This window comes from Dipodomys merriami, unplaced genomic scaffold (assembly GCF_024711535.1).
Source record: "Dipodomys merriami isolate MVZ:Mamm:240054 unplaced genomic scaffold, mDipMer1.0.p SCAF_644, whole genome shotgun sequence".
NCBI lineage: Eukaryota > Metazoa > Chordata > Mammalia > Rodentia > Heteromyidae > Dipodomys > Dipodomys merriami.
Genome location: NW_027206229.1, coordinates 96004 through 216790, shown reverse-complemented (window position 1 = coordinate 216790; position 120787 = coordinate 96004). Strand labels below are relative to the sequence as shown.

General features: G+C 52.4%; 5 protein-coding genes across 18 annotated transcripts; 1 reads left to right on the top strand and 4 right to left on the bottom strand.

Moving 5' to 3' along the window:
• Positions 1–30245: 30245 nt before the first annotated feature.
• LOC138815494 (ephrin-A3) lies at positions 30246–53473 on the bottom strand. Of its 6 annotated transcripts, none has more exons than XM_070004931.1 (5): positions 53299–53473; positions 32330–32643; positions 31834–31899; positions 31570–31647; positions 30246–31360 (listed from the first exon to the last, which is right to left on the bottom strand). In XM_070004931.1, the coding sequence occupies exons 1-5, from the start codon at positions 53409–53411 to the stop codon at positions 31230–31232; spliced, it is 702 nt and encodes a 233-aa protein (XP_069861032.1). In that variant the 5' UTR covers positions 53412–53473; the 3' UTR covers positions 30246–31229. The 6 variants fall into 6 exon arrangements, with proteins under 6 accessions (XP_069861032.1, XP_069861031.1, XP_069861027.1 ...); XM_070004930.1 differs by lacking the exon at positions 53299–53473 and adding an exon at positions 45029–45048; XM_070004926.1 differs by lacking the exon at positions 53299–53473 and adding an exon at positions 38575–38803.
• A 1572-nt stretch (positions 53474–55045) lies between these two features.
• On the bottom strand, positions 55046–68756 carry LOC138815487 (disintegrin and metalloproteinase domain-containing protein 15-like). 4 transcript variants are annotated; one of them, XM_070004911.1, is made up of 23 exons: positions 68584–68756; positions 67370–67476; positions 66700–66776; positions 66060–66138; positions 65841–65917; positions 65574–65760; positions 62667–62732; positions 62520–62588; positions 62272–62441; positions 62095–62179; positions 60769–60917; positions 60486–60660; positions 60140–60232; positions 59703–60007; positions 59418–59613; positions 59093–59170; positions 58656–58728; positions 57711–57849; positions 57018–57087; positions 56345–56419; positions 55856–55927; positions 55465–55589; positions 55046–55369 (listed from the first exon to the last, which is right to left on the bottom strand). In XM_070004911.1, exons 1-23 carry the CDS (start codon positions 68660–68662, stop codon positions 55327–55329), a joined length of 2589 nt encoding a protein of 862 aa, XP_069861012.1. In that variant the 5' UTR covers positions 68663–68756; the 3' UTR covers positions 55046–55326. The 4 variants fall into 4 exon arrangements, with proteins under 4 accessions (XP_069861012.1, XP_069861014.1, XP_069861015.1 ...); XM_070004913.1 differs by having other exon boundaries at positions 56345–56416; XM_070004914.1 differs by lacking the exon at positions 55856–55927.
• Positions 68757–69108: 352 nt separating this feature from the next.
• Positions 69109–87470, bottom strand: LOC138815490 (E3 ubiquitin-protein ligase DCST1-like). Of its 4 annotated transcripts, XM_070004917.1 has the most exons (16): positions 87127–87470; positions 86757–86882; positions 86601–86675; positions 81893–82021; positions 81431–81570; positions 80249–80465; positions 80017–80160; positions 78842–78963; positions 78285–78442; positions 75567–75666; positions 75053–75148; positions 74819–74945; positions 74233–74349; positions 72743–72885; positions 72519–72632; positions 69109–69403 (listed from the first exon to the last, which is right to left on the bottom strand). In XM_070004917.1, exons 1-16 carry the CDS (start codon positions 87188–87190, stop codon positions 69152–69154), a joined length of 2124 nt encoding a protein of 707 aa, XP_069861018.1. In that variant the 5' UTR covers positions 87191–87470; the 3' UTR covers positions 69109–69151. The 4 variants fall into 4 exon arrangements, with proteins under 4 accessions (XP_069861018.1, XP_069861020.1, XP_069861021.1 ...); XM_070004919.1 differs by lacking the exon at positions 80017–80160; XM_070004920.1 differs by lacking the exon at positions 80017–80160 and having other exon boundaries at positions 80390–80465.
• Positions 87451–100949, top strand: LOC138815489 (DC-STAMP domain-containing protein 2-like). Its single transcript, XM_070004916.1, has 15 exons — positions 87451–87735; positions 87847–88017; positions 88329–88430; positions 88658–88855; positions 89478–89543; positions 89961–90174; positions 90333–90490; positions 91051–91215; positions 92498–92665; positions 92803–92903; positions 94541–94671; positions 95231–95358; positions 95658–95751; positions 95860–95988; positions 100731–100949. Exons 1-15 carry the CDS (start codon positions 87504–87506, stop codon positions 100840–100842), a joined length of 2169 nt encoding a protein of 722 aa, XP_069861017.1. The 5' UTR covers positions 87451–87503; the 3' UTR covers positions 100843–100949.
• Positions 100950–102239: 1290 nt separating this feature from the next.
• Positions 102240–116808, bottom strand: LOC138815491 (zinc finger and BTB domain-containing protein 7B). Of its 3 annotated transcripts, XM_070004921.1 has the most exons (4): positions 116758–116808; positions 116501–116601; positions 103991–105177; positions 102240–103183 (listed from the first exon to the last, which is right to left on the bottom strand). In XM_070004921.1, exons 3-4 carry the CDS (start codon positions 105169–105171, stop codon positions 102718–102720), a joined length of 1647 nt encoding a protein of 548 aa, XP_069861022.1. In that variant the 5' UTR covers positions 105172–105177; positions 116501–116601; positions 116758–116808; the 3' UTR covers positions 102240–102717. The 3 variants fall into 3 exon arrangements, with proteins under 3 accessions (XP_069861022.1, XP_069861023.1, XP_069861024.1); XM_070004922.1 differs by lacking the exon at positions 116501–116601 and having other exon boundaries at positions 116758–116776; XM_070004923.1 differs by lacking the exons at positions 116501–116601; positions 116758–116808 and adding an exon at positions 109140–109163.
• Positions 116809–120787: the final 3979 nt, after the last annotated feature.

Here is a 120787-nt window from a genome sequence, read left to right as displayed (position 1 = left end):
CCATTTGGAAGCTTCCTCAGCCCATCCAGACAGCATACTTTCCTATTCAGTGTGCCCCTGGTTGTCTGGTGATTTCCAACCCCAGTGTGCACACAGGCTGTGTGAGGCTGTCTTGCCACAGTCCGTGCTAGCGGAGTTCTTCTGCAGGATGCTGGAGCAAAGCAAGGGCCCAGCCCTGAATAACTGGACTGCAACTGAGGACCTGGTTGTCATTGGTCAGCGTCAGATGGAGCAGCTGGGTGAGCCTCTCACACAAGTGGAGGTGATCCTCTTTCCAACTCTGAGCTGTGCTTAGTCGTCAAAGGACTAAGATCAGACTTGGAGGCTAAGGACTGAGGTTTAGCTCATCTCAGCCCTAGAGCGCTGTGTCCTACTACTGTTGCCAGTAGTAGGCCCCAGCTGCCCTGATTTTAGGAATGTCTGATTCCTGGCTGAAGCCTTTATTTGAGGTGTTTCCTCATCGGTCCACCCAGGGCCTCCTAAATGGTTTTATCCTGAGTGGTTGGGCTGCTGCTGATCTTACCACTAAAGAAAACACCTCCTCTCCTCTGGCTACTGAGAGTACCTATAAAATAAATATGATTAGAAAAGCCAGTGGCCACAGAAGACACAGATGAAATGGAAAAAAAAATCAAAATAAACTACCCCCCACCCTGTTCCAGCCTCCAGAAAAGACCAGCTTCCCAAACTGGGTGGGATGTAGGGCAGGCCTGTTTGGGTGATATTTATATAAGGGGCCGGATTCCTCCCTCAGGCAAGTAAAGCAAGCTGTAAAATTTGAAGGCGCACTTTAAAATTGTTTAAAATCCTCCCAACATGTTTCCTGTCTAGCTCTGCGTATGGGTTTTGGTAATATGTGTGCATGTGTGGCCTGGAGGTCGTGTTAACGAGGAAGGTAGAAGCAAAGATGTGGAGGGGCTGTGGGCATCAGGGGCGAGAAAAGGGGTTCTGTTGTTGGTCAGGGTGTGTGTTCCTAGTGTTGGAATTTGTGTAAAAGGCCTCCAGCCTCAGGGAGGGTGGTTTAGTGAGTCTGGGAAATTAGTATCTTTAAATAAAAAAGAAAACTACTATAATATAGATCATTAGTTAAAGGCCTTGAGGGCCAATAATATAGGTATGTGATTTTTACTTCTGAAGCAAGTAGGTGCGATAATATTCAACAACACATCATAACTAGAATACAACAATACACACATTGGTAATGAGATGACCAAGGAGCAAATCCCCGCCTACCTCCTCTTCCCCCCACCCCAGTCAGGCATCCTGGCCCCTCCTTCTACCTTTGCCTAAGCTGTTCCCTCTGCTGCCCAGGATGCCTTCCCAGCTGTCAAAATCCTACTCATCCTGCCGGCCTGGCTCACTACCACCTCCCCCAGTGAGAATTAATCACTCCTTCTCTGGGCCCCCGTGACATTTTGTCTTTTATAATGTTTACTTTGTTCTTTCTCTTCTGAAATTTAGCAAAATATGTGTCTGTTCTCTATCGCATGTCCTCTGAGGACCAAAAACGTGTCTTTCTTGGCGATGCCTTCCCTGCTTCTTTGTGAGCCCAGAGTGGAAGCTCAGTCCAAGTTTACTGATTTAGACTGTTGTTGGTGCTGTGTTGAGAATTACTGGGGAAGCTGGGAGTTATAGCTCCAGGGTTGAGGACTTCTTAGCATTTGCAAAGCTGTAGGTTAGATCTCACACTAATAAACAAACAAACAAACAAACAATTCTTGGTGATAGAGAGAGGAAGAGAGTGGGGAGGGATGGAGGGAGAGAGAGAGAGAGAGAGAGAGAGACAGAGACAGAGAGACAGAGATTGCAGTGTATAAAATAAAACCAAGGGTCTGGGAATGTGGCTTAGTGGTAGAATGCTTGCCTAGCATGCATGAAGCCCTGGGTTCCATTTCTCAGTACCACATAAACAGAAAAAGCCGGAAGTTGCCTTGTGGCTCTGATGGTAGAGTGCTAGCCTTGAGCAAAAGAAGCTCAGGGACAGTCCCCAGGCCCTGAGTTCAAGCCCAAGGACTGGCAAAGCAACAACAACAAACCCCCCCCAAAAACAAACTGGGTACCAATGGTTCACACTTGTCATCTTAGCTACTCCAAAGACTGAGATCTGAGGATCAAGATTTGAAGCCAGCCTGGGCAGGAAAGTTTTTGAAACATTAATCTCCAATAAACTACACCACCCCCCTAAAAAAAAAAGCCAGGAGTGAAGCTCTGGCTCAAGTGGTAGAACACTAGCCTTGAGCAAAATGAAGCTCAGAGACAGCATCTAGACTCTGAATTCAAGCCCCAGGACCAGCACAAACAAAAAGGAAAAGAAAAAAATTTAATTTGATAAAAGTCATCACAATTTAGGATGTATTTTAAATTTCTTATTTTGAATTTTTTTTTTTTGTTGATTGTGGAGCCTGAACTCTGAACCTGGCTCTGAACTCTGAACTGTCCCTCAGTTCTTCAGCTGAAGGCTAGCGCTCTACCACTTGAGCCACAGCACCACTTCCAGCTTTTTCTGCTTATGTAGTACTGAGGAATTGAACCCAGGGCCTCATGCATGAAAAGCAAACACTCTACCACTGAGCCACCTTCCTAGCCCTCTTATTTTGAACTTTGCACAGTTTATAGTATAAATGTAATTGCACTGAATTTAGAACTGGTGAAGTTCATAATCTAATTTGAAGGAAATGTGTTTTTATTTTATTGTGGTCATGACACATAACATATCTTGTACTGGGAAATTCTCTATTTGGGAATAACATTTGTTGAAGATCAGAACATCTGTGGTTAAATTGATCTATTTGTTTTGATTCTGTTTTGTGATACAACTTCTTACTATGTAGCTCGGGCTAGCCTCAAACTTTGGATCCTGTTACCACAGCTTCTCTAGTGCTGGTATTACAAGTGTGCACTACCATATCTGGCTTCTAAACTTATCTTTATCATGACATTTTTCTGGCCCTAGGTTGGTGAAGGATGATGACACTCCAGCAACTGGGCAATATTCCCTGTGGTAGTTGCTGGGGACAGGAACTGTGAAAACAAAGCTAATGCAGAAGGAACACTTGATTCAGATGAATAATTCAAAGGCACCCAAAGTGCAGCCTCATTAAATGAACATGTTATAGGGAATGGCACACTATAATGGCAAACTAGTTACTGTGTTGGGCTTTCAGAAATAAATTACAAAAAAAAGAGCAGACCATAAAGCCTTGGTGTTATCTAGTGAGCCTGTGTCGGCTTGGGGTCCAGGAGGAACTTTTATTTGAACCTGAGTGTTCATGCCCTTTCCTTTGCTTTCTTGCTGCTCTTAGGTGGGACATGGGGAAAAAAGCAGGGGCCAGGCAGACTTAATATCCAGTCTTGAATTTCCTAAGCAAGGATTGGGGACAAACCTATAGCAAAGAACCTGGCAGCTGTGTGGTTCTCCAACTTAGCCTGAGGTTTGTTCAAGATTAGGCTATGCTAGCAAATAAAATTGTGGGATACCCAATGAAGTGTCTGAGTTTCAGTTAAATAACTTATTTTACAATTTCTTTCTTTTACCTGAAGTTCTTTTTTTTTTTTTTTTTTTTTTTTTGTTCTGGTTGTGGGGCCTGAACTCTGGGCCTGGGCGCTGTCCCTCAGCTCTTCAGCTCAAGGCTAGCACTCTACCACTTGAGCCACAGCGCTACTTCCGGCTTTTTTCTTTTTGCTTATGTGGTGCTGAGGAATCGAACCCAGGGCCTCAGGCATGCAAGGCAAGTGCTCTACCACTGAGCCACCTTCCCAGCCCCTACCTGAAGTTCAAATTCACCTGGGAGTTCTAATTGTGTGTGTGTTACTTGGGTTGGAACCTGAAGCCTTGTACTTTTGAGACAGGTGCTTTACCACCTGAGCTACTCCTAGAGTTCCTTTTTGGGTTGGTTATTCTCAAGATTGGGTCTTGCTTTAGCCTAGACTGTGATCCTCCTATTTGTGCCTCCCTTTGTCACTGGGATGACAGGCACGTGCCTTTCAGTGCATCTAGGCACTGGTTGAGATTAAGTCTTGCAAACTTTTATGCCTGGGCTGGCCTCAAATTACTATCCCTGTTCTTTGCCTTTCAAGTAGCTGGCACTTTGTGTGTGTATGTGTGTGTGTGTGTGTGTGTGTGTGTGTGTGTGTGTGTGTGTGTTTGTGTGTGTGTGTGTATGTGTGTGTGTGTGTGTGTGTGTGTTCTAGAGCTTGAACTCTGGCCTCACACTTTGGCTCAGTTTTCTCTACTCACAGCTGGCACTCTACCATTTGAGTTGTCCTATGCTTCTGTGTTTTTTTTAATTTTATTTTTTTGCTAACTAATTGGAAATAAAAGTTCAAGGAAATCTAGGTACTGGTGGCTCATACCTGTAATCCTAGCTACTTAGGAGGCTGAGATCTGAGGATCAAGGTTCAAAGCTAGCCTGGGATAGCTAATTACTAGCTTTTTATCTCTCTCTCTCTCTCTCTCTCTCTCTCATAAACATAATTGTTTAGCATTTTTGGGGGGGGGTCTGGTCGTGGGGCCTGAACTCTGGGCCTGGGCGCTGTCCCTCAGCTCTTCAGCTCAAGGCTAGCACTCTACCACTTGAGCCACAGCGCCACTTCCGGCTTTTTCCTTTTTGCTTATGTGGTGCTGAGGAATGGAACCCAGGGCCTCAGGCATGCAAGGCAAGTGCTCTACCACTGAGCCACCTTCCCAGCCCCGCTTTTTATCTCTTATAAAAAAGTTTCAAAGATTTTTCTGCCTATGCTAACTTCAAACCCAGTTCTCAGATCTTAGCCTCCTGAGTAGCCAGAAGGAGGTATGAGCCACCACGCCTGGCTAGGGGTTCTATATTTATCAGGCAATGCTAAGCTTCACATCCTTTCTGAAAGACAAGTTGGTGACTACTGCACCATCTGAACTCCTGGGACTCCTCATGAGTCAATACTTGATTGACACCCTGGGAGCAGCAGCACTATTACTTATAGTGATAATAACTATGACCACTTCTTGAGCAGCAATGATGTACCAGGCCTGTAGGCACTTTATATAACCTGTCATATTCACCCTCCTGGTGAACCTACAGGGCTGGAATTAGCGTTCTCCCAGAGGCACTGGAGGGTTGGAGCCTTCCAGATGGTATGTAGTGCAGTATTGGATTTCAAAGCTGACCCTGCTGCTTCCAGAGGGCAGGGACTTGGTCTGTCCCCATAAGGCCTCAGCCTCCAGTGCCCACACACAGTGGCATCTCTCAGCTTTCTGGTTCTGGACAGTGATTTTTACCAAGGAGCAGCAGTAATATCAGAATTAATTTGGAAGCCAGGCACTGGGGGCTCACGCCTGTAATCCTAGCTTGGAGGCTGAGATCTGAGGACCTTGATTCAAAGCCAGTCCAGGCAGGAAAGTCTGTGAGACTCTTATATCCAATAAACCACCAGAAAACCAGAAGTCGCGTTGTGGCTTAAGTGGTAGAGCGCTAGCCTTGAGCTGAAGAGCTGAGGGACAGCGCCCAGGCCCAGAGTTCAAGCCCCATGAAAAGAAAAAGAATTAATTTGGAGACCATGAGATTGAGATTTATTTCCCAAGTCTTAAACCACATAGTGGCAAAGACATGATCTTTCTTTTCTTTTCTTTTTTTTTTTTTTCCCAGATAAACAAGGAAGTTTCTCAACTTTTAGGTGTTGTTTGTTTTTGTATGTGAACTCTACTAGTGCTGTCTGAAGAATTATGAAATGGGTCCCTGAGCAAAGTCCTTTGGGACCTGGTTTGTGATACGAGTGTGGTGTGATGTGTGACACAGCATGTACATGGACTTGGCAGAGAGCTGGGGCTGGCTGTCTACATTCCTATGGGCTTTGTTGGTTTAAGTTTGAGAGTCACATGAATGAACTGTGCTCCTCTTTAAAGAGGACCTGGGCAGTCCTTTCTGCTACCTAGCCTCTTTGTTATTGTTTGTTTATTACCTTTCAGTAGTTACACAGAAGGGGATGTCACTGTTTCATTGCTGCACACATTTACAAGATGGTTCGATCCAGTCTCCCCTCTCTATGAGTCTCTTATTTAGTTAGTTTTGTGTATGTGTGCCAGTACTGGGACTTAAACTCAGGTCCTCTCACTCTTGCTTGGCTTTTTTTTTTTTTTTTTTTTTTTTTTGTCGGTCGTGGGGCTTGAACTCTGGGCCTGGGCGCTGTCCCTCAGCTCTTCAGCTCAAGGCGAGCGCTCTACCACTTGAGCTACAGCGCCACTTCCGGTTTTCTGGTTTTTATTGGAGATAGGAGTCTCACAGTCTCTCCTGCCTGGGCTGGCTTTGAACCGCGATCCTCAGATCTCAGCCTCCTGAGTAGTTAGGATTACAGGCGTGAGCCACCAGCGCCCGGCTTTGGCTTTTTTTATTGAGTGTTGCACTCCACCACTTGAGCCACAGCTCCACATTCAGCCTTTGGCTAGATAATTGAAGATAAGAGTTTTGCAAATTTGTTTCAAATCTTGATTCTCAGTTCACAGCCTCCTAAGTAGCTAGGATTACAGGTGTGAGCCACCAGTACCTGGATTTTTTTTTTTTTTTTTTTTTGTCAGCTGTGGGACTTGAATTTAGGGCCTGGGCACTTTCCCTAAGCTCTTTTGCTCAAGGCTAGCACTCTACCAATTTGAGCCTCAGTTCCACTTCTGGTTTTCTGGGGGTTAACTGGAGATAAGAGTCTCACAAGGACTTTTCTGCCTGGGCCAAACTGTGATCCTCAGATCTCAGCTTCCCTGGTAGCCAGGATTACAGGCATGAGCCATTGGCACTGGGCTTTTTTTTTTTTTTTTTTTTTTTTTTAATACGGGTTTTGGGGCTTGAACTTAGTGCTCATGCTCTTGTTAGGTTTGTTCACTCAAGGATGGAGTTTTACCATTTGAGCCACACTCTCAACCCAGCTTTTTTTTTTGTTGGTTGCGGGGCTTGAACTCTGGGCCAGGGCACTGTCTCTGAGCTCTTCAGCTCAAGAAGAGCACTCTACTCCTTGAGCCACACCTCCACTTCTGGTTTTCTGGTGGAGATAAGAGTCTCACAGATTTTCCTGCCTGGGCTGGCTTTGAATCATCATCCTCAGATCTCAGCCTCCTGAGTAGCTAGGATTACAGGCATGAGCCACCGATGCCAACCAGCCCAGCTTTTTGCTAGTTATATGGACATACTGGCTTTTGAACAATGATTCTCTGATCTCAGTCTCAGTGAGTAGCTAGGATTACAGATGTGAGCCACTGGAGTCTGGCTTTTTTTTTTCCCCCCCTTGGGATTGAACCCAGGTCTCCCTCACTCTAGGGAAATTCTCTATCACTAGATTGCATCCCAAGCCCTTTTCAAGTGGAGTTTCCCTCAGTTACCCAGGCTGGTCTTGAACTTGTGATTCTCCTGTCTCAGCCTTCCAGATGCTGGGGTTAAAAGTGTAAACCACCATACTTGGTATGATACTCAGTCTTTATTCTGTGGGTGTCCAATGTCACTATAAGGATTAGGAATGAGCCTTCATACACTCCTGGAGTGATGCCAAGTTAAGAATTATTGTCACCAAATTCAATTCCTACTGTTTAGATCCCAATTGTCATATATTTAAACTTTGTTTTTTGTCATTTCTGTTTTGATACTGGGAATCAAACCCAGGACATTGTACTTGCTAGGCAAGCACTTTTGCTACTCAGCTATATCCCAGTCCCCCACTTGTCATATGAATGCTACACCCTGCTTTGTACTTCAAAGTTAGGCAAATGAGGTATGGTTAAACACATTTAGTTTCCAGTATAGAAGGAAACATCACTGATCAGAGAAAATGCACAGCTGCGGTATCCTGCCTTAGGGTGGCTTTTCATCCGGAAAGCTGGCCGCCTAGTTTCTTTTTGTCTCTCCCCACTTACCTTTTTTTTGTTGGAGGGGGGGACGCAGGGGGAGGTCCTGGGCTTGAACTAAGGGCCTGAGCACTGACCCAGAGTCTCTTTGTGCTCAAGGCTAGTTCTCTACCACTTGAGCCACAGCACCATTTCCAGCTTTTTCTGAGTGATTTATTGAAGATAAGAGTCTCATGGAGCTGGGTGCTGGTGGCTCACGCCTGTAATCCTAGCTACTCAGGAGGCTGAGATCTGAGGATCTCGGTTTAAAGCCAGCCCCGGCAGGAGAGACCGTGAGACTCCTATCTCCAATAAACCACCAGAAAACTGGAAGTGGTGTTGTAGCTCAAGTGGTAGAGCGCGTGCCTTGATGAAGAGCTGAGGGACAGCGCCCAGGCCCAGAGTTCAAGCCCCACGGCCACCAAAAAAAAAAAAAAAAAAAAGAGTCTCATGGACCTTTTGCCCAGGCTGGCTTCAAACCTCAGCCTCCTAAGTAGCTAGGATTATAGGCCTGAGCCACCGGTGCCCAGCTTATGCCCCACCTTTTCTTGTGCCTTGGGTTTGAACTCAGGGCCTGGGCACTGCCCTTTAGCTTTCTTGCTCAAGGCTAATGCTCTACCATTTGAGCCACAACTCATTTTCTGGCGTTTGGGTGGTTAATTGGTGATAAGAGTCTCATGGACTTTCCTGTTCAGGCTGGCTTTGAATCTTGATCCTCAAATTTCAGCCTCCCAAGTAGCTAGGATTACAGGTGTGAGTCACCACTCAGCTCAAGCTCACTTTCTTTTATTGTTTGTTTGTTTGTTTTTGGTTGGCTGTGGGGCCTGAACTCTGGGTCTGGGCACTGTCTCTGAGCTCTTCAGCTCAAGGCTGGCGCTCTACCACTTGAGCCACAGTGCCACTTCCAGCTTTTTCTGCTTATGTGGTGCTGAGGAATTGAACCCAAGGCCTCATGTATGCAAGGCAAGCACTCTACCACTGAGCCAGCTTCCCAGCCCAAGCTCACTTTCTTATAAAGGGCAGAACTGAGATTTGAACTCAAGTTTAACTGAATCCTCAGCTGTTTCTGTGGTAACACTGATTTCATTCTTCAAAGACAGTGACATATGAGGGTTAATCGCACAAGTGTGTCTTCAAAACCACACTAAAATGACAGTGACTCATCCTATACTAATCATACAGCTCCCCCGAGGATGGGAGAAGAAACAGCATTATATTGGGCTCTCCACGTTTGGGAAGGTGGACAGAAGGTATAGGAAGGGATCAGAGCTTTTTTGAGAGGAAGCTGCTGTAAGCTGGGTGTCTACAGAATGAAGTCTAGCCAATACCAAGTTTGCCTCTCAACCCAGGGAGGTCTGAGGGTCTCAGAGAAGTAGGGCATCTACCTCAAGGTATGGATCCAGGGCTGGAAATGCATTAAGATTGGGAAAAGGAGACTTAGGGCAGATAGGCCCCCATGTTTTGTTTCTTTCTGGAAATACAGGTGTGAACCACCATACCTGGCTTTCCCAGGTCTCAAATCCCCAAAGCTAGGCAAGTGTACCCTGTAAACCCTGCCCCATAGGAAACCTGCCACTGTCCTGAGGCCACATCCTAAAAGGATTCAGTGCTCCTGCTGTGAACACTGTGAGCACGGATAAGCAGATAACTCATTTACTTTCTTTTTTTTTTTTTGGTCCAGTCGTGGGGCCTGAACTCTGGGCCTGGGCACTGTCCCTCAGCTCTTCAGCTCAAGGCTAGCGCTCTACCACTTGAGCCACAGTGCCACTTCGGGCTTTTTTTCTTTTTGCTTATGTGGTGCTGAGGAATCAAACCCAGGGCCTCGAGCATGCAAGGCAAGTGCTCTACTACTGAGCCACCTTCCCAGCCCCAACTCATTTACATTTAACCCAGGTTTCTTTTCTCCACAGCAGCCCTCGGCCCACTCAGTATTTCCACCAGAGGTCTACTCAGCATCCCAGGCTGAATACCTCATCAGGTGTATGATTAATTTCTACCCTAGCCTCCTCTTCATCCTGAGTTTCCTACCTCATAAAATGGCACCACCAAGGTTGGGGCATAGTTCAGTGGTAAAGCACTTTTATGAGGTCCCAACTTGGTCCCTAGCACTGCAAAACCACACAAAAATAGCACTACCTAATTGTCAAGATCAAAAGTTACAGAGCCAAACAATACTAATCATTCTTGTCTATCCCATTCTCTCACTGGCCATCACACTCTTCTTAAGTCCTGTGAAGTCTATCTTCATGAGCATTTCAAAGCCACCCCAGCTCACCACCTCCATCTCTCCCAGTCTGGGCTGAGCCACCACCCACTCTGCCTGGATCTGGATCTTCTGCTCTTTCCTTAGACCTATTCTTCACACATATACTTTCCAGATCCTTCTTAGAATGGAATTCAGCTACTTCCTGTGGCCAAGGCCCTGGCTCCTTCCCCCACCAGATGCCAAATTAGTTTCCTCCTTACTTACTTTCCTCCAACCACTTTGGCCTTCTTGATGCTCCTTTGGCTTCTTGATGGACCTCTCCAATCATGTGCTACCTTAGGGAATTTGCATTTGTACCTCAAGCAGGAAAATGCTTCCTAAGTTAGAGCTCATTCAAAGGTTTCCAGGGAGAGTTCTTTCCTGAAAAGTCTAGCACACAGTAGTGAGCAAGCTCTCAGATCCAGAGTCCTAGTCACCCTTCTTCCTCTTATTCTTTGTTGTTGTTGTTGGTCGTGGGGCCTGAACTCTGGGCCTGGGCGCTGTCCCTCAACTCTTCAGCTCAAGGCTAGTGCTCTACCACTTGAGCCACAGTGCCACTTCTGGCTTTTTCTGGTTGCGTGGTGCTGAGGAATCAAACCCAGGGCCTCATGCATGCAAGGCAAGCGCTCTACCACTGAGCCACCTGCCGAGCCCTCTTTCTCTTATTATGCTTTCTTTGTTTTAGTAACAAGTGCAAGTGCATGCATGCGCAAGTTGCCACTGGGTATCTGCGGGGATTGGTACCAAGGGATGTTCAAATCCCTTACGTAAAACCGTGTAGTATTTGCATGTAACCTACTCATGTCCTGTTGTATACTTAAATTATCTCTAGATTACCTCAAATACCTAATTTTATACTATGTAAATGCCTGTTATATTGTATTGTTTAGGGAATAATAACAAAAAATGTCTGTACATGTTCAATATGGAAGTAAATTTGCTCAGGTACTTTTTTATCTGTGGTTGGTTTATTCAGAGGATGTGAATTACCCAGAGGGAAACTATGCATCCACACACACGCTTCTCTGCCTATCTTACATTCCTTCCCAGTAGAGTATAGACAGAGCAGACTTTAGGGAACAATTTTCTGTTAAAGAAAAGTAGAAGCTGGGCACCTGTAATCCTAGCTACTCAGGAGGCTGAGATCTGAGAATCGGGGTTCAAAGCCAGCCCAGGCAGAAAAGTCCCCATGAGACTCTTATCTCCAATTAACCACTCAAAAATCAGAAGTGGTACTGTGGCTCAAGTGATGGAGCACTAGCCTTGAGCACAAAGAGGTTCAGGTACAGTGCCCAGGACCTGAGTTCAAGCCTCCCAACTGATGAAAAAAAGAAAAGTAGATAATAGGACTTAAAAAATATTTTTTAGATAGTAAGACTTTAAAAAACAAGAAGAGGGCTGGGAAGGTGGCTCAGTGGTAGAGCGCTTGCCTTGCATGCATGAGGCCCTGGGTTCAATTCCTCAGCACCACATAAGCAAAAAGAAAAAAGCCGGAATGGTGCTGTGGCTCAAGTGGTAGAGTACTAGCCTTGAGCTGAAGAGCTGAGGAACAGCGCCCAGGCCCAGAGTTCAGGCCCCACAACTGGACCCCCCCAAAAAAATTAATAAAAATAAATAAATAAACAAATAAAAAACAAGAAGAGTAGCCTCTACCTATCATCCTTACTTAGAGGACTGAGACTTCTACAATCTGGTTCAAGGCCAGCCAGAAGAGATAAATCCATGAGACTCTTATCCTTAGCTAATCAGCAACAAGCAGAACTAGAAGCTCTGGAGGTTCAAATGGTTGACCACTAGTCATGAGTAAAAAAGCTGAGTAAGAGTGCAAGGCCCTGAGTTCAAACTCTGGTACAAAGAAGAATCAGGGAGCTGGGCACCAATGGCTCATGTCTATAACCCTAGCTACCCAAGAGGCTGAGATCTCAAGATCACACTTCAAAGCCAGTCCCGGTAGAAAAGTCCCTAGGAGACTATATCTCCAACTAACCACTCAAAAACCGGAAGTGAAGCCGTGACTCAAAATGGTAGAATGCTAGCCTTGAGCAAAAAAAGCTCAGGGACAAGCACCCAGGCTCTGAGTTCAAGCCCCATGACTGACAAAAAAAAAAAAAAATTAAGTATCAAGGATACTAACCTAGTAATTTTCCTTTCTTTGAGAACCTGTTCCCACTAACTCTTCTTTCTTACCTTTTTTCTAAGTAAACTTACTCTGAAAAAAAAAAAAAAGTAAAAGTACTAGAAGGCAGGATTCCAGCTCAGGAGTATCCACAAAATGGCTTTGAGGAGCACACAGTCAGAAATAATCTGGGCTGGGATTGTAGATCAGGCCTTGAGTTTCATCCCCAGCACTGTAAAACAAAACTTTTTTTTTTGTTTTGTTTTTTTGTAGGTCCTGGGGCTTGAACTCTGGGCCTGGGTGCTGTCCCTCAGCTCTTCAGCTCAAGGCTAGCACTCTACCACTTAAGCCACAGCACCACTTCCAGTTTTCTAGTGGTTTATTGGAGATAAGAGTCTCAAGGACGGGCTGGGAAGGTGGCACAGTGGTAGAGCGCTTGCCTTGCATGCATGAGGCCCTGGTTCGATTCCTCAGCACCACATAAGCAAAAAGAAAAAAGCCGGAAGTGGCGCTGTGGCTCAAGTGGTAGAGTGCTAGCCTTGAGCTGAAGAGCTGAGAGACAGCACCCAGGCCCAGAGTTCAGGCCCCATGACCGGACCCCAAAAAGAAAAAAAAAAAAAAGAGTCTCAAGGACTTTCCTGCCTGGGCTGGCTTTGAACTGAGATCCTCAGATCTCAGCTTCATGAGTAGCAAGGATTACAGGAGTGAGCCACTGACCCCCAACCAATGGTCACCCTCTTATGATCCTGATCTAAATCCTCATTGAAAACAATTAGAAATATCCTCAGCTGGGCATGGGTGGCTCATGACTGTAATCCTAGCTACTCAGGAGGCGGAGATCTGAGGATTGAGGTTTGAGTCAAGCCTGGCCAGACAAATCTGAGACTCTTATCTCCAATTAGCCAGAAAAAAAAAAGTTGGAAGTGGAGCTGTGGCTCAAGAAGTAGAGTGCAAGCCTTGAGTGAAAAGCCTCAGAGACCAAGCTCGGTCCCAAGTTCAAGCCCAGTAATGACACACACACACAAAAAATCAATGATTCAATCAATCAATCAATCAATAGAAATATCCTCAACCATTAAAAAAAAAAAAAGGTCCAGGCGCTGGTGGCTCATGCCTGCAATCCTAGCTACTCAGGAAGCTGAGATCTGAGGATAGAAGTTCAAGGCAGCCCAGTCAGGAAAGTCCATGAGACTCTTATCTCCAATAAACCAATAGAAAACCAGAAGTGGAGCTGTGGCTCAAGCGGTAGAGCACTTGCCTTGAGCTGAAGAGCACAGGGACAGCGCCCAAGCCCAGAGTTCAAGCCCCACGACTAACAATAGAAAGAAAGAAAGAAAGAAAGAAAGAAAGAAAGAAAGAAAGAAAGAAAGAAAGAAAGAAAGAAAGAAAGAAAGAAGGAAAGAAAGAAAGAAAGAAAGAAAGAAAGAAAGAAAGAAAGGAAGAAAGAAAGAAAGGAAGAAAGAAAGAAGGAAAGAAAGAAAGAAAGAAAGAAAGAAAGGAAGGAAGGAAGGAAGGAAGGAAGGAAGGAAGGAAGGAAAAGAAAGAAAGGAAGGAAGGAAGAAAAGAAAGGAAGGAAGGAAAGAAAGGAAGGAAGGAAAGAAAGGAAGGAAGGAAAGAAAGGAAGGAAGGAGGTGACCATTGCGGTTGGAAACTGAGAACTTTTGGGAGAATGTGCAGGAAGCAGGTACAAATTGCCCATGGCAGACTCATGTTCCAGGGTGCCCATTCAGGTGTCTGAAGATCCTCTGCAAAGATCTTGTAGTCTGGTGCAGTGCACAGCTCCTCCTCCAAGGGAATGGGGAAACCTCAGTCCTGGGGTTGATACTTTGGAGGTGAGAGTCAGTGGCATCTTCAGGGAGAGGACCTGAGAGGTCATTGTTACATCCCAGTGCTTCTCCATAAGAACAAAGGTTTGTTCTTTTGTCTCTTGTTGACCTTGTGAATACTCAGTGGAAATTCTGCAAACTCAGCAGCAGCATGTAGAATCATTTTTTCGACCTTTCTTTATAACCTTAGAATAGAGTGTGGTTTTTTTCCTTCCCTCAGGACTGGAGTTTGAACTCAGGGCCTTGTGCTTGCTAGGCAGGTGCTCTATTTTTTGAGCTATGCTCTCAGCCTTTTTGCTTTAGGGTGGTTTTTTGTTTTTGTTTTTGTTTTTGTCAGCCCTAGTGCTTGAACTCAGGGTCTGGATGCTGTTCCTGAGTTCTTTTGCTCAAGGCTAGTGCTCTACCACTTGGGGCCACAGTGCCTTCCAGTTTTCTGGTAGTTAATTGGATATAAGAGTCTCACAGAAGCCAGGTGCCTGTGGCTCACACCTGTAATCCCAGCTACTCAGGAGGCTGAGATCTGAGGATCATGGTTCAAAGCCAGCCCAGGCAGGAAAGTCCGTGAACTCTTATCTCCAATAAACCACCAGAAAACCAGAAGTGGTGCTGTAGCTCAAGTGGTAGAGTGCTAGCCTTGAGCTGAAGAGCTGAGGGAAAGTGCCCAGGCCCAGAGTTTAAGCCCCACGACTGACCAAAAAAAAAAAAGTCTCACAGACTTTCCTGCCTGGGCTGGCTTTGATCCTCAGATCTCAGCCTCTTAATGTTCCTTTTCTACCCTGATGATTCTCTTATATAGCTGAGATTACAGCCAGGAGCCAAAGCACACAGGCCTGCCATTGCTTTTAACCCATCAAAACTCTTCATTCTGAGATACAGATCATACCTTAAACAATTCAAATTTTTGCAGGAAACTCCAGATTTCCGGTCACTCTGTAGTTTAAATAAATGACCCCAGGCGGTCACTCTGTAGTTTAAATAAATGACCCCAGGGCTTTCCTAGTTCTTGGTTTTCTTCTCCTTCCTTAGTGCTTGTGGGTGTTTTTAGAATTTCTAGTCTGAAGTGTCACTTTCTCCATCTTTATACCTGAATTTTCTCCTGGGATTGTTTTAATGCAGCCTCAGGCCTACTCTAATATTGCCAGACAACTAGCACTTACTCTGCTCTAACAGGGCCCAGCAAAACCAGGAGATAACCAAATGTAGAACTGCATTCACTCTTGGCTTCTGCTAGTCTGTGTGGGTGTCTCTCTATGTGTCTGTTTGTCTGTCTCCTCTCTCATTGAGTTTTGGACAAGGTTTTGTTATGTAGTGCATGCTAAATTCAAATACCTTTACAGCTCAGCTTCCTCAGATGCACATCCTCTCAGCTGTTCTAACAAAACCAATTAGTGTGCTCTTGTTTCCTCAAAGCCAGGGTTATAGAAGTAAGATTATAGGATTTGTGTGTGTGTGTGTGTGTGTGTGTGTGTGTGTGTGTGTGTGTGTGTGTGTAAGTACTGGGATTTGAACTCAGGGCCAGGGCACCATTCCTTAGCTTTTTCTCTCAAGGCTGGTATTCTATCACTTGAGACACAGCTTAGCTTCCAGACTTTTGGTAGTTAATTGGAGATACGAGTCTCCTCACCGGGTGCCAGTGGCTCACGCCTGTCCTAGCTACTCAGGAGGCTGAGACCTGAGGATCACGGTTCAAAGCCAGCCTGGGCAGGAAAGGCCGTGAGACTCTTATCTCCAATAAACCACTAGAAAATCGGAAGTGGCGCTGTGGCTCAAGTGGTAGAGTGCTAGCCTTGAGCTGAGAGCTGAAGGACAGTACCCAGGCCCAGAGTTCAGGCCCCATGACGGACAAAACAAACAAACAAATAAAATTAGAGAATTAGAGCTGGGTGTTAGTGGCTGGCTCATGCATATCACCCTAGCTACTCAAGAGGCTGAGATGTGATCAAGGTTCAAAACCTGTAGGAGCAATAAAGTCCATGAGACTTTTTATCTTGGAAAAAAAACTGAAAGTGGAGCTCTGGTTCAAATGGTAGAGCACTAGCCTTGAGCAAAAAAGCTCAGGGACACAAACACACACACACACACACACACACCACACACACACACACAACACACACACACACACACACACACACACACACACACACACACACACCATTAGAGAATTATTCCAGATTAATAGAAGAAGTAAGATAGACAGAAGTGATTAAAAAAATACAAGAGACTTTCCAAGAAATGAAATTTTAGAAAGAGTGAGATCAAGATTTATATGCATACGCAGGATCAGGAAGCTATTGGTACTTAAATTTCTCAATAGCTATGCTAAAAACTGGGAGACCAGAATCAATAATCTTGAAAGACTGAGGGAATTTTATCTCCAGCCAAACTAGTAATGAAGAATGGGCTGGGCAGAGGAGTAGCTCAGTGGTAGAGCACTGGTGTAGAGCATGGTCAAGGGCCTCATTGTGGCTAGCTCTGGTCCTCAGTGGACCCAGCACTGAAACAAAACAAAGCACAACACAAAGAGTAATCTTTAGCTCCCATTTTCTGCATGGGGAACAGGAAAGGTTTCCTTTTCTGTTTTTTCCTAATTTAACCCTGTTATGCTAAAATAAATTGTTGCTAAAACTTTCACCTTGCTAGACTCTTCTTATTGTGAGACACCCTGAAATGCTTTTCATAAGTGGATCTCAAGGACTTGTGATTTTGTATGGAAGCTGAGGGAAGCCTTCATCCATCATCTGATGACAGAAATGGGTAAGCCTGAGCTAGGACTTGAATATTACAAGAGCTCCATGGTAACTGGTATTGATAGAGCCGCCGAGATCAAAGATCCACTACTCTCCTAACTTACAGATTTGTGTACATGTGTTCCTAATTATAACCAGAAGAGTTTGATAGTGCTGATATAATGCTGTCAATCATAATTATTATCTTAAAATGTCACATGCAATGGAAAATAATAAGATTGGTTAATTGCTAAGCCACTTCTCAAAAATTTAACTCCGGCTCTTTTGTCATTACAGTTTAGATCCTTCTTGATAGCACTGGCAATCAAGCTGGAAATGGCAGCTGGCTGGAGGACTTGCACTTCTGCTTGGCTTTTTCACCCAGGGCTGGTGATCTCCTACTGGAGTCATACCTCCACTTCCAGCTTTTTACTGGTTAATTGGAAATAAGCATCTCTAGGATTTATCTGCCAGGCTGGCTTTGAACCATGATTCTCAACCCTCAGCCTCCTAAGTTACTAAAATTATAGGGCATGGGCTACAGGTGCTGGAATTTTATTTTTATTTTATTTTATTTATTTATTTATTTTTTAGGTCCGGTCGTGGGACCTGAACTCTGAGCCTGGGGGCTGTCCCTCAGCTCTTCAGCTCAAGGCTAGTGCTCTACCACTTGAGCCACAGCGCCACTTCCGGCTTTTTCCTTTTTGCTTATGTGGTGCTGAGGAATCGAACCCAGGGCCTCAGGCATGCAAGGCAAGCGCTCTACTACTGAGCCACCTTCCCAGCCCCTGGAATTTTATATTTTTATAAGATACGAGTAAATAGGAACATACTCCCTTGTTATTCTTTCATGCACTGTAACATTCTTCATCAGACTATATCCTGGAAATCCTTCCATAGAGAGTTTGCTCATTCTTTTGTTGTGGTGTGCTGTTTCCTTGTGTAGACATCCAGTGGTTTACTTAAGTAGTCCTCTGTATGGCACTCGAGTTGTTTCCAATACTTCCCTGTTGTAAGTGAATGCCATAATAAATAACTACACACATGCGTCATGGTCAGTGTGCACAGGCGTAGCTGCAGGACTTTCCCAGAAGTAGGATGTGAGGTTAAAGGGCAAAAGCCTTCCTAATTTGCATGCAATCTTCCACTCTCGCTGCCCGTGAGTTGCATGAATCTTCCCACTGGCAATACAGGAAAATGCTAGCTCCCTAAAGTCACCTCAACAGACTGTGTTGTAAACTTTTGGATTTTTGCCAAGCTGATAAATGAGAAGTGCTATCTCAATGTAGTTTTAATTTTCACTTATCTTCTGCGTGAGATTGAGCATCTTTTTAAAAAATTTAAAAGCCATTTCCATTTCCTTTCTGTGAACTGTTTTTTCATTCTTTGGCCATTTCTCTAAGGAGCTGTTGGTCTTTCCAGTTAATTATTAACTCCAAGGAAAACAAAAGCATTTGAAAAGAAAGAGAATGAATCCTCTTATAGTATAGGGCTCAGTTGTGAATAAGTGCTATGGTTTTCTAACCAACTAAATGCTACAAATTGATTTAACCAAAAATGTCCATCTAATTCTCTTGGGAGGGTTGGGGTAAGGGTGTGTCCTTGCTTGTAGGGGTTAAGACATAGAGAGCTAAATTCTCATCCATCAATACTAACACTGGAAAAAGGAAAAGGAAAACAGTAGGACTAGCTTTGTGTTTAGGAAGAAACAGCTAGACGGTTTGTAGGTAGTTGTCTCTGTGAAACAGGACTGAGACCTGAGAGGGCTGTGACACAGGGTATAACTTTTCATCAGCTTAGTCCATTTTAAATAAATAAAATTAATTGTAAGCTGGGTGCCAGTGACTCATGCATGTAATCCCAGCTCCTCAGGAGGGTGAGATCAGAGGATTGAGGTTCAAAGCCAGCCCTGGAAGACAAATCTGAGAGATTCTTTTTTTTTTTTTGGGTCCGGTCATGGGGCCTGAACTCTGGGCCTGGGCCACAGCGCCACTTCCGGCTTTTTTCTTTTTACTTATGTGGTGGTCAGGAATTGAACCCAGGGCCTCAGGTATGCAAGGCAAGCGCTCTACCACTGAGCCACCTTCCCAGCCCAAATCTGAGAGATTCTTATCTCTAATTCACCAGCAAGGCTGGGAAGGTGGCTTAGTGGTAGAGCGCTTGCCTTGCATGCCTGAGGCCCTGGGTTCGATTCCCCAGCACCACATAAGCAAAAAGAAAAAAAGCTGGAAGTGGCACTGTGGCTCAAGTGGTAGAGTGCTAGCTTTGAGCTGAAGAGCTGAGGGACAGCGCCCAGGCCCTGAGTTCAGGCCCCATGACCGGACCCCCCCAAAAAATAATAATTCACCAGCAAAAAGCTGGAAGTGAGCCAAGCACGGGTACCTCATGCCTTTAATCCTAGCTACTCAGGAGGCTGAGATCTGAGGATCATGGTGCAAAGCCAGCCTGGGCAAGAAAGTCCATGAGACTCATCTCCAATTAACCACCTAAAAACCAGAAGTGGAGCTGTGGTAGTGGTAGCTTTTGTGCTCAAGATTCAAGCTCAGGGACAGTGTCCAGGCCCTGAGCTCCAGCGTTAGAACAATAACAACAAAACAACAACAACAACAACAAGCCCTGGAAGTAGAGGTGTAGCTCAGTGGTGAAGTGCCAACCTTGAGTGAAAAAGTTAAGTAAGGCCAGGTACTGGTGGCTCCCACCTGTTATCCTAGCTACTCAGGAGTCTGAGCAAGAAAGTCCATGAGACTCTTATCTCCAATAAACTACTCAGAAAGTCAGGAGTGGTGCTATAGTTCGTGGTAGAGCACTATCCTTGAGCAAAAAGAAGCTCAGGGACAATGCCCAGGCCTTGAGTTCAAGCCCCAGGACTGGCAGGAAAAAAAAAAAGCTAAGCCAGAGTGTAAAGCCCTGAGTTCAAGTCCCAGTACTGGCACAAAGAATTCAGCAGTACCGCAGAAAAAAAGCAGGCAAGTCAGAGCTCAAATGGGGCCAAGAACACTTTGTGTTCCCACAGTTGGTGTTGGGTGACAGTCTACCACTGATCTCTTTATGCCAATTATTAAGTATGGTCTCTCAGCTCAAAACTGATTGTTCACTGCCTGCATTGTGCAAATGCAGCTCAGCCTTTCAAATGTTCCTTTTGTTGGCGGGTACAGGTTAAGGTTTATCCCTAGAGGGCGCTGGAGAGCTGTTCCAGAAAGAAAGCTGTTGCCTTCCTATTCTGGTCCCCTCTCCGCAGTCTCCTCCTGTAACATCTTCAGGAATAGATTGAGGAAAGGCTGTTCCTCAGGTATTCTATCTCAAATAGGAGCAATGGCTGCTCCTTTGACTTGAGATTCCTACAATCTCCTTGAAAGACAAAAAAGGTCTTTTGAACCAAGGTCTCACTCACTATGTAGTCCAGGCTGGCCTGGAACTTGGGCTCAAGCAGTCCCTTCCCTTCAGCCTCCTATAGCTGGGGCTACAGGCACACCCAGTAATTCCTATATTCCTTTAGAGTTTAATGATTTCTAACTAGCCAATCCCTCTTGATTCCCATCCTGTATTGTAGTTAATAATTCTTCGCGTTAAACTTTCCCTGTTCAAAGTATCATGTGGTTTCTGTCTCCTGACTGGATAATCCTTGATCCATGGGGCAACAAATAAAGTCATCAGAATATTGCTTCAGCGATGAGGTCAGATTAGCCCTAAACCAAAGGCTGCTCTCGTCTTGCCGAATTTCATGGAAATAAGAACTTTAGAAGGGTCACTCTGTCTTCAAGTAACTTAATTATGTTCCTGAATGAGGCTAAATAATATGCAAAAGAATACAAAAATTCAGGGACTAGGAAGATGGCTCAGTGGTAGAGTGCTTGCCTTGCGTGCATGAGGCCCTGGGTTTGATTCCTCAGCACCACATAAGCAGAAAAAGCCGGAAGTCACGCCGTGGCTCAAGTGGTAGAGTGCTAGCCTTGAGCTGAAGAGTTGAGAGACAGCGCCTAGGCCCAGAATTCAGGCCCCATGACCAGCAAAAAAAAAAAAAAAGAAAGAAAGAAAGAAAGAAAGAAAAGAAAGAAAAAAAGAAAACAAAAATTCAGCACCAAACAACATAAAATGCACAATGTCTGGCATCTAATCAATAATCACCAGGCATGGAAATAGCAGGAAGATGTCCCAAAATGAGAAGAATCAACCAATAAAAACAGATGCAGAAACATCACAGAATTAGTAGGCGATGGCTTTATAATAGCTATTATTAAATACATCCCATATGTTCAAGAGGATAAAACACAAACATGATAGGAGATATGTGAAAGATTTTAAATAAAACCCCTATTGAACTTCTAGAGATGTAAATTATGATGCCTGGATGGAAATCTACTAAATGGAATTAAAAGTAGGTTAGACTCTGTGCAAAAACATTTGTGAAGTTGAAGAGTTAGCAATAAAAATTATCCAAAATGAACTGGGTGTGGTGGTGCATGCCTGCAATCTCAGTATTCAGTTGACTGAAGTAGAAAGCCAGGCTTGTCTTCATTGCAAGACCCTATGTCAACAAGGAAGGAAGGAGAAAGGAGTGGGTGCTGGTGGCTCACACCTGTAATCCTAGCTATTCAGGAGGCTGAGATCTGCCTGAACCACCTGGGACAGACAAATCTGAGACTCTTATCTCCAATTACCAGCAAAAAGCCAGAAGTGGAAGTTAGGCTCAAATAGTAAAGTGAAAGCCTAGAGTGAGAGCATGAGCCCCTGATTTTAAGCTCTGGTGTACACACACACACACACACACACACACACACACACACACACACACACACACACACACACACACACACACACACACACACACACACACACACAAGAAAAAGAGAAACAAGACAAAGAAAGTAACAACCAACGCTCCTCCTAATTTGGTGAAAACTATAAACACATATCTAAAAAGCTCAACAAATCCTACATACAAAAATATGAATAAACCAACACAAGGATGCATTGTAATCTGTATTGTTGTTATGTTGTTATTATCCAGCCACAAGGAGACAATCGTAAGAGCAACAAGAAGAGACAACACATTATGTAGAGGAAACAAGAAGCAGAATTTTCAACACAAACAATGCAAGCCTGAGAATGGCGGAACAATGGCTTTAAGGTACAAAAAAGATAAAAACAGTCAACCTAGAATTCAGTGGTGATATCTTTCAGATATGAAGGTAGAATAAAGGCTCTTTCAGACACTCAAAAGCTGAAATAATTCAGCAGCAGCAGACCTGCACTGTAAGAAATATTTTTAAAAGTCCTTCAAGCAGAAGAAAAATGACACCAGATGGAAATCTCCATCTATACAAAGGAATGAAGAGCTCCAGAAATGGTAAATCTGTGGGTATTTTCTCTTATTTTAAAATTCCTTTAAAAGATAGTTGAGGGTTGGAAACAAAACTAAAAATGTATTGTGGGGCTTGAAGGATATGCAGAAATAAAAATGTACAATAACACAGCGTCTGGGTGGTGGGAAGTGGAATTAAGGTGCTCATAATAGGTAAAGTTGGTTGATATTTGAGGAACTATAGTTTGAAGATGCCTTCTGTAATCTCAAAGGACACACACACACACACACACACACAATTTAAGTATAGTTAACCAGGCATGGTGATGCATGGCTGTAATCCCAGCACTCAGGAGGATCTCAAGTTCAAGATCAGCAGGGCTACAAAGTGAGTTTGAAGTCAGCCTGGGTGGCATAAGAAGATCTTGCTTAAAAAAGAACGAACCAAGCAAAACAACAAAGGAGTATAGTTTAGTAAGCCAAGAAAGGAGATAAAATGGAGTTGGGGTGACAGGAAGCCCGTAGGTGCACTGTAGGTGGCTGTTACGCTGTGGAGATCTGGTTGGGCTCCCCAGCCCAGCAGAATCCCGGGAGCCTCTGTAAGTATTGGGGCAGGGGTGGGGTGGGGTGGGGAAGGGGGAGGTAGGAGAGCAAGTACTGTCAGAAAAGAGCTTCCTCTCCTGCCACCTTCTGGCAGGAAATCCAGCCTATTTTTAACTCTGGCCTCTGCTTAAGTGCTTCTGGTTAAGGGAATTGGCTGTTTCTGAGACGCCCCGGCAGCCAGCCTCCCTGGCTTCCTTGCTTTCTCCAGGCCTGAGGGGGCTCAGAGAATGTCAGAAGTTGGGGATCCGGGCCAGGGGTCCCAGTGGAAGGAGATCGACTTACAGTGGCCCCAATATCAGCTGCTTAGCCAGCCAGGCGCAGGTGGCAGGGAGAACCTCCAGGGGGCGCCAGTCTTGCCTCCCAGCACCGTGGGAACGGCGGGCGCAGCCCGGCAGGGACAGGACCGCAGACTCTTGCTCAATGAGGGGGTGTGTGCGCACTAAGTACCCTGTGTGAAGAGGGTGTGCCTGGCCGCGAGTGTTGAGACTAGGAAACATCAGCACAGTTGCCTCCGCCGTTTGCCCCCTCTCCTTGCCCTGGAGAGAGGCCCATGAGGCCCCCCCCCCTCAGTCAACACCCCATCCTAGCTGGCAAACTGCCAAACATCCCTGAAGTCTCTGATCCCTTCCATGGCCTTCCCTGGCCACCCTGCCCACAGACCCAGACAAAAGGCTGCCCTATTCGGGGTTCACCCCAGGTTCAGCCACCTGTCGGTGAGTGGTGGCCCTCAATGGCTGAGCGAGGGCCCTTTCAAAGCCCATTGTGAGGCCTTTCTAGGGGACTTCTGAGAGCCCCTCCATTTCCCGTGCCAAGCTAAGTCCTATCACAGGCCTCAGAGGACACCTAAGTGACAGTTGAGGGGTGCCAGGGTCAGCAGCTAGGACCAGGGAGTTGAATGGTGCAGAGGGTAGCTCTAGGCAGGCTGTGCCCAGAGAGTGTGGTTCTGGTGCTCAGGTAAGCAGATGTGGGCATGGTCCCACATGCAAAGGAGAGACTATGTCAACTGACATAGGTCTGCTGTGTGTGTGTGTGTGTGTGTGTGTGTGTGTGTGTGCATGCGCACGCATGCATATGCACTCATATCTGTGGGATGGTGGGAAGAGGGGGTCCCTCTGATCTTAGGCATAGCTCTTTTATTTTTTTGACAGCCCTGGAGCTTGAACTCAAGGCCTGGGCACTGTCTCTAAGCTTCTTTTGCTCAAGGCCAGCACTCTACCACTTGAGCCACAGCACCACTTTTGGCTTTTTCTGTTTATGTGGTACTGAGGAATTGAACCCAGAGCTTCATGCATGCTAGGCAAGCACTCTACCGCTAAGCCACGTTCCCAGCCCTCAGGCATAGTTCTTGCACTCCCCAGTCAGTCTCCCATTGTCTGTGTGCTGTGCAAGTCCCCGGGGTGTGTGTGTGGGGGGAACTGTTCAGGCATGGAATGATGCCGCTGGGTTTATGACTCTGTATTCACACATGTAGCAGAGCATTCCTGCTTTGTTTGTGTTTGTGTTTGTGTGTCTGGTACAACCTTGGGGTTGTTTTTGTGTCTGGTGTGGTTGTTGAAATGATCTGTAGGTTCCCAGGAGTATGGACGTGGCACTACCCCCTCCTTTTCCCTCCCTTGTACTTTCCCCAACTTTGCCCAGTTGGTTTGGCCACTGCCCTTCCTGGCACAAAACATTGTTTGTTTAGTTGGGACTGTCAGCCAGTCTGTGTCGGAGAACTGTGTCATTTGTTGGCTGCCGGCCCTCTAGTGTGTCACCTTGTGTGACCCTGGATGCAAGCGTGACTGGGGTGCTTGTGAACGCCTTCCTCTGTGGGAGTGGGTGTCTGTCGGTGTGGGAGTGCACTGGGTAGTGTCACATGACATGCCCGCCCCATGCACGTGTGCGGGTTTGGAAGGGGGTCAAGCTTGCACACCTGGAGAAGGGTGGAAGTGCTCCTGCGTGCACACAGAGGGGGTGGGGCGGCCTGTGAGCCCCAGCCCTTCTTCAGGGACCCAGGCTGCTCCCTCTGGTCCTGTGTGAGGCCCCTCTCCACCTCAGCTGTGTAAACAAAGCCCCTGCTTTCCTTTCTGAGGCCCCTTCAGGCTTCTCGCCCTCCTAACCCCCCTCTCGAGCAGTGAGTTTGATTGACGGTGTGGGGTCCTAGGGTTGTGAGAGTGTGTGAGTGGGTGTGAAGTGTGCATGTGTGTGAAGTCTGAGTATCCTCTGAGGCAGGCTAGGGGGACCCCTGGCCAGCTAGCTCTCCCTGGCTCCTGGGCTGATCCATTCACCCTTTCATAGCCAGGCTCTGGGGCCAGGTGCTGTGGGAAAGGCAGAGACTTTGGTGTTAAACCTCCTGGCTAGGGACCATATCTGTCCCAACTGGGTCAGGCCACAGAAGAGACTAGAGGCCAGGCCCCCAGGGCCAGACCATGGCTTTCCCTGCTGCCCCTGGCCTCAAGTGTCTCTGGCTGGTCTCCCCTGTGTCAGTGTCACACTCTCCAGTCTGGCATCCTGGGGCTACTGAAACCCTGCCTGTGTCCCTGCCACCTCCCACCTGTGTCCCCTAGGCCAGCCCACATCCCTGACACAGCTCCTCTTCCTTCCTTCCTTCCTCCCTCCCTCCCTCCCTCCCTCCCTCTCTTCCTCCCTTCCTCCCTTTCTTCTTCCCTTCCTTCTTCCCTTCCTTCCTCCCTCCCTCTCTCCCTCCCTCTCTCCCTTCCTAGCCAAATCCTCCCTTTGCCTTCACCCTAATCCTCATCTCCTGGTCACAGCTGGTGTCATTACAATCAGAAATGGATCCCAGGCCCCTGGTTTGCCTGCTAACAAAACAAAGAGCATGAAGGAGAATGAGGAAGCTCCAGGGTAGGGGCTGGATAGCTCTGAGTAGATGGGTGCCCATGGGCCCAACCCCATGGTGTCTAGAATAGGGAGTAGGAAAAAGAGATGGGATGGGAGAAAATCTGGGTCCTTTCCCGCTTCATGCTGAGCCCAGAGCATCCCAAAGTGCAGCTTCCTACTGCCCCCAGTGGCTGACACCCTTATACTTCCATGAACCACTAACTCTTCCCAAGCCCCCTCACATCTGGGCAGCCCCCAGCTAAAGGTTGTGCCACCTGCTGGATGTGGAGCAGAACTACAGGCCCTGAGCAGGAGCCCTGCAATGGTAGGGCTTAGACCAGCCCAGTTTGCTTTGCCCACTCACTCTACCTTAAGCTTTGATGGAAGCAACACTCATCTGGAGGGGAGAACATGGCCACTCTGAATCTCATCCCTTGAGTTCAACTCTGCTTAGTTGTCTGTTGTTGCTTGGCCAAGAGGAGGAAGAGGAGGGATAAATGGATTTTCTCTATGTCTGGAACTCTGGCAATGCCCTTACCTAGGCAGCCATATGAGACCAAAGAGGAGGAAGACCCTGCACAGAGCGGGTGCTGCCCATCTGGAGCTGTCTCTTCCAGTCTGGGGCTGCTGTGCTTTGGGATGGGGGGGGGTAGCACATTGAACAGAATGTCCAGGCCCTGGGGCACCATCTGGCAGCCACCAGCAGACTCGGAGGGCACCTCAGGTGCTGGGGTGGGGCTGTCAGAAGAGATGGCACAGCCTGGCCTTTCTTTCCCCAGCTGTTGGCCTGTTGCCATCTGCCACATTCCCTACTATTGTCCCCCACTTGAAGTTGTTATATTCAGCTCCCTATCTATAGGTAGCTGTGGAGGGGTTCTGTGGGTCTCCTTCTTTTCTTCCCTTCCTCTCTCTCAGGCCATAAATAGGCTACCTCACTATTGTCTGGGCCAGGAAACCTTGGGCAGTGTGAACTTTGGTGTCATAAGGCAGGGGTCTGTGCTAGGCAGGCTCAGGGTCATTGGTGTCTGTCCCTCTGTAGGGCTGAACCCTTACCCCAGTGCCCATCTTGCCTGTTTGGGGATCAAAAGCCCTGACTGGGGGCTGGGAAGGTGGCTCAGTGGTAGAGCGCTTGCCTTGCATGCATGAGGCCCTGGGTTTGATTCCTCAGCACCACATAAGCAGAAAAAGCTGGAAGTGGTGCTGTGGCTCAAGTGGTAGGGCGCTAACCTTGAGCTGTAGAGCTGAGGGACAGCGCCCAGGCCCAGAGTTCAGGCCCCACGACCAGCAAAAAAAAAAAAAAAAAAAAAGCCCTGACTGGGGGGAGGAGGGGAGTGCCCAGCTGGTACTTTAAACTTCAGGTGCATAGAAAAGGATTTTTTTTTTTTTCCAGCCCTGGGGCTTGAACTCAAGGCCTGGGCACTGTCCCTGAGCTTCTTTTGCTCAAGGCCAGCATTCTACCACTTGAGCCACAGCACCACTTTTGGCTTTTTCTGTTTATGTGGTATGGAAGAATCGAACCCAGGGCTTCAGGCATGCTGGGCAAGCACTCTACCAACTAAGCCACATTCCCAACCCAGAGAAACAGACCCTTGAGGAGCTGCTTCTTCCTCTTTACCTTGCCAAGGGCTAAGGGATTCCACATGACAGCTTTTGATTCCCAGGAAGAAGTGACTCTCACTTCTGTGCGTGTCACTAGGACAGAGAAGATGGGGGCTTAGGACACCTGAGTTCTGGCTCCAGCCCTGTCCTCGGTACTTGAACGGCGGTGTGGGCCAGTCACCTGTCCTCTCTCAGCTGCAGTTGTCCCGTCTGTAAAATGAGGGGTTGGAGCTGCTCACCCAATCCAACCTGATATATTTGCTGTCTTTCTCCAATAAGTTCAGGTAGCATGGCAGGAGGGGTAACAGGCTAGGCCCATGAGGGGGTTTGAAGGTCATCAGGATTTATGGTGAACAGTTCTAGGTAGGCAGCAGGTTCTAATGGTGGTCAGGACCCTAAGCTTCAGTTTAGGGTCCTAGGCATTGACCCTTACTTTTTTTTTTGTTTTTTGTCAGTTGTGAGGCTTGAACTCAGGGCCTGGGCACTGTCCCTGAGCTCTCCAGCTCAAGGCAAGCGCTTTATCACTTGAGCCACAGTGCTACTTCTGGGTTTCTGGTGGTTAATTGGAGATAAGAGTCTCACGGACTTTCCTATCCAGACTAGCTTTGAACCGAGATCCTCAGATCTCAGCCTCCTAGCTAGGGTTACAGGCGTGAGCCACCAGCGCCTGGCTTCCTTTACCTTTTTTTTTTTTGGGGGGGGTCCGGTCATGGGGACTGAACTCTGGGCCTGGGCGCTGTCCTTCAGCTCTTCAGCTCAAGGCTAATGCTCTACCACTTGAGCCACAGCACCACTTCCGGCTTTGTGGTGCTGAGGAATCGAACCCAGGGCCTCATGCATGCAAGGCAAGCGCTCTACCACTGAGCCACCTTCCCAGCCCCTTCCTTTACCTTTTTTGCTCAAGGCTGGTACTCTCTCACTTGAGCCACTGCTCCACTTCTACCTTTTTGGTGGTTAATGGGAGACATAAGAGTCTTGGACTTTTCTGTCCTGGGTGGCATTGAACAGGGAGTAGCTAGGATTACAGGTGTGAACTACCAGGAGCTAGCTCAGTCCTAATTTTTTCTGGTTGTTTTGGAGACAGTTACAGACTTTTCTACCTGGGTTGACCTTGAACTGCAGTCCCCTAGATCTTGGCCTCCTGAGTAGCTAGTGTCCAGTTAGCTAGTGTCCACTGGGGTCCAGCTCCATTTCTGCATGTTTGAGTCCTGAAAGCTCTTGGTATCCTGACCACCAGCCCCTGTTCCATCTGGCCCTGAGCCTAAGCTGTCTGCTAAAGCTTAGGATAAATCTCCACTTTTCAGCCTGAGAGGCCTTCAAGACTCTCTCTAGTAGGGTAAAAGCTGTATACTGCCTAAGTCTCCAGGCAAGGATGTGTTTTCCCCTGGAATTCCTCTCATCCTCTGGTGTTTAATGGTATAAAAACTGATTATATTTAAAAAAAAAACTGATTATATTGTCCTGGGGGGAGGGGCAGGGAGAGTTATTGCTTTTGCTTAATCATTATTTTTCTCTTTCTTTTCTTCCTTTCTCCTCTACCATCTTCTCTTTTCCTTCCTTCTTTGAGTCAGGATCTCCCTATGTAGCCTAGACTTGCCTAGGCTACATCTTCCTGCTTCTGCCTCTTGGATGCTGGGATTGCAGGTATGCCAAACAATACCTGGCAAATTAGAAGCTTACTTGAGGGCAAAGGCCGAGACTGCCTTGTATTATACCTCCAGCCCCCAGCAGACCCTGGCGCTCAGCAAGCGTGCCGTGAATGTTGATCAAATACATGGACATTTGGATGGCTAAACTATCTTTACAATCTTTTCTCCCAGTAGAAATGTCTTGGACTGGCCCACTGCCTGCCCTCCACCCCCATGCATCCCTGTTCCCATGCAGAAATCCACCCACTCTCCAGAGGCCTGCTGAGTCCCATGTTCCCATTTCTTCTGAGTATAGAGGGAAAGAAAACGCAGGCCTTGCGCCCAAAGGCCCGCTCTCACAATACAAGAGCCACAGGGGCCCCCAGCCTGATACCCAGTACCAGTTAGAGATCCTGAGTGGGATGGAGCCCCTGGGCGCCCAGTGAGGCCATGAGGAGCTCCCCCACCGTCCCCCACCCCCACCAGGGCACTTGGCTCCCCTAGCAAAGCCTCAGGCACATTTCAGTCCCTACCCTCACCTCCATTATGCAGTGGCCTCCTGACCTTACCCCACCAGGGCTGCTGAGAACCCTTTGACTGCTCTGTCCATTCTCCATTCTCTGTGTCCCCTCTGCTCTCCCAAGCTCATCAGTGAGCATGTTTATTTTTGGTTTGGTTTGGTTTGGAAATAGAACCTCACCACGTAGCCCCAACTGGCCTTGAACTCATGGTCGAACTGCCTCTGCCTCCCAAGTGCTGGGATTATCGACATGCACCACCACACCCAGCTAGCACAATGTTTTTAAATGAATAAAATTACAAAAGGTTATAAAGGAAACCAGTTATATTGAAACACAGTTATCAAAACATTTACATTTTTTGGTATAGTAATATATATGCTTCTTTATTAATACATTAAAAACAAGGAAGATCTAACAACTATCATTTCAAAGTAGTGATGCACATAAATGATATTTTGAGATATCTTCAACAACTATAATGCAGTCTGAAAACATCTGTGATTTCTGTTGGTTACAGTCACAGGTACCATTAATACTATTGTGGCTTGTCGCCCAAGTACAGAAGAGAATGTTAAATTTGTTACAGGTGAGTGAAAATAAAGATGTCATTGTTTTCCTATCTAGGTTCACAAATCCCCTGGAATCCATAGACCCCAGCCAAGAACCTCTGATTACAGCATGGAGTGAGAAAAAAGGGAGAACCCCATTGTCGATTGAGCCTTCACTCCCCACAGCATTTCATCCTCACCCCAACCCTGACACATAGAGATGACAGCTCAGGTTTCCGATGGAATACCTGAGCCCAGAGCCGTTCAGGGACTCACCTAAAGTCATCCAGGCCCAGCTCAAAGGCTCTGCGCTCTCTCCACACAGAGCTGCCTCTCCCAAAGGAGACAAGCCATATAACAAGGTGCTCAGTGGACTCTTTGGCCTAGAATCCCCAGCCTACCTGGGGCCCTGAGCCTTGTGGGATTTGGCCGGTGAATCAGAAGGGTGATGGCCCCCTTGAAATCACACGCACTCAGTTATTTTTATCTCCAGTTTATTTTTTTAGACTAAGAGCAGAGTATGAAAGTCACAGCCAAAGCACTTGAAAAAGGCCCAGGATGGGTGGGGACCACATAGGGTGGGCAGGGCAAGGTCCTGGGAGTTGGTTCCCGGCTCAGGGCTGGAAGGGAGGGGGCGTTGTTGTCTCTCACGGTCTCCAAAAGTGTCTGTGCGTTGCATAGGTCCTGTCTTCACAGAAGACAAAAGAGGGGCCGGGGGTCCCCAGGGGGGGCCTAGCCTGGTAGGGAAAGGGTCTGAAGCTGGAAGGGGATGTTCAGAAAGGTCAGGGTTAAGGAGGGAGAAGGACTCTGTCTGTACATTATATATAGAGATATAGGGTCTGTACATGCCTGCCTGGCACCCACCCCTTGCCACCCCTGTCCACTGCCTGCCTCCCCAGGGGTGTCTATTTGTAAACTTGGATTCAATCCAAACCACAATCCTGTGAGGGGAGTGGGGGGAGGAGGACGTGCTTATTGCTGTAAACAGGGGAAGGAGGCGGCAGCTAGTGTAACCCCCTCTCCCATCTAGTCCCCTCCCCATGTTCTGTCCCTGGAGGAGAGTAATGGGGGCACTTCCCAGGTTGCCATTTGCTCTCTCTGGGGCATATTTGTCTCTCTGATGGGACAAAGGGGGAGGGCACCAAGGGCCAGGGAAAAGTACCAGGGGGTCAGAGGGTCCTGAGCCACTGCCCTATATGGCCCCCAAGTTTGGTACCAAATATTACCAAAGCCACAAGGCCATCCAGGACCTGTGGTGGCACCTGTGCCTAGTCCACTACAGTGCCCTACCTGGAGGGAGGGGGCAGAGGGGCAGGCACAGATGTTCGGTGCAGACCCCACTTCCAGCCAGGGGAGGAGGAATATAGGCCCCCACAGCTAGGCGTCCCTTGAAAAGGTCAAAGGCTCCCTGCTCCTTCTCAGCCCCGCCCCGTCTCTCCCTGCCACGGGAGGGGGGCAGAGCTAGGAGGCCAAGAGTGTCATGAGGAAGAAGGCGATGCCCACAGCCAGGGGCAGGTGTTCTCTCTTGGGGCTGGTCCCGCTGATGCTCTTCTCAAGCTTGGGCACCTGGGGGTTCTCTCCCTCAAAGTCTTCTGTGGACACATGAACAGACAGGCTGGTGAGGGCTGGGCCGCGCGCCGGGGGCGGGGGCACGCGGCAGCAGCACTGGAGCCGGGGACGTGACCACCCATGGGGGCAGGAAGGATGGGTGTCCCAGGGGTAGGCATGCGGGGATGAGCGGGCACCAGGAAGGGGGCTGCGGTTTCAGCAGTGGCCACCAGAGGGCGCTGCGCAGACTCACCCAGCACGTTGATCTTCACATTGGGGCCCATGGTGAACTGGGGGAGAGTGGGGACCGGCTTCTCCCCGGAGTGCGATGCTGCGGGGTGGGGTACGGGTGGGGAGAGAGGAGGGGAGAGTCAGGGCCAGGATCCCCCCCGCTTGCTACTGTTGGGGAGTAAGTCCCCCTTGCCTGTGCCCTCAGCCCCCACCCCCAGGAAGCTAGGGGAGCCCCAAAGCAGGGAAGGCAAGGATGGGGGTGTGGCCAGGAGTCGATGATACCTACTAGAGGCGCAGCAGACGAACACCTTCATCCTCAGACACTTCCAGTGCAGGTTGTGGGTGGGCGTGGCTGGGGAGGAGACTGGGCCTGAGTCACTTTCGCCCCAATTTGTGCCCGGTGTCCTGATCCAAGACTTTCCTTCTCACCCCCTCCAAACTGCCCTCGGTCCATCTCCCTCCGCAGCTCCCCCACTGGGCCTCTGCGACACTGGTCCTTGGGGCTCCTGTCAGCCCTAGCGCTAAGAACTCGCACCCCACTCCACTGCCCCAACTTGGCACTGTCACCAGACCACCCCTCTCAGCCTCGCGGCCACTTAGGGGCTGCTGGCCCAGACCTCACGCTGCATCCTGGAGTTTCACGCTCAACTCTGAGCTTCGCGATGGCCTCTCAGGCCGACCCCAGACCCTCGGGGCCTCCTCCCCGGCTGTCACTCATTCTAACTTCCGGGGCCTTCGCCCTCCCTTCCTCTCTCCTCCCCGCCCCCGGGACCGCCACTCACAGATGTAGTAGTACTCGTGGCCGGCGTGGAACTCGTAGCCCAGCGAGAAGGCGCTGTAGCGCTGGAACTTCTCCGAGAACTTGATGGGGCTGTGAGGGGCGTGCGGCCGGTTGCACTCCCAGCGCTTGAAGCCTTGGCTGGCGTTGCAGGTGCGGTAGCCGCTGCGGCTCACCATGTACAGCACGTACTGCTCCGCCCCGCCGCCCGGCCCGGGCCCCGCCCCGGGGCCCACCCCTGAGCTGTTGTAGTGAGGGCAGTAAATATCCAGATAGTCGTTGACGTTCACCTGCACGGTGTAGCCCTCTCGCCGCAGGCTGTGGGAGGGAAAAGGAAGCGGGTCAGAGAGAAGAAACCCCAACGCCAACCCGCTTTGCACGTCACCGCTCCGCAGACCGTCCCTGGGGTCCCCGGAGTCTTCCGACTTTCCCTCTTGAGTTTCCTCCCTTCTCCACTCGGGTCTCTGTCCCCGGGGCCCTAGTGCCGCCAGCCCCCTCGCTATCCTTCCGTGCCCTCTCCTTCTTGGCCTGTCCTTCTCCTGGCGGCCACCAGAGGGGAGCAAAGGCGCAGGGAAGCCCGGCTGCCTCCAAAGGAAAAGAGGCGAGCAAAGAGGGGCGGAGGGAAAAGGGGGAAGCCTACGCTGTGGTTGCCACAGATACGGCGCAGGCCCCAGCGACTCCTAGACCCGGGCCCGGATTTCCTCCATCCATTCCCCAGAATTCATCAGCCCGGAGGACGGAAGGCAAGGATGGAAGGGAAGGGTGAAAGTAGAGGGATTCCTTCAATGGGACATACACCCTCTGATCACTTCTTCCAGCATGCTTCCCTAGCGGCTGCCAGCCCCCCCCCCCCAACACACACACCAAGGCCAGTCCAACAGAACCTGCCCTCACATCCGCACGCATGGCGGCTTCATGCATATACATGCACAAGTTCTATGGCACAGGAACAAAAATGTCCACCGCCCACTCATAGGCGGCACTTAGAAAAGCTAGGTTGCATGTGTGCTGAGTCTCATACCAGTATTGGTTGACCCCAGCCAACCAAGCAAGGGTCTCTCTGCTTTCCCTGTATGACTGTATCCCTGACCTGTGGATTTTGAGTGTTCCTTGCTTCCACTCTAAGGCCATGGACAATTAAGCCCTCAATAACTTGACACGACAGGGAACGGTGGGACTCAGCCTCACAGTGGCATCATGCCAACCAGCCAGAACTTCCATCTCATTATGCACCTCCCTCTTCTACCTGGGTGCCAAGGTCTCCCACCCCCAATGATCATGCTAGGTTGAGTAGTGGCACAGTGCCTAGACAAGGTGACTGTGCCTCTCACTTTCCAGTTCAGAGTCTGGGACTCGGAAGCAGATGCTGTCACTATAATCCTCACCCGCCTTTCTAGTCACCATCAAAGTATTAGTCTGAAGCCTTCAGTGGTGGTACCCAGTGGTGTGGGGATGGGAGAGAGAAATGTGGAGGTGGGCAGGGGTTTTCCCTAATCTCTTCAGGGTAGGTCCACACATATTGCCACTGTCAGAGGAGTGCGAGGGACACAGGAAGGCATGGGGTATCTGCCATAATGTCAAACCACTGGGGTCCTTAAGTCCCTGGGAACTCCCTGAGGGGAGAGGCTGGATCTCCATGTCACCAGGAACCACCCAGTTCTACAAACAGTAATTAGACTCATTAGGGACATGAGCTCCAAGGCTTCTGCATGAGGCAGGTCCTTGACCCTACTTTCTTGGCTTTGCCTGTGCTGCCCCCTTCTCAAGCCTGGTAGTGAGTCAGATAGAGGAGAGCTGGTGTGTCGGCACCCCAGGAAGAATGGGCATAGCCTTCTTGAGTCATCATAAATGCCAGCAGTCCCACTTGATTCCCATGGGAGTGATGGGTCACTCTGGCCCCTCCCTGGCCCTGGTACTCAGGTGGGCAGGAGTCTCAGCCTGGGGCACTGAGAGCAGGAAAACGGGTTAGACTAGGCCTAGCTCCCAGGCACCACCCCAGGCTCCTCTGTCCATCCCAACCCCACAGTCTCTTGTTCCTTCCCTCAGGCTTTGGGGAGGGGGCCATCGTTATAGGGTGCCAGGTCTTAAGCAGCCATTTAGCCACACAGGGGCCTCTGTCCTTGAGCCTCGCCCATGTTTCCAGTCTCATTCTGAACAGTCCCTCCCTGCCCTACGGCCCAGTTCCTACTACCACACACCCCATTCCAGCAGGGAGCAACCAACTCTATAGAGATATTTCTGCAGGTACCTCAGTTTCCTCAACAGGGTGGGACCAGCCTTATAAAAAGATTGATGGATGGCCACAAGGGAAAAGAAGCCATCTCTCACCTATTTCTGAGTGGGTGGCAAGAAAGGCCCCTGAAATGTGCTCTTCTTATAAAGCTTGGTAGTGAGAGAAAGACCTGCTGGCTGGGTCCTGTTGGTATCTGGTGAAGGGGGACAGAGGGCTGGGTGCCAAGAATCCCAAGCCACAACTCCTAGGAGACCCGACCTGTCTGCTCAGCTTGGGCGCTTTAATTGAATCTGTCATCCTCCCTTACCTAACAGTGAAGAGGGAGGTGCTGCTAGGCCTCAGAAGAGCTCCGCTGCTAGCCCCGCCTCCAGGGCCCCACCCCCGGGGGGGGCTGGGATCTGAGGGCTGGATTGTACCCGGCTCCTTCAGACAATTTTCTATTCTTCCCCCACTTCATCCTCTTCTTGCCTCCCACTTCTCTCGAAGAAAAAGCGAGTGTCGACATAGCTCTTCTAAAAGGGATGTCCCCTCACCACGTCATTTCGGTCCTTTCCCCGCTCACACGCCCCGGGGCACATCCCGACCCCTTTTCTTCACTCCTTCAGTGCCTGGCCTCCCTGGCTGTCCGCAGAGGGGGTAGGGTGGGTGGCAGGGGAGCTGGGAAGGAGCAAACGTCTCCCCCCGGGGCAATTACGGGCAGGTAAACAGGGTGTCTAACAAGACCAAGGGAGTAGGGAAAGGGTCTCTCCAGGGGCCTTGAACTTGTTAAACCCCCTCCCCTGGCCTCAGACGCCAGGGAGCAAGTAGAGGGAGAGGAGGAGGGATGGAGACACCGGGTTCTTTCCTTCAGCGCGCGCCCCCGACGCTGCGCGCCGCCCTCTCCGGCAGGCGAGGCAGGACCACGTGTGCGCGGCGTGGGGTCCGCGCGCCGGGGCCTGGGGAGACTGGGGGCGGAGGCGGCAGTGATCGCGCGGCGGCGCGTACGCGCCGACACCCCCGCGGCCCTCGGGCGTCCTAGGCCTCGGCGCCCTGGGGGTCTGGGTCCTGCCATCGGGTTTCTGGGCCAGGGGCTCCCCTAGACCGTGTCGGTGGAGGAGGATCTGAGCGCCCAACATCCCCGCCCCTCGTGCCTGCGACAGCGGCGGCGGCGGCGGCGGCGGCGGCGGCGAAGGTTTATTGATCTGCAGCGGCGGAGAGAGCGAGAGACCAGCCGAAAGCCAGACACAGAGAGGGAGTGACAGAGGCACACTTGGAGAAGAGAGGCTAACGGAGCCCGGATTCACTGCGAGGGAAAGGGAAGGAGACTGAGAGAGAGAGAGAAGGGAGGCCAGAAACCGAGAGGGAGGGCCGAGGAACAAGAACGCAGGGGAGACCGGGAACCGGGGGAAGAGCTGGAGGCTCATCTGGAGAGGCCCACGACCGCGGAGAGGGAGACCAGAGACGAAAAGCAGAGGCTCAGGGACGCTGTGAGGGTGCAGCACCGACACTCGGCGGCCGGGAGAGAGGAGATCCTCAGGGACGTAGTAGAGGCTCAGTAAATATTTGCTGAATGAACGTATGAATCAAAGAGATCAGCAACAAAGATTTCAGAGATAGAGACAGGGAGCGAGACTGCTCGGGAAAGGGGTTTCGAGGACCAACCTTTGCTCAGTTCCGCAAAGAAACGAGGCGCCGGCGGGGAGGGGGCGCACACCTGGCCCTGGGCCGCCTCCAAATTCAATCCCGGGCTCCGAGGAACCTCTCCAGCTCACTCCCGCAGGCTTCCCTCCAAAACAGCCCTTCCCCCCACCCCATACCTGGTTTCTAGGCCAGGTTGGGAACAGGTCTCTTCCCGGGGACTAAAAGGAGGGGCCTCGGTGACCGCCTCCGGACCGCTGCCCCCCCCCCCCCCCAGGCCTGTCAAGGCCGCAGCACGCATCCCACCAGCACCCGCCCACGTGACCCCAGGAGGCGGGGTCGTGAGACCCTCCCCCACGTGACCCCAAGGGGCCGAGACCCTCCGCACGTGACGGGTGGTAGCAGCCCCGAGCTGGGCTCACGTGACCGGGGGGAGGGGGCGCGGGAGCCTGTGGCTCGGCCCGGCCCCGCCCCCAGCTCCCCGGCCCTCTCCACTCCCGGCTCCGGAGCACGTCGCTCTCACGATTTATGGGGCCGCGGCTGCCGCAGTGAGGGAGCCGGGGAGCCCGGGCGCAGCGGCAACAAAGGCCAGGGAAGCGAGGCGGGGGCGGCGGCAGCCTCCCGGCCCGGCGGGCGCCCCCTGCTACCTGCGCTGGTCCAGGCCGGCACGGGAATGGAGAGGGCAGAAAGGAGGCCCCGGAACCGGGCGCCCCCACCCCCTTCCGGAGCGTTCACCTGCGCCCAGGTGTATGCGGGGGCGGGGAACCCGATCGACACCCCCTCAAGGCTATGCCCGCACCCCCTCCCCTCCGTCTCTACCTTCCACTAAAGGAACACCCGGCTGCCCCGAGGGTGGCGGGGAGCCCGGGGCCCCTCACCTGCGAGGTCTCAACTCCCCGCCAGACTCCCGCGGGGCGGGGGTCGGAGGGGTTCGTCTGGGGGAGGGACCGGGGAGTCAGCCCTCAGAGCCCCCCCGGAGATCTCCGCGTCCCGCTCCGGGGGGGGAGGGGCCGCATCCCCACCCCCGAGGTTTCCATGGGAAGCCAGAGGGGGGGGGCGTCGTTGGCTCATCCCCACCCCCAGTCTGACACTCCGGGCGCGAGGAAGAAGAGGGGGAGGCGCAGAGCCCCAAACAACAAAGAGCGGAGCGGCGAGCGGCAGCCCCTCCCCGGAAGGTTGGGGGTCGCGGCCGCCCGGCCCTCCCGGTCCCCTCCCCTGGGGTCTCACCATTTGCTCCTTAGTAGGCCTCGGGGTGGGAAGCCAGAGGCGGTGCTGCCGCCACCGCCCGGGCAGGTGTGACAGTGACCCCCACGTCCCCAAGGATCCCCTCCCCTTACCAACACACCGACACACACTGAGGCAGCCGGGGTGACACACACGGCGGCTCCGCGGGGAGGAGAACACAAGGGCAGCGAGGACTGAGCAGAAGGAAGCCCCAGTCCCGCAGCCGGCCCCCGGCCGCCCAACCACACACCCCGGGAAACCACAGGGCCGCCCCGACACCCGCCCAGACCGCGGCGGCGCCGACAGCCACCCCAGCGCAGACGAGGCCGGCCACGCGGACACCCGGCCGCAGCCCCCTCCCCGACCCGCCGCCCGCTCCCACCCCGAGACGATCGCCGACGCAGACACACAAATCACACACTCAGACACACTCGCACCCTGACAGCCGCGCACGCCCGCTCACACTTGGTGCCATTCGCCGTCCCCAGCCCCGGCGTGTGTGCGCGTGTGACACGCCGACATCTCCGCCAGCCTCCTTCCCTGTCACCGGCTCCCCCACGTTCCCGTTCTCACCCAAGCAGCACTCGCGGGTCCTCCCAACTCGGCGACCCAGCCCCTGCTCACCGCCGGCGGCTCCGTCCACACAACCAGGGCAACCCCCCTCCTCCCCTCGGGTCAGGGGAGGCGCTGGGTCGGACTTCCTGCCGCGGCTCCGGACCCTGCTCTCTAAAGCCAGAGTCCTCGGCAGAGCCCTTTGAAACCCTCATGGCTGAAAAACGGGTCATCCCGGGGCCCCCAGATGCGGCGGCCTATCCCTAGCACACCGGTGCTCCCAGACCCCGACCCAGCAGCCAGCGGGAGTGAAGACGGAGGGAGCTGTGGGACAGGGGCAAGCTATTCCAGCGGCGAGTGCAGAGACAAGCCAAGATGAGGATCGGGGGGCCCCCGGCAGCCTCCCCCGCACGGCTCACCGCTGCTTACTCTACCTCCCTCAGACACCCCCCGCCCCGAGTTTCACGGAGTGCACCCCCTTCTCCCTCGTCTCCCAGCCCCCAGCCTCCGGTCTGCAGGACTCCCACTCCGGGTTCCCCCAGGACTTCTCCGGCCCACCAGCTCTCCCTCTCACGGACACGGGACGCACGGGCTCCCCGGACTCCCCGGGGCCCCCGACTCACTGCTGGTTGGAGCTGTTCCAGTACACCGCATGCCGGTTTCCCAGAGCCCCCCCGGGCCCTTGGGCTAGCAGCGGCAGCAGCGGCACGGGCACGAGCAGCAGCAACAGCAGCAGCGGAGCCGCCGCCATCCCCGAGGCCGCCGCCGCCGCCGCCCCCCGACTGAGCCCCGCGCTCCCGGCTCTCAGCTTCCCAGCTCCCTGCTGCCGCCGCCGCCAGCCCCCAGCCTTAGGCCACGCCCACGGCCCTTTACCTCCGCCCTCCTGTGCGCGCGCCCGAGGCCCCGCCCCTGGCGCGCTCCCACCAGTCCCCGCCCCACTTGCACCGGGCGCGCGCGGCGCGTGGGCGCCGGGGACGGTGCTGCCCCTTCAGGAGCAACCTGCGTGCCTCTCCTCTCTTAGGTTGTTTCCTACAACTGGTCCTGTGTCTATGGCTACCCACAGTTTCTAGAAGGATGTGGGAGCCCCAAATGGGGAGCTTTATCTGGTGGGCCCGCTCATTCCTGGGGATGGAGTGAAGGGAGGAGTGTTGAAAAGGGGAAGGTCCACCTCTGAATGAAGAGGACCAGACCACTTTCATGTCTGAACAATCGAACCTTCTGCTTCCTCCATGCCCTTCTCATGTTCCTGAAGAGTTAAGTGGGCACAGAAGGGTGGTGGAGAAGCTCTTAGATGACACCAAAAGACCTGACAGCTAGCTAGACTTGAATCCCTAGCTGAGCAGCACGAAGCTAGTTTTCTCTTGGAGCTGGAGTAGAAGCAGCTCAGCCTCCAAGAATGTCAGTACTGGCTGCAGAAAGACCTTTGGCAGGCCAGGGCCCAAGGCGCAGGAGGAGGCCTGGGGATGGAGCCAGCCCAAGCCAAGCGGGTTTTCCTGGCACAACTACAAAGGGCCCCTCAACTTGCTCTCAGGCAGGGCCCCTCCTGGTGCCCCCAGTCGTGTCCGCAGGCATTCCCACTCCTCTTCCCATAAACGCTGACCCAAGGGCAGAGCAGAACACCTGTAATCTAGGTCTCAACAAAGTCCTTGTCCTCATAGGGACATCCAAGCAGAGACATCACACACACACACACACATACAATAAAGGGCACACAAACCAGACACAATATAGAAAGATGGGCATGCCACACACACACACACACACACACACACACACACACACACACACACACACACAGAGGTAAATGTAATACCAGAAGACTAGAGATCTGTAGAAACATAGCCCATGAACAGACACATAGACATAGCATATATCTAGTCACCAACATGCGTAACAATTTTTCAAATGCAAACCCATGTGTATCCTCTTACACACCCATACTTCTTTTCCTAGAAAGTAGGAATTCAGAAGGCTCCAGAATCCAGACCTAGTGGACCTCCACCCTTTATCTCCTTTCTTTTGGAGAAGCTCAGACTGAGATTGACCAGGTAGAACCAGTCCTGACTAGATTCTCAGGTCTCACAACAGCCACCTCTGCCCAGAGAGGCAGGTGTAATGCTATTTTGCTACTGTGCTTCAGGAAGGAGGACAGCTGCCCAGGATCCCTCCATCTGCTCATCCCTGGTAGGACAGGCCTCTGACTACAAGCCTGTGTCGGGTGCTGGGAGGCACACTGCCATCCACAATAGGCCTCTGTGCCTAGCTACTGCCAGGCAAGAACGGGGTTTCATCCTCTGTGGGCTACTCTCCACCCCAGGAGATCTCTTCTTCTCAGGAGCCAGAAAGTAAATTAGGTCCCTAAGGATGGGAGTGGGGGACTTTGCAAACAGCTCTCCCTGCCCCCAGACTCCTCATCCTCAGGGAGATTTGTTTCACCCAAATGATGCTCACCTGTCTACTCCAGGGGCCACAAATCCCTGTCTTCTGTCCTATTGGACCCGTACCCACTGCTCCACAAAGGTAGCCTTCTCTCTGTAGGACCCACAGTTAGCAGAAAGACTTTCAATATACATAGTGAGTAGGAGCTTGCCAGTTTGGTCCAGGCCTTTAGATTTCATTTTTGAATCCTTTATTTATGTCTATAGAAATGAGGTCCTGGGGCTGGTGGCTCAGCAGTAGAATGCTTGCCTAGCATGCATGAAGCCTTGGGTTCAATTCCTCAGTACCACATAAACAGAAGAGGCCAGAAGTGGCACTGTGGCTCAAGTAGTAGAGCACCAGCCTTGAGAACAGAGAGGCTCAAGGACAGTGCCCAAGCCAGGTGCTGGTGGCTCACGCCTGTAATCCTAGCTACCCAGGAGGCTGAGACCTGAGGATCGAGGCTCAAAGCCAGCCCAGGCAGGAAAGTCCCTGAGACTCTTATCTCCAATAAACCACTAGAAAACCGGAAGTGGCGCTGTGGCCCAAGCAGTAGAGTACTCCCCTTGAGCTGAAGAGTGCAGGGACAGCAGCCAAGCCCAGAGTTCAAGCCCCACAACCGACAAAAAAAAAAAAAGGGACAGTGCCCAGACCCTAGTTCCAGCTCCAGGACTGGCAAAAAAGAAAGGAAGAGGGAGGAAGGGAGGGAGGGAGGGAGGGAGGGAGGGAGGAAGAAAGGAAGGAAGGAAGGAAAAGAAAAGAAAGAAACGAAATCTTCCTTAAAGTTTTGGGCCTTTTACTGTAGGGCCCAGATGTTTCTTTTTAGAATCTAGCACCCCACATCTAGTACTCTAATAATGACTGAGCTTCAATCTAGAGCTCTTTCTGTGTAGTGTTTAAACAGCTCTCTCTATGGGCCTAAGTCTGGTTTTTAATTTGAAATACTCTCTGTGGGGCCTAGATCCATGTCCATGGAATCTGGTGCTCTGGAATCTAGGCCTCTGTCCATGAGGCTGCTGGCTGATTCAGGCCTTTGTGTAGATTTAAAAAGGCACCCTTCTATGCAGACTCTGTCCCTAGGGTGCATCTCTTGGCAAGCAGTGCCTTTGTCCAAAAACAAAGGTGCTGCTTGCTTCGGTGGGAGGTGAGTCTGTTTTCCCATTCTAGTCAGGGAGCTTGAGCTGATGTCAGCCTCCTCTTGCCCTTCTGTGACTCCTTTGTGTCACAAACTGCACAATTGTATGTGGCAGCTTCCTTCAACCATAAACCTAGGCCTGTCAGCCAATACTCATGAGATCTGGGATTCCCTAGGGACTAGGTCTCTCTGTCCATGGACCTGGGACCTGGTCTGAAGATGCAGGTTTTTCTCCATGGGCATTTGGATCACAGAAGAACCAAGGTAGGCCTCTATCAATGGGGTCTAGGCTTTTGTTTGAACATAAGGACATCATTCCTGACTATGACCCAGAGTAGGATGTATGTTTGGCATCGTAATCTGGTGCATGTACCTGCGTAACACATTCGCCCATATTTACTGAATATGAATTCAGTAATGGTAAGTTTCATCAAACAATTCTTACTACAAAGACCTAAATTTTTGGAAACAATTATAAAGCTGGTTGGGCATTGGTGGCTCATGCCTGTAATCATAGCTACTCTGGAGGCTAAGATCTGAGGATCACAGTTCAAAACCAGTCTAGGTAGGAAAGTCTATGACATTCATTATTCCAATTAACCAGCAAAAAGCCGGAAGTGAGCACCAGCCTGGAGCAAAAAAGCTCAGGGATAGTGCCCAGGCCTGCATTCAAGCCCCCGTACTGGCACAAAATAAATAGATAAATAGCTTGCTTGAGAGTCATAATACTGCCTTCCTGATTTCCCCTGCCCCAGTGGGTCATAGCCTATTCTGTGCTATGGTGCACACCCAGCCTGGTGTGCAAGGTTTTGCTCTGATTACTGTCTGTGGGGTGAGGGATTCTGTAGAGGCTGAGATTGGCTCCTGGCTAGTCTTCCTTCTGGGCCTCATGCCCCCTTTCTCTTCACCTTCAGGTTCTCGTTTCAATCCCAACTGACCCCAGGGCTTGCCAGAACATGGCTGGCTGCTATGATCTCTCTAGGAGCATTGAGCTCAGGTCCCCTGAGAGTCCTTTGACACAGGTGCCTCACTCCCCCCACTCCCCAGGGCCCAAGGAAACAGGGAGCTGAACAGGTCTGGGGCAGAGCGAGCTCTCAGGCTGTGTGGCCCAAGGCAGCTCCTGGGACAGCGGGTGGCAACCACAGAGCTGTGCTCTGCGTTTAATAAATCATGGAGGCTAGGGCCTGGAGGAGGGGGAGGCTGGGAGGGAAGGGGGGGGGAGCTTGGATAAATAATTCATTAAACAAATAAACAAGGAGCCTGTGAGAAGGAAGATCAGGCACGCGTGTGAGCAGGAGAGGCAGCCGCCAGCTCCTGGCATGAAATATTCACAGGTTCTGCACCTTCCATGGGTCCAGGCAGTCTGTGTCTGCCGTCCTGTGCATGGACACCTACCACCTACCAGAGAGTGATGCATGTATCTTCTGATTTCCATCTGTGTGTGTGTGTGTGTGTGTGTGTGTGTGTGTGTGTGTGTGTGTGTGCGTGTGTGTGTGTGTGTGTGTGTGTGTGGTGTACTAACCTGCCTGAGTTGACACACATATGACTGAAAATGGGGAGCAAGGTGCCCCTGAGTTTGGTCTCGAGACACAGGAAATGAGGATACAGGACTTAGTGGGTGGGGTCAGCAAGTGATAACTTCCGGATTTTAGACATGTCTTGCTCCCTCTACTGAATCCTTCTGTTGATCTCTTGACTTCAAGAGATCTGAGCAGGGTAGCATCGCTGGGGTGTTACACTGGAGGAACATGTACCTCTGAGAGTACTCAGAGAAAAATGAGGACAGAGGCAGCATGAGGTCACAGCCTGGTTCCACTCACTGGTCAAGCTTGTCACTTCTCCAGGACTCCTTTCTTATCTGTACAATGGGGCTAATAATACCCCTACCTGCTTAAGGAGTTGGTTGTTAAGAGGATCACAATCCATTACATCTGAGAATCTAAGCAGTGTTTAGGGTTTGACTAATAGAGACTCAGCATCATCATGGTGAAGAGGTTATGTGTTAGTTCCCCCCGCCCACACAGCTCCAGACTCCCTTTTATATTTATTCCCTCACATTTCTTCTTTTTTGTGCCAGTCCTGGGGCTTGAACTCAGTACTTGGACACTGTCCCTCCTCTCTCAAGGATAGTGTTCTATCATTTGAGCCACAGCTCCACTTCTGGTTTTTGGCTGGTTAAATGGAGATGAGACTCTCATTGTCTTTCCTACCTGGGCTGGCTTTGAACCATGATCCTTGCCTCCTTATTGGCTAGGATTACAAGTGTGAGCCTTTATATATATATATATATTTAACTGGTCCTGGGGCTTGAACTCAGAGCCTGGACATTGTCCCTGAGACTCTTTGTGCTCAAGGGTAAGTACTTTACCACTTGAGCCACAATGCCACTTCTGGTTTTTCTGGGTAGTTTATTGGAGATAAGAGTCTCATGGACTTTTCTGCCTGGATTGGCTTCAAACCATAATCCTCAGATCTCAGCCTCTTGAGTAGTTAGGATTATAGGTATGAACCACCAGTGTCCAGCCCCTTTCAATTCTAAGTTTCCCTAAATCATCACAGGGAGAGAGGTGTCCTGGGACTTGGACAGTAGAGGAGGTGTAGGAAAAGATTAGACTGAGAGAAAGAGGAATTTCAGTCAAAAAGAAAAAAAAAAAGAAGCTGGATGCACTGATATCTGAGCCAGCCTAGGTAGACAAATTTGAGAAACTTTTATCTCCAATAAAACCAGTAAAAAAAAAAAAAACCAAAACTGCAAGTGGAGATATGGCTCAAATGATAGAATGCCACCTGTGTGTGCAACCAAGGGGCCCTGAGTTCAAGCCCCAGTACCAGCAAAACAAAGAAATCTCCCTTTCCATGTGGAAGAAGAAGCTCTTAACTTCCCTTCAGACCCCAAAGCTTCATAATCCTCTAAACACGGTCTAGACTGACTTTCCCCAAGGTTTTTGCTGCAAGGAGACAGAGGGAACAGGGGTAGTGGTTTCTGAGAAACATCACAATGTACCATCCACTCCATTTTCATTCCCAGAGCTCTGTCCTCCACCCTAGCAGTCAAGGGCAACAATGATTATGCCTGGGCAAAGCCCAGAAACGTGGCACCCCAGAGTGGGTGGTGAGAATCTAGGTTGGAGAGAGCCCTCAAAGGGCCAGGGTGAAGTATCTGGCAACCTCCCAGTAGGCTCCAGCATTTCCCAGCCCTCTTGTGTCCCCTGGAAGGTCTGGGTTCTGAGAGAGAGGAGAGAAAAGAGGGGGGGGAGGGAGAGGAAGGGAGGGAGGGAGGGAGGGAGGGAGGGAGGGAGAGAGAGAGAGAGAGAGAGAGAGAGAGAGAGAGAGAGAGAGAATGCCAACAGACAGGTCTGAGCGGGCCTGCTCCTCAGCACAGACAGAAGAACCCGCTGGGGGAGGGGGCCCAGGATCTTGGTGAGGAGTTGTGTCTGTAACCCCTATGTCTCTTCTAGGAAGTCAGATGCAGAGGGATATATGGCCTGGTCACACCCTACCACAGCCAGGGCCCAGCCCTTTACCTTTCTTGACTAGCCTGCTGCCACTTGGGGAAGCAGGGGTCTGGGCTCCAGGTGTGAAGACAGTGCTCACCCTTCCCATAGAGCCAATATCAGTTCTCTACTTCTCTCCCTTGGGCTGGGCAGGTTCAGGCCAATCTGCACAAGAGCTTCACAGCAAACATTGATCTGTAATAAAACCACAATATGTATTCAGGAGAAGGCATTCCAGGCACAGAGAGAGACAGACAACATGCATACATTCACTTATATGCAAGGAGATAGGAAACATACACCTATGAGAAGGAAGACAGCAACAGTCCTGAAAACATATCTAAACATGGACCTACACTGTGTTAGATACAGTTTGCTGTATACATCCTCTCTGTGTCGTAATCTTTGTCCTTCAAAAATCAAAGCCTTCTCTGAAGGCCTATTTTCCCTGTCTTCCCATCATACTTTATATGTAGCTCTAGATTAGCATTTACATTTGCCATTATAATTATTCATTGGTCAGTCTGTGTCTTGAAGAGGCAAGTATGAATCCCCAGCATCCAGCATGCAGTCTGGTATTAAGTTAATAGAGGTGCTTAATAGATAATTCTGAATCCATGAACAAAAAATAAATGCATTCGGATAGTGCCATTCATTCCTAGAATCCAGAGATAATAACCATGAATGGTGCTCGTGCCTCTGGCCCTCCCTTCTTGCTTCCTGGTGCCCTGAGCTCAGTGCCTCTCAGCTTCCTCAAAGGCTCTTCTTCTCCCTCTCCCTCAAGTGTGGGACTGTAAATTTGAGCTCTACCTGACAGCTAGTAGGCAGGGTAAGGGTTAATGACATCTCATTAGTGTTTAATTGGAGGAAGGAAGCTGCCTGGCACCAGACAGGTGGGCAGGCCTGCCCCTTGCTGGAACCAGGCATCTCTAGTTCCAGTACCCCTGCCAGGCATGTGGGTGATTTGGCCCTGGAGACCTTGAGGGTCCAGCCTCAGCACCTCCCCCACCACTTGCTTTGCCAATTTGGTCTTCAAGCAGTGCAGACCAGCACTCCCCATCTGTCAACCAGCATCCAGCGGGAGAGACCACTCCTTGCCCTTTCTCCTTCAGCAAGGCTTTGCCTTCTCCCACCTCAGACATTGGAGAGCGGGAGGTGGTGTGGGGCATGGAGTTAGACAACTGAGAAATAGATTAGAGAGCCACTAAGGGAATAGATTGCAGATACAGACAAGCGACAGGGATGGGGAGGTGGAGATGTCTGCCCAATTTGACCTTAAATGAAGAGAATGCAAATGAGATGCAGACGATATGCAGATGAACACAAGGATCTGAGAATTGACATTCCTGGTGGCAGTAGCTCTGCACTCAAGACCCTGGTGCTGTTGCCAGTAGTCACCCCTCCCTCCCCCCCCGCACCTAAGTGGTGATGACCATTACTTTGAGGGAGAGAAAGGACCTCAAGAAAGAAAAAAGTTTAGTTGGGTTAGGGCTGCAGAACCCAGGACATTAACAACTTAAGCTGCCACAGCAGCTCCAGCAGCCGGGACCCCACTCTAGGTTAACGCGCGCTCGGACGCACCGTCGGTTGCTATGGGGACGTCCTTTTCATTTCCAGGTCTGAACCAATGGGCACTACCGCAGATGACCTCATGCCCCAGACCTTGGGATTCTATTGGCTATTAAGAAGCCAAAGTGCATGCTTTTCAGTTGCGTCACTGTTGGGGATCCCCCGACGACCCCAGCTAGAATGGCTAACTGAATGGAGGGCGCACCCGAGCTCACAATGCGCTGCATGAATGAATAAGAGAAGGAAGGAAGAAAACAATTAAAGAGGAAAGAAAGGGAGAGGAAAGACCACAGAAAAGGATATTTTTTTTAAACTTCGAGCTTTCGTCTCAAGGGGAGAAAAGCATGATTTGTAACCCGGTGAAGTCTGGAACGCCATCAGGTCCAGAAGACTCTCAGGGCAGGGAGATAGGGCGAGGTAGAGATGAGTGGAATTTTCGCATCTGTTCAGGAGAGACTGGGGCAGGCCCAGCAAATCGAGGGCCCCACCCGCAGCTGTCGCTGACTTTAGGAGAGATTGGTGACGCCCCAAAACTTGCAGGCCTGCCTAGCTTTTTGGAGCCGCGCCCCAGAACACGCCTCAAGGACTTTTGGTGGGTAGGGCCGGGTGCCCAAAAGGCCGCTCAACACCTTCAGCCTGTCTTGGCCCTGAGATTGGACTTGGCATTAGCTCTCCTGGAGGAGTGCTCCAGCCACGAAGGGTTCAGGCTGTGAGGACAAGGAATGTAAGAAGGGACCACCGGGCCTGAGTGCCTGTGGCTGGGGAGGGCTGAATGCCATCCCCGCCCCCCCCCCCCCCCGTGTGGGTCCTTAGGCCGCCTCGGTATCAGCCGTCAAACATGCACGGAGCGGGGTGGCTGGCTGGCGAGGGCGTGGGTCCGGGACGAGTGCGCGCCCGTGAGTCTGGGTGCGGTGGAAGCCAACTGGGCCCCGCGTCTCTTTCGCACATGCGTTCTTATCAGTGGCGGATCCGCGCGCCAGCGCAACTCGGGAGCGCGCGCGCCCGGCTTGGTTCGCAAAGAGGGGGTGTCTAGGGCCGCTGACAGCCGGGTGAGACCTCTATAATTCTGAATCCAAGGCAGGGGCTGCTAACCAGAGGCAGGGGCCCCACCTACGATTTCTCCTGGGGATGGAAGTAGCAGTACAGATGGTTTCCATGGCAACATATAGACATTCTCCTTGGATAAGGGTAGAGAGCATTCGAACTCAGCACCACAAGATCCAGCTCCTCCTTCAGCTCAGATTCCACTCTTTTTAGCGCCCCAACCCTCACTCGGGTTAAAAGATTGAGGTTTGGAGCGAGGGTCCTAATTCATAAATATCAGGCACAAGCACCGACAGACATGGCATTTTCTGAAAGTGTCCTCGAACAGGAGAAAGGATGGACTCCAGGCTGCTCTGCCGCGGGGTTGCCCTCCGTGGAATGAAATGAACGGTAACGGAAGTCGGGAGCTGATGGTGATGGAGAGCCCCGCCCCCTTCCAGAGAAGGACCCCAGTCTGACCTAGGTGTGCAAGGCGGGGGATGGGGGGGGGGAAGGGGCTGGCGATCTCCAGCATTTCCGTGTTGCTGGTCTCTGGACCCCCAGCGAACCCCCCCCCCCCCCCGCCATGTTCACACGCTGCCTCTTGCTGCCGCAGCCGGTCGAGCTAATCAGCACAACATCCACCTATCGATCGCTGGCTCAGTGCCAGGCGGGCCGGCACCTTGCCAGAGGAGGCTGCGGGGCAACGGGGCGGGTAGAGCACAGCTGCAGGGGAAGAGGCACCCCCCTCCTCCGACTCCACCCGGGACACAATTCAGAAAGAGGGACCTGATCTGGCATGTGTGTGTGGGGGGGGTGATCCCAGCCTTAACTGCCAGAGGTGGGCTGAGAGCAAAGGGGGCCCTCCCTCCTCAGCCCCACCCCCTCCTCCATATAAAAGCGGAGAACAAAGAGGCCGCTGGGGAAGGAGGCTTTGATCTGACCCCACCTTCCCAGTTCTAGGCCAGACACCGCCCAGAGTGCCCTTGGGGAGGGGGAGGGCAGGCAGCGCTCCGGGACCCGGGCATTCTGAAGTCCACGTGCAATCTGCCTACTACCCCTCACTTTTGCCCCAGCACCCTGCTAGGTGCTGCCTGGACTGGTGCAGTTCCCCAGGCAGGTGGGCTGTCATCAGCATCTGCCCCTTCTTCAGCACATGAAACCTGCTAGGGAGGTGAGTGAGGGTGCCAAGCTCCACAGCTGTTGTTGGCACCCACTCCGTGCTACCCAGAGGGGTGCCCACTGAGGCCTGGCATAGATGGCCTGGGCACAGCTGGCATGCCGGTCAGGCCAAGGCAAGCTTGGAGCCCAGGCCTCAGGGAGTCCTGGTGCTGGGGAAGGAGCCAAGAGGGCAATAGGTTAGAAAGGGCAACACAAAGAGGGGTGTTTTATTGAAGGTTTGGTCCCGATATTTATAAAAAATACAAACCAGCATGAAATTCATCATCATGGCAAGTCTGTCTTCACAGAAGACAAGAGAAATGACCCCTGGGGAGGGCAAAGTGTTGCCCCTGGGAAGAGGATCACAGGGCACAGATGGCAGGACTTCTTCACCTTCGCCCTGGACCAGCAATCCACCTGTCCCTAGGTCTTCAGCCTTGGCTTCAAAGGCTCAAGGAGTTGATCCCGCCAAATCTCAGTCTTCCATGGAGAGGGGATAAGACCATGAAAGCAGGTGCCCAAAGCCACTTTATGTCCTGCCTGTGCTCCTGGGTGCCAGGGCCTTCCTGCAGCTCCTTGGTGGCTCCTCTTCAGCTTGTGGTGAGGGATCAGGCACCTGTGAGGGTCACCTCAGACCCCCCTCCTTTCCCTCATCAATGCTCCATCTTGTCTGTCTGGTATGGTATTCCCAGTGCAGGTGTGGCAAGGACCCCTCCCAACAGAGGGTCCCAAGAGCATCCTGGCTCCTTGGGGTGTCAGGGAGGATCTGCTTGGCTCAAAGAACTTTCAGGAGACGCAGAATTGGAAGCAGCAAGAGCAGCAAGAGACACAGGGGGCTGGGAGTGTGCCCACCTCGCCACCCAGATGTGCCACTTTCTCCAGGGCTCCCAACAGGATGGGCTGACTCGGACTCTGTAAGGGGGAAGGGGTGGTAGTGATGGATCTGCACATTTCTTCACCAGCCTCCTTCTTGCCCTTCCCATTTGCCATCTCATTGTCCAGGGTCTCCAAACCAGACATTCCACCTTCCCATGATCTACTCATCCTTTCTAATCTCCAACTTCTAAGTCTCCTCTGCTAGACACAACCAGTGTCTAGCTAAAGGTTTTAATGGACCTTATCCTGGAGACCACATTCTCTTAGTCCTGCTTAAAAAGAGGACAGTAAGCCAGATGCTGGTGGCTCACACCTGTAATCCTAGCTATTCAGGAGGCTGAGATCTGAAGATCATGGTTTGAGGCCAGCCTCGGCAGAAAAGGCCATGAGACTCTTCTCTCCAACACAAAACTCAGAAAAAGCAAGAAGTAGCACTGTGGCTCAAGTGGTAGCGTGCTAAAGAGGCTCAGGCACAGAGCCTAAGCCCTGAGTTCAAGCCCCAAGAGTGGCCGAAAAAAAAAAAAGAGGGGGGTGTAATAGAAATGCTTACAAGACTAAACTGGGGGAGGAGAACCTAATGCTCCACCTGGATCCCTGAGATCTTAGGGTGATGGTCCTAGATCCTCCCCACTCCCTCCTTCCTTTCTAGGACCCCCAGACTGTTAGGAGGGCTGCTCCCCCAGTTCCCATCACCCCACTTACTGCTCTCCTTGCAGCAGACGGACACCTGGAGCCTCAAGCACTGGCCAGGACTCTCGGGAGTTGGTACCGCTAGTGGGAAATTGGGAGGAAGAAGTCATGACAGCATTGCATCTTTGTATTCCTCAGTTTCCAATCCTCCCACCTTCTCTCCCCAGTTCCTGAAAAGCTCTTCCTTACTTGGGACCACCCCAGTGGGTACCAGCCATGTCCATGGCCCTGGCAGGTCCTTTGCTCCGGCCACCACCCTCCCTCGCCCCCCAGCTCTCTCCCGTTGCTCAGCCCCTCCTTCCTCCGAGACTGGTGGAGAGACAGGAAGCCCCACTCTTTGTCCCACCTTCTCCAAGAGGCCTGCTGCGTGCCCCCATCACTCACAGATGTAGTAGTAAGTCTCTCCAGGCAAGAACTCGAAGCCCAGGGAGAAGGGTGTGAAGCGCTGAATCTTCTCAGAGAACCGCACTGGGCCCATGGGGGCAAAGGGCATAGAGCACTTCCAGCGCAGGAAGACATTTGCCCCCTCTGCCTGGCAGGCCTGGTAGCCTGACCAGTCCACTATGTATAAAGTAAAGGTCTCAGGGCCCTCGGGGGGCCCTGGGCTTTCATAGTGTGGGCAGAAGATGTCTAAGTAATCGTTGAGGCCCAGCTCCACCACGGCGTCTCCTCGAAGCAGTCTGTGGGCACAGGGATTGAAGGGAGGCATATAAAACAGTACAGGATGGGGGATACAGTTACCCAGCCATCCCTGCTGGCCTCTCCCACACCCCTGGAGATAAAGCAGCTCAGAAAGGCCCGAGTTCCCCAGACTGACACATCTTGAGAGACAGCCCAACAGGTTTGCTTATATGTTTAAGAAGGCAAGTCAGCTTAGCCTTACCTTTCAGAAATGCTACCTACCTCCCAAGCTCCACCACCCCATACCTGGGCTTGACAAGTGCTAGGTGGAATCTGGGGCCCAGGGGCAGGGGAGCAGCCAGAGCCCATGAGCAGCTACAGACGGAGAAGATGGAACTGTCAAGATCTTAGTACCAAACACAGTGATGGGCAGACTGTCCTTTAGACTTTAGCCCAATAGTGCATGAGAATGAGAGAGAAGGTACTGGAGATGAGTGCTGAGTGGCGTGTTTTTAATTTTGGCAGTCATGGGGTTTGAACTCAAGTCCTTGTACTTGCTAAAGCCCAAAAGGCTATTTTTTGTTTTCATTATATTTCCAATAAGGTCTCATGTTTATACCTGGGCCAGCTTGGATTACAATCCACTTATTTATGCTTCCCATGCAACTGCGACAATAGGTATATACCACCACACCCAGGTTTTATTGGTTGAGATGGGGGTCTCTTGAATTTATTGCCCAGACTGGCGATAAACTGTGATCCTGACTACCTGAATAACAAAGACTATAAGGTATGAGCCATTGTGTCTAAACAGGGCCTAAATAGGGCCTAACTATGTAGTCTAGTCTGACCTAGAACTCATCCTCCTGCCTCAGCATCCTTAGAGCTAGGATTACAGGCTTGTGTGGTGGGGAGCCCCTCTCCACATCTTGCTGTCTTTAGCTGTTTCAGCGGTCCCTTCCTCATCTCTTGGGAGCAGCCTAAGGAGCCAGTAAAGGTGGGAAGCTCTGGGACAGACAGTACCCACCACAGCATCAAATACTACATGAATCACTCCGCTGCTCCCCCACCCACCAGACACAGTAAAGCTCCATTTATGAAAGGCCTCCAAGAGTCCCTCAATGGGTGGTCCAAGGACCACCTGCATAAGGAGCTCTGATTAGGAGGGAAGATTCCTGGGCTCAGCAGACACCCACCAGAACACCGCTGAGCAAGGACGGGGCCTCTGTACATTTTGTACCATGAAATACTCAGTGCCTGGAAAAGTGCCCTGCACAAGGCAGAGCTCAATAAATATTTGTGGAGTGCATGAATGAACCAGGAACGTCAGGGCTGGGGGCTAGAAACCTAAATTTTCCACGGGTCCCTAGAGTGACTCAGAGGCACTGTTCTGGAACTGAGATAGAAGAATTCAGGAGGACAACAATGGCTCTTATCACTCCCTTCTCCCATTGTCTTTGGGCCAGCCTTCCTGGGGGGTCTGTGGACTCTCCACAGGGCAGGGTCCTGATCTCATCTTGCTAATCCTCAGCAACCTAGCCCAAGGCCCCAGCACACAGTCCTGGCTTATCAAATATTAGTGAATAAATGAACAGAGTCACAGATTGTCTGAAGTAGAAAATGAGAAAAGAAAACAGATGGGAAAGGCAGAGAGGCAGGGAGAGGAGGGGAGGAGGATGGAAAGAGAAAAAAAAAAAAATACCGAGGTTCAAAGACAGGCAGCTCAAGAGAAAGAAAGGAATTGTCGTTTCTGTTGAAGGCTGCACCTCTTTTCACACATGACCTCAGTTAGCCTGTCTGACTTCCCAGGGTACAGGTATTATTAGCCCATTTTGCAGATGACATAACTGAGGTTAGGAAGGTCAGACGACTTGCCCAAAGGTGATTCAACCAGAAGGGCAGGGCCAAACTTGGACAGAAATAGTAGGGCCGATAGAGGTTGAGATGGAATCAGAGATACCAAATAAGATCCAGAGACTGAAGGCTGCCGGGAGCAAACCGCATTCTTTCCGAGGGCCAAGCCCCCTCCCAGGTTCTGTGGGTCCGGAGGCTCGGGATCCCCAGAAGAGAAACGAGGGGGCGGGGCCCGAAGCGCGCGCCAAGGCCCCCCCAGCTCCGGGCTCCCAGACTCCAACGACCAGCCTCAGGACTGGGGTCCTCCGCCCGTCCCCCCAACACGTGCGGGCGAGGGGAGACCCAAGGCGCGCCTCGCCCCTCCCCCTCCCCCGCCGGCTCAAACAAAGGAGCCCCGGCGCGCGCGGCTGGGTTCCGGCGGCGCCGCGTAGAGCGAGCGGCGGAGGCGCGCGCAGCCCGGGAGCGCGCAGGCCCGGCGGGGCGCTCGCCCGGTTCGGCCCGTCTACCTGGGATTACTGGAGTTCCAGTAGACGGGGTGGCGGAGGCCGGAGCCTCCCCGCAGTGGGGAACCGAGGAGCGCGGCCCAGAGGACAGTCCGCAGCAGGGGCAGCAGCCGCATCGCCCCCGGGGTCCGGTCTGGTCTGGCCCGGCGGGTCCCGGCCCGCTTCACAGTCGGGGCGAGAAAGGTACAAAGTGAAGAAGGGGGGGGGGGGGGGGTGTTGCGGAAAGGGGGTGGGGTCCGAGACTCTCCGGCCACGCCCCTGGATAACTTTCCACCAATGAGAACACGTCTGCTCTTCTCCACCCAGAATCAACTTTTGTTAACCCGTTGTGGCGCGCTAGGTTGGCCACATCTACCGAGGCCGCTTCTGGGAAGTGGGGGCGGGGGGAACACGTATTCCACGGAGTGTTGGGTTTGGTTTTAGATTTTTGGTGGTACTAGGGGTTGAACTCAAGGCTTCACGCTTGCTAGGCAGGTACTCTCACACGATCCACGTCCTCAGTCCTTTTTTATTTTGGGGATAGGGTTTCACGTAGGGAAGGACCCCCTTCTCCCTATTTTATGTGCTCCCTGAATCTGGTGTGGCTGGCTTGGGCTACCACGCCCAGCTATTGATTGAGATGGGGGAGGGGGTCTAGTTAACATTTTGTCTTGGCTAGCCTCCAACTGCTATCCTCCCAATCTCCGCCTCCTGAGAATCTGGAAATACAGCCATGTAATTGTCTTTGGTGTCTGCATTAGCACAAGATAGAAAACTTTATTGGAAGCGTGGGAGGCAGGAGCCAGAGGTGGCACACACATGAATTCCTAGCATTCAGGTGGCTCAGGCAGAAAGATCACAAGTTGGAGTCCAGGTTGAGCTGGGAGACCCTGTCTCAACATACAAACAACTGATTAAAAAAAAAAAAAAGTTTGGCAAGCTGGGTACGGTGGCATGTGCTGGTAGTCCCAACTGGTAGGGAGGCTGAGGGGAAGGGCAGCTCCAGCTCCGGTTCTGGGCCCTCCTGAGCAATATAGCCAGACTCTCAAAAAAAGTTTGAGCGATTTTAAATAAAGGCACACGTTAGTCCAGGTTGGGGAAAATGAGGTACGGGCTAGGATCCACAGAACTTGTCCACAGGCCTTCAGATATTGTTCCTTTGCATAGATAGGGATGGTACCAGGGGAAGAAAAAAAGGGGCCCGGGAGAGATCCTTGTCCTGTAGGTGCTAAATGCCTACTTTGGAGCTGGAGCCTGTGTCTTTCTACCCACACCTTCATTCTGGACCAGGGCCCATGCAGCCCCAATCTCCACATGGAAGTGATGAGGAGATGGCGGTCTGTACAAAGCACCTTTGTTCTGGAGCCCTCAGGTGGGGGCGGGGGAGGGGGAGTGGAGGCAGGTGTGCAGCCTTGGGATCCTGGGAGCCTCCACCCTGCTCCGCCCCAGCTCCGGGGCGCTGAGCGCACCAGTGAGATCCACTTTTCCCAGCCACTGGTCAGAGGGTGGGGATGCAGGTCTGACAGCTTGTCTATAGTTGCTGCGGGGGCTGGGCGGCTAGGGACAAACAATTCCTGTGGTACAGGACTGCTTTGAGAACCATCCCAGGTTGGGCAGAAACAAACCTCCAGCATCCCTGGGATACATTGTGACTGACCCTTTCTGTAGCTCTTGCCCTCCTCAGCCCACACTTGTCTGAGGAAGCAGCGTCTCCTAGCGGCTAGACCTGGAAATGCAACAAAGCCCGGGCAACAAACTTAGAGGCGATCGCTCACACAAGTCTCACGTTTATTGTAGGAGAGCAGAGGCAGACTGTATGCACCTCTCAGTCCCATCCAACCCCAGCCTTTCCCCAAGACTGAGTTGAGTCCATGTTGACCTGTCCGCAGGATGCTGCTTGACCGTGCCTGGCAGAGTCTGGTTCCTTAACATTGGGCAGGCACTTCAATGACTAGGATCCTGTTCCTTCAGTCATTTTGGGGGAACTCCAGCAGGGATTCTGCTTCTTTAAGTCCTAAATCTTGGCTGGCAACAGCAAAACCTCAGGAGAGGTCAGAGGTAGAGTGAGGATAGTGCTGGGGGTGGGGGTGCCGGTCTGGAGTTTGGGAAGCCAAAGAAAAAAGATCAGGGTCTCTTTCCCTAGATGTCTCACCCTGCTCACCCATCCTCAGTCACACCCTCCTCACCTACCTGGAGGGTACCACCAGCGGTATGATCCCAGCTCCTGAGCCAGGCAGGTCACGTGACGGCCGCCTGCCCTGGGGATCTGCAGGCAGTGGCTTCCTTGGTGGGGGGGGCTTAGCAGGTCCCTGAGACTGGGAGAGAAGGCAGGAGGCAGCTTGGGGGATAATGGTGGTGTTGCCCACCCTTGACACACTGGTGCTGGGAAACACCAGTTTTGGGGGGCAGCACCAGAGGTCATCCTTGGCTCCAAACAAACCTGTCATCTTAAAGATGCCACTGGGATATGTGCCCCTAGGCACAGAAAGGGCATCTTGCCACAGCTACCACTGCCACGACTACCAGCACCACAGCTCAAGGTGGGGGGAGAGGCAGTGCCCTTCTCTCCCCTCACTGTTACCTTCGGGTGCCTCACCACGGGGTCAGCGGGCAGAGGGCGGGTGGGGGGGTTGGGCCGGTCAGCCAGTGCAGCCTGAACAGAGAGAGGGGTGGTGGCTGTGGAAGGACAGTCAATGGCAGTGCACATGCAGAAGGGCCCGCCCCCCAGAAATTCAAGTCAACATGCAAACGCAGCCAAGGGGCCTGAGAGAAGGGGGCATGCACAGAGGGCTTGTGTGCATGCCAGCAGATAGACACTTCAAGAGGGCGAAAGGTGTAGATCAACTCTGCAGGCCCTGGTCCACTGCAGTCCTGCCACTGACCACCAGGTGGTGGTAGAGACCAAGGCAGGAAGCTCACCCTTTGCTGTTGCTGGGGTCAGGAGACTGAGAGGGGGCACCCTGGGCACCTAATGAAGAGCACCACTGGCAGGGAGCAGGGATGAGAGCTGTAGGTGGACACCAAGCCTCCCACCTGTCTTGGGACAGGACGGGGCCCATCCCAGATTTACCTGGAGTTTCTTAGACACGGGGTCAGGCGGCAGCGGCCTGGAAGGGGGGGCCGGGAAGCCAAGAGCACTAGCCTGCTGAGAGGTCAGAAGGAGCAGACAGGCAGAGTGGGTAGGAAGGAGCAGAGAGACAGATGTGAGCAGAGAGGGGTTAGTGTCCAGGTAGGAGCAGCAGGGCCCTAAAAGTGTGGGGCTGTGCATGCGGTTATTCATCTGCATGCAGGGGGGACCGGTGTTGTAGTGAGCATGCAGGCTGCTTGCACACACTGACTCCTGTCAGCAGAGCCACAGGGCTCAGGCCCGGGGCACTCACCAGGCCTTCCACACATGGTGTCCTGGGCCTTGTCAGGTCCTGGCACACTGAAGGCCCTTCTGAGCACTACCCCCCTTGTCCCCTGCACTGGTCACTGTGGAGGGCAGGGATAGACCCACCTCTTAAAGCCATCAGTTGGGCCACCTGAAAGAGCTCAGCTGAGCCTCTGGTTGAGCCTCTGGCCCTCCCATTCCAGCCTGTCTGCAGCCAGGGCAGAGATGGGAAGGGTTGGCCCTGACTCCTCTGACTCTGAATGAACAGTGTTGACCTTTTTCTGAGTCTACAACCTTCAATGCCCATCTCTAGGGTCCAAGGCAAATGTCAGCAAGGTGGGCTCCCTTTCCTCTGGCATCCAGGGCTCACCTTAATGTTTGGCATCATCTGGGGCCTCTGTGAAGGTCCTGGCCGTTCACTGGGGCCGGATTGGGCTGCCCTGAGCATAAGGAAAAGCAAAAAGAGGGACAGGTGGGTTGGAGGAGTAGCTCAGGTGGTAGAGTATCAGCCAGTGAGTAAAAGTGTCAAATCAAGCGTTTGTATCCTGGTCTTGGAGGGGAAAAAAAACAAACAAACACCAACCAGTAGTTGGAGGCATGGCTCAATTGGTAGAGCACCAGCCAGTGCATGAAAGCATCAGGTACTGTTCCAGTGTCAGACAAAAAAAGAAGGAAAGAGTCTAACCTCAGACCCTGGTGACTACTCTGCTGCACTTGGTTGAAATGAACCCTTTGCAGCCCTTTGGAGAGTGGTTTTGTGTGGTTTAGCCCAACTAGGTGAGGGAGAAGTTGATCATTTTGCAGAAGGGCCGCTGTATCTCACACTGGGTTCCTGGAGGAAATGGCCTTGGTACCCTACCTGTCCCCCCAGGGAGTGAACCTGGCAATGAGAAATTACAGGACATCTGCAAGGAAGGGAGGTGTGTGATTATGGTGCTAATGGTGGTCAGCAAGTTCAGGGTCCAAGAAGCTTGGGTCTCAGAAGCAGGGGGCAGGGCTGCACAGGGGAGGTGAGAATTGTCCCCAGTTGTAGGAAATGGCAACATGGAAGGGATATTCATACCTGTATTGGCAGCTGGTTCCCTTGAGCTGGCATAGTCGCTGCTGCAGGCGAGCACGGTACCAGTAGCTGGCACCAAGTAACAGGAGGACCAGCAATAGCAGGAGACTGAGGAGCAGGCCGGTGGTAAGGGAGCTGGTTGCTGTGGAGATGATCAGGTTTAAAGATCCAGGGATGGTGGTATTCACTTGTAATCCTAGCTACTAGGAAAGTGGAGATAGGATAGTGGTTTGAGGCCAGCCCAGGCAGTCAGTGAGACCTCATCTCAACCAATAAAGCTGAGAATGGTAGTCATGCCTGGCATCCCAACTACACAGGAAGCTTAAATAGGAGGCTCATAGTCCAGGCTGGTCCAGGCATAAACATGAGGCCCTATCTCAAAAATAAGTAAAGCGAAAAGAGCTAGTGGCATAAATCAAATGGTTGAGCACCTGGTTGGCAAGCACAAGGCCTTGAGTGAAAATTCCAGTACTCCCTCAATCAATCAGTCGATCAGTCAGCAGGGTTAAGAATTCTACCCAGGGCCGGGCGCTGGTGGCTCACGCCTGTAATCCTAGCTACTCAGGAGGCTGAGATCTGAGGATCGCCATTCAAAGCCAGCCCAGGCAGGAAAGTCTGTGAGACTCTTATCTCCAATAAACCACTAGAAAACCAGAAGTGGCGCTGTGGCTCAAGCAGTAGAGTACTCACCTTGAGCTGAAAAGCTCAGGGACAATGCCCAAGCCCAGAGTTCAAGCCCCACGACCGACAAAAAAAAAAAAAAAAAGAAAAGAAAAGAAAAGAAAAAAGAATTCTATCCAGGAAGGAGTGGAAAGGCAGGAGTGAAATTGTTAGAGCATGCGGAAGGGTCAGAGTCAGGGAACTGGAAGTGAAGGGGTTAGAGGAGGGTCAGGGGAAAGGCAAAGGCTGAGCCACGTTCCCCTCCCAGCTGCCCCTCCCCCAGCTTACCTCGGAGCTGGGTGATGCAATCAGGGGGTGCCCAGCCCTCCTCACAGTGGCAATGCCTGTTGCTGTCACAGACCTGGAGGTTCAGGGTGAGCAGTAAGGGGGTCTGCATGCTGTCACCCTTTCCTTTCCTTGTATCCATTTTTCAAGAGCTTGGACTTCCACAAGTGGAAGAGAGAAGTCTATCCATGTCAGAGGAAATTCAATGGAGCTAATGCTCAGCAGTACTTCAGTACTATGCTAGCAGTGTTCACTCTCGTCTCACATCCTTGAGGAAGTGGGCACTCGGGTGCCCATTTGATGGATGAGGAAACTGAGGAAAAGTTACTTATCCCCCCCCCCCCCAAAGACTGGACACTCGGGTCCCTCTGTTTCCAGAGCCTCTCATTCTTTTCTTGGAGGCTCACTTCTCCCCTTCTGGCTTCCCCACAGCAGCTCACCCCATGCCCGTGGCATTTGCTTCGACATTCCTGTGCTCCCAGAAGATCCACAGGCTGGCATCGATGGTCTATGCACACCTGCCCCATGGAGAGAGAACAGCAAGGATCACGGGCTCACGAAGCTTTCCTGGGACTGGCAGGCTGATGAGGCTCAGGCCCTCACCACTTTTACAGAGGAGGCTCAGGGAGCAAAACCTCCATCCGAGGTAAGAATCAGACTTCCTGCGAGGCCCAGACATTTTACACCAGTAGACAGTGCGACCCTGGCATTGTTTGCTGGGGTTCAGTCACCTTCGATCTGGTTTTGCCCACCCAGGTTACTCACCAGGCCAGGGCCACAGGCAGTGCCAGGCAGAGCCAGGAGGGGTTGGGCCACATCATTACCCAGGTCCAGATGCACCCAGCTGCAGTTCAGCTGTGTCCCATTGACTGCCAGGGTCTCCCAGCGCAAACCTTGGGCTAAGCCCAGCAGAGGCTGGGCTCTACCCCCCTGGCACTGCAGCTGCCCACACATGGCATCTCTGATGGCAGAAGAAAGGCAAACAGGGTCAGCGGAGGCAGGGCCCAGTCTCCTAACAACCCAGAAGAGGAGCCTGGCTTCCCCGCTTACCTAGATGTGCAAGGGATATAGCTGCCATTGGGGCTGCGTCCACAGTTCCCAAAGGCATTGCCCCGAGTGTTGGCTGTATGGAGGCAAAATGGGGCGGCAGGCTGGGCCTCGGGTCCCCACAGAGACCGGCACTGCTGCGTATAAGAGGCGCAGCGCCCGTGCATACACACAGCCTGTCCACCAGCACAGGGCTCACCGTCCCCCAGGCTGACATCAGCAGGGCACTGGGCACTATCTCCTGAGCAGAACTCGGGCAGGTCACAGTCACCTCTGGGAGGGCGGCACTGCCAGCCAGCTGGGCGCAGCTGCAAAGGGTGGGAAGGCAGCAGCATGGGGTACTGGGCATATTCAACTAGGAGCTCAGGGTCAGAATAAGCCTTTCTCCCCTGGACCCCTGCAGGGGAGCTCTGGGTGAAATCATTCTAGTCTGTGCCTACCTGGCAGTTTTGACAACAGGGTCCATCAGATGCACATTGTGCCCCTGGCCTCAGCTGGCAGGTGAAGGCATCACAGCAGGGATCAGTGCAGGCCTGTGGGCACAGGATGTGGAGCGAACCAAGCATCAGCGCAGGCCAAGCCCAGGACCCACCTTTACCTGCTCCTCCCCAGAAACAAACCCAGAAGGTGCTAGAAGCCCCACAATGAATGAGAACTAGAGCCTGCGAGTCCATGGCTGTCCCTGTGGACAGACAGGTCCCTCAGCGCAGCTTGCAGCTCAGGAGACCAGCTAACCAGGGTGATGGGGCAGAAGAGAGAGGGCAAGGCTTTGGTTGAAGGGCTTACATCCGGAAAGCCACAGTCACACTGCTCATGCGGATCCACAAACATATTTCCACACGAAGAGGACATAGCTGGTAGGTTGGACAGCCGTTCAAAGAGACAGCTGCCCATCCCGTCCAGGAGGGCTTTCTCCAGGGCCTGTCGGCTGCAGTTGCTGAAGTTCAGGCCTGGTAGGAAGCTAGGGGAAGGGGCAACAAAGCAAGTTAGGGTTAAGGAGTCTCCTGGCTTGCATATTCCCTTTACCAGTACCACCACCCCCGCCCCCCAATATCCTGCAGTCACTCACTCTGTGGAGGCCTCCATGATGCAGCTCTTGGATGGAGCTGGACCTGGACAGGGGCAGCTTCTTCCAGGCGAGTCATGATCCAGGCCTAGGCTGTGGCCCAGCTCATGGGCTATGGAAGAGGCAACCCCCACGATGCTTGCCGAGTGGTCCTGTCATTGAGAGTGGATACCCCAACACAATGCTCACTCCATCCTGACTACTCCTGGGACAAATTTCACACTGTCTCCCTCCTTAATGGTTTTTGTTTGTTTGTTTTTGGTATGTGAGTGCTGGTTCTGGGGCTTGAAGTCAGGGCCTGGGCACTGTCCCTGAGCTTTTTTTTTTTTTTTTTTTTGCCAGTTGTGGGCCTGAACTCTGGGTCTGGGCGCTACCCCTCAGCTCTTCAGCTCAAGGTTAGTGCTCTACCACTTGAGCCACAGCACCACTCCCGGCTTTTTCTGCTTATGTGGTGCTGAGGAATTGAACCCAGGACCTCATGCATGCAAGGCAAGGACTCTACCACTGAGCCACCTTCCCAGCCCCTCCCTGAGCTTTTATTTTCAACCTCTTTAATTTTTGAAGTAAGAGGAGAATCTAGTCCTACATGATAAAAGTTCTGGGTTTTATGTCAGGTGCCAGTGGCTCATATTTGTAATCATACCTACTCAGGAGGCTGAGATCTGAGGATCATGGTTTGAAGCAAGACCATGAGACTTTTATCTCCAATTAAACTCCAAACAGCCAGTGGTGCAGCTGTGGCTCAATAGGTAGAACTAGCCTTGAGCCCAAAAGCTTAGGGACAGTGCCTAGACCCTGAGTTCAAGCCCCAGGACAGGCACAAAAGGAAAAAACAGAATTCTAGGTTCTAGCTCAGCTCTGTCACTTCCCTTATCACATAGTCCCTGGAGACCACCTGTGTGTGTGTGCTGGTACTGGGACTTGAACTCAGGGCCTGAGCACTGCCCCTTTTTGCTTAACCTTTTTGCTTAAGGTTAGTGCTCTATCACTTGAACCACAGCTCTATTTCTGGCTTTTTTTGTGGCTAATTGGAGATAAGAGTCTCACAGACATTTCCTGCCCAGGCTGGCTTTGAACTGTCAACCTCAGCTCTCTGCTCCTGAGTTAGGATTATAGGTATGGGCCACCAGTGCTTAGCTTCACCGGTGTTCTTTGTGCCTCAGTAGCCCATCACCTACCCTGCAGAAATAGGGAGTCAGCTGTGCATACTGTGATGCACTGGCCACAGGTAAAGAGCTCCAGACAAGAAGAGTATTGAGGTTGGTCTAGCATGTAGGGAGTTTCAGTGAACTGCCCCGGGAGCCCAGAGGAGACCTGTGAGAAGCTCACCATGTTCACACCTCCTGAGAAGTCCGGAGAACAGATGGAGTTCTGGATGGCCATGCCCACCGTAGGCCCAGAGAAGAAAGTATCACTGTGGGAGGAAGAGGTTAAAGATCAGAGCCTAAAGCCATGGTAATCAGCACTTCAGAACCTAAGCTAGGGAGTGGAGCCTTGGGACCTTACGTCACCAGCTGGGCACTGTCGTGCGGTAATCGAGGCAGCAAGTTTGCCCTGCGCCAGTGGAGGAAGTTTTCTAGTGTGACAGCTGGGTTCTGGACTATCTCCACCAGGTCATGCTGGGTCCAGGCCTCCAGGCCTACTAGTAGCACCCTCACATTCAGAGGCCGGAAGAACTGGAAGAGAGATGGGGTTCAGGAGAGGGGTTGCTGAGGTCAGAGGGCTGTGTGACTACTTCTTAGTCCAACACTCACCGTGTCTAGGAGGAGGGCCACTTCTAGTGAGCGGTTCAGCAGGCGTTGGAAGTCGGGGTACCTCCTGACCTGTGGGCCAAGAGGTTACCTTGAAAGATCGCAGAGTGTGCAGGGGGCAGGAGAGGTCTAAAGCACCAGCAGGCTCACCTCGGAATGATCGGCCACAATCACCAGCTCCACAATCTTGCTCTCCGTTATCACATCCCGCTTCCGCTGTGGGTAAGGAAGAAGGGGAGAGTCAGGCAAACTTGTCTTGCAGGGCATGGACCAAGCTGCGTTCATGCCCATCCTGTGTGGTCAGATAGAGAAGGTGAAGAACCCATTGCACAGGGGGCTGGGAAGGTGGCTCAGTGGTAGAGCGCTTGCCTTGCATGCCTGAGGCCCTGGGTTCGATTTCTCAGCACCACATAAGCAAAAAGAATAAAGCCGGAAGTGGCACTGTGGCTCAAGTGGTAGAGTGCTACCCTTGAGCTGAAGAGCTGAAGGACAGCGCCCAGGACCAGAGTTCAGGCCCCACAACCGGACCCAAAAAAAAAAAAAAGAACCCATTGCACAGATGAGCCATGGAGAGGCTGGTTATTTGCCCAAAGTGGGCTAAAAAGTAGATTATAAAGCTTGGAGTAGAGCCCTCGTTTCCTAGCTGCAAACTCAGTACTTCTTAAAAATTAAAAAAAAAAAAAAGAAAAAAAAAAGATAAACTAGGCTCCAATCACTTAGGCTTGTAATCCTTACCATTTGGGAGCCTGAGAATGGGAGGATCATGGTTTGAGGCTAGCCTGGGTAGAAATATTCACAAGAACTCTTCTTGATCGAAAGATGCTATGTATGAGGACACCCTTGAACTACATGACAGGCTGAGATTAGAAGGACTGAGGTTCTTTTGGGGCAGAAAAGCCCTCAGGACTCCCATCTTAATGGAAAGATGTTGGACATGTTTGTGGATAAGAAGCCTAAAACAGGTGGATCATAGTCCAAGCACAAGCCTGGGCAGGAAGCAAGATTCTATCTCAAAAACAACTAGTTTAGGGGCTGGGAAAGTGGCTCAGTGGCAGAGCGCTTGCCTTGCATGCATGAGGCCCTGGGTTCGATTCCTCAGCACCATATAAACAAAAATAAAAAAGCCGGAAGTGGCGCTGTGGCTCAAGTGGTAGAGTGCTAGCCTTGAGCTGAAGAGCTGAGGGACAGCGCCCAGGCCCAGAGTTCAGGCCCCATGAACGGACCCCCCAAAAAAACCCCAAAACAAAAAACAACTAGTTTAAGCCAGGCACCAGTGGCTCATGCCTGTAATCCTAGCTACTCAAGAGGCTGAGATCTGAGGATCACAGTTCAAAGCCAGCCAAGCAGGAAAGGCTCTGAGACTCTTATTTCCAATAAACTACCAGAAAACTGGAAGTGGCATTGTGACTCAAGTAGTAGAGTGCTAACTTTGAGCTGAAATGCTGAGGGACAGTGCCCAGGCCCAGAGTTCAAGCCTCACAACTGACACAAACAAGCCAAAACAAACCAAAACAAAAAGTTTAGGCTGGGTATCAGTGGGAGGGGTGAACAACAGAAAGGATAAATAAGAGCAAATATTGGTCAAGGTACTTTATATGTTAGAAAATATAGCAGTAAAATCTGTTGAAATTGTCTTAATAAAGAGGAGAAGGGAGGTGGTACCCGTGGCTCATGCCTGTAATCCTAGCTACTCAGGAGGCTGAGATCTGAGGATTACAGTTCAAAGCCAACTGGGGCAGGAAAAATCTGTGAGACTCTTTTTTTGTTGTTGTTGTTGGTCGAGGGGCTTGAACTCTGGGCTTGGGCACTGTCCCTACACTCTTCAGCTCAAGGCGAGTGCGCTACCACTTGAGCCACAACACTACTTCCGGTTATTGAGTGGTTTATTAAGAGTCTCACAGACTTTCCTGCCTGGGCTGGCTTTGAACGGCGATCCTCAGATCTCAGCCTCCTGAGTAGCTAGGATTACAGGCGTGAGCCACAGGTGCCAGCTCCCTTCTCCTCTTTATTAAGACAATTACAGGCGCTGACCTGTAAGACTCTTATCTCCAATAAACCACTCAGAAAACCAGAAGTGGTGCTGTGGCTCAAGTGATAGAGCGCTCGCCTTGAGCTGAAGAGCTGAGGGACAGTGCCCAGGCCCAGAGTTAAAACCCCATGACCACCACCACCAACAACAACAAAAAACAAAAAAAGAGAAGGGAGAATGAGGGGTAAAGTTGATGGAATACATTGCCCACATGATGGAGCTGTCACAATGAAACCCCCTTATACAACTAATGTATGCCAATAAAATTCTTTAAAAAAATAACTGGTGCAAAAGAGGTATGGTTTCGAGGTAGAATGCCATAATAATAGTAAATATAATAATAATGGCAAAAATACCATACACCAGGCACAGTTCTAGGCACTTTACACACACACACACACACACACACACACACACACACACACACACACACACATCCAGTTAATCTTCACATCAACCTCATAAGCAGTGTTGTTTTCCCCATTTTACAAATTTTCTAATTTGGGAGTTTTGATTGCTTTCTTGTTGGCAACTATGTTTCTTCTATGCCTAAATGGGAGTTTTCTGCAAATCGAAATAGTAAGACAGGCAAGGAGTTTGAGTAGAACCCTTGCTTCTGATGGTAGACATAAAACTTAGTGATATGACTTTGGGTAATGCTGAAATTTCTTCATTTTACTATCATTTTATATTTTTGGTGCTAGTACTGGGGCTTGAACTCAGGGCCTTGGCACTGTTAAATTTTTTTTCTGCCCAAAGCTGGCACTCTACCACTTGAGCCACACCTCCACTTCTGGCTTTTTGACGATTAATTGCAAATAAGAGTCTCATGGACTTTCTTATTCCAGCTGTCTTTGAACCAGGATCTCAGATCTCAGCCTCCTGAGTAGCTAGGATTACAGGCTTAAGCCACTGGTACCCAACTGTTTCCTCAATAAAAGATGTACAGTACCTGCCTGCTTGGCTTGGTGGGAAGAGTAAATGTGGCAGCACAACTGAAGCCCAGCCCCCCTGCCTTTCCTCCTCACCCGGTGAAGATGTCCCAGAGGGAGATCCGGTGAAGCCTGAGTGGGCATAGGGACATGTCGGCGCAGGGCACAGGAGTGGCCTGGCAGGAGGTTATCTTGGATACGAGAGATAATGGGAGAACCCTGAAGGTCCCCCGGCCCCAGATCCACGGCATAGCTTCTCTCTGGAGACAGGACCACCAGCCCCCTAAGAAGAGACAGAAAGTCAGAACATTTCAGCTTCATGCCTGAGCCCTGCTCCACTGTCATGGGACCCACCCACTGTACCTGAGCCCGGAGCAGGTGCAGATGGAGACCCAGGAGCCCGCATGGCCCTGCACTCTTCCCTGATAGCAGCAATTTTCCTATAGCAGAGAAACATTTGTTTCAGGGGGAGCAGCACTTGAACCCAGAGGAGTCTAGACCTGCAGCGTCCTTCCACTTCCTCCAGTTGCTTCTCCCTCCATTGCCCAGGCTAGAAAAAGGACACAGACAGGCCTGACTCACCAGAGTGTGCCCCTCACTGACAACCCGAGTACCATCAGGCTGGTACCACACCAGGGTTGGGCGGCCTGGGACCAAATCCCTATGGAGTGAAGAAAAAGGAAGGTCAGCACCTGAGCAAAATCACAGGGTAATGGATGATCGTCTGGGAGCCAAGCAAAGCTCCTAACTTGACCACTTCCCCTGAGGCAGCAAGGGTTGGCCCACTTACTCTCTGCCAAGCTATCTGGGTTCCAATTGAGGTTTTGACACAGGATGGCTGTGTGGCCTGGGGCAAATTATTTAGCCTCTCTGTGCGATAGCTTCTTCATATGTTAAATGAGGACAATGATATATAATTGTCTCTATCTTACAGAATTGTTAAGAAGAACCTACATGAGTATAGGCTTAGTGCCTGGCATATAGTAAATACTATGTAAATGTGGGCATATGCTTTTTATTATTTCTGCCATCTTTCTTTTTTCTTTTGCCAATCCTGGGGCTTGAACTCAGAGTTTGGGCACTGTCCTTGAGCTTCTTTTGTTCAAAGCTAGTGTTCTACCATTTGAGACACAGTGCTTTTTCTGTTTATCTGGTACTGGGGAATTGAACACAGGGCTTCATGCATGTTAGGCAAGCATATTCCCAGCCCCTGCCATCTTACCTATTTGGTAGCAGCTCTATGATATGATTCTCACCATCCAGCTCCAATTGAATTCTCAGGGCTTCAGGTGAACTGGTCTGTGGGTATCAGAAGGATGTCACTCCCCTTAGCCCTGTCCACAATTCCTATTCTCCCTAACCAGCAGGCCCTCAGGAGAGCACCAACAATTAGGTCATACACTAGTGGGGGATCCCTAGGGAGTGGCCAGGAAGCCCTGCCTGGACTGGGGCATTGTTCTGGGGGGTTGTGTGGGGAGGTCAAGGAAGGTATCTGAGCCGCCCCTTCTCAGCTTCCTGTCCAGAGAGGAAGCATCATGGAGGACCCAGCACAGGGCCCCAACCCTTCCTCTGACTCAGCTTTAGTATGGGGGGGAGTTGGTGAGGCACTGCCTGACACCAACCCTGTGAGATGAAAAGAGCAAGTCTAGTCAGAATTCACCCAGTGGAGATGGATGGCTGAGGAGTGCATGCAGAGAGCAGAGGCGCTAAGTAAAGCCAGGTGCTAGCGTGTGGGGAGAGGAAGCTCCACCTGGATTGGACCTGCCACAAAAACTCCATCCACACACAGACTCTGCAGCTGAGCTCTGGGTTTGACACACTTGAGAACTAAGGGTGAGAGTGGTGGTATTTATTAGCTGAGAGATGGGGGCGGGGGGGGGGTGTAGACTCACCTGAAGCACCTCTGCTAGGGGAACTGGAGGGTTGTCTTGAAGGACTTGGTGCTCTAAGGACCCACTCAGGACCTTTTCTGGTCTGGTCTGCTGCTCCTCAGTGCCACCTGCAGAGCCCCAGAGAACCCCAAGAGAAGGCCAGGAGATCTACAGTGGAACTGGAGCCACTGGTGCCCTCAGACGTGATGGGCTTCTGTGTATTGCATGCTGAAACTCAAGGGGGAAACTGGAGGGAGAGGCTGCTTTCCACCACCAACCCATCCCTACAGCCCAGAGGGAGTCCAGCTTGCTCAGCCTGCAACTGTTCCTTGGATCCTTCTGGCCGATCTCAGGTTTTCACAGGGACCCCCCCCCCGTTCCCCACACCTTTCCAATTATCCCCCCCCACCTCACAACACACACACAGACACACACACATACACCCCAGGAACACCCTCTCTCAACACTGGGCGAAGCCTTGTGGCTGAGTGCCCATTCACCCTCCCCTTCCTTCACTTCGGAGAGGCAGGCAACACCCATTTCTGGGTGAGCAGTGCAAACACCCCCACCTCTCTAAATAGCCTTGATGCCCAGTCGGGCACACCCGCTCCACACAGCCTCCGCTTCCTCCCCGAGCGCTGCCCCCCCCCCATGGCTCTCTCCGGACACTCCACCCCCGCCTGCCCTCTCGGCCCCCCGGCCCAAGACAGCAGCGGGAAGTGAAAGTTCCAAGGAGGAGTTGGTGTCCCGGCCTCTTTCCTGGCGAGGCTCCCTTCTCCCGGCTCCTCCCGCCCCGCCACGCTGCGGGTGGCCACCGCACCGGGGGAGCGGGGCTGGGCCTGGGAGGAAAGAATCCTCCTCCTTCCATCTCATGAACCCTGCCCATTCGGGACCCTGGCACCCTGTGGAACGGCCAGCTGGGCTCCAGAGGGGAGCCGACTCTCTTTCCACCACTTTTAAAGGGGCCCCGGGCAAGGCCCCTCGATGCCCGGCACCTGAACTGAAAGTTTCTGCGGGACAACGCAGAGGGCGACCGGACGGCGGGCACCCGTATCCATCCCTTCTGCCCTCGTTGGCACTCCATCGCCGAGTCGCCAGGCCCAGGTGCAGCAGACCAGGCAGGCCGTGCTCTGGGTGGGCTCTCCGGCCCGCCCGGGTACCCCCATGCCGCCTCGCTTTCCCGCACCTTTCCCTAGGGTACCCCTCCCTCCACTCCTTCCAGGCCCGGAACTCACCGGTGTTTGGGAGCGGCGGAGAGGGCCGCGGGCTGCCCGCGCCCAGGAGCCCCAGGGCCCAGAGCAGCGCCAGCGGCATGGCAGCAGCGCCCCGGGCCGGGCGAGGGCAGCAGGTGCGCGACCACGGGCAGTAGCCGAGGCGCGGGGTCGGCTCCACGCTCACCGCGCCGCTGCGCAGCACCAGGCCCCGCCTCGCCCCGCCCACCGGCCTGGAGTTAAGCCCCGCCCCCACAGAGGCCCCGCCCCCGCCGGCCCGCCTCCGCCGCCGCGCGGGGTCCTAAAGGAGCTGCCGGGGGCCCCCCCAGCACCGGCTCCGCCCCCGCTTCCCGGCCTAAGCCACTTTCCCGAAACACTGCGGCAAACCCTGTCGGACTGGCTTGGTTGTCACGCCTTCCCTTCCCTCTACCCAGCTTTGCTCAGATCCCAGGCTGGGACCTGGGTGGCTGGGATCCACTGCCTGCTCAGACGGCGCCCGGGTCAACCCGTCCCCTCGCCAAGCGCAGACAGCGGGAACGTGCCAGGCGTTTTATTAACCGGAAAGGTGGGCGGGAAAGCGAGCCGCAAGCCTTCACTCCGCGTAGTTAGCATCATCGTTGCTGTCATTGAAGGCGGAGGAGGAAAGCTCCTCACGGGGCGTGCAGACCGGGCACCGCTGCCGCATGTCATCCCAGCAGGACAGGCAGTACACGGTCTCGCAGTCCGGCGACGGGCACACGTAGGACTCAGATGTCTCGGGTTCCTGGCACACCACGCAGCGGCGGCACAGCCAGCGGCGCAGGAGTGGGCAGCGGCGGTGCAGGGCGTCTACCAGGTGGTGGCGCTGTGGAGAAGTGGGAGGAGGGCGGTGAAGAGTGGAGGGATTTAGTACCCGATGGGAAACCAGAGGGAAAAGGGGGATTTTTGTCTGGGGCACTTGGGCAGCCCTTATTGTCTGAAGTCACCGAGGTCTGACACTGCCTACTTGTTGGAGAAGGCTGGGTTGAGCACAGGAGAGTCCTAGAGCGCGAGGGTACTTTGGAAAGAGGCCCTAGAGAGCCTCCCTCCCCAACTCTGTGATGGAATGGCAGGAGGCTGGGAAATGCAGTAGCAGTAGCTATCATTGCACCTTTAAATCATCTTATTTGGTCCACATGTCAAGGCCTACAGATGACTAGGGAAAATAGAAGGACTGGTCATCCCCACTTTACAGATGAGAAATGTGTAGTTCGGAGAGATGGTGTGACTTTCTAATCTTAGGTCAAACAAGACCAGATCTGAGGGCTGATTCCAAACTACAAACCTTGTTATCAATAGCCCCGCCCCCAACCCCACCCTCCCTCCATTGCCAGGAATCCTTCACAAGCCACCAAATCAGATCATTCTTTGCTCCAGAAATTCCCAGGGCCCAGCTGCCTGCCAGACAAAAGGACGCTTGGGCTTGGCCTTCAGAGCCTTCTGTAATCTGTCCCTTTCTAGCCTCTGCTCCACCTCTCTAATACTGACTCTTTTGTACTTATTTCTCCTTTGCCAGCGTTGGGTACTTGGCATTCCCTTTGGACTCTTGAATCTTTATACATTGTTTCCTTGGCCTAGAATACATGTTCCTCCCACTTCAATCTGCCCATTAAGTCCCATTTACTTCAGGACTGGTCAAGGAATCTCAGTATGTTCTTTTTTTTTATTAGACATTTTTTTTCTGTCTCATGTGTCATAGAGGCTGGGAAGACCTAGGCACTAGAGAAAAAAGTCAAGCAAAGTCAGTCTCACTTTTATGAACTTTGTTAGGGCCAATTAAATAAGAATAGCTGAGCAGGGCACAGGCGGTTCACACCTATAACTCTAGCATCTCAGTAGGCTGAGATCTGAGGATTACTGTTCAAAGCCAGCCCAGGCAGGAAAGTCTGTGAGACTCTTATCTTCAATTAACCACCAGAAAACTGGAAGTGGTGCTGTGGCTCTAAGTGGTAGACTGCCAGCCTTGAGCAAAAGAGCTCCAGTTTAGCACCTAGGCTCCAAGTTCAGGACCCACAACTCACCAAAAAAAAAAAAAAAAAAAAAGCTCTTATTCATTGTTCTGTTTATAATGTTGGGTCTTTTACTAAGAGATTGTAGATATGTTATCTCAAATTTAAAAGAAAAAAAATATGAGCTGGGTATAGCTAGTATCAGAGCTTACACTTCGTGTGAGGCTTTGGGGTTCCATCCCTAGCTCTGTGTGAACACACACACACATAGCCATATTCAGAAGATATTATTATCATTATTTCTCTGTCTCTAGGTCTCTTTTGGCAGTACTCACTCAGTTTGAACACAGGACCTACAATTTACTAGATGGACATTCTACCACTTAAGTCACTTTTATTTTATTTTTTTTACTTTAGTTATTTTTCAGGTAGGATGTTGTGTTTTCTAGTAAGGTCTTGGTCTTTGTTGTGGCCAGCCTCAGACCAAGATCCTACCTAAGTCCCCTCATACAGCTGGATCACACACAGGCTCACACCACTATACCTGGCTTATTGGTTGAGATGAGATCTTACTAATGGTTAGCCTGGCTGACCTCAAACTGTAAGTTTGCCAATCTCCACCACCAGAGTAGCTGATATTACAGGGATGAGCCATTGTTTCCAGTTTTTTGTTTTGTTTTGTTTTGTTTTTGGTCCGGTCGTGGGGTCTGAACTCTGGGCCGGGGCACTGTCCCTCAGCTCTTCAGCTCAAGTCTAGTGCTCTACCACTTGAGCCACAGCACCACTTCCGGCCTCAAGCATGCAAGGCAAGTGCTCTACCACTGAGCCACCTTCCCAGCCCTGTTTCCAGTTTTTAACCATCTCTTTTTCAGGTAAAAGAACTGATAACGCTGGGTATACATGGCTTGCCCCTGTAATCCTAGCTACTCAGGAGGCTGAGATCTGAGGATCACAGTTCAAATCTAGCTTGGGCAGGAAAGTCTGTGAGACTCCTGCCTTCACTAACCCAAATGGCGCTGTGGCTCAATTTGTGTTTATTTTTGTGCCTTGAGCACAAAAGCTCAAGGACAATGTTCAGGCCCTGAGTTCAAGCCCCAGGACTCTCACCACAAAAAAAAAAAAAAAAAAAAAAAAAAAAAAAAAAAAAACCAGAAACAAAAATAACACAAACCTGATGCTTGGAGAGACACTTGCCCAAGGGACACAAAATGACAATAAGCTTTATTCTTTTTTTTTTTTTTTTTGGTCCGGTCGTGGGGCCTGAACTCTGGGCCTGGGCGCTGTCCCTCAGCTCTTCAGCTCAAGGCCAGCACTCTACCACTGAGCCACAGCGCCACTTCCGGCTTTTTTCTTTTTGCTTATGTGGTGCTGGGGAATCGAACCCAGGGCCTCAGGCATGCAAGGCAAGCGCTCTACCACTGAGCCACCTTCCCAGCCCATAAGCTTTATTCTTATGCTAGAATAAAATTCACTTCATCTTTACAATCTGGAATAGTTAACAATATTTTACAAAAGAGAAAAACCAAACCAAGGTCACATAGTTGTAGTAATGAGGGAAGGAATTACTTGAGGGAGTATGTGGATTGAAACCTGGTTCTCTGGACTCCTTGATGTTTTCATAATGCACATGCCTTAGGCCTCCTGACTCATAGCCTACCTGCTTCCTTCTCTCCTCTAAACTTCATTGAACTGGTCTGCAGCACCTTCATCAGAACCTGTGGCTTTTCTTTGGGTTCCCTCATCCCTCTTGCTTTCCTTCAACCAGGTCTAGTTTCCCTTTTCTGTGGGTTTCCTGTCTACTGAGTCTTAGGCTGGGTTGAATCCTGAGGTTCATAGAGAACCACATTCCTGACCTCCAGCATCCTGTCAGACTCACCCTGCTCCAGTAGGATGAGCACACTGGGAGGTGCTGGGCAGACTGATGGAAGGTGCCCACCCCCACTGTCCTCAGATCCAGTTGAAAGCTGGCAGGCACATGAGGCCTGGACTTACTGGAGCTTTTTGCTGGTGTGCCCGCCTCAGGATGGCAGCCCTCCTTAGTTGTGTGAACGCGGCTCTCTTCTTCAAGAGCTCATTGTAAAAGAACAAGACCCGCTTCTTTTCTCTCTATAATGGAAGGAAGGTTTCAGTGATGGTGGCTGAGTGAAGGGAGCTGAGTGTGTATGTGTGTGTGTTTGTGTATGTGTGTAGGGGTGAAGCGGTCTGGGATGACACACCTTGGGGAAATAGAAGGCTGCAATGACCCTCCGGAGCCGGTAGCCATAAGCCTGGGCTAGGCAGAGACAGGCTAGCAGGCCGGTCGGTTGTATAGCCCTCCAGTAGGCCTTGGTATCCATGCACACGGGCTGGGGCAGGCAGGCTGGGGAAAGGGAAAAACAGTCAGTGGTCTGGTCAAGGCAAGATGAGGGACAGGACAGCCTTGAACTGACCTCCCCACAGGAGTTGGAGGTAGGGCCTAGGAGGCCATAGGAGACAATGGAAGTTCCATTCCCTTCTTCTTGCCTGCTCTTTACCCTGTGGGGCAAGGCTGCCCTGCCAGCACTATAACCACTGGGCCCAGCATGCAGTATGGACACATCTGGAACTTTTCCATCATAAAGAAAGTTTTAGCCAGGTGCTGGTGGCTCATGCTTGTAATCCTAGCTACTCAGGATACTGAGATCTGAGGATCAAGGTTTGAAGCCAGCCCAGGCAGGAAAGTCTGAGACACTCTTTATCTCCAATTAACCATTTGAAAACCAGAAGTATAGAGCTATGGCTCAAAGTGGTAGAGCATTAGTCTTGAGCAAAAAAGATTCAGAGACAGTGCTCAGGTCTTAGTTCAAGCCCTACAACCATCACCACCACCACCAACAACAACAAAAGAAAAAAGAAAGAAAGAAATAAGAAAGAAAGAAAGAAAGAAAGAAAGAAAGAAAGAAAGAAAGAAAGGAAGGAAGGAAGGAAGGAAGGAAGGAAGGAAGGAAGGAAGAAAGAAAGGAAGGAAGGAAGAAAGAAGGGGCTGGGAAGGTGGCTCAGTGGTAGAGTGCTTGCCTTACATACATGAGGCCCTGGGTTCAATTCCTCAGCACCACATAAGCAGAAAAAGTTGGAAGTGGTGCTGTGGCTCAAGTGGTAGAGTGCTAGCCTTGAGCTGAAGAGCTCAGGGACAGCACGCAGGCCCAGAGGTTCAAGCCCCATGACCAACTTTAAAAAAAAAAAGAAAGAAAGAAAAGAAAAGAGAAAAAGTTCTACTGGATACCATTGCTTAGATTGCTGGGCTTCTCTGCTCACACCCACCATGTTCCCTACTCTGATTTCTCGGTCTCAGTCCCCATCTCCTCACTCTCAAGAGCCAGTCCCCCAACTTCCAGAATTGTGTGTGTGTGTGTGTGTGTGTATACTTGTACTGGGGCTTGAACTCAGAGCTTCAAGCTTTCCTTGGCATTTTCATTCAAAGCTGGCATTCTACCACTTGAACCACACCTCCACTCTGCTTTTTTCTTTGTTGTTCTTTGTTTTTGATTTTGGTGGTTAATTGGAGATAAAAGTCTCTTGGACTTCTCTGCCTACATGGCTTTGACTGTCAATGCTCAGCCTCATGAGTAGCTATGATTATAGATGGGGGCCATCCACACCAGGCTACTCCCTAACTCTTTACCTTGGAACATTTTGACCTGGCCTTCCCAGCCCCAGTTCCATAAACCCAATCTCCAGTATCACTCACGCATGTTGTTTGTTTCCACCCGGACGTCTGAGGAGGTATTCAGGGCTCCGATGGTTTTCCGAAGAAGCTGGGCAAGCATAGAGTTTCCCTCAACCTTCACCTCCAGTTTATGATTGCCTAAGATCAGGATAGGAAGTTGGGGGTAAGGGATCAGAGAAAAGTTAGAATTAAGAGCTGGGGAAGGAAGGGGGCTGGAGGTAAGGAGGGGGGGTCATAGAAATACTTCACCCAGGTCTGGGAAGGTGGTTCAGTGGTAGAGTGCTTGCCTAGCATGCATGTAGCCTGGGCTTAATTCCTCAGTACCACATAAACAGAAAGAGCTGGAAGTGGTGCTGTGGCTCAAGTGGTAGAGTGCTAGCCTTGAGCAAAAGTAGCTCAGGGACAGTGCCCAGGCACTGAGTTCAAGTGCCAGGACTGGCAAAAAGAAAAGAAATACTTGACCTATTTTTCTGGGTGAATGGATAATCGAGGCTCCCCAATAATAGCTTCTGGGTTCCAGGGCTGAGATTTGACCTTGGGGAGGACAGGGAGGAGGTCATAGGAGAAGGCTAAATGGGGGGTTTCAGGACACTGGGACACGGCTCACTGTAGAAGGAGTACTGCAGGTAGGAATGCTGGCGGATGGTGTCAAAGACCGTGTAGAGAGCCCTGTCCAGCGCACACAGCAGCAGCAGCAGCAGTAGGATGGGCAGGGTCTCCAGGAGCTCCCTCACCTGCCAGAAGCATGGGCTAGGGTGGCTGTCTTTTGGCTGGTTGCCTTTGCCCTCCACTCTCAAGTCTGTTGTTTCATCAAGAGGCCTGATCCCCACACCAGCCTCACCAAGTTTTTCATTTCCGAGGCCTGGATGGTGGGCTTGCAGGGAAAGATGACAGTCAGCTTCTCCGCCTTGCGCAGTGGCAGCAGAGTCCGTTTTCCCTGGAAATAAACATCCCCTGGTTAAGAACCTCAGCCAGGTGCCCATGACTCATGCCTGTAATCCTAGTTACTCAGGAAGCTGAGATCTGAGGATCATGGTTCAAAGCCAGCTCAGGCAGGAAAGTCCATTCAGCAGCAAAAATCATAAGGTGGAGCTGTGGCCCAAATGGTAGAACATCAGCCTTGAGCAAAAGAGCTAAGGGACCAGTGCCCAGGCCCTGAATTCAAGCTGAGTATTGTCACGCGTGCACGCACACACACACACACACACACACACACACACACACACACACACACACACACACACACGAACCCCAGAACCCTCTGTGTACCCTTTTCCCCTCTGGTCTACTGGAGTGTCAAGCCCACAGACAACACAGTCAGTGAGGCATCCTTGTACAGGGCAGAGCCCACTTACCAGCTTCTTCCTGCGTTCATCAATCTGATAGAAGTAGGTGCTGATATAGATGTTGTCAAAGCGGATGTCCTGGTTATAGCTGTCTATGTAAGAGAAGGACCTGTGGACAGTTAGATGGCCATGTCTCAGTCTCCTGATACAGGATCTCCTCACCCATCCCCAACTGCAGGCTTCCTTGAGGCACATTCATTCAGGTGGCCAACAGGTATTTACTGAGCCTTCTCAGCCTGAAGCTGGGGTATATGGTGGTGATGACAGAGGAAGCAGGCTATACCCCTTCCTTCCAATTGTATAGCAGTGGCCTTCCAGCTACGTGACTGCTGAGACCCAACAGAGATGAGGGGGCTCAGAGAAGGGTGTGGCCAGTCTTGGGGAAAGTGGGTGAGATGTGCTATATGTTGCCTATGTGCATGTATTATGCAGAGCAAATGTGGAGCAGAGGCCCAGAGGTAGACCCTCGAGTGTTTCAGGAACCGTCTAGTTCCCTTCGACACCCACAGCCTCCTCTCAATCTCTGGCTTCTTTTGCCTTTGACACACCTCTTCAGAGGTTGCCTCAAGCAAAACTCATCCACCATCTCCCTTCACAGTGAGGCTGTGTGTGTCTATCTAGCCTCCATTTCTCTCCCCAAATCTCATGTTTGTTGCCTAAAGGGAAAAAAAAACCAGTTAATTGTTTGAAATGTGTTGAAAACTGTAAAAAGTATATGAAATAAACTCGGTAAAGTGTGAAACAGAAGTTCTAAAGCCATCACTTCTGGGTCCCTGTTTAAAAAAGAAATCCACATTTTTGCCTGTGATATAGAAATAACTAAATTCAGGGTTGGAGATTCAACTCAGTGGAAGAATGCTTGCCTGGCAAGTGCGAGGTCCTGAGTTTGGTCCTCATCTCCCAAGGGTAACCCCCCCTTCGCCTCCCCCAAAAAGAAAAAGAACTACAAATATAAAGATAGGCTGGGAGCGCCCCCTTGTGGAGAGACCTCTCATGGGGTTAGGGTTATGTGGACTTCCTGTTCTGGAGCCTGCCCTCCCACCTCTCCTTTCCCCTTAGTGAGTGATCTCATCCAGGTTGAAAGTCTGGAAGTGACGTTTTACTCTGTGCCTGCTTCCTTCCCTCCCCAACCTGGCTCTGAAACCTGCTGCTCCTCCCTCCGTCTCAGGTCATCTTCCTGCTCTGCCCCCATCCCAACCAGGCTTCTTAACCTATGACCTGGCCTCACATCCCTCCTTTCAGCTTGCCCACCTCTTCTCATAGCCATTCTCAGTTTAGGGCTTTATTAGACGATTCTTCAGACTCCTTTGATCATGCCCTTTTGTCTCAGTCATCCAGCCCAGCTGCTGCCCCTGAACACTGACAGATACAAGACCTTTCCTCAAGATACTACCTTCCTTTCCTCAACCATGGTTCTCCACTTGAAGTCTTTTGGAGCCCAGTTATGGCAGAGCTACCTACTCATCTCCCATGCCTTGTTTGGATCCTCAGCCTTTTTTTTTTTTTTTGTCATGGAGCTTGAACTCTGGGCCTGGGCGCAGTCCCTGCGCTCTTCAGCTCAAGGTGAGCACTCTACCATTTGAGCTACAGCACCACTTGCAGTTGTCTGGTGGTTAATTGGAGATAAGAGTCTCAGGGACTTTCCTGCTGGGCTGGCTTTGAACCATGATCCTCAGCTCTCAGCCTCCTGAGTAGCTAGGATGACAGGCGTGAGCCACTGGTGCCTGGCCCCAGCGCATTGTATGGCCTTTGAATCATCTCTGTCTTTTAATTGTCTCTCACCACAACAACTAGACCAACAGCATCTTGAGGGCAGGAAGATGGCTCATCCATCTTTGTCGTCTCATGAGGCCCTGGGTACACCTATAACCACTAACTTTCAGTCACCCTAGCCCTATGGACAGAGGCATACAGCAAGGGCCTCTATAGGTACCCTTGCTCAGCCCCTGCCTATCTTAGACTTTTTTTTTTTTGGTCAGTCGTGGGGCCTGAACTTTGGGCCTGGGCGCTGTCCCTTAGTTCTTAAGCTCAAGGGAAGTGTTCTACCACTTGAACCACAGCACCACTTCCGGCTTTTTCTGCTTATGTGGTGCTGAGGAATGGAACCGAGGGCCTCATGCATGCAAGGCAAGCACTTTACCACTGAGCCACCTTCCCAGTCCCCCATCTCAGACATCTGAGGTGGAGATGGGAAACACAGGGTCCAAAATGAGAGTGGGCGAGGCCCAGGGCAGAGAGCAGAAAGAGGCCCAGGACAGCTCAGCTGGACATCAGGCTGGGTGGGGTTGAGGACTTTGTTCTAAATGAACAGAACGTTGCTGCCAACGCAGCAGGTGAGGGAGAATGAAAGCAAAATTGGACCATAAAAATGGCACAGAGTCAGAGCCAAGAGGAATATGAAGGGCAAGAAAAAAAAAAAGTCAAAGCTAAAGGTAAAAAAAAAAAAAGTCAGTGTTAGGAATAAAGGCTGAAAGGAGGTAGATGAATGAAGACACTTGCCCTTTTAAGATGGTGGGAGCATGGATCACATTTCTTCTTTGAAAATGTTCACCTGCTCTTTAATTTCGTGTAAACAGCCAGTCCAGCTTGATATAAAGGCAAAGACTGGACAGATTCAGAGCTGGGGTTGGGTTGGGTATTTCCATCCTTAAAGCCTCTCTTTAGGTCAGGGGTCCCATCCTGGGCAGCAGAAGGGACAGTGGGTGGGGGTGGGGTCCCATCACTCACCCATGGAGGACTATGAGGAAGGTACAGGACAGCAGCACTTGTATCAATGCGAGTGCCCACTCCAGATGGGCCTCCTGCCGTTCCACGTAGTCTCGCACCTCAGTGCTCACGTGCTCCCAGCTTATATTGAGGCCTACCAACCCAGTTTGCTTCTCTTCCTGGGGAGGGCACATGGGTAGACTCAGTCTGCTGCCATTGGCCAGACCCAGCAGCAGCCTTTTTTGTGTGATACTTGGAGCCCCATTCATACCCCAGGAGCCTCCCAGGACCTCAGGAATGATCACTTCACCTGCTTGTCACCCTCTGTGACAGTTCCCGGCACCATCTCACTCTTGGCTGGCCATTCTATCCCTAAGCCAGGTGTGTGCATATCACAGGCTAGGTACAATCTCTCTCCATACATTGTCCTGACATGAATACCATTCTCCGGCTGTCTCCCTCCCTCAGGTTACTTCTTCCTGAGCCTCTTATTTGTTCTTCCTCCTGCTTCATTCCCTAACGCCTCCTCCCATTCCCTATCAACCCGCCACTCACCCACTCATACTCCTGACTCCTACCTTTATGTCAATATTAGCTGAAAATTCCCCATTTAGACCATGGATAGACTGGTTGAGGGTGTCGTAGGTCTGCCCAAAGTTGCCTTCCACAGGGATGCGATTGCGGCACCAAACTTCCATCACTAGTGAAGAGTAGGGCTAGGTTAGGATCAGGACCTCTCCTTTCTGGTCCACAAGCCTGGACCTGGCTGGCTTGCCTGCTGTCCTGTGAGCCTCTTCACCGTGTGTGTGTGTGTGTGTGTGTGTGTGTTGGTTCTGGGGCTTGAACTCAGGATCTAGGCATTGTTCCTGAGCTTTTAAACTCAAAGCTAGTGCTCTACTGCTTGAGTCACAGTTCTACTTCTGGATTTTTGCTTGTTAATTGGAGATAAGAGTCTCCCAGATTTTCCTGCTCCAGCTGGCTTTGAACCATGATACTTAGATCTCAGCCTCCTGAGATCTGAGCCTGGCCTTCCACCATGCTTTTTGTTTCTCTGTCTATGACTTTCTACCTCTCTTTTTTTCCTCTCCATTGTCCTTAGATTCCTCTCCCCAGAAACAAGGCTCTGATTCCTCACCCTCATTGTTTTCACCTGTCCCGAACAGCAGCAAATAGCAAAAATGATAGCCAGTATTTATAGAGCAGCTCTTCTGAGTGCTGCTCTGGAATCTGCTTCATATGCAGTGTCCCCTTGAAGCCTCAAAATCCCTAGAGGGGCCACTAAGCTCCCATCGCCCTCTCTTACAATCCTAGCTACTTAGAAGACTGACATCTGAGGATCCTGGTTCAATCCAGCCCAGGCAGGAAAGTCTATGAGACTTTTATCCCAAATTAGCTACCACAAAGCTAGAAGGGGAGAGTTGGTTCCTCAAGTGGTAGAGCATCAGTCTTGAGTGAAAAAGGCTAAGAGATAGCACCTAGGCCCTGAGTTCAACCCCCAGGATTGGCACAGAAGGGAAAAACATCCTAAAGAGCTGATGATGATTATTATGCCCATCATCTTTCCAATGAAGAGATGAAGCCCAGAGTTAAGCTATAACTTATTAGGGGACAAGGTGGTTGGTAGGGTGAGTGGGCTCAGAGGATGCCCAGAGAATCTATACTTTCCCCCACTTGACTGCTTTCCTGCCTCCCAAATATGTGGTCCCCAAAGACTCAGCCCTGGTACTCCCTGGCCTCCTTCCACTGTGCGGACCCTTGGCAATGCTACAGAAGAACTTGAACTTCATCGGCAGGCAGACCAGGTGGTTGAGGATTGGGACCCAGATGTGTTTCATGCATTCGTTATGTTTTTGGTCAAACCAGCGGCGACAACTATGTATGCCTTGATTCACTACATCTAGGGAAAGAAGCAAGGAGTGTCTTAGGAGCACATGCCTGTACTTCGAGCCCAGCCCCGCTCTACTCCCCTAGGCAGGACCCCTCACAGGAGCAACGCATCTTTGTCTTCATCTCGTACATCTTCTGTGTTGACAAGGGTACTCTGATTTTGGGGGCCCCACGGACCCCTTTGCCTTGCATCACTTTGTCTAAGTCCATGCCGTCTTTCAGTGAGTAGCCAGCCTCACTTTTCACTTGGGCATCCAGGTCTTCAAAGGAGGCAGAGATGTTCTGAGTCTGTCTTTTCAGCGATTCTTTGCTACTCTGGAGTTGGAGTAAGGGAGGGAAAAAAGGAGGAATAGGGTGTCTGCTGCACCCCCAATATATATAGTGCTGAGTGCTGGTAGTGGGGCTTGAACTTGGCCTTGTTCTCTCAGTCTATTTTGCTCAAGGCAAACCATGGCACTGTATCACACACAGCTCCACTTTTTTTTTCTTTTTTCTGGTTAATGGGAAATAAGAGTCTCACAGACTTTCTGCCTGGACTGGCTTAGAACTTTGACCTTAGATCTCAGCCTCCTCAGTAGCTAAGATTACAGGCGTGAGCTACCAGTGCTGGCTCTCCTCAACCTATCTCTAGCCATGCCAAGCTCTGAACTCTTACCCCAAGCTGACAGAGAGCCAAGCCTGAGGCACAGCCTCTCCCTTCAGATTCCCCTCTGTTCAGAGTACTGGGAGGCCTTACCTCTCCCCAGCTGTGCCTCTTATCTCCATGGCCTCAGCTTCTCCTCAGGCCTTCCCTCCCAGATCCTTAAGGGTCAGTGGTTCTCAGGTCTTTGGAACTAATTTCTCAGATCATTATGCCCTCTGAATGTCTCTGACTTCTAAACCCCTCAGAGTCCATCTCCAAATTTCTATTTCTCCCTATTTCTCTATTAGTCCCAACTCCCCAGTCTCCAGTCCTCTGATAAACAATTCCAACTCCTTCAAAGGCCAATGTCCCCAATTTCCTAATATTCTAGTTCAGTGCCCCACACATTCTGGCATTTGGAAATGGGGGGGGGGCATGTATGTCCCAATGAATGGAGGTACTCTGCAGGCATTTAATGCCCCAGGATTAGGGTATATTCTGCAATATTTGGAGACAGCTCTACCCCCATCCCGTCCCCCGCCAAAAACAAATCCAGGAGTATCCCCATTGGGAAGTTGTAAATCCAGGGTCGCAGCTCCCTGTTCAAATTAACTCAGCCCTGGAGGGGACCATAGGCCCTGCTTGCACGGGTACTGACCAGCAGATCCTTGAACACTGCCCGCAAGGGGGCTGTGGAGACGCGCCAGGCCTCACGGGTGTTGTTGATCTGCAGCTCCACAGTGCAGCCCAGTGATGCTATCACTTCGTTGAGGTTGTGCCGAAGATTGGCTGCTGGCCCTGCAGGAAGAGGCCCAGTGTGTTACCTTCCTGTAGGGTCAGGGACTTCTCAAACTTACCCCCTCGCTTCTCCTTTGCCTGCAGACCACCTTTCAGAGCTACCCTGTGATGGAACTGAGTAAGCCTGTTAAGGGATCTTCTCATTCAACCTTTGACTTTTCTCCTGTTTAAACCAAGCAGGCCCAAAGAGCACGAATAGTTCATAGGAAGGTTGAGAAGCTCAGGATGAGATTCAGGCTGAGCCCCCATTTGATGATTCCTCTACCCCCACCCAGGGTCACTACTTCTGGTCACCAACTGGCACTCAGGGACACACACTTACCTGCATAGATGGCAGCCAAAGCGTATCCCATGACAAACAACCTGCCCTCTCTGCCCAGCATCTTGGGGATCAAGAGGATACTGGCACAGCGAATGTGAGGGGACGTCCCCCAACCTATGGCCCCCAAACCTGCCAACAGACCCCACAACATGGGGAAGCAAAGTGAAAAAGCTGCTCCTCGTGTTCACCAGAGCCCCCTGCCCAGCCCCGTTAGAATCCACCACCCTCCTCCCCCCATTCCCCATTGACACTGACTTAGATAGGACACTCATTCATTCATTCACTCACTCACACATTCATTCAACAGCCATTCAAGGTGCAGCTCTGTGCCAGTTTCTGGAAGGGCACAGAGAGATAGCTTGACGTGTGTGCACACGAGTGGGCATGTCATATGTCAGGGAAGGAAGCCAGCATTTCTCATAGCCATGCTAGATTCATGCTCACTCTAGATACAGAGTGAGAGGAGTGGGCGAAAGAAAAAAAAATTCTGGAAACAGGTACTGGAGCCTGTTTTAGAGTAGCCAGAAGAGGGGTGAGAGTCCACCTTGACATTTCCAGGGCTGACACCTACACCACTTACAGCCTGGCCCCTCCCTCTCATTAGCCCTTAATCATGGACTGCTGGTAGGTTCCAGCAGTTTCACATATGTCTCCCTGTGGTCTCTGCGAGGAGACAAGGAGCTCCTCAAGGCTCATAATCCAGAGAGAGAGACAGACAAGTAAACAAATGACTACCACGGGATGTGCTCAGGGCTGTAGGGAGGTGCTTCTGGGGAGAGCTGAGAGCCCAGGAGGGCGGGGGTATTTCTGCAGGGAGGGGTGGGGCTGGGAAGGCTGAGGCTGGACAAAGGAGATGATGTGTCAGCTGAGCCTGGGAGATGAGTAAGTGTTGTTAGGAGGCACAGATGGCAGTCCAGGCCAAAGGAACAGTGAGAATTAGCCAGGGAAATGAGAAGATTCTTGCGTGGATGGAGTGTTTGCCTAACGAATGCCGAAGCAAAAAATCCCAGATCTTTATCCTTCCCTCTGTATCCGCTGTCTTCCTAAGTCCCCATCATCTCCCTCAGAGTCTAGATCCTTTGGTGGTAGTTGGTAGGGACCAAACTCAGGGCCTTGCACTAGTGCAAGAGACTAGCACTCTGCCCCTGAGCTATACCCTCACTCCTTTCTTCTCACTAATCTCCCTACTTCCTCTCTGACTGCTGTATTTATCATATCAGGTCATGATCCTTCCCTGAGTAAACCACTCAGTACTTTTCTACTACACTTAGTAGACAGAATAGATGTTGGTGATCTAGCCCCTGCCCAGCCCCCTGAAGTGAGCTCATGTGACTCAGTTTTTCTCCCACCATGTGCCCCCACAGTGACCTGGCTGCTGCTCCTTAAACATGCCACACTCATTCCTGCCTTCAGTTCTTAGGGCTCGCTATGAAGGCGCCAATAGCCCTCCAGCCCTGTCCTTCACATGGCTAGCTCCACCTAATCATACAGGTTTGTGGCAAGCCCAGTTGGGTGCCACCCCTCAGGGTTTTTTTTTTTTTTTCCTTTTCTTTTCTTCCCCTGTCTTCTGTTGCTAAAACAACTTGGGTTTTGTTCAAGGGCAATAGCCTGGCCCTGCCCTGGCTCCCCTGGGGGGGGGGGGTAGGGGGAAATGTCTGGATTTGTCTAAACCAATCATGGCATTATAGGACATTGAAAGATACTTATTTGGTGGTCTTGGCCTTTTGGCCAAAGACTCTAGCTCAGACAATAGTTGACAAATAGCTGCAGTAAGCTCAAAGGAGAGCAAGAAGGAGTTTTAGATATCTTCTTCAGGTTCCCAACAGAGCAAAACTAGTGCCACTCCTCTACCCATGCAATTTATATAGAAAGCAGGGTTAGCCAGGCACTAGTGACTCAGGCATATAATCCTAGATACTCAGGAGGCTAAGCTCTGAGGATTGTGTTCAAAGCCAGCCCAGGCAGAAAAGTCCGTGAGACTCATCTTTATTTAGCCCAGAAAAATAGATGTAGAGCTGGGGCTCAAAGTGGTAGAGAGCTAGCCTTGAACATAAGAGCTTGGAGACAGTGCCCCATGAGAGAGAGAGAGAGAGAGAGAAAGAGAGAGAGAGAACACAAGTGCATGTGTGCAGGGTTGCAGGGGTGGGGAAGAAGCAGCTTAGAGTGTGTGCATCACCAGCACAAACACCCAGCACCACTAAATAAACATGTATATGAAAAGTAAATAAAAATAGACCCCCTAAATGTGCATTTTCTGGAAGTGGGGGGCGAAGCAGTTGGCACAGGCAGGCACAGGAGGAGAGTCTGAGCAGAAATGGGTGTCATTTGTCTAGCAAGGCGTGTCAGGAGTCCAAGACCCTCCAGGCCCTCTGCTGCAGGAAAGGGAAGCTGCCTCACACCTCCTGGGCTGGGTGCTTGCCAAGCTGCAGAGCTTCACCGGCCACTGGAGGGCCTGCCCAGAACAAGGGAGGGGGGCACTCAGCAAGTGGGGAGAATGGGAGTCTGCTTCTCCCCAGGGCAGGGGAGAAGGCCACCGCAAGATGCTCTGCTTTCACAGTTCGGCAGGCTCCTCTGGGACCAGAGGACACTCTGGGAGGCAGCAAACAGGCCGGGCTAGCAGAGAGGTCCTCCACCTGTGAGGGCAGCCTGCTGGCAGAGGGACCCCAAAGGACAAATGGCTTGCAAGAGCTAAAGGGGCTTCTTGGGCAGTCAGCCAAGTAGAAATGCTGTCTGCAAGAAACCCAGAACTGCTGAGGTCCACACAGCTTCCAAAAAGATCATAAGATAGCCAGGGTGTGAGCGACTACCACCCAGAAGGCACAGGCAATGGAATTATACCAGCTTTGGCGACTTCAAACTTGTGTTCCTTTTCCTCTTATTATTCTGACACAAGGAAAACCACAAAGGGAAGGAAATAGAGAAAAAAGGAGAAAGAGCAGGCCAAGCCCCCGTTTCTACTGCATGACCTCATGCAGGGGATGGGCCTGTGCTACGGCATTGAGGAGGGAAGACATTTGAAGAGAAGTAAGATTGAAATAATGTGGATGGATTGACATTCCACAATTTTACTGGGAAGATTAGAGTGAACTTCTGGTTTCTAAAAAGGGATTGTTCAGGGGCGGGGAAGGTGGCTCAGTGGTAGAGCGCTTGCCTTGCATGCCTGAGGCCCTGGGTTCAATTCCTCTGCACCACATAAGAAAAAAGCTGGAAGTGGCGCTGTGGCTCAAGTGGTAGAGTGCTAGCCTTGAGCTGAAGAGCTGAGGGACAGTGCCTAGGTCCAGAGTTCAGGCCCCACGACCAGACCCCCCAAAAAAAGAGGGATTGTTCATTCTTTTCTGATCTTTGGCATTCTATGAAGATGTGATGCCTGGAGTTACTACAGCCACTTTGTGATCTAAATGGAAGTGATGGACAGGTTGAAGATGACACGGAGAGAAGACCAAAGGATCTGGATTTTTAGATGGAGTTATTGAGCTGTTGAATTATTCAAACTCCAAAACCATCTTGCTTTGAAACTTTTTTTAATGTGAGATATGAACTTTTTGTAGGAGGGCTTTCTGTTCTTATACAAAGGTCTCTATTCAAATGTCACATTTCCTGAGAAGTCTTCTCTAGCTGCTCAAGGTAGGCTTGCTCTTCAGCCTTTCTCTCACATCTCCTTCTTTAACCTTTTTCATACCACTTGCCACCATCAGAAAGGCTCTTGTTTAACTAGGCACTAGTGACTTTTACCTGTATCCCCATCTACTCAGGAGGCTGAGGTCTGAGGATCATGGCTCAAAGACAGCCCAGGAGAAAAAGTTCCTAAGACTGGCAAAAAGCCAGAAGTAGAGGTGTGGCTGAAGTGGTAGAATGTTAGCCTTAAGCAAAAGAAAAAGCCAAGAGCCCCCACCCATGGCCATGAGTTAAAGCCATGGCACCAGCACAGAAAAAGGAGAAAGAGGAGGAGGAGGAAGAGGAAGAGGAAGAAGAGGAGGAGGAGGAGGTAGAGGAGAGAGCTCTTATTTAAATTTAAATTTCAGCCAGGTGCTGGTGGCTGTAATCCTAGCTACTCAGGAGGCTGAGATCTGAGAATTGTAGTTCAAAGCCAGCCTGGCAAGAATGTCTATAAGACTCATCTCCAATTAACTACCAGAAAGCTGGAAGTGGTGCTGTGGCTTGGGCTGAAGAGCTCAGGGACAGTGCCCAGACCCAGAGTTCAAGACCTGCAACCGACCAAAAATAACTAAATAAATAATAAATTTCACTAGTACTCAGGGCTTGGAGCTTGCAGGGCAGGCACTCTACTTATTGAGCCATACCTCTAGTCCTCATGTCTAATTCTCTTAAGTATAAACTCCAACAAAGCTGGTGCCTGTCAACCTTATTCATGGCTGCACAACTCAGTAAGTGCTCAACAAATGAATGAACTGAATTTCTCAGGAGGAACAGGAAATAAGCCAGAGAGGACAGAAGAGATGAAATTACAAAGAGTAGGAGGGTTTGGACTAGAGCATGTGGGCAACAGGGCAAAAATCCTTCATCAGATTGAGAGGGCTTATTGAAGGCAAGGGCTGTGTTTTCCTAGGTTGGGGCCAAGCTCAAGGGGAGGTTGAAGCTACAGAGTGCTTGGTCGGGATTAAGCTAGCTCATTGGCACTCTCTCCTTAGCACTTAGGACAGGTTGTGTTCCACAGGCCTCAAGGGGCCCAGTCTTGCCCAACACTTACCCACCAAGCTGTACAAAACCACCATCTTCTGCTCTTCATAGATGTTCATGGGGTTCACCAGGAGCTGAAAGAGACCTAAAGGCACCTGGTAAAATCAAAGGTCAACTGATGGGGCCCAGGCCTGGTCCAGCCCTAGCCCTGCTGCTTCATACTTGCCTATGGCCAGGAGTCCCCCCGTGCCTGCCCCCAGCAGGAAAGCTGTGGCAGGGAACTCGCCTGGATGGCGGCACAGGAACCGGTTACAGGAGATGGGCAGTCCCCAGCTCAAGAACATCTGCACCACTGAGAGATAGGATGGGTCAGCCACAGCACCCCCTCTGGCTGGGAAGGGGCTCATTAGGCAGAGACTCTGAAGAAGGGGAGTGGAAATAAAGCCAAAAAAAGGAAAGGGCTGGGCTGAAGGGAAGTGCTGGAGAAAAGGGACCCCCAACATGGGAGGAAGGCTGAGGGAATTGCTGAAGAAGAGACCAGATGGAAGGAAGCTGGGGGATGCTGGGAAGGGCGGGGTCTCTGGGGATGGGCTCACTGGTATGGGGTAGTTTCTTCGGCCTTCTTATTCCATTCCCATTCTGATTATTTGTAACAGCCATATGTCTGTCTCAAGGAAGCTTCTTGAGTGCTAGAAGTCTCCTGGAGGATTTCCTTGGCTGTGAGATTCTGGTGAGAGGAGGGAGGGGGCTACTGTCTCCTCTGCCTCACTCACAGCCCAAGTCTGAAGTCAAAGGTGGAAGATAAGCAATCTGTCCTCTCGCTGGTCCTTAGAACTAGGTAAGGATTCCAAGATACACAGTACAGGCCCTCTGGAATCTTAGAACAGGGTGAGGAATTCCAGGGCTACAGAACCTAGGGACATCTCCTGGAGACAGCCAGGCATTAGGTCCCCCAGGAGCCATATCCAAAGCCATGATGGAGGAGCCCAGTAGAGCACGGGCCCTGGTCCGCAGTGTGGGCGGCTTTACCCTGGGCTTGTCCTTGGCCACGATGTATGGGCTTCTGGAGCTCCTGGTGGAGGGGCATAGCCCCTGGGCCTGTCTGGTGGGCACTGTTGCCTTGGCAATCTTTCTTAGCCTGGGTATGGGATTCTCCCGTCAGGCCCGAGTCTCTGTCTTCCTGCTGCTTCCCCAGGCCTTCTCCCGTGAGTCTGACACCCCCTGGGAAGGGCAGGGACATAGGGGGCTCTGTGTAAGGCACTGGCTGCCATCTTTGGGCTGGCTGTCACATATTCCCCCGTTCCCCACCACCCCAGGACATGGCCGGACACTGCTGTTGTTGGCTGCATTTGGGTTGGTGCTACAAGGGCCTTGTGCCAACACTCTGCGCAACTTTACTCGGGCCAGTGAGGCTGTGGCCTGTGGGGCTGAGCTGGCCCTGAACCAGACTGTTGAAATACTAGAGCGGGCCAGGCAGCCCCTTGTCAGTAAGTTCCCCACCCCCATCTCCTCTGGCTCCTGGTCTCTAGCATCTGAATGATCTACAGCCCTTTAGCCTCATTCCTCTGTTGAAACTGTGTCCTATCCTCAACAGTATCTAGGCCTGAACAGAAACTTCTTGGCTCAGCTAAACGCTCTTAGCCCTGTCCCCTGGCCACCTCCACTGCCAAACTAGCCACCTCCACAAGCCAAGCATCCAGGATCCCCACCTCCCAGCAGCTAGCCTCTTCTCCACTCCAGATGAGAACTAGCTGCTAGAGTGGGAGGCCCCAAAGAACAGCTGCCCCTTGTCCCTCAGGTGCCCTGAGCAAGATTAAAGCTCTTGCCCAGAAGGCCAAAGTGGTGGCCGACCGGGTCCGCAAGTTTTTCCGGTCCATCATGGACGGAGTGAAGCACGTAGGTAAGCATGTTAGCACGTCTGGGAGGTCAACATGCACCCAATCTCTTCACCCTTGCTCCTGTCCAGGCTTGCTTGGGGGCCTTTCTTGGGCTCTGACTAATGTCCATTGAATATAGCACAGCTGGTCCCTGACCACAGGCCTCTACAATTCTGGTTGGAGTTCCTCAAGTCCTTGAGAGAGGCTGGGGGACTTCTGCCTTGGATCCCAGCCCCACACCTGTCCTCAGCCAGGGCCCTGCGGAATGTGTGGTACTGGCTCCTTCACATTGGTGATGTGTGCAACGCAGAGATGGGTAACCCTTACATGAAATGCACTCACGTGTTTGATGATGCCAAGGACAACTGCATGACAGCCATACCGAGAGCCGACTACCTGTGTCACGTGTTCACGCCCTTCAAAGTGGTGCTCTGTGGACTTGCCAGCTGTAAGAAAGCAAGGGGCTTCCTGGCAGGGAGGAGTGAACATGAGGTGTTGGGGAAGGTGGGAGTGGAATTTGGGGCTCAGCCAGGAGAGTAGGCCCAGGAGACAAGGGATATAATGCATAGGGAACCTCGAATGTGGGCTCAGTCTTGGGGGTGGGGTGAGGAATAAGGAGAAGCCAGTGCTGGGGGTGGGGCATTAACTAGAGGCTAAAGGTTCTTTTGTTGTTGTTGATGGTGGTGGTGGTGGTCATGGGGCTTGAACTCTGAGCCTGGGCTCTGTCCCTGAGCAGTTCAGCTCAAAGCGAGTGTTCTACCGCTTGAGCTACAGCACTGCTTCCGGTTTTCTGGTGGTTAATTGGAGATAAGAGTCTCATGGACCTTCCAGACTTTCCTGCCCAGGCTGGCTTTGAACTGTGATCCTCAGATCTCAGCCTCCTGAGTAGCTAGGATTATAGGCGTGAGCCACCAGCACCCAGCGAGGCTAAAGATCTTGAGCAAATGCTGGAGGCTGATAGGTAACACAAAGAACATGTAGAAGGTCCTGATGGATGAGGGTCCCTGGAAGTAGGAGTGACAGACCATGTCTCTGCCCCTCCTTCTGACATCAGCTCCACTGACTCTCAGTAATCCAGGTGTTCTGCATCATCCCTGAGTCCATCCAACCCTTCCTGCGCAAGGTCATCGGTACCCGTGAGTTACCTCCTCCCTGGCCCTGGCCACTCAGTGTTGTCTCTCATCCTGGTATGGCCATTGCCAGTTTGAGGCTTCCAGTCCATACATGAAAAAACCCAACAGCTAGAAAGGCCTGGATACCGGCCAATATCTACACAGCATGGATTGGGAAACTGAGGCCCAGAGAGGGGGAAGTCTTCATCAAAGCCAGATGTCAGAGGAGGAGTTGGGAACAGATTATGTAGTGGGGGTTGGTCTAGTGCTGGGTGCTCTGTACATATGACACAGATTTGTGGGGGGGCTTCACACCTTCCTGGTCCACCACAGGTCTGAGCCCTGGGGATTCTGGCTAATCTGTGTGGGGACAATCCCTATTTCTGGGCAGCAATGCTCTCTTAAATTTGCTCCCATCTGCTCTGGACCTGCTGGCTGCAGCTCTGAGGCGGCTGATTAACCGGGTGCGGAAGGAGTTTGAATTCAACATGACCTCCACCCACTACTTCTCAGTGGATCTCAATGCCTCCCGAAGCCTGTCCCAGGTGGCTCTAGATCTCCACGAGGCTGTCAGCCTGAAGGTGCACGGTTTCCGGGAGGTCCTGTCTCTGATGGGCTACACCATGCCTCTGTTGCTGACGTTTCTCTACCTCCAGTGAGGGGCTATGGGGGCCATTGGGGGAGAGCTGGGTTGCAGGACTGGGTGGTTCACAGCATCTTAGGAGGCTGAGGAAGGTAGGTAGGACAGACTGGGGTGCCCAGTAGGTCTGCTCATGGGTGCCGAGGGACCTCTTGTACATCCCTACCCTCTAGAGCTCTGTGTTACCGGTATTTCTACCTGAACCGGGACAGTTTTGACAACATCTACATCACCAGGCGCTTCCTGCATATGGAGACCGCCCGGTCTATTTCAGGACTACCCACAGTGCTGCCCCTCAGTGCTCACGAGGCTAGACGCTACATCCGGCCAAGTAAGGGCCCAGAGGACAGGGCCTCTCCCAAACCTATGGCCCCAACTCCCAGTCCAAAGCACAGGCAGGGCTCTGGCTGACGTGGGGGCAGGGCCAGAGGGAGGAGAAACAACTTATGCTTAAGGCCGAGGGGGAAACTGAGTCCTGGTCTAGGAAGGGCAAGGAAAGGACCAGATGGGAAATCTGGGGACATCCTGAATACCAGGACCACAGTGAGGTGAGGCTTGGCAGGAGTGGATGTGGAAGGAGGAAGGTAAAGTTGGAAAGGCTTTCTGAGGTCAAGAAATGTGAAAATACTAAGTACAGAGTACTTCTCCAGAGAGGAGGATTACCTGTGAGGTGGGAAGCAGGAGAGAAAGAAGGGGTCCTGGAGCACCACAGCCATAAGGCCTACACCTCTGACTATGGAGCCCCCACTCCTGTAGAACGCTTTCCACCCTTGCCAAAAGTCCTCACAGCCTCTTTCCTTTCCATCTTCCAGATGAGCAAACAGGCCCAGGAGCTGGGGTCTGGTGGGTAGGAGAATTGGGGAGCATGCTCTTAACCACTCACCCCTACAGACTCCATCCACCTGTCCCGAATGGAGATGATATTGTGCCTACTGGACATGTTTAACCTCATACGCCACATCATCCTTGTGATATTCCTGGTCTTTTTGGACTATGCTGTCTTCTGGGTGCTGGACCTGGCCCGGTACCAGCTCCAGGGGGAGATTGTGGCTCGAAGTGAGTACCTGTGCCTCCCCCTGTGCCTCTGCAGGCGATCCTCCTGTTCTTGGGCTCTCTTCTTCCTCCTGGAGTCTCTTCCTCTTTCTCATCCTCTGTGTGTGTATGTGTGTGTGTGTGTGTGTGTGTGTGTGCACGCACACACACACGCATACATGCACATGTGTTGGGGTATGGAGGGGAACTATCTGAATGTCCCATGTCACCACCACTCACCCTGTCCATATCTAGTAATACTTGTATCCAGGTCAAGGTCAAACTCTGTTAGATTGGCTTTGGTTCAAACACAGGCCTTTGTCAAAAGTGGTGCTTTAATCAAATTGCTAACCTCTCAGAGCTCATTGAACAATGGGATAACTATGGTCACTCTCTGGGTCACTAAGAAATCCATGAAGCTATGTGCCTTGAGTACCTACTAGACTGCTGACTGAAACTGTGCCACAGTCTACGAAAATAACATACCTGAATCTATGTACAAGAACTCAGACTAAAGAGGAAGAGAGGGTGTGAGAGAGAGAGAGAAAGACAGAGACAGAGAGACAGAGAGAGAGAGACAGAGAGAGACAGACAGAGAGAGAGACAGACAGAGAGAGAAAGTTGTGAGAGGAAAAATAAAAAGAAGAAGGGAAGGAGAGAAAGACTTAAGGCTAAAACAATAATAACCCATTTTTGCCCAGTATCTGTTACACAGTCAGCACTTAGCCATTGCTTTAAACTAAATGCTTCTGCCCATTGTCAGTGGCTCATACCAGTAGCTACTCAAGAGGCTGAGGTCTCAGAATCATGGTTAAAAGCCAGCCTGGGCAGGAAAATCTGTGAGACTCTTATCTCTAATTAATCAGCAAAAAGTGAAAGCTGAAAGGTGGAGTTAGAAGCAAAGCTCAAGTGGTAGAGTACCAGCAGAGCAAGCAAGCCAAGGGAACTTAAGGCCCTGAGTTCAAAGCCCAGTACCACCAGAAACAAACAGCTGGGCTGGGCACTGGTACCCATGCCTGTAATCCTAGCTACTCAGAAGGCTGAGATCTAAGGATCGAGGTTCAGAGCCAGCTTGGGCAGGAAAGTCTGTGAGACTCTCATATCCAATAAACTACCAAAAAAGCCAGAAGTGAAACTGTGGCTGAAGTAGTAGAGTGCTATCCTTGAACAAAAGAAGCTCAAAGACAGTGCCCCAAACTCAGGACCAACACAAAAACAAATAATAAATGCTTCTCTTTAGGCTTTCTCTCCACAGTAGGGCAGAGACCACCGGCCATGTACCCCTCACACAGTATCTCTATGTCAGGTCCTGTGGTAGTGTCTGTCACAGTGGAAGGGAGTGGCTATACGGGGAATATTTACCGTGACCTGGTGTCAGCCTTCAATGTCCTGCAACAAGGCAACATCACGATCTTATCCCAGCGCTGCCACCTGCACCCCTCAGAGCCGGACTTCAACAGTTACATAGTCATAGGTACCCACCACATTCAAGGGCCCAGGGGTAGGGAGTGGGGGAAAGGGGGAAGGCAGGTCAGGGTTGTGGCTGCCACTTTGTGCCACTGGCAATATTTACTGTACCTGCTGTGTGCGCCCCCCCCCCTCCCTGCCCAGGTATTATGTATGGCCTATGCTTCTTCGTCACTCTGTTTGGCAGCTATGTCAGCCGGCTGCGGCGGGTCATCTGTGCTGCTTACTACCCATCCCGGGAGCAGGTGAGGGCTCTAAAGCTAGCTAATCCCTACCTCCACACGAGGAGGAGACACTCAGCTAGTGGGTGACTGTCTTGGCTTTAGGTGCCTGGCAGCCCCAGTACTCTTGCTTCTGGAAGACCTCCAAAGCAGGTGATCTGAACTGGCTGGCTTGTAGGTCTCTGGGCCCTAGATGGGGCTGGAAGAAATGGTATCACTTGGGGCAGAGCTTGTCTTCAAGGTTTTGTTAAAATGGGAAACTGTTGGCATCTCACAGTGGGGATGGAAACTAGTTTATTGATTGGCTACTGCCTGCATGCTGTTCTACAAGAATGCCAAGATGAACAGTCTGGAGCTCATTCTTTAACCAAGCCCCACACTTTGTGTGTGTATGTGTGTGTGTGTGTGTGTGTGTGTGTGTGTGTGTGTGTGTGTGTTGGTACTGGGATTTGAACTCAGAGCATGGGTTCTGTCCCTCAGCCTTTTCTGCTCAAGAGTAGCACTCTACCACTTGAACCATACCTTAACATCTGGCTTTTTGCTGGTTGACTGGCCATAAGAGGACTTTCCTACCAAGGCTGGATTTGAGCTGTAATCTTCAAATCTCTGCACTGGCTCCCAGCATGCACACACTTTTAATGAGATTATTTATTTATTTTTCCATTTCTGGGGTTTAAACTCAGCTCCTGGGCACTGTCCCTGAGCTGCTTTTGCTCAAGGCTAGCACTCTACTACTTGAGCCACAGCATCACTTCCAGCTTTTTCTGTTTATGTGGTACTGAAGAATCGAACCCAGGGTTTCATGCATGCTAAGCAAGCACTCTACCACTACGCCACATTCCCAGTCCCTTAATGAGGTAATTTAAAAGGAGCTTTTATTAAAGAATGAGTCAAGGGCCATGGAAAACCAGAAGAGGGTTCCAGCTGGGGAAGGCCTCCCAGAGGAAGGAGAATTTTGGCCAAAACTAGGTCTAAAGGCAGAGTGGTGATGGCCAAGGAGGACATGGCAGGTAGATAAAACAGCATTTACCTGGGAGATAGAGATCAAGAAGATCAGGTTTGAAGCCAGCCCTGGCAAAAAGTTAGTAAGACTCCATCTCTACAACAAGTTGAACATGGTGCTCTTGAGCACATCGAACCTATAGGTAAGAGGATCTTAGTTCATACTAAGAGTATAAGACCCTACCTAAGGGGCTGGGAAGGTGGCTCAGTGGTAGAGCGCTTGCCTTGCATGCCTGAGGCCCTGGTTCGATTCCTCAGCACCACATAAGCAAAAAGAGAAAAGCCGGAAGTGGTGCTGTGGCTCAAGTGGTAGAGCGCTAGCCTTGAGCTGAAGGACAGCGCCCAGGCCCAGAGTTCAGGCCCCACGACCGGGCCCAAAACAAACAAACAAACAAAACAAAAAACAAAAAAAAAGGCCCTACCTGAAAAATAACTAAACCACAAAGGCCTGGGGCATAGCTCAAGTGATAGAGGGCACAAGGCTCTGAGTTCAAGTTCCAGTACAGAAAGAGAGAGACAGACAGACAGACAGGTAGAGAGAGAGAAAGAGAGAGAGAGAAAGAGAAATAAATAAACAAAAAACAAAGAAAAAAAGAAAGAGGCAGAGAAAACAACAGGATCAAAGAGAACCCTACCTATCACTGGTCTCCCTATGTCAGGAAAGGATCTCTTACCTCTACAACTTACTTCTGAGCCGCCGAACCAACCTGTTGGCCACAGTGCAGCGAGCGGTGATGCGACGGGGAGCTGACCAGGGCCACCTGAGTGTCCTCCAGGTGCTGGCTATCCGGTGTGTCCACTGTACCTTTCTATAAGACTGGGCTGAGAGTGAACTGAAGAAGGGCCAGAAGTCAGAATAGATCCCTTTCCCAGTGACTCTGTAGAGGGTGCTCATTCCTGTCCTTGGAAGGAGAATTGAAAGTGAAAATTCTTTGTGGGGCACTGGTGGCTCACATCTGTAATCCTAGCTACTCAAGAGGCTGAGGTCTGAGGATGTCAATTGAAAGCTAGCCTGGACAGGAAAAGCTGAGAGATTCTTCTTTCCAATTAACCACCCCAAATCTGGAAGTGGAACTGTGGCCAATATGGTAGAATGCTAGTCTTGAGTGCAAAAGCTAAGAGACAGTGGGTGCCCAAGGCCCTGAGAAGTTCAAGCCTAGAGCCCAAAAACATAAGAGAGAGGAGGGAGAAAATTCTTCAGAGTAGGGAGTGGCAGGAGGAAGTACAGGGCAATAGAAATAAAGACTGTTGAAGCTGCAGTCAGAGATGGAGATTAGACTGCAGGAAGACTTCCCCATCATTCAGAGGTTGGGCTACCCAGGCTGAGCTTCTGTGACTCCTCTCCTCAGGTGCCCTTTTCTAAGGCCATGTCTCAGCAAATTTCAGCTGCATCAAGCCCAGTGCTTGGGCTGTGGGAAGACAGAAGTTGAAGGAGACCTGGAGAACTTGGTGTCCTGTAGTACTCCAGGCTGCCCAGGTGAGACCCTGGCTCAATGTGCCTCTCTTGCTGGGACTTGCCTCCTCCTACTTCTCTTGTATCCTACCTCTTGAATCGCCTTCATTACTATGCATATTTTCATCTTCATAGATCACGTTCTCCAAGCTCTCCTTGATTCTCCTGGGTGTGCACAAAATTCATATGCAACAGACATTACAGTTGTGCCTTAGTATACACACTTGACCCTCCAGAGTGGGTCACTGAGGCAGGGGCTGGAAACCAGGGAGCACAGTGGGGTGGGTGAGTTCAAAGTCACTTCCCTCCCTGGCTTCCTCTAGGTCTCTACTGCTACACCTGCTTCCGCCTCCTGGAGAACACCTGTACCCTGTGTGCATCTCCCCTCTCCACCCTGGGGAACCTGGATGTGGAACTGTGAGTCTCTCAGTGGTAGTGGGAAGGCTGGAGTCTGTGGGGACAGTGGGAATCCCCAACCTTCTTCCAGGACATCTGCTGGACAACTGAGATGTGAGGCTTCTCCAGGGACTCTAGTGAGGAGGAAGGTCCCCAACTACAGCTGGCTACAGATGAAAGAAGGGACCCTGAGCAGGAGCCGATTCTCCAGGAAGCACTAGACAGGAACCTCTCTGAGGAGTCTACCACTGAGGCCAGGTGAGCAAGAAGCAGATGCAGGTTGGGTCTGGGAACTGGGAATGTGTTCCGTTGTATTTACCATAGGCTTCCTGGTGCCTGAACCTCTGCTAGGACTAGAACTGAGTGTGGGTGGGCAATTGAGGCTTGGCAAGTGCCTGCACCTCTGCCTGTGGAAGCTCACCTCTGTGTGATGGGGGAGAGTGACATCACGCAGACAGTGTGGGGAACACCCCAATAAAGGAGTAACATAGCTGGGCACTGGTGGCTCACACCTGTAATCCTAGCTGCTTAGGAGACTGAGATCTGAGGATCACAGTTCAAAGCCAATCTCAGTAGGAAATCTGAGACTTTTTAAAAATCTCCAATTAACTACCAAAAAGCCAGAAGTGAAGATGTAGCTCAAGTGGTAGGGTGCTAGTCTTGAGCAAAAAGGCTCAGGGACAGCACCCAGGCCCTGAGTTCAAGCCCCAACAAACAAACAAAAAAGCAGCATAATTGGGATGAGGTTATATTAATCAATGCTTCAAAGCAATGGTGAAAAAAGAGCTGGCTTTTGGGGCAAGCTGGTGGTTTGTTACATTAAGTGGAGGAAAGCATGCATGTATGAGTTTGGAGAATGTGAAACATTCAGAAAGGTAAATAAAGCCAAGTGGGGAGTATGTGTATGTGTTGGTCTGGATGGGACCTCCGAGAATGTTGGGAGCTGAGTTGGAAGTCTAAATGAGGAGAGATGGACAAGGACCTCACTTGCTACTTGAAGATCTTAGGTTATTTAGTGACATGATCATATTTGTCTTTTTTTTTGCCAGATGTGGGCGGCCGTGAACTCAGCGCCTGGGCGCTGTCCCTCAGCTCTTCAGCTCAAGGCTAGAGCTCTATCACTTGAGCCACAGTGCCGCTTCCAGCTTTTCTGCTTATGTGGTGCTGAGGAATCGAACCCAGGGCCTCATGCATTCAGGGCAAGCACTCTATCACTGAGCCACCGTCCCAGCCCCATATTTGTCTTAGCTAGCTGGGTTCCAGTGGCTCACACCTGTAATCGTAGCTACTCAGAAGTCTGAAATCTGAGGACTGCTGGTTCGAAGCCAGCCAGGACAGAAAAGTCTGATACTCTTATTACCAATAAACTACTCAGAAAAAGCTGGAAGTGGCCCTGTGGCTCAAGTGGCAGATCAACAGCCTTGAGCCCAAAGAGGCTCAGGGACAGTGCCCAGACTCTGAGTTCAAGCACCAGGACTGGCAGGGAAAAAAAAAAAAAAAAGAAAAGAAAAAGCTCAGGGGCAGCACCAGGCCCCTGAGTTTAAGGTTTGAGGGGGTGTGATTCAGTGGTAGACAGCATGTTTGTATATAAAGATCCTGGGCTTGATTCCTAGCACCACCAAAAAGAGTTCCACCAAAAAGAAGAGGGAGAAGGCAGCAGAGTAGAGGTTAGACAATTAAATCCAGAAAAAGTTGATATTGGTGGGGATGGAGATAGTAAGAATGAGTGGGATCTGTGATTGTTTGGGGGCAGGTGTTAAGACAGGCTCTAGAGAGAGAGGACTGGCCTGGTGAGAGATCCATGATGTGTCTGTAGGGCATCCAGCTGGAAAGCTGCCCAGCAGGGCTCTGGGTGGGAGGTGTCTGTTTTGAGATTGTTGGTATATGGAGTAAGAGAGGGTGAGCTTGACCATCTTGATAGGATTGAAGAACATGGCAAGAGAGGAGACAGAAATATAATTTTGAGGAGCTCAATAACAAACCTAAGAAAGGATAGGTTCGAAAATAGGAAAAAGCCTGGGCACTGGTAGCTCACACCTGTAATCTCAGGAGGCTGAGATCTGAGGATTGAGATTCAAATCCAGCCCAGACTGGAAAGTCCAGGAGACTCTTATCTCCAGTTAACCACCAAAAAGCAGGAACTGTGGCTCAAGTGTTAGAGTACTAGCTTTGGGGGAAAAAAAGCTCAGCAATACAGCCCAGACCCCAAAGTCAAGCCTCAGGACCGATACACACACACACACACACACACACACATGCACACACACACATGCACACACACACATTGTAGGAAAGCCAAGTACACTGAGAGAAGGTGAAATGATAGGGACTGAAGTCTGGCCATTGAACCCTGTTGAGATCATTGCTGCAGGAACATCAAGGCATTAGGAAAGCCAAAACCAGATCATGATGGGTTGAAGAGTGCTAGAGAGGACTCAGAAACAGGCACAAGGCTTCTGCACCACTATCAGAAGTCTGAAAATTCCTTTACTATAACCATTGTAATTATGAATAAGAAGCATTTTATTTTTTTAGATAAAGTCTCACTGTGTAGCCTAACTTGGTCTCAAAGTATAGATCTTCCTGCCTCTGCCTCTCAAGTATTAGGATTATGGGTGTATACATAGGCACCTAGCTCAAAAACAGGAAGCTTGATGGAAAAAGTTAGCTTCATGACTTGGAATGTGACTCAGTGATAAAGCACTTGGCTAGCTTGCTTGAGGTCATGGGTTCGATTCCCAGCACCACCACTAAGAAATAAATAAATAAAAGCACTTCACACATGACAGTAACTTGTAAAAAGGGACTCAGCACTAATTAATATTTCTTTTTTTTTTTTTTCTGTCGGTCGTGGGGCTTGCGCTATGGGCCTGAGCGCTGTCCCTCAGCTCTTCAGCTCAAGGCTAGCACTCTACCACTTGAGCTACAACACCACTTTGGTTTTCTGGTGGTTTATTGGAGATAAAGTTTCATGGATTTTCCTGCCTGGGCTGGCTTTGAACCTCGATCCTCAGATCTCAGCCTCCTGAGTAGCTAGGATTACAGGTGTGAGCCACCCGCACCCGGCTCACTAATTGATATTTCTATATCCAAGTACAGAAAGAGCTGTGAGTTTAGGAAGTGGAAAAGAGAGAATACTGAAGATGAGATGGGTTCTAGGCCAGGTAGAAGAGTTTCAGGCTTAGCTGAGGCAGAGGAGAGTGGCAGTCCCTCTCCTCAGAACTGAGCCTGCTCTTCCCTGATGGCCTCTTTTCTCTGGGGAGTAGGAGGCAAGGGCACTTACTGAGAGAGCAAAGGGGATGGCTGGGAGTGGCATGAGGATTTCAAGGAGTGGGTGGTGGCAGCTGAAATACCTGCCTTAGGGAGTGTGCAAAGAAGCTGACTGGGGAGTTTAAGAGATATCCAGGTAGAGTTAAAGGCTCAGGTGATGTTGAAAACTGTAGCCTGTAATGACTGCTCTAGTGGGTTGGTTTTGGTTTACTCTGGCAAATGTTTAAGCCATGAATAGACTTCAATGGTTAAAGACTTTCTGAGTGGGCCAAGGGAAAGATACTTTTTAGCAGAGAGTAGATGTGTTCAGAAAAAGAATGTCTTAAGGTATTGGTCTTGGAGAAGACCAGGAGTTGAGGAGTTAAGGCCCTAGGGGGCAGTCTGGAGATTATATCCTCATAAGTAAGATGTTAGAGCAGGGGCAATGGCCAGGAGGAAGAGCTGGCAGGATAGGAGGGCCTCAGAGAATGGGCGATGGCCAAGGGATATCTCAGGATATCTGAGTGGGAGCAGAGGTGAAGGTTATCAGGGCCAAGGAGGTTATGACGGGGAGAAGAGTTAGGTTCCCCGTGAGGAGGCTGCGGGACCACACAAGCAGCCAACAGCTATGGTTGGCATCTTGGGTGGAGATGATAAGGTATTCAGGATGCCTAACTGTCCTAGTGCCAGTGATGGAGATGCTGTGGCAGCCAGGAGCTTTGAAAACAAAACAAAATAAAACAAAAACCCAAAACAAACAAACCCTATAGGCCAGCTGCGTTTGAGAAGAATAAGCTGCCTGCATTTGGGAGGACTACAAAAGAAAACTGTCCAGTGAGCACATTCCAGTGTGAGCGGTGGAGGACATGAATGAGATGAATGGCTGAAGGGAAGGCAAAGTTTTCTGTGAGAGTTTACAGAGGGTCCAGTACAATTAAAAGCTGGATATTGGTGGCTCACATCTGTAATCCTAGCTACTCAGGAGGGTAAGCTCTGAGGATCAAGGTTTCTTTCTTTCTTTTTGCCAGTCTTGGGCTTAAACTCTGGGCCTGGGCTCGCTCCCTCGGCTCTTCAGCTCAAGGCAAGCACTCTACCACTTGAGCCACAGCACCACTTCCGGGTTTCTGGTGGTTTCTTGGAGATAACAGTCTTCCGGACTTTCCTGCCCAGGCTGGCTTTGAACTGTGATCCTCAGTTCTCAGCCTCCTTAGTAGCTAGGATTATAGGTGTGAGCCACTGGTACCCAGCAGGATCAAGATTTAAAGCCAGCTTGGGCAGACAAACCTGAGAGATTCTTATCTCCAATGAACGAGCAAAAACATAGAAGTGGAGGTTTGACTCCAGTGGTAGAGCACCAGCCTTGAGCAAAAAACTAAGGGAGAGTATGCTGGCCTTGAGTTTAAGCCCCAGTATTGGTACAAAACAGGTTAAAAAAAAGAAGAAGAACAAAAACCACAACTGGTTCTGTCAGGGAGCAGCTGAAGCTTGGGCAGGGATGACTGCTACGGCTGCTAGAGGTTCTGCCCTTCCTGGCTATGTGGTCTTAGGAAAGTCTGTCCCCCATAACTGTCCCTCAGCAGCAGCCTAAAGTCAGAAGATATTTCCATGCACAGATGGGTCATTAACTAGAAGAACTGGCTGGTTACAACCAGGAGCCCGGCTTGAACAGATGAGACAGGAGCAGGGGCAGGCAGGCACCTGTGAAAACAGAATGTAGGAGACAAGGGCTGCTCTCCCCCTCTTCTCCCTAGCGACTTGGATGAGAAGACTCTGAAACAGGAGTATCCACAGCAGGTCCTACCTGAAGCCCATCAGTCGGCTGAGTCTCTCGTCCTGGAAGAGCAATTCTCAGATAATTTCTGAGGTGGTCCCTCAGAAATCTTCTGCCTCCAAAGTAGACTCCTCAGGAGCCTCAAAGTCCTGTCACCTCCCTTCCTGATCCCTCCCTTCCATTCCAAAAATAAAGGAACCAAAAGTGGACACAAGAGTGAATCTTAAATTATTATTATTTCTTCCTGTCGCTTACACCCGAGGTGGGGGCAGGGGTAGAGGAAAGGAATAGGAGAGGGGGGGAATGTCTCCCCGCCTAAGGCACTGACTGGGAAAGCCGCAAGTTAGGGAGTCTCCACTCTTTGGGGCCAAGCCCCAGTTCTCCCCAGCTCTAGGCTCCCCCCATCACCTGAAATGCTAAGATGAGGCCCAGGGCACTCAACCTCCCCTCCCCCCCAATATATTACATCATCACTTTTTAAATAGATACAGGGACTGGTCCCACTACCCCCTCCCTGTCACCCCTCCCCACTGTTGGGGGGTACCTGGGCAGCTGTGCAAATGGGCATAGGGGTGCATGGGAGGGAAGGAGAGCACCGGGCCCCTGAACCTGCCCCTTTTAAGGAGGGGGAAGGGCCGCCAGGCCAAGGAAGGGAAATAGTGCAAGGCAGAGCCCAGGCTGCAATGGGGGTCCAGCACCCAGCGAGGAAGGAAAGTGGGGAGATTCCTCCCAGCAGAATTGGGTAGTTAAAAATCTGAAACTAGAGTTCAACAAGACCAACAGAAGAGGCTATGTACAGAACAGGCGTGGATTCAATCCTAAGGAGAGAGACAGGCAAGGAAGGACCAGGGGCTGGGATCCCATTCTCTCCAGTCGGCAACCCGCGTTCCCGGCGGCAAGCGAGTAGCTTGCCCACCGCCCTGGCAAGGGGCGCCAGCTCCATGGCCAGAGAGCACGAAGCCAGCTCGCAGGGGTGCCCGCCCGTGCAGGGCATGGCCGCCAGATGGCGCCAGCCTGCCCGCCGGGCTCCCCCCCAACCCCTCACCCCGTCCCACACCCAGCGCCCGCCAGCCCGGGGGCGGCGTGAGTCAGGGGCGGCAGTGGTGGCGGTGGCTCCGGCTCGCACCTGGGCGGGGAGGAGGAGACGAGGAGAGGGTAAGACGCAGCCCCAGCCCGCCCTGCCCTCTGGCCCTGGGGAGGGAGCGGCGGGAACAAGACATTCCCTGCCTGGGGACGCGGGAGGGGAGGGAATGGGAGGGGAGGAGCAGGGAGGGGAGGAGAGGGGAGGCTCCCTTAGCTGGGCGGGCCCTCCCCGCTGCCCCCAGGGGCGGGCGAGCCAATCAGGCCACCCCGCCCCCTTCTTCTCCAGGACCCCATGACTCAGCGCTGGAGCAGGGCGGAGGGGGACTGGGATGGCTCCGTCCTTACAGGCCCAGTCCCCCCAGTCTTTCAAGTTTTTACCTTTCTTCCCCCCCACCTACCCTTCCTTTGCCACCCCCCCCCCCTTTGCATAATTCACTGTCAGGAAAAGGGAACAGAAACCAGGAAGGAGGGGTCTCGGAAGGGAGGGGCAGTCCTTCACCCCCTGACACCGCCAAAACCCCAGGAGGGGCATGGGAGTGGGGCAAGGCTTTGGTCCCAAGCCCCAGACCCCTAGAAACCCGCATAGCCGAAGTGGGACCCCACTAATCAAATACATTATTGCTTCTACTCCCCAGGAGTAGCTGGGGACAGGGACCCCAGCTTTACAATAGAGTTGTAAATATATACATAATATCTGGGGGAGCACCTGTGCTGCAAAGCCTCCGCTCTGAATTGGAAAGAGGGCTCTGGGGAGAAGGGACTGACTGATGTCAGCAAGTCCCAGTGCCCCCCACCCCCATCCCAGCTCTGCCTGTCCACGTTCCCATTGCTTGGCATGGGTGTCCCCGGCCTTGTGCTGCTCCAGCCTGGCCACTCGACCCTCTTTAAGAGGACTCCATGGCACCTTCAGCCTGGGGTGTGGTGGGTGTCCCCTCTTCCTCCTCCTCATCAGGGGGTCCAGGGGTAGACACGGGGGGCCCTGTGGGGGCTGATTGCTCCCAGAATCGAGCCAGAGAGAGGCGGAAAGTGTCCAGGTGGCCATTGGAGAGGTCGAGGCCAGCAGGGGATGGGGTGGCTGTAGAGGGCGGTGGGTAGTGAGGTGGTGCATCGTCCTTGCGGCGCCTTCGGGTGCGAACCTCCAGGCAGTTCTGGCCCTTGAGGTGGCGCTGCAGGTGGTCCTCCTTGGCGAAAGCCTTGTGGCACAGGTGGCACTCATAGGGCCGGTCCCCCGTGTGCAGGTGCATGTGGTTCTTGAGGTCGTAGCTGTGCAGGAAACGAGCTGGGCAGTGTGGACACGAGTAGGGGCGCTCTCCTGTGTGCTTTCGCATGTGGATCTTCAGCTTGTCGTTCCTGGCACATGAGTGGGCACGAAGGGGACAAGGGAGATGTTCAGGATAGGATCTCTGGTGCATTCTGGTCAGGCTCCCTGGCCACACACATCCCACTCACCTCTCACTGCCTCACTTACCCCCCCCCAGCTTAATTTGCTACTAGCCACTCCTCCGCCTGAAGCCTTTTTGACCAGCTCCTTCACGACCACCCCCTACATATTCTCTCTCTCTCTCTCTCTCTCTCTCTCTCTCTCTCTCTCTCTCTCTCTCTCTCTCTCTCTCTCTCTCTCTCTCTCTCTGCCACTCCTGGGGCTTGAACTCAGGACCTGGGCACTGTTCCTGAGCTGCTTTTGCTCAAGGCTGGTACTCTACTATTGAGCCACTTCCAGCTTTTTGTTTACATGGTATTGAGGAATTGAACCTAGGGCTTCATTCCCTTCTTTTTCTTTCTTTTTTTGTCAGTTGTGGGGCTTGAACTCTGGGCGTGGGTACTGTGTCTCAGCTCTTCAACTCAAGGCTAGCCCTCTACCACTTGAGTCACAGCACCACTTCCGGTTTTCTGGTGGTGCATTGGAGATAAGAGTCTCAGGGACTTTCCTGCCTGGGCTGGCTTTGAACTGTGATCCTCAGATCTCAGTCTCTTGAGTAACTAGGATCACATGTGTGAGCCACCAGTGCCTGGCTCATTCCCTTATTTCTCTTGATCTCTCTTCACATTCCAGAAACCCACACCTGTGCTAGCCCTTCTAGAACCATGTTCCTCCACTCAGATCCTGTACCTCACCCCGCCGGCCTGTGGCAGGCCTTTTCTTCCCTTGATGCTCACCTGGTGAAACGCACACCGCAGACCTCACAGGCAAAGGGCTTTTCACCCGTATGGGTCCTCATGTGGCGTGGCAGTTTGCCTGCCCCGTGGATTATTTTATGGCAGACTGGGCACTCCTGGGGCATCTGGGAACGACGTTTACGCACCAGCTTGTCTTGGCCATCCAGGCCTGGTGCCAGGGCGTCCTGGTGCAGTGAACTTAGGTAGGCCATCAGGTCTGGATCAATAGCATCCTCATCTGAGCCCAGCTCCTCTGGGGACAGTGGGGGTCCACTGCCCTGTGCTAGCCCATAGGCTGAGGGATATGCCAGCTCTTCCTCTTCTTCCTCACCCTCAAAGGGCTCATAGCTCAGGGACCCCTCAGTAGGTGAAGCAGTTCCTGTGGGAGGGCTGTAACTGTCCCCCAGTCCACTGCCCCCGCTGCTGCCCACTCTGCCCACCACCTCTTCTTCCTCGAAGGCCAAGGGATTGGTGGGCACTATGGGCACTTCAGGTACCTGGTGGTTTGCCCGAGCCCCCCTGGTCTGCAGGAAAGCTTTTCGGGGCTTGCGACTGCGGCGGACAACAGGCCGAGGTGGTGGTGGTGGTGGTGGTGGTGGGAGGGGCATCTGTGGTGGGCTATCTCCACCATTGGGAACTCCTGAGGCGGTGGCGGTGGCAGTGGCGGTGGCGGTGGCGGTGGCAAAAGCCTCCAGGTACTGTCGGGCTCGCTCACAGTCATCTTCATCAGGGCTGGGAGCTTCTAGCCCACTGCCTTGCAGGATCTCCATGCAGGCAGCGATGACACATGGGATCTCCAACAGCCGGGCAGCCTGGAGCACAGCCGGCATGTTGGCGCTGCTGGTGGTCAGCGTGGCTGTATAGGCAAATTCAAGCAGGGCCCCCAGTGCTTCTGGCCCTACAAAGTCCAGCTCACATACACCAGCCCCGGCGGCTCCAGCGGCTGTCCCACCCCCCCCAGCCCCCGTGACAGTCCCACCACCGCCCTCAGTGAACAGCTTCTTGAAGTAGTGGCTACAAGCAGCCAGCACAGCCCTGTGGGTGCGGTACTCAAGGCCCTGCGTCCGGATGGTGAGGTCACATAGGTGGCCCAGCTGGCGTTGCTCATTGAGGCAGCTCAGGAGCTCACTGCTGTGGTCTGGGAATGGGATTCCAATCAGATCATCCTCAGGACTCCCCATCTTCTCCTGCAGTCAAGTAGACAGGTAGTTAAGAGTGTTTGGCCTAGCAAGGGGGTTTGGGAAGGGGTACCAACATTGGTCAACACTTACTGAGGGGTGGCTACATGCTAAACACTCTTCTAAGTGTTTTATACTGATTTAATCTCCAAACCCCTCTAAGAGGTGATTATCATGCCTGTTATACACTAGGAGACTAAGGTTTGAATTTGTGAAGTAACTTTCCAAGAAAAGTGCAGTGTGGGGCTCTACACTAGGCTGTGAGTCCTGTGTCTACATCCTTCATCATTGTACTATTCGGCCTCAGGAGTCCTGCCTTTCTGTTCTTTCCCAGAGATCTATGTACTTCTTCTGCCTCAAATCCCCATCTCTTCAGAAGAAGCACTGGGTTAGCAGGTAGGATGCCAGGGTCCTGGTTTAGGCTTCTGGGAAAATTGGCTGAAAAACTCTGGTGGCTATATCTGGCCTTAGTCCTCTGAAAAGTGGATCAGTTTGTGATAGATGGAGTTGCCTTCTAGCTCAGGTGGGAAGCCAACAAGAGAGTTCAGATTGACATTGGACAAGGTCTGCTGGAGGCCAGGCATGACCAGGTTCTTGCTATAAAAAAGCAGGTAGGTTAATATACTGTAATACACTGCAAACAAGAGATGATCATGGTCTTTCTCCTTGGGCTGCTCCCCTTGCCACCCAAAGTTCATGCCCCCTCCCAGATCCCCCTTCTAGAGGATAAACAACTCCCAGGTCTCCCCCCCACACACACATACATCCTCCCCTCCTCCAAGGGTGAGGGAGCAGCCACCCTTTGCTGGGGTGTCACTGGCGCGGGTACTTCCTGCCCCGCACAGATAAGCATCGCCCCCGCCCCCTCCCCCACTGCCAGTCCCACTCTCAGTTACCATACCACTGCTCCCCATTCTAGGAAGGCCCCCCCATTCCCTTAATGTTACTCAAGGCCCAGTCAGTGGCCAGAAGGAGTGGGAGTAAGGGGGTGGGGGTAGGGCAGAGGTTGACATGAGTCTGGCCTAGAAGCAGGGCTTCAGATTCTGGCTCTGCTGCTACCTTGCTGTGTAACATTGGACAAGTCATTTCTCTTTTTACTTTCCTCAGCAGTTCAAGGTGGGGGTGGGAGTGGAAGCACCAAGGGCTCAGCCCTGACATTTTGTGGGTCTGGAGCAACTGGAGATAGTTTTGGGGCCCTGGGAGAGCTGGACTCTGGAGTTAGCCAGGCTCCAGTTTGAGTTTCCATGATCTTAAACAAATGATTTTATCTCCCAGATTCTTTCCTCGTCTACAATATGGGATAATGCCAGCTGACCCTTGGGGTGGTAACCAGGGATAAAAGAGCTCAGGTGTGCCACCATGTCACACACAGTAGGGGCTCAGTCAGTGGTGTAGCCTAGGTGTAGCTTGGAGGCAGATTCTATATAGAGATGGCCGCCGCCATCCTCCTTCAAATCACCCCCAGGGAGCCAGTTACTAAGGAGCTACCTGACCTTGGACAAGTCACTTCCTTTCCTGAGGAGGCCTGTTCCTCATGTGTAATATTAAAGGCTAGCCTAGATGATCCTTAGGATAAGTCTCTAGGACATTCTGTCAGGGTCCTGTCTGATTAGCTGATCAGCTCTGGCCACTGATGGGGAAAGTGTGTTTTGATTTTTTTTCCTGGGGGGCGGGGGAGGTGGGGAAGTCAAGGGCTACAAATTTCCTCTTTAGGACACAGGAACTGCATTGTCTGTCCGTCTCCCTGCTCACTACCTTTACCGCAATGCCAGGGCTCCTGTGAGAAAGCCTTGAGTGAGCAGCACTCACAGTCTGTCTTTGCTCCTAAGTCACGCCTAGGTATCCTTCAATCACTTGTTCCTTCAAGTCTCCAGGCCACATCTATCCCTATCCCCTTTGGTTCTTTTCACTGTGCCCATGGTACAAGTAACAAATGGACCTAAGACTTAGAAACAAACAAAACCCAGGTGAGTTCGCAAAGGTGGCAGTAGCTGTGGTGTAAGAAGCAGTGGGCACCCTCCTGAGCCCAAAAGGATCCTTCCCTCCTAAGAGGGATGGGTGGGGCTGTCCTCTCTGTCCATTGGCAGAGAGCTAGGCCTGGCAGGCACGTGGCTCACTCTCTCCCTTCTCCCCTACCCACCCCACCATTCCAGCTGCTAAGCCCGCCTCTTTTCTCCAACCCCAGGGCCAGTCTCCATGGCAACTTAGTGTGGCAGGGGATGCTGATTGGCTGACCATGCTGTCAGGTCACAGGCTTGAGCTGGTTCACAACCAACTTACACAGGGCTTGGGTAGGGTGGGTGTTTAACCCCTTAGGTCCAAATCCAATGCCCATCGTCAAGAGGTAGCAAGGAAGGAGGAGAGGCCGAGAGGACACACTTGGGGAGGACAGGTGTTCATTTGACTTTCCAGCTTCTGGGGAACTCCCTCAGCCCTTACCCAGGGCTCTGGCACCAATGTCAGCAGAGGTGCCACCTGGAACTATAATGGTGCCAACCAGGCCAAGGGGGCACTCCTAGCACCATCATTTGGGAGGGGTAGGCGGGGTAGAAGCCTTCCCCTTCTTTCTGCCAGGGTGGGGCACTGTTACCAGGGTGCCCACCCCACCATGGGCATTCTTCCCACCTCTATATCCCGGAGGGCCAAGTCCCCCAACGCCCCATGAAGGCGGCCCATCCCCACCCAACTTGGCATGCCCCCTCTTGCTAAGACCTTGTGGGCATGGGTGTGTATGTTGGTTAGGGGGGGCAACTCTGCCAAGGAACCAGGCAAGATCTGTCTGCCTAGTGGGGGAAAGAACTGGGGGCCCCACCCCAGTGCTCCCCTCTTTCCTGCCACCCCCCCAGGCTCCCCTCATTGTCAGGCCTGCTAGACCGGCCAAGCCAGTGGGCAGCTCTCTTGAAACTGGGCCTTGTGTCAAGCCTGCCCCATCTTTGGTTGGGGGAAGACTTGAGGGTAAGAAAGGTAGGAGGAAGCAAAGGTGAGAGCTTCCATAACCTGTCCCTCAGTGTCTGAGGACACTTGTCAGGAGGTGTCCACCACTAAGAAATCAAAAGATAGAGGGTACCAGCTGAAAAGAGAAAGGAGACTGAACTCTTTCCAGGTGCTGACCTCAGGCACTGTCCAATGCAGGGCTGGGGGGCACCAAGGCCAACACTGCTGGCTTGAGCCAGCTGAAGGGCAGGGATAGGAGGCCCTGAATGGGGCAGCTGAGTAAAGCTGGCCCCCCTTCTCCCCACCCTGGGGATTAGGGGACTGAGGCTTAGTGTGGGGGGCAGCAGGCGGAACCAGGATTAACGGCGGAGAAAATAGATATGGGCCTGAGACACAAGCGCATGGAGCCCCCCCTCTCCCCAGGCTCTGCCAGGAAGCCTGAGAGGGGCCTGGCCAGGCTTCACTTGGGGCAGCAGGTTGGGGTGCAGGAGGACGAGGACCAGGCTGTGATATCTTCCTGCCAGGGGTGATGGAGAGGCCTGAGGCCCTTCCCAATACTCCTAGTGCCACCCCTCCCCCTTACTTCTTTCTCCTTTGCGTCCCCCCCCCACCCCACGCCTCAGGTTCTCTTCCTGTTTTTTTAGGAGTGAAGTTTGCATGAAGACAGGGCTTTTGGCCTGTAGCTATACCAGGGGTTGGGGGGGGGGGGGATACAGATTTGATAGCAAGTACAAAGTCCTCAGGGACCCAGGAATCCTTATTCCCATGTTACCAGACCCTTTCCAAGGGCCTCTAGGCTCAGAGGCCACCCCTGTCAGGCCCAGTTGGGAAGACAGAGTGAAGGGGCTGAGCCACATGTCACTGGAGGACTGGAAGGGAGAAATTTGAAGGCAAGGTCTGAAGAAATGGTCCTCTGCCCAGGGATGCCCAAGACAACCTGCGGAACTCCCCCTGCCCCTCCAGGCTTCGGCATGCCTTCCCCATCCCCCAAGTGACGCTTCCCCCCTCCTCCTAACCTCACCACCCCCAGCACTCACACTTCCTGGGGGCCGAGGCGGGGAAGAAAGACCGCAAGCCACGAAGGGGGAAGGAGGCAAGGGGAGTTGGCTGCTTCCCGGTGCTGTGGGGGTTAAGCTTTACCCCTCAATCCTGCAATCCTGGCATGGGGGCCCCTGAGGGAGACCTCAGGGTACTACTACATTTTCTTTGCATGACACCAGCTCTACCCCACTAACCCCTTACATCAAGAAGAATAGGAGGGAGTTAAAAGATGGCGGAAGATGGAATGGGTGTCCTCATCCTTGCCACCTTTGTGTACCTCCTGACCATCCAGCCACCCCTTACTCTTGGCCTTTCTCTTAAAGACTCCTCTTTCTGTCCCCTTCCTACTTCTCTGACCCTTGTCCTCTCTAAGATTTATTCCTTGCTTTACTTCATCAGCCCTTACCATGCTCATCAACCATACCTATCCTTACTTAGGCCTCCTACTAGGAACCATGGCCAACACTCATTTCTCGGTTCCTATCTCTTTTCACTCAAGCTATCCCCATGTTCTCCACTTGCCTCTGCTCCAAGCAATCTTGTCTTCTCCCTAGGTAAATGTGGGGTTGAGGGAGTACAGGAATACAATCAAAGCCCAGGGCCTGCCCTCCAAGGCCTTTGGCCATGAGATGACTAGGTTTAGGACACCCAAATCTGCTCTTCAGATAAAACAAGGGACTAAAATTTGGGAGCCAGTTGAGAATAAGTGGTGGAGGGGAGTGTTCAGTGAGAGCGGATGTGGGGTGAGGGAGACAACCGGTACCTCTCTGCCTGTCAGAGTTTCCAGTCCTGGAGCTACTGGACTTTCCCAGGAGAGGGCCCACCCTGGACCAGGCAACTGTCCACTTGGGCAGATCCTGGTCATCAAGGCTCTCAGCAGGGTCTGCCTGGGCGGTGCTAGCTCCCCTTAGGGCCTTAGGAGACAGCACAAGGTGCCAGGGTCTACCCTGTGCCCCCCTCCCCCCAGCCTAGTGTCTCCGGTTGGGCTGGGTAACCGAGCCGGCTGGTAACCCCACACCCGCCAAGTCGCCAGCAGAAACCTGAGCCCCCCAGCCCCAGAGGACACCCCAGCCCGATCCCCAGAGCCCGGCTCTCTGCCAGCCTGTCCAACCTCCTGGCCTGGCCCAGCAATCACTCTGCTCCTGTAGGCCCCTTCTTCTGCCTCTCCTGGTCCTCTTGCGTCCCTTAGACTCGGAGGCCTCCCCACACTCCAGCTCTTCCGATCCTCAGTTCCCTAAAGACTCCAGCGAAATCTGGGCACCCTTCTTCCTAGCCTGTTTTTCAGTCCTTCCCTGACCCTTGGCCAATTCTAGGCCTCGGAGCCTCCCCTGGGGCCTGACCTCGGGAGCCAGAGCAGAGCCTACTCACCTGAACGCTGAGGGGCCTTGCCGCAACTCCTCCTGGCCCCTGGGGGCAGCACGTTGGGAAGGGTGGGGGGAGGGCCAGGCTGGGGGCTGAGGTAGGGTAGCTGTTCCCCGCTCCAGCTACCTCCTTCAAAGGGGCCGCCCACGACCTGGCCCAGCCCCTCCCCCCTAGAGCCTTAACCCTCTGGGTGCTGCCCCCCCTAGCCTGGAGGGAGGGGTTACTGAAGGGCTGGCAGTGTGGGAGAGGGCCCGGAGTCTTTGCCTGTGGTGCCCAAAGCCCCAGTTGTCCCCACCCCCGCCTGTCCTTACTCAGTCCTAAAAGGGGAAAAAGGTGAGGGGTAGGAAAGGTAGGAGCTGGGAGTACAGGAGGACAGAGGTGAGGAGGAGCAATGGGAGAGGTTGCTGGAGGTGGGACCATGAGAAGGAAGAAGTAAGGGGCGGGGACAGATGGCAGCAGTGGCCAAAGAGGGAGGAGGGGAACCCTGGACAGTCAATGCCAGGCGTGACAGGTGCCCAGGTCCCAGCCCCTTAGGGCATGTGGGATTAGAGGACCACAAAGAGGCTCTACAGACCCCACTAGGCCCCTTGTCTACCCCCTGGGAACTGTCCGATTTCTCTCCACCCTGTACTGGGCTGGGGCCCTCAGGGGCTGGGCAAGGCGGCACCCCGCCCTCCCCATAGCCTCACCCCAAACCCACTCACATACCACAGTTCCTCACCCGGCGCCAGCCCCTGCCAACCAGGCCAGGGGGCAGCACTCATGCCAGCCCCCAGTGGCCAGGGGGACAGAGCTGGCCTGAGTGGGGTAGACAGATGGGGGGAGCTGCAGGCACCGAAAGAGGAAGGAGCTAGGAGGGGGCATCTGCTGGGAAGCGCCTAGCCCCACCCCTTGCGCAAGCTGCTGCCACCCTGGCCGGTTGGGTGGGACCCGCCTGGGCCCGAGGGGCAACTCAGGAGGGCTCTGAGCCACAAAGTTTCACTTAAATAACTCCCGGGGTCCCTTATTCCCAGCAAAGGGTACTTTGGTAGCCTCTAAATACTAGGCCATCCCAAGTCCTGCTAGACTGGGGGGGAACCACAGAAATGCCCCCTAAAGTACCCCCTCCTCTTTTCCCCCAACAGCTGCTGGCTCAATGCCGCTGGCCTGCTGCCCCTCACCAGCTCCCGGCCTGGTTGGCACCTACCCACCAGGATGCTGGCAGTCCTGCCCTTCTCTCTCCTACCCCCCTGCTCCCAGCACCCTATGCCAACTATGGGCCTGGGGTGGGGGAGGGTTACCCCTGAGCCTTAGTGCCAGGCAGACAGGCTCAAGGGCCCTAGGCCCTACAGATAAAGGCCAAGACCCTGTTCTTCGGCCACCTCCTTAAGAAGTAGTGGAATGGTCAGGTCAGTGCCTACACTGGGAGAGCCTGGAATGTTCTGGACAACCCATAATCAATTGCCAAAGGCTCCATGTCTCAGGGTGGGGGCCAGTGTCTCTTCTGCCACCAGGTGCTGGCCTCTTGGCATTCCCTCCACCCAAGCAAATGCTTGGGCACCAAAGTCCTTGCAATGCCTAAGAGTGTAGTCTAGGGCCTGCAGCCTGTGAGGGAGTGGGGTGGGGCTGCTCCCTGCCCTTTGATCCCCATAAAGGGAGGGAACCAGCCTGGAGGGCAGGGGGCAGGAAAAGAGTTCATGGGGCCCCTCATTCCACTCTTGCCAAGGGCAGCAGAGCAGGGTGTGGGCATCTCTGGGGTGGGGCTCTAAGGTGAGGATGGGTGGCATGTTAGGGGAGCTGACTGGCTGTTAATCATGGGTAGATAGTGTCTGTCACATGGACACGGAATGACAAGAACAAAGTGGGAGGAACACACAGGGTACCCATGTTGTAGTCTATCCCAGTCCTGTCTTTTACCTTATCCAGAGATTCTTCCAGACTCAGACAACTTGAAAGCTCAAGGACTACAACTCCCAGTGTACACCACAATTGCTTCATGTGTACCTTGGGAGTTGTAGTTCCCTTGAGAAGGCTTGGGTTCTCTACTTCCTTGGAGCCTAGTTGGTAGGGTGGGGAGGGCAGAGGACTTGGTCACAAATCTCCAAGGGGGCTGTCTCTGAAGGGAAGATAAGAGACTATATAGGCCCAAGTTGGGGAGAGAGGACCCCTGCTCCAGGCAAAGGGGGGTGGGGGAGGAAGGAAGGAGAGGATGTCTGTTGAAAGGGGCATATGGGTGGGGAGGAGCTGGGGGGGGGGGGTGGAAACAGGAAGGAAACTGAAGCCAGAGACATGAGGTCGAAAGCAAGGGCTTGGGGGAGCCCCACTCTGAGGACTGGTAGGGACTGGGAAGGCATTTCCCCCTGTCACCCTGGCTGGAGGAGGCATAAGAGGACTTAGTGATGCTCATTGGCAGCAAATAGATATATTCGTGGGGGTCCCTGGCTTCATCCGCCTGCCATCCATCCTCTTTTTCACATGGTATCCTCCACCCCTGAATCTGGCACAGTTATTTGCTAGCTGGGAAGCTCTGAAGGCTAACTGAGTTCTGGGAAAGCTAGAAAGTAAAGGAAGGGTTGGGGGCAGACTAGGGCCAGGCCTTCTGGTAAGCCCCATTGAAGCATATATGAGGTTAGGTCAAGGTATGAGATCAACAAAGGAGCAGGCTTGTAGCTGGGAGGCTTCAGGAAAAGAGAACTAAGATTCCAAGGCCACCTAGCTACCATCTATCTCAGACTTTGGGACAAGAATCAGAAGATTCTTCTCTGATGTCCCTGAGGAATCTACTAAAGGTAGCTTTTCCTCTAGGCCAGGCAGCCTGTGAACATTAAAAATTACATCTCAGGGGGGCAGTGGCAGCTGGATATCTTTCTCTAGCAGAGATGAGGGTCGGGAGTAGACAAGATTTCCTCTGAGGACACTTTTTCTGGGCTTCCCAAGGCTCTGTAACAGATGCTAACAAACCTATACAAAACTCCTGGCAAGATATGAACCTGGTTGCTTACAGGGTCTTTCTTGCTACCCAATCCCTCAATGCTAGATGACAGTATCTCTATCCCCTTCCCCCTAGTCCCCCAGGCCCGCCTTGGCAGCTGGCCACTTGTGTGTTGGCAGGACTGGGGGGCGGGGGGGGGAAGAGAGCAGCGAGGCAACTTCAAACTGTCCGGGCAAAACGTCAAGTTTACTCACGAGTTTACTCAGCAGAAGGAGGGGGAAGAGGCCAGAGCGGGCACACCCCATGCCAGGGTCCTATCCGTCTGCCTGTCCCCACCTTCCTCCCCCACCCTCCTTTAGAGCCCTTGGCCCAAACAGGCATAGGCCCCAAGGCCTGGTGGCAGGGCAGACTTAACTCTGAGGAAGGTCAGGGAGCCAAGCAGGCTGAAGGCAGGAAGCTCCTAAGCAGGCCCAAAGGCTTCTCTATCAGAGGGCAGTGCCCTGCCTGGAGCCCATTTACTCCCCATCTTGGAGCCTTGGCCTTTGGCCAGGAGAACTGGGTCTCTCAGCCATCAAGAAGTGGGCAGTACCGAGCCAAGCCTCCTCCAACTAAGCAGTCCCTTGGGTAGTGACTTATCATCCCAAATGTCCAGTCCTAGGCTGGACCGCAAATACCAGCATGATGCCACCTAGAACAGAGACTGGTTCTCTTAGTCTTGGCTTGGAATGGGGGGCTAGTACCCTATCTGACCTACTTCCCTTTCCTCCCCACCTGCTTTCATTCTCTGAATCTCTCCCCTAGCCTTTACTGTCCCCACCCCAGAGGCGCTCCGCCCCCCCATGCCTGCTGGGTCCCCCTCCCCCACCCTTCCCCAGGGTGCCAAGTGCAGGCACACAAAGGGCCCGATGGTGCATTGTTAGCCCAGCCCCCGCTGCCCGCCGCGCCCTCCCAGGGCGGGCACTAAGCCAAGGAGGAGCTGGGGGCCCTGGGTGCCAAGGGGCACCATGGAGAAGGAGAAATAAGTCAGCACCTGTCTCTGAGATACAGGGTCCATATTGGTCAGGGCTGGACAGGGATGAGAGGGCCCCATTAGAGCAGGCCTGTCTCCTTGATACCTGAGCCTAGTGGGCACTGCCTACTTTCTTCCCAAGAGCCCCTTTCTGGAGGTATTAACCCTTTCCTGACCCCCGTGCCAAGTCTGGGGGTGTGGTACCCAAGGGAGAGGGCAGTGTCTGGGGGTGCCAGTAGGCAGCCTCGTGCCCACAGCAACCATGTAACAGAGGCACTCTGGGGGAGGCCAGGGTCCCGGGGGCCAGGGACAGGAGGCACTGGCAGAGATTTCTTCTTATTTCATCAGCTGCTCCAGGGGGAGCCCCCTGCCCTTCTCCCCAGTTACCATTAAGAACTAACTACCACCCAAACCTAGTTATAATATGTTCTTCTCCAGCCTGCACATCACTCCTTAGGCCTGATATCTTCTCCCAATCTGATGCCCACTCCATGCCAGCTCTGTCAACAGTGCCAGGAGGGTACAGGGGTGACCAAACCAGTTGGTGTGTTTGGGGCACAAGGAGGCCACCCCATAATCCTCCAGGCCTTGGCTCTCCCCGCCCCCCCCCCCCAGCACTCCCTTAAGGAACAGAGAGTTCCCATCTGGTTTAACCCCTCACTGCCCAATTTGGTTACCCCTGCCCCTGATAAATGCCTCCTTCCTCCAGGAATAAGTTGGGGGAAGCGGGAATAGCTGTGCTGACTCATTTCCATTCTCAGCTGCAGTTAGGGGTCTCTGAGGCCTTCGGGCGGGGGTCAATTCAAGAACGCCCTCCACCTGGCCCGGAAGCCAGGACAGCCTGCTGGTCTCCCCCTCTCCCCAGCACCCACTTCCGGTGTCCCAAACTAGGTCAGCAGCGCTCGTTTCCTGTGGGTCAGCTAGCACCGGCGCCTCTGCCCCTCCCCTGCTCCGGACCCAGGCTCCCCGCCTCCCCCCCACCCCCCCAGGGCGCCCCGAGGTCTCACCACGTCTCAGCCGCCCTTTGATACATGGGGGTTGTACGGGGCGGGGGGCAGGAGACCCGCCCTCTCTCCAAACACTAGCAGGGCCGGGGCGCCTGGGCAGGCACGTGTCCGGGCACAACCCGCTGCCCACGCTACCCCCCCCACTCCCGCCCCCCCCCCCCGCTCTGACCGGGACACGTCGCTCTCTTACTTGGGGTGGGGTGGGAGGAGGGGAGAGACAGCTGGAAATTGAAAGCAGCGCCCCCCGCCCCTTTGAATGGCAACCCCCAGCAAGCGACGCACATTAGGTCCCACCACATAGTGGCGACCCCCAGTTAGGGAAGGGGCAGGTGCGCCCGCGCCCGTGGGGAGACGGGAAGCTAGGTAGGAGAATTCTTCCCAGTCACCCACCCTCGCTCCGAGGTTCCACGGGCCAGATCGGGCTTGGAAAAGGTGGCGGCGGGACTGCAGCCCGAAGGCAGGGAGTGTGACGGAGGGTCGGGAGGGAGAGGGTCGCCGGAGGTGGTTCCGAGCTGGCTGCGGAGCCCCACTACCGCAGGAGTGAGTGCGCGGCTCGGGAAGCGCAAGAAACCGAATCGTCCAGCCGGTAACTTTCCCCCAAGCCGCGGCTCCTCCGGTGCCCCCCCCCCCGCAACTGGCCGGGGTCCAACCCGCCGCGCCAGGGGGCATGGGGGGGGGGCGCCTTGTCCTAGTTAGAGCCCGTCAGCGTTTCCATTCCCTTAATTCGGTCGGGTCTGGGGTCTCCCCTTAAAGTCTCAAAAAAGACTTGGGGAACACTCAGCGCCGCCTCACCTCTCCATCCCGTAGCCGTCACTCAGTTTGGTCTTAAGAGTAGTGCAAAGTTTCTGGGGACCCTCCACCCAGAGCTGGGGAGGGGGCACTTCCTTCTACCTTCCAGTTAAAACCCATTTCAAGTACCCGGGAAAATACCGGGAAGGGGACTGCTGGGAATCTGGTCTGCATGTGAGGGTATTGGGGGGTCCCACGCACAGGACGGACTGAAGGACACTGCAGTCGTCTCGGGTCTAGTGGACCCCAAGCAAGGAGACAAAAGTGGGGAGCACTAACCTCTCGGCCGTCAGGTCCGCTGGCTGGAGCCGTTGAGGCGCAGGGTGTGGGAAGAAGCGCGTCCCCCGCCAGGCCCGGGGGCTTGGGGCCCTGCTCCGGTCCTGGTCAGAAGGCCGCGGTCAGTCGCTCGCCGCTCGCTGCTGGGGGGCTCCTCCTCCGCCGCCCTCTGCCTCCTCCTGTTGCCCGCCCCCCCTCGGCAGCCGAGAGCCGTACATTCACCTGGCTCCCACCCGCCCCCCCCTCAGGGCCCGCCTCACCTGTCCTGCTGTCTCACCTGTCCTCCCGCTGGCTTTCCCCCCCATCCCTCCCCTCCCTCCCCCCGCCCCCTGCCACCCCCCAAACTCCCCCCCACACCCTTAGCAACACCCTCTGTCACTTCCTGGTTTTTCACCCGGCCCCCCCCGGCCCCCCCTCCCTCCGCCCAATAAGGACATAAACTTCAACCCCTTAGTCCAGCCAGTCCCTGCAGGGCGCAGACAGGTCCCTCCTTCCTTTTTTGCCCCCTTCCTCCAAGCTCTTATTTTGCTTTCCGAGTCTTTCTCACCCTCCTCTTTTCCCCTCTTTCCTTTTCTCTGTATTCCTTCACCTGCCGCGGTCCCTTCTCCCTCTACCTCTCTCCTTTCCAGCCCCTATCTCTCTCGGTCCACCTTAACTAGAGCCCCGCCCCCGTCTCTGTCCAGCCCTCTGTCGCTGCTCCGCTCCGCCCCCGCCCCGCACCGCCCTAGCAGCTTATTGGCCGGAGCACCCGCTCATCCTAAACGGGTCCCGCCTTAGCGTTCATCCAGTGAGGGGGCGGAGCAGAGGGGCTGGCCTGAAACCTGAAGGGGAGGGGGAAGGGCAGTGTCCGCTGCGGCCCTAGGAATGGAGCAGCCCCTCTGGGGCTCCCTCTCTTCCAAGAGGGGCTTTTATGGGGTCAGCATCTCGGGAGGGAAATATACGAAGGCATAAGGATAGACTGAGTAGGGGTGAACACCTGGTGTGTTGAGGGCTGGGGTCCCATGAGGGGCTATAATCAGGTCAAGGGCCCCTGGAGGGAGGAGCTGGCGGGCCTCTAGGCCTTCGGCTCCAGCCCCTACGCCCCACCCCACCCCCTCAGAGGGAGTGGGGGAGTTGAGGTTGCGAGCACCCAGTGTCCCTCCCCACGCGTGATGGCGCCCTGCGGGGAGGGAACGGCGCCCAGGGCAAGCAGCCTCTGCGCTCCAGTCCGTGCCCGCTGCGGCCTTGGCATTGTCGGAGGGGAGGGGCCAGGTCGGAGAGGGGGAGGTGTGCTCAAGCTTCGGCTCTCCGCCTCCATCCCGCCGGTTTCTAGTGGAGAAACTGAGTCTCCCGAAGGAGGAACGTTCTGACGTGGATTTGCTCCGACGCCGATGGCGAAGGTGCCCTGGCTGTCTTAGGATTGTTTGTATTTGTGGATCTGGAGGGGGCCGGTAAAATACTTCAGTGCCCCCAGTAACCGAGAAAGGTAGCGGGCGAGGGATGTTTCCAACTGGGCCTGCGGTGCTTCTACCCCTATGGGCCCCTCCCACTGGTGTCAAACGGAATCAAATCCGGCTCCCTCGGGCTAGGTTCGGTCTCGCAGCAGCCGGCCAGGCCGAACCGGGTCGGACTCGCTCTCCCTTCCCCACCCCCTCTGCAGCAGGCCTCCCTCCCTTTCCAGCAGGTGGCTCCGCGGGACACCAGCTCAACCTGTTGGACCACAATGGGCGGCGCCAGGGGGGCCCTGGCCCTCACCCGGGCTGACCCGGGATCCCCGCGCAGGGGGAGGGGCGGAGTTGGGTCCTTCCCTCTGCCCCCCCCCCCGGCCGTGACTCAGCCTCGGGGCCGCTGCCCTGCGCCCCAGCCAGGGGCGGAAAGTGTGAGGCGCCCCTGACGGCCCAGGCCAAGCCAAACAGCCCCCCACCCCAGACATTATCTCACTGGAGAATTAGGGGGGCTACAGAAAGGAGAGGATAAGTAGTAACGTGGGGCGCTCCGCCTCGAGGAATCCACTCCTGGTTTTCCTATCACCCCTGTACCCCTTGGGTCCCAAGGATGATCACTGCTCCGGGTTTTCTCGTTGGCCCCTCCGGACTCATTCCCTGCACGGAGGGCCGGGAACGGGTGGGGTCTCGGCCAGGATTTTTCCCTACAGCCGTCGGGGTCGCGCGGGCCAGGGAAGAGGCCGTGCCTAGGACAAGGCGGCAGTGCCAAATGCACCACTGAAATGGAGAGGGGGGAGCTTCGGGAACGAGGGTCCGGCCGAGGAAAGGATTGGAGGTGGGGTAAAAAAAAGTGGTCCCAGGGCCTCGGGAGGCAATCTAGAGCGGGTGCGTACACACCGGCCCTTAGGGACCAACGGGATCAGATCTGCCCGCCCCGCCCCCATCCCTGGGGTCGGGTCGGGCTGGTCACTACCCGGATCTTTCTGCGGCTGGATTGCCACTCCCCATTCCGGTGCCAGCAATCCTGGAACCTACTGTTAGTTCCTCAGTGGCACCTCTCCCTCCTTCCCTCCCTCTCTCTCTTTCTCTCTCTCTCTCTCTCTCTCTCTCACTCTCTCTCTCTCTCTCTCTCTCACACACACACACACACATAAATAATAGCTCCTTCCTCGGATTTGTGGGGGGGGGACTTGAAATTCCTGCGGCCTTTATCGCGCCAACCCCTGAGACAGGCGATCAACAAACACTGACTAGCTCCCGTGGAACCCCAAGACTAGAACTAGGAACCGAAGAGCACGTGTGGAGCCTGCAGCCGCTCTCCCCCACCCCCGCCCCCTCGGAATAGGGGACTATCCCAGCTCCGCACGTTCAGACTTAAATCTTCAGGTGACCCTCTAGATCTTACTATGTAGGGCACTTAGCCAGAGGAGGGCAAATTGTCCTGAGAAGGGTGAAAGCCCCCGCTGGGAGGATTATGTCTATACCTTGGGTTGGGGACTGCGCCTCAGACCGGTGGGCCCGGTGCCGGGCTAGGTTGGGCCACGTGTTCCAAATGGTAGCAGCTGAGAAGTTAAGATGTTTGCAGAGCCTGGGGGGGAAAGAGGGCATCTGGTGGCTACAGAGGCTAGGTTTTGCCTGGGCGGGGTTCCGAAAGAGTGGGATCTGGGGGCTTGTTTCGGAATGTGGGGACCCAGCTGAAAGCCGAGCGTCAGCCCGCGCCAGGCGCCCACCTCTTCCCCGCTGCCACTCAGCCCCCGACAGCCTCCGCTTGCCTCGAAAAACCCGCCACCCAGGAAACCGCTGGGGGCGCTCAGACCGCAGGCCCCCCGCCCGCCGCCCCCCAGATCCTCCACCGCGACCGCCCAACCCACCTGAAGGGACCGTGGCTGCCAGGGGTACCCCCCCTCGCGCCGACTCCCCCCACACCTGCGGGCAGCACTATTTATAACTCTGCGCCTATTCCGGGCCTCTGGGTAGGAGCCGGCTGCCGAGCAGCGCAGCGCTATCGCCGCCGGGATCTCTGCGCCCCCCAGGGCCGGGGGAAGTAAATTTAGCTTCAGGAAGCTCCGGGGAACATTTTCCAAAACTCCACGTCCCAGAGCCGGCGAGACAGAACCGCTCTGCGCGCAGCCTCTCTCCGGCCAGCCGCCAGGCGGCGCAGGCCCCCCAGCTCCTGAAACCGGCTTTTGCCCGCGGTTAGCGCCGCGGCCTGGAAGACCGGTAGGTAAAGGGCTTAAGGCAAACGTTGGAAAGGTAATGAGTGGCAGGGGGAATGGGTGCATTCTGCGACTCAGGAAGCCGGGAGTCTCAGAACCACTAAGACAGCGGCGGGGGGCTTCTCGTATCTGGGGGAATAACGCACATGTAAATGAAATGCAAATAAGAACCCCTGAGTTGCCTGTGGTGGGCTGTAATTTCATCGCAGCTACTCAGGAGGCTGAGATCTGAGGATCGCGGGTTCGAAGCCAGCCCTGGGAGGAAAGTCCATGAAACTCTTAACTGCAATTAACTAGAGGTAGAGCACCTTGCTTTGAGTGGAGAAAGCTAAGGGATAGAACTCAGGCCTTGAGCTCAAGCGTGTGCGCTTGCCACATACCCTTTTTCCTTTCCTGGTTCTTTGTGTTGCTGGGAAAACATGGTACCTCCATTCCAAGTATTATTGAGCCCTCAGCCTTCTTTCACAGTAGCACCTCCCCACTTGACTCGCCATGTGACCTAGGGTTCCCTATCCGATGTAATCTGCAGGACAATCTGGATAGCAAGCCTCTTGCTGTTGTACTTGGGAGCCACTTTCCAGCTGGTTGGTTTTGTCAACTCCATTTCAACTCTTCCCATCTTACTACCTGTAGTTACAATAGAGGGCCTT

Coding starts and splice junctions, on each gene's coding strand:
- LOC138815490 (XM_070004917.1), bottom strand. CDS start 87,190: ATGGCTGTTACAAATAATCAGAATGGGAATGGAATAAGAAGGCCGAAG. Junction 75,667..78,284: donor TTCCTCATAGTCCTCCATGG/GTGAGTGATGGG, acceptor AACTGTCCACAG/GTCCTTCTCTTACATAGACA. Junction 69,404..72,518: donor CACACCAGCAAAAAGCTCCA/GTAAGTCCAGGC, acceptor ACTTCTCCACAG/CGCCACCACCTGGTAGACGC.
- LOC138815489 (XM_070004916.1), top strand. CDS start 87,504: ATGATGGAGGAGCCCAGTAGAGCACGGGCCCTGGTCCGCAGTGTGGGC. Junction 90,175..90,332: donor CTGACGTTTCTCTACCTCCA/GTGAGGGGCTAT, acceptor CCTACCCTCTAG/AGCTCTGTGTTACCGGTATT. Junction 92,666..92,802: donor CAACAGTTACATAGTCATAG/GTACCCACCACA, acceptor CTCCCTGCCCAG/GTATTATGTATGGCCTATGC.
- LOC138815491 (XM_070004921.1), bottom strand. CDS start 105,171: ATGGGGAGTCCTGAGGATGATCTGATTGGAATCCCATTCCCAGACCAC. Junction 103,184..103,990: donor TGCGGTGTGCGTTTCACCAG/GTGAGCATCAAG, acceptor CTCATGTGCCAG/GAACGACAAGCTGAAGATCC.
- LOC138815494 (XM_070004926.1), bottom strand. CDS start 38,702: ATGGCGGCGGCTCCGCTGCTGCTGTTGCTGCTGCTCGTGCCCGTGCCG. Junction 32,644..38,574: donor TGGAACAGCTCCAACCAGCA/GTGAGTCGGGGG, acceptor TCCCTCCCACAG/CCTGCGGCGAGAGGGCTACA. Junction 31,900..32,329: donor CCACGAGTACTACTACATCT/GTGAGTGGCGGT, acceptor TCTCCTCCCCAG/CCACGCCCACCCACAACCTG.
- LOC138815487 (XM_070004911.1), bottom strand. CDS start 68,662: ATGCCGCTGGCGCTGCTCTGGGCCCTGGGGCTCCTGGGCGCGGGCAGC. Junction 66,777..67,369: donor CCCTAGCAGAGGTGCTTCAG/GTGAGTCTACAC, acceptor TGATACCCACAG/ACCAGTTCACCTGAAGCCCT. Junction 65,918..66,059: donor TCAGTGAGGGGCACACTCTG/GTGAGTCAGGCC, acceptor TCTCTGCTATAG/GAAAATTGCTGCTATCAGGG.